Below are 131989 nucleotides of genomic sequence, written 5' to 3'. Positions count from 1 at the left end.
AACAACTGGGTAAATGAGTTCACTTTATCCATCAGAATGGAATGGGGGGCCCTGCACACTCCTGAGATCTGGCGGAGGTGGGGTGGGTGCAATTTTCATGTCTGCATCACTTACCCTGAGATAAGCCCATATTATGTCTGTCTGAGGTCATTAAACCAGAGGGGGTGGGTGGGGGTGGAGGTGGGGGCTGAATGACAGGATTCAAGTATACCATTTCATGGTTGGGTGGCTGGGTCCATTTCAGGGGGTTGCCATGCTCTGAGGAGCTCTCTCAGTTTGAGCACCAACGGTCTTTGATGACTTTTGGCTCGGAGAGACTCAGCTGCATTTCTGTTTTAAAGTTCCCCAAGAGCAAGAATGTGGTTTACTTCTCCAAGGGGCCCTTGGTACACCTTGATGCATCTTGCACACTGGTAGGTTCAGTAAATGTTGGTTAATGATGTGAAAATGAAACCAAGATGGCTCTCAGAACTAAGGTCAAATAGCTTTTCAGTTCCATTAAGAGGGAGGGACAACAAGGTGGAATGGAAAGGACACTAGTAAAATCAATCAATCAATAAATCAATCAGTAAAAAGACTAAATTCAAGTTCCAGCCAGTAAACTGACTTTGGGCAAGTCTGTATCTCTCAAGACCTCAGTTTACTTATCTGTAAAGTGGGAATCATAACACTTGCTCTAGCTAACTCATAGGATCATTGCAATGAAAGAATGTTATACAAATGTAAGCCTATTTTCACTAACAAGTTACCATCTGTTATTTGGATGTGGATTATCTATACAATAGATTATATGATAGATATTGAATCCCAGCCTTATTCTCTTGATACTCACTCCAACCCCCCTTCCTTCTCATCTATAGCCATATAAAGGATAGGGCTGGAAAATAAAAACAAGCTTTAATAAAGATGGTCATCCTATTGTATATTATGTTAGTAGAGAACAGTTTCTAGTAGGTTATATCACACTGGAAAGATTTTAAGCAATCTCAGCAATAGACTCCGCCTGCTGCTTGGAAGACTAACCTAAGTTCAGAGAAGCTCATTATCCCTTTGGTCATTCAGTCTTCCCTAGACCCATTTGGTTTATTAGCAGCTGATTGCTTTCATTCTGGACAGGTTTCCTTTTCTTGCTCTTTTCCGGAAACTTTGTGCCCCATGTTTTATAGTCAAGTTTTGGTTAATTGCTAGTCTCTCGATAATTGTGATGTCAGAGGTGGTAAACCAACTAAATGTTCCTGAGAGAAAACTCATTCCCTACTTATAATGATGCTCACCGGCCTTAGGTGTGGAGCAGATGGGAACCCAGACATCTCCCACATCAGCTAGTAAGAGTCGTCGTTGTTTGTTTGTCCTTTGTTCTCAAAGAGGACCAGGACATCATTGAGGGGATGCCATGACATGCAAGTGAGTTGGATTTAAATGAGAGAGAGCTGCAGCAAAGTCACCTGCCACACATTCCCCTCCAGAGCCCTCTGGGTCCAGTGGCAAGATATAGATCAAGATTCCTGGAGGTGGGAAAACTCTATATCTTTCCTAAAATGAAGTGATGCAAAGTGAATAGAACCCCAGGCCCACAGATAGGAAGAGTTCAATCCAGCTTACTAGCTATATGATCCTGGGCAAATCCCTTAGCCTGTTTGCCTCAGTTTCCTCATCTGTAAAATTATCTGAAGAAGAAATAGCAAACCACATCAGTATCTTTGCCAAGAAAATCTCAATGGGGTCAAGAAGAATTGGATACCACAACACCAAATAGCACTTACTTCCCAGAATTGTTCCAAGGATCAAATGAAATAATATTTATAAAAGCACTGAGCACAGGGCCTGGCACATAGTAAAGTGTTATATAAATGTAAGCTATTATTAGAGACTGTCTGACTAAGGCAAAGTCAAGTCATCTCTCATCATACAGTTTAAGACCACGTTCTGTGATTAGTTTTTTTATTGCCCTATCATACTGGTGACTTGCCAAGCTGGCAGTCCACTAAAAGCCCCTGAATCTTTTTTCAGGGATTTTGCTATCTAATCATATTTCACTCATCTTATGTTTTTGAAGTCAAGTTTTTGAGTGTGGATATAAGAATTTCTATTTTGCCCTATTTCTTTTCATCTTTATATATGTATATATATACACATATGTACATATATACATGTGACTATAATTAAGTAAATAAAAATATCATCATAAAAGCAACTGTGCTTGTTTCGTGTACCAAGCTTAGCATTTCCTTCCCTAATCTTTCCCAGGGCTACTTAGGGAGAGATGAGTGAAGCCAGAAGAGAGATAAGTGGATAAATAAATTAGATGATAGATAGATAAACAGATACAGAGATAGATAGATGATCAATTAAATGGATAGGTGATAGATTAGGTAAATGTTAAGTAGTTAAGGTAGAAGAACAGACAACTGATAGAATTAATAAAGCCCTTATACTATCCTCAAGAAATTTATATTTTGATGAAGATAACACATAAGAGAGCAAGAAAGGGTGTGGGAAAGATACAGTAGAGATGCAGAAAGTTATGGGTTGAATTATGTTTGAAGTAAACATGACTTCATGGGTGGTTCCTAAAATGAAGGTCCAGAGAGAATTTACCATAGGAGGAGACTGAGATGGGGGCATTGTCATCATGAAGATGGCCACTAATGACAGTAAAAACTAACTTTCATCCTCTCCTCCAAGCCTTTCACCCTCCCAAAGTTTACCTCCTACTGGCTCACTCCAACAAACATCCTCAACATAACTAGAACCAGAGAAAATGAAGAACATTTAGCCCCCGCACACCTATTTTTAAATCATATTTTTTCCTAACCCATGTTAAACTCTCAGTAATCTGGATTAATTAATTTAAAATGTTTCAATCCCCTCCCAACCTGGATAGGACAATAGGCTTTCTGAAAATGGAGGCATGAGGCAAGAATGAAAAAAGCCCAGAACTTCAAAGAGGTCTGTTTAAATTATGACTGCAACATTTGGTAGCTGTGTCACCCTAAGCAAGCCATTGACTCTATCTAATTTTCCATTTTTTATTTATAAAACAACAATGAAGAAAAAGATATTATCTGAGAGGCTCCTTTAATTCCAAAATCATATGATTTTTAGGCTAATTTTTTTTGTTTTTATTAAAGCTTTTTATTTACAAAGCATATGTATGGGTAATTTTTCCAGTGTTGACTCTTGCATAATCTTTTGTTCCAAATGTTCCCCTCTTTTCCCCCATTCCCTCCCCTAACTGGCAGGTAGTCCAATATATGTTAAATATGTTGAAATACATGTTAGATCCAATATATACATATATATATATACACATACATACATACATACACATATTTATACAGTTATCTTGTTGCACAAGAAAAATCAAATCAAGAAGGAAGAAAAAGAAAAACTGAGAAAGAAAACAAAACGCAAGCAAATAACAACAGAGAGAGTGAGAATGCTATGTTGGCTAATTGTTATAAAAGACAAATTGCCCAGACCCCAGTTTCTGCCTTTTAAAAAAATTTACTTTAGCAACTTATTTGCTCTCTCACTATTTCTCTCATTAGCAACAGCCATTTTTCTCTGTGCTCTGGAATAGTCAAGGATACTCTCAGACATTTTCTCAACTTCCTGACCCCAGTAAGGGACTGCCCCACCCCTCACCCTTCACCCCTCACCCCCAGACCTATGAACAATCCTCTCTTTGAAGAGCCTCTCCCTAGGCCTTGCTGACAGCCCACATCATATGAAGCTAATCAGAAGGAGCATGGTGTAGGAGGAATGACAAACTGTGTTTCTCATTTCAATAAAGTTTGTGCTGAACATTGGAAACAGCTGTGGGCCAGGGCAGCTGAACACACAAGAGCTTTTTGGGGGGCTGGTTGAAGATTAACTAGAATGCCTGAAGGCCCCATGAGGTCCCATTCAAGAAGTACTTTGCCATTCAGAGATTAATGGTGCACATGTTATTCTTCTACTAGATAGTAAGCAACTTGAGAGCAAGGTCTAGGAACATCCTCTTGCCCTTACCTGTAAGGAGTTTGTGCTAGATAAATGAGAAAGGTGATTTCCTTTATATGTGACTTGCAGGAGTTATCATCCCTGGGAGCTGAATGTAGGCCCTGGAAGCCATGGATTCCCTAGGTTGAAGGGAAAGACTGTATTTTTCTTATTTACAGACTTAGCATTGCCTTCCAGTTCCATTCAGTTCAATTCAAATCAATCCAGTGAATACTTATGTTTATAGCACTGTGAAAATTAAAAAATATATATGAACAAGATAAAATCTCAGTCCACAAGATGCTTATAGTCTATGTGGGAGTATATTGCATGGACATAAAAGCAAAGTTAGCTATATTAAGAACACCCAGAGTGGGAGAAGTAAAAGTAACTGCCCTGGTCAGACAATACCTGGATAGTGAGCTCAGATCTGGGCTCAATACTTTAGGGAGGATATTAACAAGTCACAGAACAAACAGGAAAAGAGAGACCAAGATGGTGAGAAGCCTGGAAATCATGACATCAAAGACAAGTTAAAGAAACTGCACAGATGTTTGGCCTGAAGAAGATTTAGAAGGGACATGAAAGCTGACACTAAGTCTTTAAAGAACTATGAAGTAGAAGAGGGGTTATGCTTTTTCTACTTGATCCTAAAGGATGGAGCAAACAATAATGGGTGAATACATAATATATGTAACTAGCCCTTTAACTGAACCTTCAGGGACAGGGAAAAAGAGATTCAGGAAGAGACAGGAAAGAAAGGAGAAGTCTATTATAAGAAGAGGGAAAGGAATATTCTAGTAAATTTAAGCGTGATGAAATGAAAAGTTTCTTGAAAATTGTAAAGTCTAGAAGCCTAAGACATAGACTTCCTTTTATTATAGATCTTCATGCAAAGTCTGGGTAAATATTTGTCAGGGTATTTTGCAGCAGGTATAGATGGCATTAGATAGACTTTGAAATCTCTTTAACCCTGAGATTCTGTAAAATACCCCTATTATAAGGCGAGGAATGGTGATAGAGTGGACAGAGTGAGAAGACCAAGGACAAGTCTCTTCTGTTGGTTTGGCTCCCATGGCAGCAACATCATTAGGGCAACATTCAGTTTCCATCACAACATACAGTAACTTCTAAATGGTCGTAGTGACTGTGTTTTTATTGTAGAAACTTGTTCCAGGTTTCCAGGAAGCAGAGAGTGAAACCAATCAGAAGAAAGAGCAGATCCTACCTTAGTCCATCTTCCATTCACTTACGTGTGTGTGTTTAAATGTATTTTGTTGAAGACTATATTCACAAGATATATTATTTCTCATAAACACCTGCATTTGAGTACTCATGTTGCTGGGCATCCCTTTGCTTGTAGCTTGAAGGTACAATAGAACCCCGGAGGAGAGAAAAATCTTTCTTAGCCAGATATGAGAGCTCAACCCCCAGAACCATTGTTCAGAGTTTATGCTCTCTAACCAGAAGCAAAAGCAGGCACCATTTCCTAACTACCTTGGTAACAGCTGAATTACAATGAATATGGGCTTTTTTTTTTTTTTAGCAGAGACAATTGGGGTTAAGTGACTTCCCCAGGGTCACACAGCTGGGCAGTATTAAGTGTCTGAGGCTGAATTTGAACTCAGGTCCTCCTGACTTCAGAGATGATGCAATATGGGCCATATTTTACAAAGTTGTCTCATCAACACGAAACAAAGTTATGGCCTATATATATATGCAATATACAGTGTTCCTACAAAATAGATACGTTGTGGCTTTGGGGAGAAAATCACTTTATCAGCTGGAGAATCAGCAAAGGTCCCACTTAAGCTGAATCATGAATGAAATTAGAGATTGTAAAAGATAGAAATGAGAAAAATATGCATGCATTTTAGGAAGAACAATCTTTATAAAAGCAAAGAGATGGGGAATGGGATGCAATGTATGAGAAGGCTAGGTTGGCTGGACTGAAGTGTGTATATGTATAGGGATGAAATGTATAAAAAGGGGGCAGCTAGGTGGCACATTGGTTCAGCACCAGCCCTGGAGACAAGAAGACCTGACTTCAAATTCAACCTCAGACACTTAATAGCTGTGTGAACCTGGGCAAGTCACTGAATCTTAATTGAAGATGAAGGAGAAAGAAAAGGAGATTATTTGTTCCATATTTTTGGAGAAGAAGGAGAAGGATTTTGTATGCCCAACATAAAAGTTTATATTTAATTTCTATTTATTCCATATTTGTGTATATTTTTGTCAAGAAGAAGGAGGAGAAGAAAAAGGAGGAGGAGGAGGAACAGAAAGAAGAAAAGATAAAGAGAAGGATGAAGAGGCAGGAGAGGGGGAGAAGGAAAAGGAAGATTTTGTATGCCTAACACAGGAGTTTATGTTTATTCTCTTTCTATGTAGTCCATATTTATGTATGTTTTTATCTTTCCGTTAGAACTATGTTCCTCTTAATAGGGACTGTTTCTTTCATTGTATTTGTATTTGGGGTCCAGCATGGTTCCTACCATAATTGATGCTTGTCAACTGATCAGTATTTCCATAAATTTGTGATCTTATTGCTGTAAATACTGTCTTCCTATTGTAACCCATATACATTTTATTTGTCTAATTTTTGTTCTTGTTCTCCTTAAAATCCTCTATAACCATTCACTAATGCTATGAACAGTCCCCTATATCCCTTGAAATTTCACAGAGTGCCAAAATGTCCATCAGTTACTCCATTCTCAGCACATGTGCCTGGCCCACTTTCTTTTCCATTCATACACAACTTTGAGTCATATACTTCTTCTCCTACATAAGTCCTTTTCTATATTTTATTTTTTCCAATTACATGTAAAAATTTTTAACATTCTTTTTTAAAATTCTGAATTCCAAATTCTTTCCTTCCTTTCTCCCCTCCCTAAGATGGCAACAATTAGATATAGGTTGTCTATTTGCAATTATGCAAATATATTTCTATATTGTCATGTGGTGAAAAAAAAGCAAGAAAAAAATTTTAAATTTTTTCATATGACTATAGATGATTTTAATTTTATCATCTGAAAGTTGTTTGTATCCTTTGATTATCAATCAGGGAATAACTTGTATTCTTCTAAACCTGACTCAGTTCTTTATATATTTAAATTTAATGTAATAAAAATTATCAGTTTTAGATCTTGCAATGTTCTCTATACTTTGATCATAAATTCTTGCTTTCTTCATAAATAAACTATTCCATGCTCCCCTAATTTCCCCTTTCCCTATACTATCCTTTATGTCTAAATTAGGTACCTGTTATAATTTTATCTTTGTATGCAGTGTGAAATGTTGTTCTATACCTGTTTGGCAGAAATTTCCATTTTCCTAATAATTTTTGTCAAATAGTGAGTTCTTGTCCTAAAAAATGTTTTCCCATTTTCCTGATAATTTTTGTCAAATAATGAGTTCTTGTCCTAAAATCTTAGATCCTGAGTTTGTTAAACATTAGATCAGTATGGTCTTTTACTACTTTATAATGTGTGCCTAATATAGTCCACTAAGCCACCTGTATAAGTCTTCATTTATAGTCTTTTACAAATTCATTCTATTCATGCTCATCTTGGGCTTCTCCATTGATTTTGGAATTACCTGCAACTTTAACTTTTTGGAGGCTGCTATTGGAAGGCTCCTAGCCATAAATGATAATCAGAAAAAATGTTGGCATTTAGATCTTCCCCCCTCCTCATTGGGGTTCCTGAGACACTTTTTTTCCTATGATTGGAGAGATTAGAAAGTAGATAGCCAAGTATTCCTCCCAGATACTACAGTTAAGAAGGGGTCCAAGTGCAGCCACTTCATCATCTCCCACCAGGATTCAAGTCTTCGTCATGTTCCCAAACTTGGTATTCCTCTCTTTTAGCTTCTTTTTATATGATGTCTTTTCCCATTAGATTCTGCTTTTCTGGAACAGGATCTGATTTTGCCTCTCTTTGTATCCCTAGCTTAGCACAGTGCCTAACCTATCGTAGGCATTAAATGTTTATTGACTGATGACTATAAGGAATCTCTGTACATAGACTCCACTGGACATCATCTATGAAAGAAGCCTAATTTTAATATATTATTTAATAAATAAAAGTTTGGAGAAAATTATTCTTAGAAATATCTTTCATAAAATCCTTGATAGAGAAAAGCTTTTTGTCCTTTTATGATATATTTTCTGCAAAACAAACAAACAAAAAACCAATAATAATTACAGTGGGATCTTATATTCTTATGTTTCAGTCAAAAATGTTCTCTCTATAAAATATCATTTGTTACAGCTTACCTTCATCAAGGTGTTCTCAGTGCCTAAATAAATTATTCTCTCAAAGACTGAGTAGAGATGAGAAAGTGGTATATGGACCCGTATCCTCGTCTCTCTCATATATCTTGAGAATCAGTCCCTTATGAGCCCTCAGAACTGTGTCATCGCATCACAAACTTCGTACTGTGTGTATAGCTGGTCAGATCCAGCTGTTCTTCCTGTCTTGTTTTCTTTCGTGCCATTTCTACATCCTCAAGTAACACATTGGGGACTGTGATATTAGATTCCATATGTGATGTCTCCACAGTCATTGATGGGGAAAAGAATTTGTCATAGAAATCTTGACAGATCTTTTTTTCCATTTGTTTTGCTGCCTTCCCAGCTCCATCCTTAAATGCCCTCAGGACAAGTGGATTCAGGACTTCTTGCCAAGCTTTCTGTTTTTTTTTTTCCTCTGGGGCTTTTCACAGTTTTATGGGGTGATATTGCTCATAATCTTCCACTATCCTCATCTGTAAGTTTTTAATCACAGCATAAATAAATAATGCAACAAGAACTTTCCACTTGTTAAAGGAAACACCCCATAACTTTGAGGGAAGGGACTGTGATGTACACATCTCTGCCTCCTCTGCAGTATCCAACGCCCAACTAAAGCACACAAGTGGGGCTCAGTAAACATGTTGCATAGTAATAGGGGGTAGAAAGCACACCTCACATCCGACTTTCATTAGCTGTGTGACCCTAAGAAAGTTACTTAATTTCTAAACCTCAATTTCCTAATCTGTAAAAGAAGATGGACTCAACTTTTGAGGCACCTTCAATTCCACATTTATGAGCCACTTTAGTCTCCAATGACTTAGCCAGACCATCTGAAAAGAAAAAAAAAGAGAGTTAAAAAGTACCCCCATTTCTAACCCCCTAGGATTAGAGGTCTGAAGACCTTCATTCCAAGAGTCACCAATCCAATTACTAAGCATTTATTGAGAATCTAAGTGCTTAGCACCATCATTTTGTGCATCAGTAAACCTTTAGCTGCCTAGAGAATAGAATAAGAAACAAAAATAAAGGAATGAAGAAAGAAACCCTTTTTCACTCCCCTTTTTCCCTCCCCTCTCTCACCAAAACCAGGTGGGTAATAATTTGAAGTAATGAGTAATTGAATCATTTTAAAACAGCTCTGGAACCCCAGGGCAGGGATTTCTGGGGAAGGGGACCTGGTGCCTATTTACCTTGGCTGTCCTACAGAACTCTCCCTTCTATCCCCACCCCCATCCTTATTTAGTTGCTGGTTGTCAAGGAGATGGCTGACAATTTCCATTTTCCAAGTCTTTCTGTTGGAACTCTACCGAGACACTTTGGAAACTCCCCACTCCTCCCTGCTCCCCAGGCCAAAGAACTTGGGGATGCTGGCCAGGCAGGGGTGGCTGCAGTTTCCCTAGTCCTCAGGCAGAAAGGAAGAAGAAGGGAAAGTTATACAGAAGTTATGTAGAGAATTCTACATAATTTAGAAAACATAGAATCTCCCCTCCTAAATCCTCTCCTGTTCCTACAATTGAGGAAAATTAAGGCAAGAAAGGTACTGTGATGTGCCTATAGTCATATAAATGGTACCTGGATTCTATAAAAACCCAGTTCTTTTCCCCAGACCTTCCCTTCCCTTCTGGTATTCCTATTTCTCAAAACTTCACCACTATTTTCGCACCTCTACTCCTTCCCAAAGTCTATCTTCCAATGCAATCTCTCTCATCTCCACCTCTTAGAATACTTCTCAATGCCATCTCCTCCATGAGCTACCCAACTGAAAGTAATGTTTATTTCCCCAAATTCCACATTGATTTGTGTGGCTCTTTCTTTTACATTAATCATATTTTATTAGTGAGGTTTTTTTAGCATATTTATCACTATCCATTTCATCTAGAAAGTCAGAATGTATAGAACATAAAGCACTGGATGGAATGTTAAGAAAACTGGGCTCACTAGATCTTCCCACCTCTGACATTTATGATCTATGTGATCTTAGGTTTAACCTCTTTATGTCTCAGCTTCCTCATCAGTAAAATCAGAGAGTTTGGCCTGATGGACTTTAAGGTCCCTTTCAACTCGAAATCTATGTTACTATGCCCTTGAAGAAGGAGACTGTTATTTTTCTTCTTTATAACCTAAGCATCTAGCATAAAGCCTTGCATTTAGTAGATCACTCAATAAATGTGGAAGGTAATGTGCTTTCTAATAGGAAACAGGTGCCAGGTTGTGCAAGGGTGAATGTTGAAAACTATCTTTGCATGTATTTTGAAAATAAAAAGCTATTAGTAAGAAAAAAGGAAGAGAAATAATAATTGAACCTATGAGCATGGATGATATGTCACCAAGTGAGAGTAGAGGAAAAAAAAGAAGAAAGCGCAAGACAAAGCCTTGATGAGAGGAGCTCCATGATTAATAGATGAGACATAGAAGAAGAGCCAGCTAAAGAAGAAGCTTAGGAGGAGCAGTCAGAATAGGAGAAGAACCAGAAAAAATCAGCATCATGGAAACTGAGGTAGGAGAGAATATGCAGGAAGAGAAGGAGATAAACAGTATCAAATGATGCAGAAAAGTCAAGAGGATTGAGGACTAAGATATGGCCATTATATCTAGAAATTTAAAGATCATTAGCAACTTTGTGGAGGGCAGTTTTGTTTGAGTGATGCAATCAGAAAGCAGATTGCAAAAGTATGAGGCATGAGAGAAGAAGAAATAAAGTCACTTATTAAGACCTGAATTCAGATGCTATTTACCTGATGGCCTTAGATAATCATTTCTCTAAATCCCAGTTTCTTTATCTGAAGAGTAAAAGTAGTAATATCTATTGGCATGAGACAAATACTTTAGTTTTTAAATTTAGATGAATTGAGTCTAAGTCTAGTCTTAGGGACATATTTTAAAATATCATTCTCTTTGGATCATTATTTCTTTTTTTATAATAGCTTTTTATTTTCAAAATACATGCAAAGATAGTTTTAATCATTCATCCCTGCAAAACCCTGTGTTCCAAATTTTCTTCATCCCTTCCCCTCACCTCTCTCCCCTAGACAGCAAGTAATCCAATATAAATTCAATGTGCAACTCTTCCATACATATTTCCACATTTATCATGCTGCACAAGAAAAATCAGATCAAAATGGAGGAAAAATGAAAAACAACAACAAAAAGATGAAAATACTATGTTGTGATTCACATTCAGTCCCATAGTTCTCTTTCTGGATGCAGATGGCTCTCTCCATCACAAGTCTATTGGAACTGACCCAAATCACCTCATTTTGGGATGATTATTTTTTTTACCCGAAATTTACTCTAGAAAAATAGCTTAATATAGTTCATACCTTAATATCTACATCTGTGGTAAAAATGTTTCCCAGAGCCCTTACAAACACACTCAAAGTAGAAATACATATAAAAAGTCTAGGATAGTCTTTATTTTACCAAATTAAAAAAAAAAAAGCAAAATCTCATCAGTTAGTCATTCAATAAGCACTTAAGTGTCTACTATTTGCCAGCCACTATGGTAAACACTGAGCATACAAAGAAAGTCAAAAATAGTTCAAAAAAAGCCTCAAAACTTCACCACTATTTTCCCACCTCTAGTCCTTCCCAAAGTCTATCTTCCAATGCAATCTCTCTCAGATATCGAGGGCCTATTACTAGTTGTAACAGAGGAGAGAAGAAACTATGCAAGAGATGTTATGGAGGTAAAATCTACATGACTTGACAACAAATTGGATATCTGTATGGGTGAAAGAGAATGAAGGATCTAGGCTGACATTGAGTTTCAAGAGTGAGGAACTGAGAAGTTAAATCTAAACTTACAGAACAACTTATATAATGATCAAAATAACGTAAAACAAAATACATGCTTTTCACCTTTTTTTGTTGTTTGCTTGCTTTTTGTTTTCTTTCCACTTTTTCCCTTTTTTATCTATTTTTTTGTGTGCATCATGATAAATGTAGAAATATGTATAGAAGAATTGTACATGTTTAACATATATTGTTGTCTAGGGGAGGAGATGGGGTAAGGAAAGGAGAAAAATTTGGAACACAATGTTTTGCAAGGGTGAATGTTGAAAACTATATTTATATATAGTTTTCTGACCAATGAAATGACTAATCACAATTACAGAAGAAAGATGATTTAACCTGTGACTCACCTCTTAGGAGAGAAATAATGAATTAAAAGTAGAGCATATCACATAAAATTCTCAAATTTGATCAAGGTACTGATTTGTTTTGTAGACTATATTTATTTTTTTTTATTAAAACATTTTCTTTACAAAACATATGCATGGACATATTTAACATATATAGGACTGCTTGCCGTCTTGGGGGAGGGGGGTAGAGGGAGGGAGGGGAAAAAAAAACGAAACATAAGCGAGTGCAAGGGATAATGTTGTAAAAAATTACCCTGGCATGGATTCTGTCAATACAAAGTTATTATTAAATAAAATTAAATTAAAATTAAAAAAAACATATGCATGGGTAATTTTTCAACATTGACCCTTATTGTTCCAAATTTTGTTCCAAATTTTCTCCTCTTTCCCCCCACCCCCTCCACTAGCTGGCAGGTAGTCCAATACATGTTAAATATGTTAAAATATATGTTAAATCCAATATATGTATACATATTTATACAATTATCTTGATGCACAAGAAAAGTCAAATCAATAAGGAAGAAAAAAAATGAGAAAGAAAACAAAATGCAAGCAAACAATAAGAGAGAGAGTGAGAATGCTATGTTGTGGTCCACACTCAGTTCCCACAGTCCTCTCTCTGGGTGTAAATGGCTCTCTTCATCAGTGAACAAATGGAACTAGTTTGAATCATCTCATTGTTGAAGAGAGCCACGTCCAGCAGAATTGATCATTGTATAGTCTCATTGTTGCTGTGTATAATGATCTCCGGGTTCTGCTTATTTCACTTAGCATCAGTTCATGTAAATCTCTCCAGGACTCTTTGAAATTGTTCTGTTGGTCGTTTCTTAAAGAACAATAATATTCTATAACATTCATTACACCACAATTTATTCAGCCATTCTCCAATTGATGGGCATCCACTCAGTTTCCAGTTTCTGGCCACTACAAAGAGGGCTGCCACAAACATTCTTGCATATACAGGTCTCTTTCCCTTTAATACCTCTTTGGGATATAAGCCTAGTAGAAACACTGCTGGATCAAAGGGTATGCACAGTTTGATGACTTTTTGAACAAAATTCCAAATTGCTCTCCAGAATGGTTGGATCCGTTCACAGTTCCACCAACAATGTATCAGTGTCCCAGTTTTCCCACATTCCCTCCAACATTGGTTATAGTTTCCTCTCATCTTAATCAATCTGAGAAGTGTGTGTTGGTATCTCTGAGTGATTTGGAGCACTTTTTCATATGACTACAAATACTTTTAATTTCTTCATCTGAAAATTGTCTGTTTCCTTTGACCATTTACCAATTGAAGAATGGCATGAACTATTATAAATTTGAGTCAATTCTCTATGTATTTTATAGATGAGATCTTTATCAGAACCTTTGAATGTAAAAATGTTTTCCCAGTTTATTGCTTCCCTTCTAATCTTGTCCGCATTAGTTTTGTTTGTACACAAACTTTTTAACTTAATATAATCAAAATTATCCATTTTGTGATCAATAGTGATCTCTAGTTCTTCTTTGGTTGCAAATTCCTTCCTCCTCCACAGATCTGAGAGATAAGTTATACTATATTCTTCTAATTTATTTATAATATCATTCTTTATGTCTAGATCATGGACCCATATCGACCTTATCTTGATATACGGTGTTAGGTGTGGCTCAATGCCTATTTTCTGCCATACTTGTTTCCAATTTTCTCACCAGTTTTTGTCAAATAGTGAATTCTTATCCCAAAAGATGGGGGCTTTGGGTTTATCAAATACTAGATTTCTATAGTCATTGACTATTTTGTTCTGTGAACTTAATCTATTCCACTGACCAACTTCTCTATTTTTTAGCTAGTACCAAATGGTTTTGATGACTGCTGCTTTATGATATAGTTTTAGATGTGGTACAGCTAGGCCACTTTCATTTGCTTTTTTTTATTATTATAACTTTTTATTGACAGAATATATCCCTGGGTAATTTTTTACAACATTATCCCTTGCACTCACTTCTGTTCCGACTTTTCCCTTTCCTCCCTTCACCCCCTCCCCCAGATGGCAAGCAGTCTTATACATGTTAAATATGTTATAGTATATTCTAGATACAATATATGTGTGCAGAACCGAATAGTTCTCTTGTTGCACAAGAAGAATCAGATTTAGAAGGTAAAAATAACCCAGGAAAAAAACAAAAATGCAAGTAGTCCCTATTCATTTCCCAGTGTTCTTTCTCTGGGTGTAGCTGATTCTGTCCATCATTGATTAATTGGAACTGAATTAGATCTTTTCTTTGTCAAAGAAATCCACTTCCATCAGAATACATCCTCATACATATTGTTGATAAAGTGTATAATGATCTCCTGGTTCTGCTCATTTCACTCAGCATCAGTTCATATAGGTCTTTCCAAGCCTCTCTGTATTCATCCTGGTGGTCATTTCTTAAAGAACAATAATATTTCATAACATTCATGTACCACAATCTATTCAACCATTCTCCAGTCATCCATTCAATTTCCAGTTTCTAGCCACTACAAACAGGGCTGCCACAAACATTTTGGCACATGTGGGTCCCTTTCCCTTCTTTAGTATCTTTTTGGGATATAAGCCCAGAAGTAACACGGCTAGATCAAAGGGAATGCACAGTTTGATAACTTTTTGGGCATAATTCTAAATTGCTCTCCAGAATGGTTGGATTTATTCACAATTCCACCAACAATGCATCAGTGTCCCAGTTTTCCCGCATCCCCTCCAACATTCATCATTATTTTTTCTTGTCATCTTAGCCAATCTGACAGGTGTGTAGTGGTATCTCAGAGTTGTCTTAATTTGCATTTCTCTGATCAATAGTGATTTGGAACACTCTTTCATATGAGTGAAAATAGTTTCAATTTCATCATCTGAAAATTGTTCATATCCTTTGACCATTTATCAATTGGAGAATGGCTTGATTTATTATAAATTTGAGTCAGTTCTCTATATATTTTGGAAATGAGGCCTTTATCAGAACCTTTGACTGTAAAAATGTTTTCCCAGTTAATTGCTTCCCTTCTAATCTTGTTTGCATTAGTTTTGTTTGTACGAAGGCTTTTTAATTTAGTATAATCAAAATTTTCTATTTTGTGATCAATAATGATTTCTAGTTCATCTTTGGTCACAAAATTCCTCCTCCACATGTCTGAGAGGACATCCTATGTTCCTCTAATTTATTTATAATCTCATTCTTTATGCCTAAATCATGGATCCATTTTGATCTTATCTTGGTGTATGGTGTTAAGTGTGGATCCATGCCTAATTTATGCCTTACTAATTTCCAGTTTTCCCAGCAGTTTTTGTCAAATAGTGAATTCTTATCCCAAAATTTGGGATCTTTGGATTTGTCAAACATTAGATTACTATAGTTATTGACTATTTTGTTCTGTCAACCTAACCTATTCTACTGATCAACTAATCTTTTTCTTAGCCAATACCAAATGGTAGAAAGAAAGAAAAAGAAAAAAGGAAAGGAAAGGAAAAATGAAAGGAGAGGAGAGAAGAGGAAAAGAGAAGAGAAGAGAGAAGAGGAGGGTAGGAGAGAGGAAGGGAGGGGAGAGAAGAGGAGAAGAGAAGAGAAAGGAGAGGAGGGGAGGGGAGGAAAGGAAAGGGGGGAGGGAAGGGAAGAAAGAAAGAAAAGAAAGAAGGAGGGAATGTATTTTGATACATAATTTTTAGGTTATTGCATTCATTAGTCACCTCTCTCTTGCAATTAGCCTGCTGATTGGTCTTCCTGCCACAAATCTCTCTTCACTCCACTCAAACATCAAATGAATCTTCCTAAAACTCAGATTTAAACAGATCAGGCCATATCATTCATCTTTTCAATAAACCCCACTGTCTCCCTATTGCCTCAAGGATCAAATATAAAATCCTGTGTGTGGCATTCAAATCTAATCTTCTACAGCTTTTCAAATCTTCTTATACCTAACTTCTCCCCATCCCACTCAACATTCTGCTATCCAATGACATTGGACTCCCTCTACCTTCAGTTGAAAAAAAAAGTGCTGATCTCATTATTGTTTGCTATAAAACCTAGACAGTATATCAGTGTCATGCCAGGAAACTGAATTGCTTCCATTTGAATTGACTTAGAAAAATTCTGAAGATCACCTAACATAGTAAGTTATTGGAAACCAAGTTCCTTTCTCAAATTCTACTGTAGAGAATGCAATTCTGATGGGCTGGTCATGTTTTCCAATGCCAAACGTAGGCTTGCCAAAAAAAGACTTTTTATGGAGAACTTACATAGGGCAAGTGCTCACATAAAGATTAGAAGAATTGATACAAGGACACTCTTTAGGTCTCTCTGAAGAACTCTGGAAGTGTGAGACATGGGAGACACTGGCACAGGACTACCCAGCATGGCGTGCCCATATCAGAAAAGGTGTTATGTTTTAGGAGCAAAGCAAAATTGAGATGACTCAAAAGAATTGTGGTTCGGGCAAATTTATTCTAAGTATTCTTATGAACTATTTCTGCCAATATACAGTAGAGTCCTCTGAGTTTATACTGTTCTGATCAGTCACAATCCAACACACTGTATCTTGCTCCTCTTTGAGAATGGACAACTACCATCATCCATCTTCCACATCATCATCAGCTGCTTCAAGCTCTTTTTTTGTAAATTGAGAAAATTGGACTCAGTGGCTTCTAACATCCTTTCCAACATTAAATCTATGATCCTATAAAATCTGTGATCCTAAATATAGGAAGTTAGAATAATAATGCTTTACAGAACTTTTATTATTCTGTTTTACACTATTTCGATACTCACAACAAGGGAAGCAGGGCAACTATTGTCCCCATTTTCTAGATGAGAAATCTGAGGGTTTAAACAACTTTCCCAAGATTATTTAGAAAACATTTCTGGTTCTTATACTAAAAACCAAGTCTCCTATACTCCCATGACAAAAAAAAAAAAACCAGCTAGCTACTCAGGCAGGCTTTCCCTTCATAACCATAGTGCCTCAAACCCCTTCCTCCCTCCTTTTCCCTCTTCTCTAAACTGATTCTGTCAAGGCCTTATTCATTTCCTCTTTGATCCTTTGGGAGCAGTTTATAAAAAGACTAAGCTGTGAGTTCTGGGGTCTCTTCTGTCCTGGATCTCTCCCTTGCCTGTGGCCTCTCACTCTACTCCCTCTAGTCTTCTTCTCCTTTCCCTTTCCACAAACTAGGTCTCAAACCTTATTCCCTCCATTCCCCCCTCACAAAGGCTGTATCAGTTTTCAGAGCCCTTTCTACTACAGTCCTGCCTCCCCCTCATCATTCTTCCTTCTGCCAGGGATCCCTAGTGGGGTCACAGACAACCAGAGCATGGAAAAACCATTTGTCTTCCAGAAAAGCTGTTTCCTTTTTCCATTTTAGGTTTCTCCTGAATCCATCCCAGCTTCCCTAAAGGCACCTGGAGAGTTAACACTAAGAAGGACAGTCAGAATTTAAAAGAGTTTAGCAAGACAGAAAGGTGGGCTAAAACTAATGAGAGATCAATTAAAGAATCTCAGAGCTGGAAGGGGCCTAGATACAGAAAATCCAACTTTGCTTTGAATTCAGAAATCCTCTCTACAATATCCCTGACAATTGTTGTTGTTGCTGCTATTGTTCATCCTTCCTTTTCCAAGAGGACCATAATAAAAGGGAGACAAGTAAATTGGATTTGAGTGAGGGAAGACTGGGCAAGATCATCTGATTCACTTTCCTCTCCAGAACCATCTGGGTCCAGTGGACAATATCCTTGATAGGAGAACCCTCCTGAACCACACCAGGAAGAGGCCACAAATAACAAGGAAAACAATGTCATTGCTAGACAGCCTTCAGAGTTAGAAAGTACCTCCTTACAGCAAGCTGAAACCTACCTCTCTTACAGCTTGTCCCCCTTGCTCTTCATTTCATAACTTCACATTAATAATCCACCCCTAATAATTTCTCACACAGTCAAAGCCTTTTATAGCTTAGCCCTTTCCTGTCTTTCCAGTCTTCTTGTCCCTTACTTCTTAATCTAATTTCTGATGCAGGGACAACGGCCTTTTGGTTGTTACACAAAAGAGACACTTATCTATTGACTCTTGGGGATTTTCTCTGGCTGTACCCCCCTTCCTGGAGCGCTTGCTATCCTTCTCTTCAATTACCAATCTCTCTGAAGGCTTCATTTAAATCCCATTAGAAATCCTGTCTTTTATAGAAAACCTAACTTCGTTTCTCTTAATTTCAATGCCTTCCCTCTTTTAATTATTTCTTATTTATCTTGTATTTACTTTACTTTATATATATTTGTTTACATGTTGTCTCCTCCTTTCAAATGTAAACTCTTTTAGGGCAGGAACAATCTTTTGCCTCTTTTTGTACCCCCAGAGTTTAGCACAATATCTGCACATAATAAGTGCCAAATAAATGATTCCTGAATTACTTACCTGAGCAGCACATATATTTTGCCATCTGCTTTCTGATATGCATTCCTCTTTTTCTTTACCATTTCTTGCTTTGGTTTTTGGAAGAAAAATCCAATCAACATCACCCTTGCTACTGAGAAAAATGTGACAATCCCATGGAGGGATATCCATCACATTGAGAATGAAAAGAAACTCTGGAAATGGGAGACTGATGCTGGGGAGGCTCCTACAGAAGAAGAGTAGGATAAGACTAATCCATGAACTAGCTCATCTAGGTGAGGAAAATAAGTTTTCCTCACGCTTCATAACTTTTCTTAACTTGTTACTCTAAGTAGTTTTGCTAATTAAGAGCAAAGCTCAGATACACAGATAGACACATAGCTAGAAAGATAGTGAGATATAGATAAATAGATAGATGTATACACAGACACACACACATAAACTTGCTAATTCAAATGATGCAAATGCCCTCTAAATTTTAGGGTTCGGAGGCAAAGCTCCATTCTCATGACCTAGTTGCAACTCTTCCAAGAATGGTGTGACCCAAATGGCCTTCACCCTTTACCCCCAACACCAGGTGGATCAACATTATTTAAACACAAGCACCTGCTTCTAGGACAGTCTGGAATGGTACAATTCTCTACTTCCTCTGGGTCCACTTTCCCTGAATGCTTTGACCCAAACTCCCTTCCTTTTTCATCACTTCCCCTAGAGAATGTAAGTTCCTGGTGAGCAGGGACTGTCATTTTTGCATTTGAATCCCTAGTATCTTCCATCTAAATGAAACTAAAGAACTGAGAAGATCCTGGAACTGGTCCAAGCTTCTTAAGTGTCAGAATGGGAATCTGAACCTGAGACTCAGAAATCCAAACTTCCTATTGAACCATTCTGCAATTCATAGATGGCAAGACTAGAAGGGATCTTAGAGATCATCTGATCTAATCTTCTCATTTTACAGAAACAAGAAAAAAGACTTGCCTAGAGTTGCCACAACTAGATAGTAACAGAGCTAGGAACTCAAACTGAGGTACCTGAGCTTAATACTAGGTGGAGTAAATCTAATCTCTCTTTCATGTGCCAGCTCTTCAAATATTTAAGGACAGTTTTATTTCTCACATTTTTTTTTCAAGGTGAATTGCATTATTTATCATTTGAAGTGGTTGGAAGTCACTTTATAACTGTAAAGGACTATATTCCTAATTTCTCTGACCATTCTTCCTATGGCATGATTTCTAAACCCTTCATCATTCCAGTTGCCTTCTTCTAGCTATGATCCAGTTTGCCAATATCCCTTTTAAATATGGAAGCCAGAGTTGGATTCAGCATTCTAGATGTGCTCTGTCCAAAAGGAGAGTACAACAAGGCTATTACCCTTCTCATTTTGGACACCATATTTTATTAATGCAGTTTAGTATTCAATTAGCTTTTTCCATTGCTACACGATACCACCAGTTCCATTGAGATTGTAGTCCACTAAAACTCTTACGTATTTTTTCACATGAACTGTTGTTAAATTAGATCTTCCCAATTCTGAATCTATGCAGATATTTTTTTTCTCAAAATGAGCATTGGATTTCATCTTAAAATGTGGGTAATTTAAAATTTGTGTAAATGAAAAAAAGATTTGGGAAACTTAGTGAACTATGAACTCAATATGAATCAACAGTGTGATGCAGCTACAAAAAGAGTTAAAATATTCAAAAGCTGTATGAATGATCATGTATTAACAAACCATGATAATAATCCACTATGTTTGGCCCTTTCCAATTTAGAAAATGGCTTCACATTTTAACAATGACAAACAATGGAGGATGCAGAAACAGACACCTAACTAGGATTTTTGATGGGCAGGGCTAGTCTCACAAAATACACTTGTGGTGACCAGCATGTAAGATGTTCTCGAATCCAATTTTTAAGATTAAATTGACTGATTGGTCAGAGGGATGTTTCAGCCCTTCGGACATAAATCCCCCTGCTGGAAATAAAGATTCTAGAGTATCCCATGGAGAACAGACAGAAATTGTGGAAGATGAGGGGAAATACTAGAAAGGCTTCTACAAGCAGGAAGGAATTTTTGTTGTTGACTTCATTGACCTCATTGAGATTTTCTTGACAAAGACACTGGAAAAGTTTGCCATTTCCTTCTTTAGCTCATTTTACAGATGAGGAAACTGGGGCAAACAGGATTAAGTGAGTTGCCCAGGGTCACACAGCTTGTAAGTGTACAGATTTGAACTCAAGCCCAGCACTCTATGCCACCTGAAAAGGCACAGGTTGAGATTAATCTGTGAACTAGCTCAAGTAACTTCCTACTCTAAATAGTGATTTTACTGTTTAGGAGCAAAGCTCAGCTAATTCAAGTGAAGTATGTGTTCCAAAGCAAAGCCTCCATTCTCATGGCCTGATTGGTGCTTGTTATCCTTCCTGCTTGAAAAGACCAAAATAAGGAGTCGAGGTGCAGTGTGTCCAACTGTGGCTAATCAGACCAAAGCAGGCTGAGAAGGCTCGACGGGCACAAAGAGTCCATATGAACATTTGGAGCGGAGATGTCTCCAGATCTGCTCATTTCACATTTCTTTCGAGCTACTGCACTGCTACTATGCTCACAGAGCACAGCACCTTCTTTGATTCAGACATGCCATGCTGGGTGGTCCTGTGCCAGTGTCTCCTGTGTCCCATTAAAAATGTTCTTCAGAGAGATCTTGACAGTGTCCTTGGATTGCTGCTTCTGACCTCTGTGAGTGCTTGCTTTGTGTGAGTTCCCTGTAAAATAGTCTCTTAGGCAAATGTATGTTAGGCATTCAAAAACATGCAGCCCATTGGAGTTGTGCTCTCTGCGGTAGGGTTTGAATGTTTGGAAGTTCTGCTCAAAAAAGATCTTAATGTCCTAGTAACATCTTCCAATAGCAGCTTGACTAAAATGGTCTTTGCTTTTAACCCCCAAGTTGGCATTCCTTAAAGACAAGCACCTAGCTCTTACGATAATCTTTAGCTCTAGCCAGTTTTTTTCCCCTCAGTAGTATTTTATTTTTCCCAAAACAGGAAAAGATAGCTTTCAACATTCATTACTGTAAGATTTTGTGTTCCAATTTTTTCTCCCCACTCCCCAAGACAGCAATCTGATATAGTTTAAACATGTACAATCCAAATATTTCTACATTTGTCATGTGCAAGAAAAATTAGATCAAAAGGGAAAAAACCACAAGAAAGAAAAATCAAATAAACAAAAAAAGTGAAAATACCATGCTTCAATGCACATTCAGTCTCCATAGTTCACATTCTGGATAAGAATGACATTTTCCATCTTAAGCCTATTGGGATTGCATTGGATATTGCTGAGAAGAGCTAAGTCTATCATCGTTAATCATCGTGCAATCTTGCTGTTCCTGTGTACAAGGTTTTCACTCAACATCAGTTCATGTAAGTCTTTCCAAACTTTTCTGAAATCAGCCTGCTCATCGTTTCTTACAGAACAACACCATATTATTGTTCCATAATACCAAACATACCACGACTTATTCAGCTATTCCCCAACTGATGGGTACTACTCAATTTCCAATTCCTTTCTAGCCAGTTCTGAATACCTGGAGCTCCGACACAATCTTTCCTGGCTCACCTTGACAGGAGCCCTAGAACAAGGGGATAAGAAGGGCAAGATGAAAACAATTCCTTTAAGGAGTCAAGCCAAAGGTTATATTGCTCCAGTAACTAGAGTACTTAAGTCCTTTCTGGAGCTGAACTGCTAAGCATTCAAACCCTACCACAAAAATGCAATTCAGATGGGCTCTGAGCAAGTGAAGGCGTTATTAAGAGATAAAGAGAGATAGAGATAGAGACAGAGAGAGACAGAGATAGAGACAGACATACACAGAGAGAAAGAGAGAGAGAGCCAGAGAGAGACAGAGAGGGGGAGAGAGACAGAGACAGAGACAGAGAGAGACAGAGATAGAGACAGACAGACACAGAGAGAAAGAGAGAGACAGAGACAGAGACAGAGCCAGAGAGAGACAGAGAGGGAGAGAGAGACAGAGACAGAGAGACAGAGACAGAGAGAGACAGAGAGGGAGAGAGAGACAGGGTGGGAGGGGGAAACAGGGAAGGGAAGGGAGGGAGACAGAGAAGAGAGAGACAGAGACAGAGACAGAGACAGAAAGAGACAGAGAGAGGGAGAGAGACAGAGACACACACACACACACACAGAGAGAGAGAGAGAGAGAGAGAGAGAGAGAGAGACAGACAGACAGACAGACAGACAGACAGACAGAGAAAGACTATGGAGGGTGGAAAAGTTACTGAATGTTTGTGGAGTTGTAGCAGAATATAAAGAACTACATTTGCCAGAGAGCAGACCTTTTGGAACCTCAAGACTGCTGGGTCAAGAATGAAGGGAGACAGTAAGTCTTGAGTTGTTAGCTGGCAGGAGAAGTGGGTCCTAGGCAGGTATCCCCAGCCCGAGTTGCCAGCTAGAGAGGTTGGCTGGTCTTGGTTGTGAATAAGGGTCTCTAGGGAGCAAGTTCTGTTCTGAGGTCAGTGATGACAATTCCTGGCGGTTGTTGAGGAATCCGAGTAGCATAATTTTAAGCTCTGGTCATCTCTACACTGGAAAAGTACCCCAGGGCTAGGGTGGAGACAAATAGGCTCTGAGCCAGACAGTTTAGACAGTGCTTTAGAGAGAGCCTGAGTCAGCAGAGAAAACATGGAGGGAAGGAGGATGTGTTAAGGAATAGAGCTTCCTTCTTGGCTCATCCTGGAGCTTTGTTATAACAACAACAACAATAATAATAAATTATTTTATAACAAGCTTTATATAGATATTTCATTTAAGCCTCACAACCACCTTAGGAGGTAGGGACCACAGACATTTTTGTGCCATTTTACAGACCGGGGCACTTGAAATGAAGTGATTAAATCCTAGTAGAAGTAGAGGTCTATCAAAGGAGATTCTGTCAGGGTCAAGCCTAGCAGAAGAATCTAGACCCTGGGCCTGAAGCTTCAGTTTTCCAAATCAACTTTCTGGAGATTTCACTTCCTCCCCGCAAAATTGACCCAAAGGAATCTTATCTTTGACTCTGGGTTATCATCTTTCTCTACTTTTAAAACCTTTTCTGATCATGGCACTCTCCTTCCCAGCCCTCTCCTCCTCAAAAACTTAAACCCACAAAGGCAACTCCTAGTGGCCCCAGGGCCCTGAGCCTGTTAGGCTTTTTGGTTTCAGATTTGTGTTACCACATTAATTACCTTTTCCTTTCTGCAGCTGCCACAATCACTGGATACTAACCTACCATTTATTCTCTCTTATCTTTCTTAACTTTCTTAACCCTTGTAATCACATACTTCTGAACTTGGGTATGGATTATGGGGTTTTGTTTACAAGGAAATAGAATATATATTAATTTTTTAAATGATGTGCTGAGGTAAAAGAATTACAAGTAAAATAAAAGACAAATTCATGAACTACAGTTTAATGTGATTGAAAAAAACTCTAGACTCCCAATTAGGAAATCAGGGTTCAAATCCTTTTTTGACATGTACTAGCTATGTTACCATGGGCAAATCACTTTATTGCAGTCTCAGTTTCTTCATCTATAAAATGGGAATAATTTACCTATCTCAAAAGGGTTGTTGGGAGGAAGGTGCTTTGTAAGTCTCAGAATCAGGAGTTCTTAATTTAACATCCACAGACCTCTACCCATAGACTCAGTGATTGAAGGGTAAGGCCATAGGCTTCAGGGCCTCTGGTTTAAAAAGTGGGCACAATACAGTTTTTCCTCCCAATTTTCCACAATAATCCGATTTTGGACTTTTCTGGAATCCTCCAACATAATTTCCTTTTTTTAGGCAACCCATCACTGGGAAATCACATTATGCTGCAAGACTGTAATATTCTTCATCTTCTCAGCTTCTTTTTTGTGTATTTTCCTCCCCAGTTAGACTGGTAAATCCTTGAGAGCAGGATCTCTTTGTATTGGTATTCCCAGTGCTTACTTAGCACAGTGCCTGGCACTTTATAGGTGTTTAATATAGTTTTATTGAATGACTCTACCTAATTGGCTCATGAAAAGTGGGGGAAAGTGACAGTTATTTTCACTAATTTCCAACTGAAATTTAGCATTTCTTTCAGTTATTTTTAAACATTCTTCTGAAAAGGGGACCTTAGGATTCACAAAACTGCCAAAAGGGGTTAAGAACCCTCTCCATAAAACCCTATATAAATATGAGTTATTGTTATTATAAGTGAAAGCAAACTACTAAAAGCCACTCTCAGTAATACTTCAATTGTAGGCTATTCTATCTACTACAATTTCCCAATTAGGACTGTATTGTAGCACTGTTGAGAGAGCCCTGGGCCTGAAGTCAAGAAGTCTCATCTTTATGAATCTAAATCCAGCCTCAGATACTTACTAGCTGTGTGATCCCAGCAAGTCTCCCTAATCCTGTTTGCCTCATTATCCTTACCTGTAAAATGAGGTGGAGAAGGAAATGGCAAGTCACTCCAGTGTCTTTGCCCAAAAAAACCCAAATGAGGTCATCAAGAGTCAGACAGGACTGAAGCAACTGAACAATACTACAATTTCCCAGATGGTACTTTGCCCATTGCTAGCAACAACTTGTAACCATAGGGAAAGAATGGCTATTTATCCCTGGAACCTTTCCTGAGCTCACCAAGCTCATTTCACCATTCAGCACAATTGAATGGCACTCACTGGGCTCTCCTTCCCTCAGTCAATGAGGGAGGCTTTTGATTGGGGCTAGGGATTGTTCCACCAATGTTTCACAGTGGCTAAATTTGGAGTTAAGAAGATCATGATTTGAATCCTATCTCCAATACTTAATAACTATGTATTTGTGAACACCACCTTTCTGAGACTCAATTTCTTCATATGTAAAATGGAGAGAGCACCTTACTTCACAGAGTCCAAATGAAACACCATAGATGGATAGTGTTTTGCAAACTTTAAAAGTCAAGTTTTTAATGAAATCACTAATTTTCCTTCTCTCCTACCCCCAAAATAAAGAAAAGACAAAGTAGTAGCAATAAGCACAACATTTGCATCAACTCAAAAATCAAAATAATTCAGATGAATGTAAAAGTTAACTCAATAGTGCACAAACCATGTCCTTCTAGGCTTTACTAAAGCTTCACTTATTTGCTGATCAGACTTTGACTCTCAGCACACATTCTAACTTGTTATTTGTACAACTTCTTGCTAATACCTTGAAAGAATGCAAAGCCAGGGAGGAAATAGGTTCTTCAGACCCTAATGTGGAGATCTAAAAGGTCACTGCCCATGAGATCTCCTATGAAGGATCAACAGGGCTCATGAGAGACAGAACATGCCATTTCGAACATTACTATTGTCCTGGGAAGAAGTGGAGTCCCAGAGAACTCCAGGCAAAGAATGATATCCAGTAGTTCTAATCTGAATCCACCCCTTCCTATCTACTCTTCTTTGTCTATAAAAGGGAAAATACCAGCCCCTTTCCCATTCCTCACCCAGCCTTCATGGATAAGTAGAATGATTAGACATCCAGTCTTCCAACTCTCCATGCTCTGCTCTGTCATAGAAATTTTACATCCTCTATAGAGGATGTAAAACCCTGATCCCATCTCTTTTGTCATCCAAACAACATGCTCCCAAGCCAGTTATGCTTTAATATCAAAGAGCCCAAAACAGGGACGAGGAAGAAAAATATCTCTCTAGACTTTTTGGGAGGAGCCAGTCCATCCTAGTTCCCATTCTCAGGATGTACTAAGCTAGTTTCTTTGGAAAGTAGCAGTGGAGGAAGGGAGTGGAAAGGAATTTAAGAACCAGTAATCCATTATAAAAGGTGACTAAGATGTAATAAGGATATAGTAGTGCTTAATTGCACATCAGTTATATGATATCTGTTGCTGGGGAGGATGGAGAGGGGATTCCTATATTAGGCAGAGGGAGGTTGCATTAGATGATCTTCAAGTTTCCCTTCCCTTGCTAAGATTCTATTTCTATAATAGCTACTTAATGTCAAAAAGCAGGACCTCTGCTAGTCCTGGACCTCTCCCATTAGACCTCCCTCAGATCTTGACCCTTCCCCTTTCTAACCAGTGCCCCTAGCCCCTTTCTGAATTATGGATACTGTGAATCATCTGGCATAAATAATTCACAATAAGTCCAGCCCAGAGGGTAACAGGAGAGCAGGAGAGTGAGGTGGGTATCCCAAGAGGCTGGAGAAGGCAACCTGAGCCCAGGTCCCAAGTCTCCTGGGGTCTAGTGTTGGCACTAGTTCCTAGGGCAAGGAGAAAGAGAGTCCTGGGTGGAGAGTAGCCCCTGAAGTTTTATGTCTAGAGTTCTTGGGAGTGATGGAGCCATGGTTGGTGGGACCGTCAAGTACCTACATGTATCTCTCTGCTTCCTGCTGCAGCTCCCTGTGTGGAGCTCAGGTGAGTGATGACCAGCTTCCCTTCCCTCCATAAGTTTGCCTCAAACTCAAGCTGTATTTCTTCTTTTGCTCACTAGACACTGTTTATCTTTCCTCAATGAAAAATAATTATTGTCATTAAGTAGAACTTGCCATTCATATTAGATATGATCAAACAGATTTGAAGGCAGCACTTTCCACTTTCCATTATCTCACTTTAATCCATGAAATATATGGGATAGAAGTTATTATTCCCATTTTATTGATAAGGAAATTAAGGCCTAAAGAGGTGCAATTATTTCCTCAAAGTCACACAGACATTTAAGTATCAGTCAGAGAATGCATGTCCTCCAATTCCCAGTCCTTCTCCATAAACTATGGATTCATTTCCACTCTTCTTGCAAAATGAGATATCAAGATTTGGCTTGTGGTATTAGTTAGGCAGCACAGTGAATAGAGAACTGGGTCCAGAGTCAGGAATACCTGAGTTCAAATGTGGTTTCAGACACTAACTAGTTGGGTGACCCTGGACAAGTCACATAATCCTGTTTATTTTGGTTTCCTTGTCTGTAAATTGAGCCTGAGAAGGAAATGTCAAATTACTCCAGTGTCTTTGCCAAGAAAACTCTCAATAGGGTTATGAAGAATTGGATATGACTGAAATAACATTTATTCCCTTCTTTTTCTCTTTCATATTTCATTCTTTTTATTCTCTACTCCCTGCTCCTATTTTTTTGCTTCCTGCCTCGGGGAAAATATCATGGTAATGATGTCACTGAACACCCAGTGGAGGATCTCAAAATACTTTTCGAGCAAATAGTCTGATTGTGATAACTTAGGAGAAAGGAAGGGGTAAGGACTTTTAAGAGAAAGTCTTTAAAGGGAGGATGGAGAAAGATTGGGATATACATTGCTCTATGCTAGAAATCAAACGCTATGGGAAAGCCAAGCGTTCTAAGTTAGAATCTGGGACCTTTCTAAAGAAGTTAGGGAATAGTAGAGACCCATAACTTAATAGATATTTTGTTGATTGTTAGATTGAGGGCATCTTATGCCATGTTTTCTTTAGAATTTTAATGGAGATGACATCAAGGCTTCTCTTACTAGGGACAGGGGTGGAGGAGCAAGAAGCTGGGAAGAATATTAGAGATGAGTGAATTCCCATTGATCCCTATATCTGGTCATAGAAAAAGATCTCATGGTATGTAAATGGAATCTGGATAACCTATATCAGGCACGTTATGGAGGGGATTTCTTTTTCAGGTAGAGGCTAGATGAGATGTTCACTCAGGTCCCTTCCAATTCTGAGATTCTGTTTTCTCCAGGCACTAAGCAGGCACTGATACGAGAATATAATCAGGGGTCCTCAAACTACGGCCACAGGCCAGATGTGGCAGCTGAGGACGATTATCCCCCTCACCCAGGGCTATGAAGTTTCTTTATTTAAAGGCTCACAAAACAAAGGTTTTGTTTTTACTATAGTCCGGCCCTCCAACAGTCTGAGGGACAGTGAACTGGCCCCCTATTTAAAAAGTTTGAAGACCCCTGATACTCATTCTAATACAACTTTAAATGACCCTCTGGAATCCTTTAGTTCATGTCTGTGTCCCCAATGGAAAACGAGGGAAGCTTTTCCAGCAGCCTCTATCTATGTGCAAATTTCTTCAGAACATGGGCCTTTCTTGAGCACCAGTTCTTGTTTTAAAACTACCACTCTCAGAAAGTTCTTGCTGTTTAACAAATATCGTCCCTTGCCATTTTAGTCTTCTTCCTCTTGTTCTTGTCTTAAGGGGTCCATATAATAGGCAGCAGGAGTATACATTCAGAGAGCTGGAAGAGACTTTAGTGATCATATAAACCAAGAGTTTTTTAAACTTTTTTGTATCACGGACCCTTTCTCAGAATAATGTTTTTAAATGGATAAAATAAAATATACAGGATTACAAAGGAAATCAAAGGTTAGTGACCCACCTAAGTCTCAAATCTAGACCATAGGTTAAGATTCCTTGATGTTAGCCAACAACCTCTTCATTTTGCAGATGAGAAAATTGAGATCCAGCAGCCCATGTGGCTTACCCAAGCTAGTTATACAGCAAGCTAGAAGCAAAACGGGGAGATGAATCCAGGCCTCCTGACTTCTGACAAAATGCCTTTGGTTTTAAAGCACGTTGCCTGTTAGGGAGTCGAGAAGAGGACTTGACAAGGAGATCATAGAGGGGATGCTTCAAAGAGTGTTGAACTAGATCATCTCCGAAGTTCCTTTCCAGTTGAGAAGTATTTGCTTTTATGACCTTAACATTCCAACTAGGATGGATGTGCTGCCAACCCAGTGAAGCAAAAGAACTTGATTTGTCCTTTTTCTTCCCCAGGACAGCCTCTCCCAACTTTAAGTGCTCCAGCCAGTGAAGTGCCTGTCAAAGGGGTCCAGGGAGATTCCCTGGAGCTGACATGTGCCTCAGTTCCCGCTCCTCTGGTGATCTTCTGGAGCTTTACCCCGCCAGGTTCCCTGGTCCCCCAGCCTATCGCCGTCACTAATGGAGCTGAGGTTAAGGTGGAGCCAGGAGCTCTAGCTTTGGGGGCTGTGAGCCTAAGGAACAGTAATCTGGTGGTGGAGGGGCTCCGGAGAGCAGCCCAGGGACGGTTCCTGTGCCAGGCTTTGTATTCAGCTGGTGGTGAACTTCAAACTGCCTATTCTTACATCATTTTGTCAGTTTTGGGTGAGTGGAGGCATGAGTGCAACAAAAAGAACGGGAGACTCTTCTAAGATTGCTGCTAATCTATAATATTGTCTTGCATGCAGTTGCTTAAGGTTTGCATATTTTTGCATGGATTCATTTGCCAGGTAACATTCTTCTATCTCCTCCCCACTGGTCACTAGAAGGAGGCAAAAATGAAACCTGGAACTCTGAGATCTAGATTATGGAGGGAAGGAGGCTGTAATTATAGGAAGGACGTGGGCGGATAATATGGGACAAAGATAGTGGGCTGAGCAAGAAGACTCCTGTATTTGTAACAAAAGAACAATTTTCTTTCTACCAGTGCCTGTTTCTAAGCCCCAGGTACGGCTGAGCAGCCCATCCCCAGTGGAAGGAGCATCCCTGGTGGTGGCTTGTGTGATCCGGGAGGGCACTAGTCCTGTGTCCTTTGCCTGGCAGCATCAAGGACCTCAGGGATCCCAAGGGCCCCTGACTGAGCGGAGTGAGCAATCGCTCCATTTGGAACCTGTGAATAGAACTCACACTGGCTGGTACATCTGTAGTGCTCAAAACGAGGTCAACAGACTCAACAGCGACAGTGTCTATCTAGACGTCATCTGTAAGTTGCCTGCTCCTGGGGAGCACCCATAGGAGAGACCTTATTCTTCCCCCAAACACTCCTCCGATCCAAATATCAGACCCGAGCATCTTCCTCACCGTATCAATTCTTCCAGTAGGAAAACCAAGTGACATTCCAAGGGAAAACCCTCAAGGTCATCATTCATTCATTCATGTAACTAACTAATCAACTGATACATTTATTAATTACCTATAATGTACCAAAGGAGAGGCAATGATAATTAAGGCACCGTCTTTGACTTCAAATAGAAGAATAAGTTATATACACAAATATTTGTAATACAAAATAAAAAAATGATAATGTATAAGAGAGATGGGGGGGGATGGAGTGGGGATAAGGAAAGGCTTAGTAAAGAAGGTAATTTTGAGAAAAGCCTAATAAGGCAGAAATGGACAAAGCATTTCGGGTATAAGAAACAACCTAAGCAAATTCAGAAAAGGAGGAAAACAGAGGGCACATACAGAAGATGGTTTGCATTGGGCAGAAGCATAAATTAAATGAATAGTATGAAGGTTGGCAAGGCCATAAGATTAGTAAACTAGGAAGCTCCAATAACAGTGCAGAGTGGAAGGATCTGTGGGTGAGGAGATCAGCTCATGACATCTTCACACTGTGGCCCTCAATCATTATTCCCATAAGATTTGATTGAATATAAGCTCTTTGGGGCTTTTAAAATTTTATATATATATATCTCTTTATCCCCAGTACCCTGAATAGTATTTGGCACATAGTGGGACATTAATAAATGCCTTTTGACTAATTAAGTGATGAGATTCTTTCCTCATTCTGGATCTTGAATGGGCTTGAGAGTGATTAGATTGAGGTTTCAAGAGCCCAACTAAACACTATAAACCAATTGATCAATAGACATTTATTATGTACCTACTATGTGGTTAAATACTATAAATACCAATTAAGTTATTAAGTATTATATATGATTTAGTACATACTATCTGCTAGAACTATGCTTAGTGCTGGGTAATACAAAAAAAGCAAAAGGCGGTCCAGCTCAAAATGCTCAGAATCGCATAAGGGAGACAATAAGCAAGTAAATATATACAAACATGCTATATGCAAAATAGATGAGAAACAATTAACAAAGGGAAGGCACTAGAATTAAGGCAGGTTAGGAAAGGCTTCCTGTAAAATCTGGCATTTTAGTTGGGACTTAAAGGAAGTCAGGGAAGTCAGCAGTTGGAATTAAGGGTGGGAAAGCATTCTAGACATGAGGCACAGCCAGACAAAGCCAGAGGCAGAGTATCTTGTTCATTGAATAGCCAGGGTCACTGATTCAAAGAATACATGGAGAAGAGTAAGATGTAAGAAGACTGGAAAGGTAAGAGGAGGCAAGGCTATGAAGGGCTTTGAAGGCCAGGATACACGAATAGAGGACCTAGAAATTGAGGAAAAAAAGAACAGTGGCCCAGAAAGAAGTTAGTTGTTACCAGATCCAACTTCAAAGTAAGAGAGTGAAGCCTTTTCTGTGAAAACCAGTGCAGCCCAAAGCTCAGAAACTTAGGAGAAGCTTGTTGACATGGATTAGGATATGGAAGGAATTAAGAAATAAGGAGAAAGGGAACCTGCTTCCTTAGAGGCCCAAAGGGCTTCCAGAGCTCCAGCTTGAATTGATCCTATAAATCATGGCACCAGACAGGGAGGCCAAGAAGAAGCAGGATTTCAGGCCTGGATGAAGGGATCCAATAGATCACAAATAGAATACATAGAAATTGAGGACATTTAGCCTGGAGAAGCCTTAGGGCTTCAGGTGAGAAGAGTTGGGCCAAGAGCTGGATTCAAGTTTTTGAAGGGTTGTTAAAATGATAACAGGATTTGATTTCTTATGATTGACCTCAGAAGGCAGAACAAGGAAAATTTCTAGAAGTTTTGAATTTGTTGTAAGCAAAGGAACTCTTAACAATTAGAGCTTCCAAAAGTGGACATTGGGTGATCCAGGAGATAGTAGATTTTCCATCCCTTACTCCTTATTGGGCTCTTTAAGCAAGGGCTATATGACCACTTGTTAAAGATAATGTCTTTGAAGTCTTTTGTGTCCCTGAGATCCAGTCATATAAGGTTTTGTAAAAATATTCAATAGATAATTTCTAAGACATTTAGCCTGGAGAAGCCTTAGGGCTTCAGGTGAGGAGAGTTGGGCCAAGAGCTGGATTCAAGTTTTTGAAGGGTCTGTTCAATAGATAATTTCTAAGACAAAGCTGAACATTGTGACTATGCTGTGTATCTCTTATCAGCTCCTCAAGTGCAATTTATACCCTGGTCAGTTCTCCCACTGGTAGTAAAAGGGATTCATTGTCCTCGGGGCTCATGGGTATTTGTGGACATTCCCTTGTGTTCAAGCTTTTATGATCCCATGGACTATATAGCATGTATATGCTATATACATATACATGTCTATGGAGTTTTCTTGGCAAAGTTCCTGGAATGGTTTGCCATTTCCTTCTCCAGTGGATTAGGAGGTTAAGTAATGTACCTGGGTCACATCCAGCGCCACCTAGCTGCCTCCTCCACAGGGATAGCTTACCTTACAAAAAGGTATAGGATAAAGATACCAGTCCAAAGCTATGTGTCCAAGGTAATAATCCCATCCATAGGACAGGGAAGGATGGCGGGACCATTTTCTTCACACATACTTCCCCCCTATTCCTTCCAATTTCTCTCCAAATCCCCATGACTTGCCTCTTCCCCCAGCTTGAATTTCCCGTGTGTTTTTGGGAGGAAGGTCCCTGACCTGCTCTCTCTTGCCCCACAGATGGCCCAGACGAGCCCATAATCCGCGTGGAGCCTTTGGCAGTTAGTGAGGACAGCTACTGGGCAAGTGAACGGGAGGAGGTGACTCTGAGCTGCCTGGCTCCTTCCAACCCCCCCAGCCGCTACGTGTGGCTGCATGACCACATTCAGGTCCACGCTGGGCCCACCTACATCATCGCTCGTGCTCACCAGTCCCATGCTGGACGCTACACTTGTCTGGCCCACAACAGCCACTTGGATACCCACACTCAGGCCACCATCCAGCTCACCATCTTCTGTGAGTGAACTCAAAACAATTTAAAGAGAAACAGACCCAATTACTCTTCCATTCAGTCTTCCAGGACCTGGCAGACACTATCTAACCCCGTCTTGACTTTTCAGGACTCACTCTATTTTCCACCTCCTCTGCTTGGGTTTCTTAGTGTCACCTCTTGGGCTCCTTGACCCACGTACATACGCTGCCCTGAGCTGACTTGGACCTCAGCACCCTGGGAACAGGCAAAGTTAGGGCTACAAGTAGGGCTGTGAATAGGATTGGGAATAGGTTCCTAAATTTAGAGACGGAGCCCAGACAGGAGGGGAAGTGGTGTTTGTAAAGTCAAACTGACCCTCCCAGGAAAGCAGAGGGAGGATGGGGTAGATAAAAAGGGATGGTCTAAATTAGGGATGATGAGGAGGATGTGAAGATAAGGTTTGGTTACCCACTTAGAGGATAATTCTCTCCATGTAAGGGGTTAGGGACATGAACTTGAGGCACAAAGAAGGACATAGAATTCAAGAAAAAGAAGCTGGGGGCGGGGTCCTTTGTTCCCAGACACACAGTTGCTGAGGCAGGCAAGAGTTAGGGACAGGTTAGATCAGGATTCAGGGTTGTCACCTGGACCTTAGCTCCTTGATGGCTGATTTCTGTCTCCTAATTCCTTCCTCTTCCTTTCCCGAGAACTCAACTGTGACCTCTATCCCTTAGTCGGGACTCTGGGGTGGGGGAAAGGTGACAGATATAAGCCCTTTCCCTTCCCAACATTCTTATTTCAGGCTCTGATACCAAAGTTAGGTAGTGTGTTACCTTTGCTCTCCCCTCTCCCTCCTTTCCCTTATGCCTCACCTACTTTGCCTAGATCCTCCTCAGGGGCAGCCCACCTGTGCTGTGTCCCCTGATATTGGGGCTGTGGTCCTAAATTGCACCTGGCCTGGGGGACTCCCAGCAGCCCAGCTGCAGTGGGAGGGCCCTGAAGGTACCAGCCCCTCTGCCCTTACCAACCTCACGTGGACCTACCTGTCAACCCATCTGCCCAATGGAAGCATCTTCACCTGCATCACCCAGCATCCTGCTCTGGCTCGACCTGTCTTATGTAGGATTACCCTTTGTGAGTGCTAAAGGAATGGGATGGTTAGGACTAGAAGGGATACAATACAAGGGGAGGGAGAGAGGGAAGACATAGGAGTCAAAGGGATTGTAGCTCTGAATTTGAGATTATGAGAATGGGGGGTGAAGAAGGGGACAAGGGGAGGGCATTAGACAAGGGAGCCTGCGCTTGGGAAAAGGGTTATATGACGGATCTGAGAACTGCAAGTTAAGGGGACTTTTGAATAGCTATTGAGTCAAACCTCAGATCCTCCATTAGATGTGGGATATGTTACTCTGGAAGAGTGAGAGGAGAGGAAGAGCCTCAGATCTGCTCCCTTGGTATCTTCTCCATTCATATGCTCTGAGCCATTGTTTCTTGTTCCAGGGGAGCCCAGCAGTTCCCCAATCTGTTCCACCAAAGTAACTGCAAGAGATCAATTTGTTATGCTGAGCTGTGAGTGGCCTGGGGGGCAGCCTTCAGGCTCACTCACCTGGTATAATAAAGATGAGCAGATATTGGGAAGCAGCCGATCTTCACCTGCCATCCAACTCCTGAAGGCCCATGAAGAGTTGGCTGGCAAGGAGTTCACCTGTAGGGGAACTCATCCTCTCCGGACTCCTGACCCAGAGTGCAGACTCCAGCTAGGTATGTACCTGCTTTGGAGGATGGGTTCTGGGACTATGGGGGTAGGGAAGGTATTTGTCACAATAGCAAGGTAATGTCAATAAGGGACTCTTAAAAACCATGGCTTATCACCCTAACATTGCCATTTGCACTTTTATGATCTATGTGTATTTACTACTTATTTTGAAGTTTCAAATATTGCTCCTTTAGAAGTAGTGGAGAGGCAATTTGGGCATGGATTTTCCTTTCCCATTCTACCTTTGTCTCTCCCTTTCTCTTCTCCATTTGATTCCATCATTTTGTAGTATCCCCATCTATCTCTGTTCATGGTCTCTTTTTTCCTCTCTTTTTCCTGTCTTATCAAAGTGTCAGAGCTAGAAATGCAAGAAAACAGTTCAAATAAAGTAATTACAATAGAAAATTCATGTAAGAGTTTTGTAAAGTTCAGAGCCAGGATTAGGTAATAGGTAGGCAGTGTGTCCTATTAGAAAGTTTGATAAATTGGGAGAAAGAGAATGTAGGGTGAAATTCTGTTGGTGTCTCATGATCATATGAATAGGCAGACAGGGTGATCAATCTATCCCTTACTAGATGTCAGAAGTTCCCTTTCTTAGAGTGATTGGCCCACCATTTTCAATTCTGATCAGGCTCTTTCTGCAATATTATGTCCTGTTTCTGGCACCACATTCTAAGAGAGAAAGGAGTATATCTAGAAGACAAAGATCAGGCAAGATAATAATGCTAGAAACCATATCACTGAAAAATTGGTTGTAGGAGCTAAGCATATTTAGTCTGAAAAAAAAAGTCTAAAGAATCATGATGGTTATCTTCAAACATTTGAAAGACGGTCTTGTTAAAAAGAGGTATTAGACTTATTCTATTTTTCTCTAGAGGGAAGAACTCAGAGCAAGGGATGGAGATTCCAAAGAGGCAGAATTCAGTTTACTACAGGGGATAATCTCCCTGTTATTTGAACTGCCCCAAATGGAATGGATTATTTCTCAAAAGAACAAACTTTTTATGACTGGAAGTGTCCCATCAGAGGCTGGGAGATAATTTGACAGGGATGTTGTAGAAGTAGAAAGTAGAATTGATTTTGGAATTACAGATTTGAGATTATTGGCCAGGGATGTTCCTTGGAATTTCATCATTATTGATTTATTGGGTTGTGAAAACTTTGGGATCTTTAAAGAGTGCTACAAAGGGACAATAATTGATTGGCAAACATCTGTTAGGCACACAATTGCATGTGTGTCATGCATCGTACTGGATGCAAGGGACAAAATGTCTAAAGAATAGGATGTTCTCACACTTACAATCAAATGCCCCTCATACGTACACACCTTAAGTTAATATCAGAGTGTGTGTGTGTGTGTGTGTGTGTGTGTGTGTGTGTGTGTGTGTGTGTAGGGAGAAGTTGTTCTTTTGACTTTGATAGTTAAGTAGAAAGAACCAAATTCTTGCATAGAACAGGTGCCAGAAATCAAAGATAAGTGGCAATTAAAGAAAATTTTTCTGTGAATGCCCATGGTGCCACTTGCCTCCTTCAATGGTCATGTTGACATTCCTGCCCAGTTCTTCAATACCCCATGGGATCATCTCTCTAGCTCTTCTCAATGCCAGGTTATGTTTATTTAATAATATCTATTAAATCATGTCACCTGAGGACAGATTAAAGGAATAGGCACGAGGATATGAGAGAATGAGGGTGTGAGAGTATGAGGGTATGATCCTTTCTTTTTTTATATGAAATGTTAAAATATATGTTAAATCTAATATATGTATACATATTTATACAATCATCATGCTGCACAAGAAAAATCAGGTCAAAAAGGGAAAAAATGAGAAAGAAAATGAAATGCAAGCAAACAACAAAAAGTGTAAAAATGCTATGTCCTCTCTCTGGGTGTAGATGGCTTTCTTCATCACAAGATCATTGGGACTGGACTCAATTATATGATCACTTTCTTAAGTTTTGGAAGGTGACAGAAGATTTAGATCTGTTAGAACTGGGAATGGTGGGGAAAATTATCCAAGAGGCAGATTTAGGCTTTGGTGTCAGAAAAAGCTTCTTATTCACCAAAGCTATTAAAAATAAAATGTCCTTTACCAGAAGGAAATGGTTTTTCCTTCATTGGAAGTGTTCAGCTTGTGCTTGGATAATCATTTGGGAGGAATTTTGTGGCAAGGAGTCTTGCTCAAGTGTAAGTTAGATTGGATGGCCTCTGAAGTGACTACTAGTTCTGAGATTTTTGAGATAAATTCCCAGTGCATCAGGACCATATTTTAATTATTTATGTATCTATCTCATGTGAACTTAAAAGATCTTGCACATAGTCATTATACAACATGGACAGTTAATGAATATTGGAAGAAGTGAAAGAATAAATGACATAGAGATATTATCCCCATTTTAGAGATGAATAAAGTAAGGTATTGAGACGTTAACTGATTAGCTCACAGTTATATAGGTTAGTAATTGTGTCCTGACTCCAAGGCTTTGAAAGCACTACGAAAATGGGAGTTGTCATCGTCGGCATTATTACTGTCTTCTCTCCTCCCTCTTCTCTGTCTTCATCATTTTCTCCTCTTTTTCCTTCTCTTTCTCGTTCTCCTTCTCCTCCTCCTCCCTCTCCCCTTCTCTTTCTCCTTTGTTTAAATGGTAGCATGGGGTCACCACCAGCCTTTCCTTCTGTATCTTTGCAGAAGCCCCTCGGCTGGTTGTTGACCGACCTCGCGTTTCCGTGCTGGAGGGGAGGGAAGCCCGGCTGGGTTGTCTGCTGCAGGGGGGCAGGCCAGCCCCTCGGCTCCTTTGGCTGGGTCCCCAGCAGCTTCCTGTGGAGCCCAACACCCCCCACTACACGCTACAGCAGAGTGGCTCTCGGCTCAGGCTCATCCTCCGGGACGCCGACCCTACGCACCACAGCGGCATTTACCGCTGCTTGGCTTGGAACGCCCTGGGCAACGCCAGCCACAGCATCCTCCTGGAGGTTCAGAGTGAGTGCCGGGGCGGAGAGTGCTGGGAACGCTGGAAAGCAGAGACGATGGCTGCCTTTGTGTGCTAGCGCCCAGCCCGGCATAGGCAGCTAGGGGCTTAGTCAAGGGGAATGGGATGGAATCAGTTTCCCCCACGTCCGGGGAAGGAGACCAAACAGTGGGCGCCTCCTTGAGAGACGCGTGATGGGGCTTGTGCGGCAGGTCTCCATGCAAATATAATAGGATGATAGAACAAGAAGCCACCTTAGAGACTATCTCAGCCAATGCACTTATTTCACAGATGATAAGCTTGACCGCAAAGGAAAAATGATTTGCTGAGATTAGCATAGGTAGTTAGAGGCAGAGCTGGGAGGAAGGCCCACATTTCCCAACCCGTGGCACAGTAACCCCGGCTCCCGTCCGCAGCTTCCTGAGTGTGGATGGGGGTGAGAAGACAGGTGAACCCGGGGCAGCCGTAGGTCTCTGAAGCTCCGACTTAATCTTTCTTCTCTCTCTGCGGCTTCTCTCAGGGTACCCTGCCCCACCCAATGTTACAATCAACAGTCTGACTTACGGGAGACAGAGAACTGAGGTGAGACTGCAGTGGGCCACCAAGGGTCCCGGGAACCTCACAGGCTTCATGGTCCAGCGGAGGGCAAGCCCGCCAGGCTCCGGGGCTGGAGTCTGGGAGAGAGCAGCTGGAGACATCGAGCCGGAGAGCCGAGGGCGGCGGTTGGGTGGCCTGGATCCTGGGGTACTCTATTCCTTTCGTGTTCTGGCACTGAATCACCGCACAGCTGGGTATCCTTCTGAGGTGAAGACACCAGGTGCTGCCTCCTCCTCTTCCCACCAAGGCATCCCCAAAATCTTATCCAAGTTCTTCATGGGAAACTCCCCACTATTGCGCCCCCTTTTTTTCTGAAATAGGAGCCGCTAGATGAACTGAGCTTCAAGGAGGACCTGAATTTAAATCTGGTCTCAGATGCTTATTAACTATGTGACACTGGGAAAATAATTTCTTTTCTTTCTGCCTCAGTTTCCTCATTTGTAAAATGAGGCTGACAATAGTACCTACTTCCCAGGGATGGTTGTGAGGAACCAATGAAATAATAATTGTAAAAGTGCTTTGCATAGGACTTGGCACATAGTATTTACTATACAAATGTGAGCTATTATTATTTATCTCCCAGTTTCCTCCCTGTTTTTCCCAACCTGTTATTGTCTTTCCCTCAGTACATTGGTAGTATCATCTTTAGTACTTTTTCTTCTCCTTTCCATACTGAGAGACATGAAAGGTTCCAGTGTTCCTGAGGGACCCGAAGGGAAAGTCAAAGCCCGAGTTCAGTTAGACTTGGGGGGCTGGAAGTGTGAGTTGGGTAAAAAGGTAGTGTTTTGTAGCATAGTGGATAGTACTGGACTTGGTTAGGAAGACTTGGATTCAAATACCATCTGTGCCATTTACTTGTTATGTGACCAAGGACAAAGCTACAATGTCTTTGAGCTTTAGTTGTCTCATGTGCAGAGTGAGTTTATTTTCTCTAGACCCACAATACCAATCATGTGGGAAGGCCCTTCACATAGAAACTCTTTTTACTGATGTAAACTGACAACTGGTCTGAAATCTATACCCTCAGAATGTGGGACAAAGAGAAATTAGGAATTTGCCCATTATGAGTTCGGCTCCCACATGGCTAGCCAGTGTAAGATGCAGGATCTGAATCCAGATTTTCCCAACTCCTTCCTTACTTCCACACCCACATTCATTCTCCTTGCTTATCATATAGTAAATGAAAATATTTCTACTATACCTTCTTTATAGTATTGTGATGAGATTCAAATGAGATTATGTAAAGCAATTTGTAAATCACAATGTGCTACATGAATAATTAGTATAGTCCCATCCCTGCCAATGGCTCTCCTAGCTTGCACTGTAAGCTAGGAGTAACATTACAGTAAGTATTCCAGGTTCACAATTCAACTACAGTTCATAAGACTCCATCAATATATTTATATTTGGAGATTCAGCCAGTATATTCAGCCAGGAGATTCAGAGGATATAATTAACTCAAAGTAAGGTCATATAATTTTAAAAATAGGCACAAAACCAGGGGGGTGGGGAGGTACACTCTCACAATTAGACAGTAGGAAGAATGGATGCACATGAGTTTGTAAGTGCAAAAATAAAGGTGTATGGTACACATGTAATCAAATCAAAGCTTGATTCTACCAGACCCCAAGTCTTCATATGATGTCCTCACACTGCTCCTTGTGCAGTCAGCATCTCTGATGGGCAAGCTGCTTGACCAAGCACAGGTACATGGCCTTAATGCTAGACCCTGGTCATCTTCACTATCTCCTTCTGCAGGCAGCTGAAATTCTGGTCTGGGGTACTGCTATATGTACTTTTTCCCCTCAATAGTATTTTATTTTTCAATAGTTTTCAACATTCATTCTGGGTAGAGAAAAGATGGGTTATGTTCATTGTCTGCCGCTCCCTGGCTGTACAGATTTCTTAAAAGATACAAATATGCTATTCCAAAGTCTAAGCCCTTCAAAGTGGGCTATTCAAAGTCTCATACCATTACATCTCCCTTTCATCCTCTTGCTCTCCTTCCTCACTCCCACAGCACACATATACTCACTTCTTATATGACAAGGATCAAGGGAATTCTAGAGTCTCTGATTTTGCACTTGTACTTCAATCTAGAAATTCCAATGAAACTCTAAGTTAGAAGGAAGATGGCAGGAACCAAAAAAGCTCTATGGCCAACAAAACAGATCTGGATTTTTCTCCCTCAGAAACGAAGCTAATCTTTTCAGCCACCTTCAAAGAGAGAAGGTAGCACTAGGCAATGCAGAAAATACTGGACCTGAAATCAATAGACTGGGCTTGAGAGTTGACTCTGCAAATTACTAGCTGACTGAAGAAATTACCTCCCCAAGCCTTTATTTCCTTATGTATAATTTGGGGATAATATATTTATTTGTACTATTTACTTCATAGAATTGTGTGAAGCGAACTACTGAAAAAAATGTGAATTAAGAGTTTTCTCCAAACTCCAAAGGTAGGCAAGGAGGTAGTTGGAAATGGGGTATCCTTTAGGCAATGCTAGAATTTGATGACTGTCAGTTAGCTAGCTGGAATGGAGAGCTCCTGATACTTATTCCAAATATTGGCCCCATGCTCATTCAAAGAATCCTTCTCTCTCCTCTTCCAGTGGATCCTCCCTTCAATGCTTACCCTGCTGTGCTAGGTGCAGCAGGCACTGGAATGGTAGTGGCTACAGTGGCCTCCCTCCTGGTGTTCCAGTATGCTGCTCGGCACCCAGAGACCTTCCCTCGTGAGTGGAAATTTGGTAGACGATGTCTATTCTTGACAATTCAAGCTAGAGTTAGGCAAGGGATGGAGAGCCTCTTTTAACCCTAATCCTCTGCTCAACTGTGGTCTCTACTGGAGGTCCCTTCCCCTTGAGACAAGAATGGGCTTTAGTCTCTTAAGATCGAGGCCAGTTCCCTTATGTTCTGAGTTTCAGCCTAGCAAAAAGTGGGAAATGAAAATTAAAACTATTTCTGGTAATGAGCCTTCAATACCCTTTTTTCCCTAAAAAACTTTGCCCCCTCCCACTTTATCATAGCATTGCCAAATGGCTCTGTTGATGATTGCTTTTTCTTTTACAGGGCTGGGCCGGCTGTTATTCTTCACGTGAGTGTGGATTTTCCAAACAGTTGGTAAATGGGAATAAATGGATTCTCTCCCAAATGTATCTCCCTAATAGTAGTTATTACTGGTGTTCTCCTTTTTCTCCTTCAGAGCCAGAAGGAATTGCCAAGACAGGAGGGCCATGATAGATGCAGAGATGCAAGCAGGCAAGTACAACTCTACAACTCACCAAGATTTCCACTCTAAGCAGGGGAGTGACTGACTACTTCTATGAGTTTCATATCTTTGCATACACTGTAATCACGTGTAAATGGGCAATGCTTCTTTCCTGAGGACCTGAGAAGCAGCTTGCCCTCTAAGGTTCCTGTCTATTTCAAGTCTTTGATTTATTCTCCTGTAGGTGAAGCCCCAATCTCAACCATGACCCCAGGCTCAGCCCTGGAATCCAATGATACTCCTGTGAATGTCACCATTACTGTGACTGCAACGCCATGAAGTCCTGGGAAAGAAAGACTGTGTAAATACAATGAGAGAATGGGAGAGGGTGGACAATTCAAAAAATCAAGAATGAATGACTCCATTTTCACTTCAGTTGGTCTCATTAATTTAAAGGAATATAGAAAATATTCCAGACCAAGCTTTTCCCACTTCTACTGGCAAAACAAACTTCAAATGTACCACCTTTCATCTTTATAAATTGAATTTCCAGCTCAATTCTGTTCCCAAACTAAAAGAGCCAAAGCATGTAAGGTAGCAACTGTTTGAAGTTTAGAAGTGGAAAGTCCTATGAGAAGGGACATAGATTAGTAAATATTGCCAGAAAGGCAAATACCCAGCAACTAGAAAGAAATTTTCTTCTTACATCTGTATGTAAGTTGAGGAGGAACTACTTACCAGGAATTTTGTGGAGTAAATAATTCTTTAATAAACCACACATAATGCTGTCAATAACTGGAAACTGTTCATTATAATTCTTTCTATCTCACGGGTTGTTTTAAAGAAAGTGTTTTGTGAACCTCAAAGTGCTCTTGAAATGTTAAGCTATTAAAACTATTTGTTTTGCTACATTGGTATAGAGGTTGACAGCAACTTGCAAAAAGTGCACTGAGGCAATCTTTATCTTTCCTATTTGATTCACTATCTTACTCCAGACATTTTTAAACCTTTTCATCCTTCTTCAACCCCTCTCTCCATAAGACTCCTTTCCTATACCAATATGAGGAAACTTGTCTCATGTTGCACTGAAAAAAAAAAAATCGAGACTACTCTCCAAGAGCTTCTTCATATACCTCAAACTCTCATCTTGCAGGTGCCTTCTGCTATTTCCACTTTTTCCCATCTCACCTGAAGATGGCCTTTCTTGCCAAGGCTAAATCCTTTATATGCAAAAATGATTCTATTTCATTGTCCCCTATTCTCTCATTTATCTCCAATATTTTGTTGTTTATTAAGTTACTTCCCTTCTATCTACATCTTGATAATGGGTGGGGAGGGACCAACAAAAGTCTCAAGATCCTCGTGTCTTCCTCATCCTCAAATTACTCTAATTTGATCTTTGCTATTAATTATCCAAAATCTCTTCTCCCTTCTTTGACCAAATTTCTTGACAAAGCCACCTACAATAGATGCCTCCACTTTCTTTCCTCTCTTCCTAATTCTCCACAATCTGGCTTCCATCCTCATCATTCAATTGAAACTGCTTTCTCCAAAATTATTACTGACATAATTGCCAGCTATTGGATTTGGCTATGGGATCCTCTTCTCAATCTTCCTCCTTGACCTCTCTGAAGCCTTTGATGCTGTCAGTCATCTTCTGATACACTCTTTCTTTCCAAGTTTTTTTTTTTTTTATGACACTACTGGTTCTCCCTACACCCATCTGCTTTTCTTGGTGTCCTTTGCTGAAAATTTTACCTAGGTTATTCTCACTAGTCAAGAGCATTCCCCAATGTTTTATTTACTCAATATATCCAAATGTATTATCTTCCTCCAGATGCTTAAGCCCTACCTTCTTAACTTCTATTGTATTTAGAGGATTACTGTTCCCATTCTCGACTCCTCATTCTTATCCCCATAAGCAATTTATTGACAAGGTCTATCAATTTTTTCTTCACATCTCTCACATATGCCCCTTTTTGTTTTCTGACAATTCCATTACCCTGTCAATAGCCCGGTGTCTCTGTCACAAGTTTTTTTTACCATTCCAGTTCATTCTCTACTGATCCAACATGTAGACTTCACCACATCACCTTTCTACTCAATAAAAATTTTAGTAACTTACACCTTTTGGATCAAACACAAAAATCCTCTGACACTGATAAAACCCTCTGACATTTCCAGTCTTCTCACCCTTACTCCTCACCCTACTTCCTCCTCCCATTACTGCCATCCAGTAACACTCCATGTCCCAATTCCAAGCATTTTCCTTGACTGTCCTCCTAACTGGAATTCCCTCCCTCTACCTCCTAGGTTCTCAGGAATCCTTTTAAGTCCCAGCTAAAATCCTACTTTCTACAAGAAGAGTTTCTTGATCCTCTTCATTCTAATGCCTCTATTAATTATCTCCTATTTATCTTGTATATATCTTGTTTGCACATAGTAGTTTACATGTCTTCTCCCCCATTAGACTGAGAATTCAAGAGAGTAAAGACTGCCTTTTATTTTGTTTTGATAATTCCAATGCATGTCAAATAGCAGGTGCTTAATAAATATTTATTGAATAACCCAACAACCAAAGATTTCCAGAAAACTAAACTTAGTTACCAGTCCACTTATTCTGGTTGGAAGACTTAAACCTCTTTAGCCTTGATACTGCTGCAAAAGAAGCTGTACTATGGAAGGGGCCTGGGAAAAAAATCCTAACTCTAAGTAAGCCCTTGGAAGAATTTGAAGTTTGAAATGATGATAGGTACAGACAGGGAGTCATTTCCAACCAACTGTGCAACATTAACATCCTTTTCCCCTATTTCAGGAGCTATCATAATTCACTTTGCTTAAAAGGGCTAGGAAGCACATGATTATTCTATCCCCACACCTGTGCCAGAAGCCAGGTATAGAGGTGTTGTTGATTTAGCTCTTGCCACCAAGCTGGGGAAAATCAGCTGACAAACATGCTAACTGCTCCAAAATTATGCCTCTGCCAGAATGACTAACTGGCTCCAAGAGGTAGTCTCTAAAATCTGGGTGAGACACAAATGCAGGCTTGTTTAACTGGCCTGAGAAGACAGGCCTTGGAACAGCACAGCAGGAGACCTGGATGAGAAGAAACAGCAGAATAGCCAACAGGACATCCTGCCAAAAACAAGGCGTCTGGAGATTGAAAGGCAGCTCATGGAAAACTGGCAGGAAACTTGAGATGTTGTTAAGGTTCGTGATAGATTGAGGCCATATTGAAGGACAGTTTCCAAACCCCAAAACTTCATTCCCCACCCTTGCCCTTTAAAGTTATCATTTTTGAAACAAACAATTTGGGGCAGGAGAACAAAGAGAAGCAGTATGGTGTAAAGAAAGAACTGAGTTCAAATCCTAATTCTACCATTTACTAAGTGATTTGGGGATAATGTGTTACCCTGTTACTTTATCTGTAAAATGAGAGGGATTGAAATGATCACCAAGTTTCTAGGGTTTACCATATAAGTTAATAAAGGGAAAAAATAAGCTACTAATGAAAAGTACTCTACACATATCTGCCCCTCACAAAACAAATAAATAAAAACTCTGTGTTTTCTGGGCTAACCTTTCTGGCTTTTTTTTTTTTTAAACCATAATCGTTTATTTTTTAAGAGTCTGTACAGGGACTGGCATCAGAAAAAATTATGGAAAAGGTGACATTTGCATCTGATGTGACGCTGTCATTTACTGCCTTTAGGCCTCATGTTACAGGCTCTGTTCTCAATTGCCCTCCACAGACACACAGGTATTTGGCTCAAGACATTTCCCATCTATCTTGTGGCTTGTTCTTGGCTTTTCAATCATAAATGATAAACTAACTGGGCTAATAGGTTACTGTTGCTCAAGCATTAAATTTCTTATTCTTATGGGAATGTTAAGAATTCTAGAAACAACTGGAGACCAATAAAGGAGACAGTTTGAGGACAGGAGAGGTCATTCAGTACATCTCAAACATAACACAGAGGTAGCACCAACTAGAGCCGACTTGATTCTATGATTCAGGGAATGTATCAAAGCAGCAATCTCTTTAATGTAAATCATACCAACAATTTAAAAAAACATAATTCACCTGCCAAAACTACATCTTTTAAAATATGTACAATTTCAAAAACAAAATTACAACTTTTTGTTTGTTTGTTTTTAGGAAAATATAACATACTTTTTCTATATGATACAAAACATGCACCTCAATGTCATTGTTTTCAAAGACAGCAACATAGGTGAAACTCAAATATAAAATTTCTCTTCTAGGCAGTACTGTAGCTTGAGTGGATTTGTGAAAAGGGATCAACCAGGATTCCATACAAAAGTCCTTACAATCTTAATACTATCAAGAAAGTAACTCATGTTGCAAGGCTTTCCAAAAAGATCATGATCAAAGTCATTAATTGCTATTTAGCCTGCCTCCTGCAAAGTATACAAGTCATATGCAGACAATCTGCATTAGATTCACCAGGAAATGATACAAATGATACTTTGAGTGTTTGAGTGGAAGGAATAGTGAGGGGAAGAACTTGGAATTAAATATGCAAACATAAAACTACAATGGATAGGAAAAAAACTCTGGGAAGAAATGGTACAATATTTTCAAACCCTAATAGTACATATAAAAAAGTATACAAGGGAGAATCTAATTTTTCATACTGTGCAAGGAATGAGCAGCAAATAAATAGGCAATAGAGCATACAGCTCTATCAACATAGGATATAGAGTAGTGCTTTCGTTAATGAAATCAATGCCTCAGACAAGAACAGCATGGGCCAAAGAATACATAGGTAACAGCAAACAGCTCAATCAGATCAGATCTCTTATAAATTTTGGCCATCTCTGTATTATATCATCTTATTTCCTGGCGAAATGATACTAAAGTAGAAGTGAATATAATAGATTGCTCCCAGTTATTTTGGGAGCTGTGCAGGATTTACAGGCTCACAATGGTCCATTGGTTGGTTAGAACTCACAAGTCCTAAACATAAAGGCAATTATATATATATATATATATAAAATATTTTTTATAAATAAAATACAATAAAAAGGACAACACTTAAAACAGTGTTATTAATAATATAAATAAAGCAGTCCATGATGAGATTGTACTAACAAGGTAGGGTTAAGCATTCTCCCCCTTGTGGGCAAATCCCATCTCCAAACTTAACTCTTTTAACGCAGTTTATGACCCTCGGCTCATGCTAACCCACTTCTTAGTTTTCTGAATCAAACTGACCCCAATGGCTGCCAACAAGCATTCACTCCACAGCCCTCTAGCAGTTCTCTAGTATCCTATTCTGATAAGATCACAACAGATTACTTTGAAAACAGGGAGCTTGTTTTCATATTCTGTGTTGTAGGAGGTTGTACCCAGCTAGGCACAAGAAGTCAAGGGGGTGCCCATCCCTAACCAAAACTAAATGAATCTGAGGACCATGAAGAATAAACCCAGCATATTGCAAACATGAACATCTGGAATGTAGAACCTGTTTGTCCAGTAATATCCCCAACTGCCCTACCATGAAACTGCAATAATTATTTTCTACTGGGAATAACTCTTGCATAGTGAACAAAATCAAACAAAACATTTTCACTGGAGATTCTACCTACAAAATATATAGACATTAATAGAAATATCTATGCATTTGTATAGACAGATTTTTAAATACATTACTGTTTTTAGATATGTTGTCATTTTAGAAGAATCATTCTTTTTCCCCTCTTGAAGCATAAAACTTTGCACAACTTAATTCAACTTAGAAAACATTTAATGAGGGTCTCTGATGAAGAGACCTTCTGTTTCCCATCTCCTCTCCCCCTCCCCAAGGGATATGAAACTTAAACTAGGAACAACATTCTACAAGAGTTTGACTCAAGTTTGCTATGGAACATTCTTATCACCGATTTTCTTCTTTCTAAAGGAAGGAGAGGGAGAAATACCCAGAGGCAATAGTAACTAAGATTTACAGGCCTTGCTGCCTAAAGCTCTAGATGCTTGTTTATTACTATGATGACATCTCTATAAAGAATGCATAGGATCAGCAAATCACCTGCAACTTGTCTTCTCCCATCTCAATGAATAGGGTTGACTCCTGATGCCTACTTCTTTTCCTTAAACACTTATACCTTCTAAGCAATTGGCCATACTAAGAGTTGGAAAGTGTCTTCTTTTAGATAAAGTGGTATACCTTGGCCTCAATTCATGTATCAGACTAAAGGTCCTTAGAGAGGAGTTACATTCCTCCCTCCCCTTCTTTAACTGTATGGTCTTTTCTCAAATCCACTTTGTAAAGTTTGGTTTTCTTTCTACCCTTTTAAAATGGTCACCAATTTTTTTTGGGGGGGCAGGGGGGGAGAGAAACCTTGCATCTTACTGTCTACTAAATTAAATATTCAGAGGGTTCTTGTTCCTCCTAGTCCGTTTCTGGATGCCTACCTAGAAAGTGCAACCAGACTTGTGTTCAACTATAGAGAGAAAGCAATTCAATATTCCAATATTTAAGTGATCAGCACTCTCACAGTTCATGTGTGTCAGATCTACAAGGACAAGGGGTCCCTTATAAAACACTAAACTGTGAGTGACTTTAGAATGTCCCCAGATCTTGCTGCAAAAATACCTCACCTATTATATAGCTCTCCATTTGACAACAATATAACTGGCAGCAAACTTCAAAATACCTGTGCAATTGCCATGGCTCTAACTGCCAACAATCAAGATTCTCTATAAATGGATTCTTCCCATAATTAAGATTATTGGAAAATATGGAAATTCCATTGGCTTTCAAATTCTTTTAAAACTATATAGAACAACACTGCTTTGCACTGTGAGGGAAAAGGGAATGGGAAAGGGAATTTTTCAAGGCATAAATAATATAAAAAGGCAAACATTTTAAGATACATTCAAATGACAATACTACTCCAAGAAAATAAATAATAACTTTCTCTCTGTTTTGAATTAATGTCTTTTCTGTAGTCCCTTCCCATGTCCATGTTGTGCAGTTATTGGCTTGAAGTGGGAACAAAGTCACTTGTACACATTCAGGTTTCCTGGGATTGTCGAAGATCCCTTGAAGTACTGTCAACTGTAATATCAGCATTAGACCAAGCTGTCTTTTCACAGCTTTGCTGTCCCTTGAAGAGAGATGGCAAAATAAGGGAGCTCCAACTTAAAACGTGATTCTCCGTTTCAGAATGTAGACAGTTGTCTCCTGGAAGGCAAAGGAATATGAAGGAATAAGAAATACGAAAAGGGAAAGTCTTCAAGGCACACTCAATAACTCAAGAGTAACAAATGAAGAGATATGAACCATAGACTATTAGGTTAAGCATGGTCATTTAAAATATTTAATCCCAATATGGCCTGTCTTCTACAGCTAATCAACCCTAGTATCAAACCCACTCTTGATCTAATCTTTAGTTTCTCTATATCTACTAGTTTCTTCTCTTTTGCCTACAAACACATCCAGACCTCCCCCAATCTTAACCCCTCTCCCCCACTAGATCCTATTATCTCTAGTAGAACTTGTAATTTACCTCCCTTGAAAAAGCTATCTACATTAAATGCCTCCATTTCTTTTCCTTTCTTCTCCAATTTAACTTCTGACTCATCATTCATCAGAAACTGCTCTCTTCAAAGTTACTGATGATAGGAGCAACTAGGTGGTACAGTGGATACAGCACCAGCCCTGAAGTCAGGAGGACCTGAGTTCAAATCTGGTCTCATTTACTTAACACTTCCTAGCTGTATGACCCTGGGCAATTCATTTAACCCCAAGTGCCTCAGCCAAAAAAATAAAAAATAAAAAAAAGTTACTGATGATCTCTTAATTGCCAAATCTAATGGTTTTCTCTCACTCCTCACTGCAGTATTTGCTGCAATTGATCAGCTTCTCCTTCTAGATACTCTCTCCTCTCTAGGCGTCCATGATCCTCTTTTGTCTTAGTTTATACCTTCTATGTATATAAAATTTCATTTGTTAAATCTTTATCCATAATGTGTTCATTAATTGTGCGTGATAGTCTAAAATTCTATTCTTCTCCACTTTTTGATAATTTCATCAGTTCCTGTGGGTTCAACTACCATCTCTATTCTGATGATTATGAGATCTATATATTTAGCCCTAGTCTCTCTCTAAACTCCAGTCCCTCAGAGCCATTACTCATTAGACAATTTGAACAGGACTGTTCCATAGGCATCTCAAATTCAATATAACCAAAACAAAATTATTTTCCCCAAATCACCCCAGCTCACCTTATTACTGTTTAGGCTACCACCACCCTCCCAGCCATCTACATTTGTAATTTCAGTGCCATCTTTGACTCCTCTCTCTCATTCCATATGTACCAAATCCTGTTGTTTCTTTTCTTCATAAAAATTCATGTACATTATTCCTTTCTTTCTATTTACACAGACATCTCCTAAGCTAAGTCCTTCATGATTTGTTGATTGGATTATAGTAATACCCCTAAAATGAATCTCACAAGCTCGACTCTCTTCCTATTCTAGTCTATCTTCTACACAGCTGCCAGTGGTGACCTAAAGTGCACATCTGACCAAGTTATCTCACTCAAACTCCAAGGACTCCATCTTATCTTTAATGTCAAATTAAACTCATTTGTTTGGTATTTAAAGCTTTTCACCATCTGGATTCTTACTACTTTTTCAGTTTTCTCATATGCTGCACCTTTGCAGACACCTTGCAGTCCTGCCAGGTCAGCATCATTGCTGTCATTGCACATGACACACTATCTTGTCTCTCTTGCTCTCACACTGCTTTTTCCCAGGGCTTGGAATGCTCTTCCTCTTGGAATTCCAGCTCCCTGAATCTTTCAAACATAACCTCCTGCAGAAAGGTTTCTCCTCTCCATCTATTCTACTGGTATCTTATATATTCTATTTTTTAATAATCATGTTTCCCTCTTTAAAATGCATATTTCTTAAAGGCAAGGACAGATTTCTTTGTTTGTTTCGTTTTGTTTTTGCTTTATATCCAGTGCTTGGAACATGATAGATTTAAAGGAAGAGATGTTTGTTGAGTGATAGAATTGGGATTAAAAAGAAATACCAACTATCTGAAGGCATAACCTCAAAAAGTGTCAAGTTAACTATCTTTAAGAAAAAATTACAGGAGCAGGTACAATTCACATTATCGCCAAAATCTGCCATCTCCAGTATAGTCTTTGGTCCAAATAGCAACTATGATATATTTAAGATTATTATTTATGATCTTATAAGACCACACCCTAACTCAATCCTCTGAGAGATATTTATGATTCTACCTCTGAAAGTATGTATGCCCCAATTCAATCAAAAATTAAGTTTCTGATATATCGCTATCTATATGTTAGAGTAGGCTTTATTTAGAAATCCAAAGTTTACTTCCTCAGCTTTGCTGAATTCTGCTCACCTTCTGTGCAGTCTGAGTTGATTTGCTTCATGTTTTCTTGACAGCAAGGATGCTGGGTGGATGCTGGTACCACTTTGTCCTTGATGCCCTCTTCAGGTAATTCACCACATTCTGGAACTGTGGAGGCGAGGCACATGGGTACCATCATGTGACTCAGGGGTTTCATCTCTAAGCTATCTGGCTGATAAGGTGCTACCATCGGGATCACAGGAAGGGAACCATTGCTGAAAGTGCCTTTGGTTTTGGTGAAACACCTAAAATGTTTAATTCAGAGCAAGCTGTTACAGTTGTGTCCAATATGAGCTACAGCAAAGACATTTTCTATGTGTAACAGTATATAAAAAGAGAAAGAGCACAGTGAAATTGGCAAGAGTGAGCCACAAAAATGATAACTTGGAGCTAGGGGCTCTTGGTTTGTAGTGGCTTTGCCACTTACTTACCTGTATAAAATCAGGCAAATCACTTTACCTCTCTAGACCTTAGTTTCCTCATTTGTAACATGAGAAGGGGTTGATTATATAACTCCTGAAGTCATTTTGAATTTTAAATTTATGGCACTATGAAATCAAGACATTGGCACTTTATAGTTACAGCACTGTAATTATTAGTTACAAAAACATTCATAATTTGAGACATCAGTCAAAAATCTTAGCTGAAGTCCAATTACAAAAGAAGCGTGATGTCAATAATCAAATGAGCTAATAATACTCCAATATTTTAAACATTTAGAACTTTTTAATAGCTTGTCACAAATGCACTCTTTGTCTCAGTTCAATAGACTCATGGTATCAAATATGAAAGATCGAAGATGTATGTTGAAGACGTGATGAAAAAAAACTCACTTCTTTCAATTGCTTGTTATCCTTTCTCAAAGACCAAAATGACATCACAATGTTAGAGTCAAGTCACAGTGTGTCCAACTGTAGCTGATTAGACCATTATGAGTTCAGAATGCTCTACCACAAGTCAAGCAAAAATAAATAGGTCATATGAATACTTGGCGGGGGGGGATTCTCTAAATTTGTACATCTCATATTTCTTTTGAGCTACTGCAATTCTTTTTTGGCTACAGAACACAGCACCTTCTTTGATGAGGGATACCATACTGGATAGTCTTGTGCCAGTGTCTCCCATACCATGCAATCAATTCCAAAGTTCTTCAGAGAGACCTTGAAAGTGTCCTTATATTGCTGCTTCTGATCATGTGAGCATTTGTATTGTGTAAATTCTCTGTAAACCATCTTTTGGGCAAGCCTACATTTGGCATTCAAACAAAATGGCCAGCCCCTGGAGTTGTACAATCTGCAATAGAGTTTGAATGTCTGGCATGTCAGTTTGAGAAAGGACCTCAGTGTACCTCATCTTGACAGATGATCGTCAGAATCCTCCTAAGACAATTCACATGAAAGCATTCACTTTCCTGGTATGGCCCTGGTATACTGTCTAGATTTCACAGGCATAATAACAACAAGGTCAGCACAACAGTTCCGTAAATCTTCAGATTGATAGGCAGTCTGATATCTCTTCTCCCTCACATTTTCCTTTGGAGCTTCCCAAATATTGAGCTAGCTCTGGCAAAGTTTGTGCATCAAGTTCATTATCAATGTGTATACATAGAAAATATACTGCCAAGGTAACTGAATTTATCCATAGTATTCAAAACTTCTCTATTTTCTGTGACTGATGGTCCCACATATAGCTGGTGTGGTGCTGATTGGTGGAGCATCTATATTTTCTTGGTGTTGATTGTTAGAACAAAATTAGCACAACTGGCAGAGAATTAATCCGTATTTTGTTGAATCTAAGTTTCAGAGGCTGCACTGAATGCAGAGCTATTTGCAAACAAAAAAAATTATGCACCAACTCTCCTTCCACTTTAGTTTTGGCATTTCTATCAATACCATATACACGGAAGAGGCCTTAGCCAATGGTCAAGGCCAGTGGGGTCATGAGGCCCCAAGAAACAGGGTAAAAGCCTCAGATAACAAAACTAAAGAATCTGGAGAAAGATGCAACAAAACACTGCCCAGGGATCATACAATGAGTTAAACTTAGAAAAAACTTGTCAATTTAATCATTTTCGGCAAAATTAAATACTGAATTTTATTAGAAGACTTCAAATTGTCACTTCAGCTCTGCCTTTCTTTTTTTCTGCTATCTTTCTCTAAGAGCTTGTGTTTGATGCTCTTGTAAATGGAGGGAGAGGCAAAGTTTGTGGGAAAATGTTTTGGTAATTTGGTTTTGACTTGTGTATGTGAGATGATAAACACATAAGATACACTAGTGACACTGGAACCAGGGCCAGGAGGGAAGAAAAATGAAGAATCCTCAGATTTCTTCCCCTCCATGTATTCTGATGGAAGTGGATCTCTTCGATAAAGAGAGCTTTAATTGATCAAAGATGGACAGAAGCAGCTACACCCAAAGAAAGAATACTGGGAAATGAATATAAACTGCTTGCATTTTTGTTTTTCTTCCCGGGTTATTTCTACCTTCTGAATTCAATTCTCCCTGTGCAACAAGAAAACTGTTCGGTTCTGCACACATATATTATATCTAGGATATACTGTAACCTATTCAACATGTAAAGGACTGCTTGCCATCTGGGGGAGGGGAGGGAGGGAGGGAGGGGAAAAATCGGAACAGAAGTGAATGCAAGGGATAATGCTGTAAAAAATTACCCTGGCATGTATTCTATCAATAAAAAGTTATTTAAAAAAAAACAAATAAATATAGTTAAAGCAAAAAAAAAAAAAAGATTTCTTCCCTTCCAATATGTCACTGCAGCATATGAAAAATAAGAAGTGAATCTGGGCAAATGAGATTAGATCTTTTCTATTAGTTCAAATTATGAAATCAGCAAATGGGAAATATGGAGAGATTCCTAAATCTGAAAAACAAAGGAGATACCTGTCAATAGGCCAGATTCTTAATTAAAAATTCCAAATTTAATCAAGCTAAAAAACACTCACCACATGTTTAATATAATCCTGGAACTTAGGCAAGTTGTCTGACATACAAAAATTTTGTCAGGCACTTGTATATAGAACATAATTTTAGTCCAATAGGATGGCTGCAATTTTAATTTCTGAATAATACACAATAAAAATCCAGACCAGATTTAGAAGTGACTTGAGGGCTTGAAGGTAACCTCAACACATATTTACAGTATCCTCATCTTGAGATGAAAAGCTGGCAAACAAATACATTGTTTTCCAAAAACCAGTTGAGTGGTCTGTATTTATTGTTCTTTTCCAAATATCTACTCCTTTTTCTGATTTTACTCTTTGTCAGTGTTCCCACATAGTCTCATGTTCTATACCTTCTATTTCCCTCACTTCTCCTATTTAATCAGTGAAAGAATCGTGTTGCTCCTTCTTCCACCCATTATTTGACACATCCACTTAAGTTTCACTATCATCTCCTTCTACAGGCCTTTCTAAACTTTTCTTCCCTTTCTACTGTTTCCAAACCACCCACCACAGTGCTGTAGGCTAAAGCTTAGAGGTAAACTGAAAAGTACCCTAGGCTTGGAGTCAGAAAGTCCTGAAATCAAACCCAGTCTCAGGTACTAATTGTGCTACTCTGGGAAAGTCATGTCACCTGTCTGCCACAAGTCTTTCCCAACTCCAATCCATTCTCCACTCTCAATACCATTCAATAAACTCCAACTGGCTCCCTATTATCTCTTGTCATATAAAATCTTCTGCTTGGCATTCAAAACCCTTCTTATCCTGACCTCTATTACCTTTTAAGTTTCTTTACACTTATCTTCCTTCTATTCTCTACCTACATATTCTGCAATGATATTGGCTTGCTGTTTGTTCTCATTAAGGAATGTTAAAGGGTCCCCTGAACTTGTCTTTTGAGTTGTCCTATTTTCCAGAAACACTAGACCTAAAGTATGTAAGAGATTATGAATATGGTAAGGATGAAGCATTCCCCTGAGTTGACATAATTTGTTGTTTGAACCCCCAACTAGATTCCCTGTGTTTCTTTAGGAATTAAGCTAGGTGTCAGTCAGTCTACACTAGACTGGTAAACTGCTTATGCAGCTGGGATCTTTGTAGGCAGGCAGAACATCATATCTTCATAGTCTAGTAGTTTCCAAGGAAGAAGAATGTTGCTTTTGCCATATTAATTATTCATTATTTCTCCTCCTCTGCCATTCCCATTTAGATGAAGATTTCTATTTCTCCTCCTCTCTTTGTCACAATTTCATAAAGATACAAACTTCTGTTTGCATTGTGAAGTCTTTCCACTGGCTTAGGGTTCCATATGCATGTTCATTTCTATTGTAACCTAGATGCAATGTAACATCTTATGGATATGTGAGGTTTTTTTTTTTTTAACATTACTTTCATAAGACACTCATCTCCCAACTCCAGGATTTCATTGGCTATCCCTCATGACTAGGCGTCCCTCTATTCCCTGACTTTAAGTTCTAAATAAAAATCCCATCTTCTATAAGAAGCTTTTCTTAATTCCTCTTAATGTTAGCACTTTCCCTATGTTGATTATCTTCAATCTATTTTGTATACATAAATTTCAGAGATAGTTGTTTGTATGTTGTCTCTCTCCTTAGACTATGAACTCCTTAAGAACAGAGACTTTTTTTTTTTTGCTGTATTACATACCATGTATATGGTTTCATACACAAAATTTGATAGAGGAAAAGATCTGGAAGAATTTCACAACCATTTATTTCTATGGGTGACCGATATGATCTTCTGCCTACATTGTTGACATATAAACTGACCATAAGACTTCCAGATCAGTAATCTAATATTTCTGTTTTGAGGTAGTAAATGAAGCATTGAATAATATGCAGTCAAGGGATCTGGGATCTAGCCCAGGTTTTGATACTAACTTGCTATGCAATTCTGGACAGACTACTTAATCTTTCTTGCTATTTCTGCAACTATATATTCTAAAAGCAATGAAAAGAAAAAGAATGTAAAAGATTGACTCTTTGGTAAAAGTAAACTACACCAAATATCACCATCATAGGCACTACCAGTAAAATATTAAGAGGAAATGAGCTAATAGGGAAAAAAAAAGATCAACTACTATTTGCAACAACTCAAAATGAAAGCATGGGTGAATACTTTGCTAAATCCTCCTCTTAAAAGGGAACTTCTAGCTATATAGAGTAGGGTCTTATAACACTATACGTTTGGAGAATGGAATTTACCATCTATTTCCAACAAAGAATTCAATTCAAGGAATGAAGATAATTGTAGATGTTCTGAAATGGAATGGGATAAAAAAGGAGGTAAACATGATAAATTCAGGCCTTGGGTATTCACTAGACTAGATGATTTTTCTCCTTATAAATATGTGAAACTAGATTATTAGGTCAATGGAATAATACTATTTAAATTATGTCCTGGCACAGCCACGGTGAAAATTATTAATGGAGACAAACAGATGGCATAGGATTAATTTTCTTTTCTTTTTTGATATAGTTATTAGACTGACCGACAAATCAGGAAATGATGTAGACAAGATGGAAAGACATGGCCTAGATGACAACAGAGTCTGGTAGTTTCAGAATTGGTTGAATATCTGCATTCAAGTAATCACTAATAGCTAGATGTCAAATTGGAAAGAGTCTGCAGCTGACAGTCTCAAAGACAGTCCCCCTATGCTATTTAAGATTTTATATATAACTTGGTGCTCGATGAGTATAGCTTGGCAAACTAGTTTTAGCTACGTGTATATCAACTAAAGAGTACTTACACTTGGAATTATCAGTATGAATCTTCTGATTAAAGAATAATATTAGAGGGAGGGAGGGGAAAAAACGAAACATAAGTGATTGCAAGGGATAATGTTGTGTAAAAATTATCCTGGCATGGATTCTGTCAATACAAAGTTATTATTAAATAAAATTAAATTTAAAAAAAAAAAAAAAAAAGGAAATTCCCTGGCACTGTCCTGATTCTTTCATTGTACCAAGATTTTTCTATGTCAAAAATATTTCTTGAAACATAATAATAGAACTTTAGAACTGGAAGAGAGCTTAGAATTAATCAAGCCCAAACTCTTTGTCCTTATTTATACAAATAAGAAAATGCCGCACTGAGAGGTGTTATGATTCAATCATGTATCCTGATTCCTCAGTTCAGTGTTATTAACAATGATATCGCCAATAACTAGAAAATATTATAATTAATACAAAGATCTTCATTCTACTGGAATTTACTGTAACAAAAAATAGCTATATCTCTGCATATGCCTGGAATAGTAAAACCAATTATTTTTGTATACCTAGAACTAATAAGTGTCTTCCAATAAAATCTTGTTGAACAAATGAAAAAAAAAAAGAATAATATTATATGACAATGGTATTAAAATCAAATAGAAACTGTGCCATTAAACTGTACAATGATTAATATGAGCCACATATTGACTTAGAAAATCATGTTAACATCACTTATGTTTTACCGTATTTTTTTATTTTGTTAAATATTCCCAATTATGTTTTAATTTCATTCTGGCCATATTCAGGATTATTGTGCTGTGTATTTTACACCTTTGCTGTTTCATTAACCCCCCAAAAAATTATGAATCACTAGCATAGATGGAGGACAAATATAGAATTTATAGTCAACATATTGATTGCTAAGTCAGGATTCCAAAATCAGCTGTAGATGAGAATGCTGGGTCAGATCTAATAAGATTAAGTTTAACACAGACAAATGAAACGTCTGACTGCAAGTACAAAAAAGAGAGGACTGTGGTTAGGGAACAGTCCATCTGCAGTGTTCAGTTCTGGGTACCATATTTTAGAGAGGGTATTTATAAGTTTGACAATGCTCTAGGAAAATCATTCAGGATTGAGACCATCTTTATGAGAATATATGGAAGGAAATGGAGCTATTAACCAGGAGAAGAAACAATGAGGTAGAGGTGAAGGGATATGACAGGGTATTTTAAGAGATATGATCAATATCAGTCAACAATTATTAAATATGTCTCTGGTATCTATATACCAGGATACAAAAAGAGGCAAGGGATGGTAGAACTAGGAAGAACTAAACTTCTTCTACTTAATTGCAGAGGACAGAATTTGGAGAAGTGGGTGGAAGCTACAAAAAAAAAAAAAAAGCAGCTTTAGTCGTCATATATGAAAAACTTTCTGAAAAATTAGTGTTTTGTCAAGTGCTAAAGAAACAGAATGAATTACTATGCTTCTGCAACACTATTTCTTGTTTCTTTTCAAATGAGGAAACATGAAGACATAGGAAGGTAGTAGGAAGACATGAATCTAAACTGCAACAAAATTATCTATTATAAAAGGAAGTTTTAATTAAGTAAAGTATATTTGCCACAATTTAAAGATATCTGGGAAATCAGTGTAGCCATCTGAAAAAATAAATATTTAGATCAAACAATGACTTTTAGAAGGGTCTATCATTAACGGATGATCAAATTTTTGACATTTCAACAGAAAAGCAAGGGCTTACCTAACAATGGGATGCCTTTAGTCTTTCCGATTGATTCTTGCATTAAAATCAAAGGATCTAATTGGAGACTTAAAAATGAATTGCAAGGACAGCCTTGCAAAATGACAAGTTTGCTTGTAAAATATTTTTGTCAGGTAATAAAGGTGAAGTTTAACTGTCTAGAACTAAAAAGATCTGGACAGGCCTTGAAAACACTACAATGCATGAACAATATTTTATAAAGTAGTCAGTTGTTTATATGTAATAAATGATTAAAAATAATATGCAGAAATTTTATATAAAATTATCTATATATGTGGCATCAGTGCAATCAAGTACAACTTGAATTATGGTACAATTTCTTATGTTATGTTATAACTGTTTTCCCTACCTTGGGAACAAATGTATTGTTCCTTTGAATAATAGAAGATTTTCAAATATTTTCTCTGGATAATTTGATTCAGATATTTCAAATAACTTCAACTCAATTTTCAACATATACAAAAACTTCAAAATCATTCAGTTTTCTGAGCTGTAAATATATAAGCACTCAAACACTAATTTATTTGAATAATATGATCAAATGGAATCCCTTTTAAATTCAATTTCTTTCTTTCTTTTTTTTTTTAGTTATAACTTTTTATTGACAGAGCCTATGCCTGGGTAATTTTTTACAACATTATCCCTTGTACTCACTTCTGTTCCGATATTTCCCCTCCCTCTTTCCATCCCCTCCCCTAGATGGCAAGCAATCCTATACATGTTAAATATGGCACAGTATATCCTAGATACAATATATGTGTGCAGACCCGAACAGTTCTCTTGTTGCACAGGAAGAGTTGGATTCAGAAGGTAAAAATAACCTGGGAAGAAAAACAAAAATGCAAAGAGTACATTCATTTCCCAGTGTTCTTTCTTTGAGTGTAGCTGCTTCTGTCCATCATTGATCATATAAATTCAATTTCAACTGTGTCAATGTATCAGAACAAAATGATGATATTTATAGATCATAAACTAGATAAAAACACAGAAGAATTTAATTTACTAAAGGAACAAAAATATTATGTTGGGAATATATATGGTTAAATTAAATGCAGCATGAGATAATAATCCTTTTATTGATATGGATTCCAAACAATTGCCTAAAAGAGTTCTTATTTTCTGAGAAGGATCATATAACAACCAAAATATTACACTTAAAACAAGCTGAAAGAATCAAATTAATAAGTAGTATAAGAATAGATTGCACACACATTCTGCATAATATATCATATCTGGGTTCAAAGTTATTCCCACAGCAAACATCTACAAAATACATCTGAATTTTTTGGGTTGGTTTCCAGTTAGTCACTGGGCTAAAAATATTACACAGTAAAGGGGAAGTCTGGTTTACTAATTGAAGGTAGGAAAATGACTTAAGGTTTATTAGAGCTTCTTGCTAAAAATGCTCCCCATCCCATCCTCTGAACAGAATGTTTTGTGTTATTCACTGTAAGGATTATAAACTAGGCAATTAGAGAATCTACATGAGGCATTCTGGTACTTGCTCAAGTATATTAGATATCCTCAAAAGACTACACTTATACTTTTAAATCTCTTCTGAATTGGGTACCATGGTTGAAAACACTTACAAATAGACAACATTATTACACATACACAGTATAAAATTTATCTATGGTATCTTTCTTGTCAAATGACAAATTCCTTTCAGGGTATGGACCATGTATCTTTCTAAGCTCTTGACACTCAATAAAATACTCTGTATATTTGTTATTTATTTATTTATTGAGTATATTCTCAATTCTTTATTTCAAACTGTATATCATGAAAATGTCTTAATTCCACACATCTAAAACTGAACTAATTATCTTTTCCGCAAACACTCTCCAAACTTCCCTATACCTCTTGAAGGCATCCTCATCCTTCCAGTGTCTCAAGTTCATAATCTCAACATTATCCTGGATTCTTCACATTTCTGTACTCTACATATGCCATCACTTGCCAAATCTTGCTGTTCCCACCTCCATATAATTTCTTTCACACAATTCTTCTCCCTACTCACCCAGCTACTAACTTAGTTCAGATTCTCATCAGGTCTTCTCTAGATTTATTGTAGTAGCCTGCAAAATAGCCTCCCTGCCTTAAGTTTTTTCTCTTCAAGTTCATCTTACACACTGCAGACAAAGTCTTATATAAACAGATTTAGCATGCATAAAGAGCTTGTACTGTTATATGCCATATATATATATATATGTAAATTACAGACAAAAGGATAGTCCTTACCCCTTCATTTAAATAAAGGAATTCATCAAGTAAAAGGCAGATGAAACATGAAAGTTGGGGAAAGGCACCTACATGAGAATCATGTCCTACATGGGCTTAAAAGTCCAGTCTAGGTATTTTATCAAATAGAGACTCCCTATGGGGACTTGCCAATTGAAGGAGGGGGCTGCAAGGATACAGGTATCTCTAGGGTGAGAAGACAGTTGTAGTAAGGGTAGAAAAATTCAAAAGAGTCAAAAATAATGCCAGGAGAGAAATGAACCAGAAGTGCAGAACTTTTCTATTCCATAAATTCCAGTGGCTTCCTAGGATACTCCTCTGTTTAGTTTATAGGCCCTATATAACCTGGTTCTAGCTGTCTAGCTTTAGTGGACATTCCTTCCCTTCCTGTGCACTGTGACTCAGTCAAACTGATCTGATCTCTCTCACTCACAATCTTCTACTCTCTTTGTGACTCATTAATCTCTCATTCCTAGAATATATTTTCTTTTTCCCTGAATCTTATAGAATCCCCTGTATTTAACTATTTCTTATATACACACACATTTTTATGAATACACACACATACATTTATTCATGAATGTGTTGGCTGATTATATTTGTGCTATATATATATATATATATATATATATATAGTATATATATGCACATATATTTTTATACATAGTTTTTTCCCTCATTCAAATGTAAGCTCCCTGAAAGTAGGAATTATTTCATTCTTTGTATTTGAATTCCCACTGTCAAGCACATAGCTTTACACAATGTAGGCATTTGGTAAATGTTGACCGATTGGGTAGCTTTGCTCTTCTTTTCCCTATAGATGTTATATGAAAACTGTTATATAAGTCAGTTGAAATCAACAAGCATTTCAACAAATAAGCATTTATTTACATGCATATTACATATCAGATATTATGTTAGGTATTGAAGATATAAATGCAAAAGTCGAGAAAATTCCTAATTTCAGGAAGTTTACATTCTACTGGGAAAATATACTATCTTCACACATAAGAATATCGAGTATATTTACAAAAAATACAGTGATGGGGCAGAGAGAACATGAACCTGTTGAAGAGAGAAAGATCTAGTGAAGGAAGTGATACTTGATCTATAAAGCAAAGGTATTTGAGTAAACATCAACATGTTAAGCTCAAGTCCCTAAGGTTAGATTTTGGGAATAGCAAAAGACAGGGAGCCAAGTATTGAGCTTGATTCTCAAAATGATTTTCTAAAGTATAAGTCTAACCTTGTTATGCTCTTCCACAATAAACTTTAGTGGCTATCACCTTTGGGATAAAATGAGTTTATATTTTATTCTCTTTTACATATCCTTTGATCCAGTGACACTACCCTTCTTGCTCTTCTTTGAACAAGATACTCTATATCCAATTCCAAGCATTTCATTGGCTGCTTCTCATACATGGAATACATGCTCTCCCTCTTCATCTTTGTCTACTAATTCAGCTTAATTTTATGATTCTGCTTTCTTGATTATTTCCTCTGTTGATTATTATTCTCCATGTAACTTTTGCCTTTCTTTGTATCCCCAGTGCTTAGCACACTAGCACAAAGAAGATATTAAATAAATGTTTATCAACTGACTCATTGACATGTGTGTTCTTTAAATATACCCAGTCCGATGAGACAATCATTTCTTTTGGGTTGTCATTACAGAGAAATTGAAGATCATTTGTTGTCCATGTTTTCCAAGACTATCTTCTTTCAAGTCTGTTTACACTTCATTTTTATATCACAGCATCATAATGCTGCTTGCTTTTTCTCAGATGAATTCTATACATTTTTCCAGGCTGATCTTTGCTTGGTCACTGTAGGAAGTCTGATGTAATTTCTTCTTCCTTCCTGATGGGAGCTCCCAATTCAATTATCATCTGTGAATTTCATTAATGTCTTGTTTACTCTCACTTCCAGATTATCAAAGATGATGTTAAATGGGACCAGATCCAGCATCAATCCCATGAACTCAACCTTTATATAGCTGAAAACTAAAACTTAGTTTACATGTCCTAGGATACTTTTATTACTTTCCAGGATAAGAGATAGGTAAAGAGGAAGGGGGGAAGGATATAAAAAAAGAGTTGACTGGAGGAGGCATCAGACTTAAAAACAACAACAACAACAACAAAAACAACAACAACAATTTTAAAAGAATGAAAATAATATATTCAAAAAGGATTATTCAATCCATGGCTCCTGTTTGAGTAATAGCTACTTGCAAAGATATATTTATACTGATTGTGCAACCATGTCATTGCACATTACTCTTAGGAATTTATTTTTAAGTATTAATACTAACTAAATAGAATTATCCCTTAAAGATAAGCCACATCTGTGGTGCTGACTAAATGTACTTTGAAACATAATTCCCTTGTACTTCATCAGACAAGAATACTGTCCCTTTTTACCTTGCCCTAAATTTCCAACATTCAAGTTAGAATGATAACTTAAAGCAAAGATGACGTTTTCATTCCTGCTGCCTGTTGAAATCAAGGGATTCAACAGAGAGGCTTGGAGAGATTTAACATGAACTGATGCTAAGTGAAATGAGCAGAACCAGGAGATCATTATATACTTCAACAACGATACTGTATGAGGATGTATTCTGATGGAAGTGGATTTCTTTGACAAAGAGATCTAACCCAGTTTCAATTGATCAATGATGGACAGAAGCAACTACACCCGAAGAAAGAACACTGGAAAATGAATGTAAACTGTTTGCATTTTTGTTTTTCTTCCTGGGTTATTTCTACCTTCTGAATCCAATTCTCCCTGTGCAACAAGAGAACTGTTCGGTTCTGCACACATATATTGTATCTATACTGTGACATATTTAACATGTATAGGACTGCTTGCCATCTGGGGGAGGGAGTGGAGGGAAGGAGGGGAAAAATTGGAACAGAAGTGAGTGTAAGGGATAATGTTGTAAAAAATTACCCTGGCACAGGTTCTGTCAATAAAAAGTTATTTAAAAAAAAAATCAAGGGATTCAGAAGAGAAAGCAATTTGGGAAGAGAATAACTAGTTAAGAAAATGATGCATATTAAAAAAAAGATTTGTTTTTCTGGAACACAAGTTAAAATATGAAAATTACAAATTCTTGGCCAGAGATGCAGTACACAAAACAAATATAAAAGGCTTTTTTGCTTGGAGTCTTGCAAAATAATCAAAAGAATTGTAAAATGAAAAGGAAGGTGGAAAAAACCCTGCTTTTTATCAATCAAAGGAAAATCTTTATTGCCTACTATGTGAGAGACACTATGCTAAAGACATAAATAAAAGTCCAGTTATCAAGAAACTTATGTGTACCTATCCATACAGAAAAAAAAAGAAAAACTAATTTGGGAGAGGAGGCATTCATCATCAGGTAGAGGATCAAGAAAGGCTTAATGTAAGATGCAGTATTTGAACTGGCCTTTAAAGGAAACTACAGTTTCTAAAGGGTAAAGGAAAGGAAGAAAAACATTTCAAGTACGGAGGTAGAATGTCTTAAGTGAATAATGGCAAGAAAGCCAGTATGGTTGGACCAGAAAATAAATGAAGGTGAGGAACATATAAAAAGGCTGAAAATGTATAATGGATAAGAAGGACTTTAAATGTCAAGCAGACATGCTTGTATTTGACCATAAGGGAAATAAGGAGCCACTGGAGTTTATAGAGCAAGGAAAAAGAGCATAATTAGACATTTATATATTAGCTCAGAATATCACTCTTGACAAAGTGTGAAGGATGGATTAGAGAAAAGAGAAACTATAGGAAAGAAGACCAAACAAGAAGCTCTTATACTAATCCAAAGAAGAGGTGATGAATCCTGAGCTTAGGTGATCAAGTACAGAAGTATCAACAGGGACAGTTGTGAGGAACATAGAGATAGAATCCTTAAGACTGGATAGCTGATTGGAAATGTTAGGAGAGTAAGAAGTGAGGAGTCCAAGAAGACTCCAAGATGGTAGCTTCAACATTAAAAAGAAGGATAGATTTCTCTCATAAGATAAAAAACTTGATGTTGCACATATGAAATTTTGAACTGTCTATAGGAAACTAATATGAAATTATCAATAGATAATAGGGTAGTGAAGAACTGGAACTCAGTAAAGAATTTAGGACTAGCTATAGAGATCTGGACAACAGGTATGCTAAAATGATAACACAATTGATTAGAAAAATGCAAATTAAGGCAATTCTGAGATATTACTTCAAACTTCTCAGATTGGATAAGATGACAGGAAAAGATAAAGATAAATACTAGAGGGGATATGGGAAAACTGGAACACTAATACATTGGTGATGGAGTTGTGAAGTGATCCAACCATTCTGGAGAGCAATTTGGAACTATGCTCAAAGGGCTATCAAACTGTGCTTACCCTTTGATCCAGCAGTGTCTCTACTGGATCTGTATCCCAAAGAGATCAAAAAAAAGAGAAAAGGACCCACATGTGTTATGTCACAGAACCCACCTGACAGGGGCTGCTAGAGATCCAACCTAGACCTGCAGAATAGATCTCCTCTTGTGAGAGGATGATACAAGGAGACTGAGAGGCTGTTGCTGTTCTCTGACCTCTCTGACTGAGAGACCGTTGTGTTATCTGATCTCTCTCCTCTTCCCTCTGCCTCCAATTTATCTCATTCCCAGTCTGCAACATATGTATCAGCAAAGGCTTCCCTGCAACTCCTTCAGATGCTATGATTCACAGCTGTGGAAGCTCTTGGAGAATTGACCTGTCCCTTAACACACATGTGCAAAAATGTCTGTAGCAGCCCTTTTTGTAGTGGCAAAGAATTAGAAACTGAGTGGATACCCATCAGCTGGGGAATGGTTGAGTAAGTTATGACATATGGATGTAACGGGAATATTGTTTTATAGGAAATAATCAGCAGGATGATTTCAAAAAGGCCTGGAGAGATTTACATGAAATACTACTAAATAAAGTAAGTAGAATCAAAAGAACACTGTACACAGCAACAACAAGATTATGTGATGATAAACATTGACAGACTTGGCTCTTTTCAACAATAAAATGATTCAAACCAATTCCAATAGATTTATGATGGAAAGAGCCATCTGCATTCAGAAAGAAGACTGTGAGGACTGAATGTAGATCACACCATAGTGTTTTCACCATTTTTTTTTGTTGTTGTTGTTGTTTGCTTGCTTGTTTTTTTTTCTCTCTCATTTTTTGATCTGATTTTTATTGTGCAGCATGATAAATATGGAAATATGTTTAGAAGAACTGCACATGTTTAACCTATATTGGATTATTTGCTGTCTAGGGGAGGTTGAAGATGGAAAGGGAGGGAAAAAACATGAACATAAGGTTTTGCAAAGGTGAATGTAGAAAACTATCTTTTTGAAAACAATAATAAATGAAAAAATTTAAAAGAAATGATAATTACAACCAAAGGAGCTAAAGAGATTATGGAGAGTATAAAAATATATACAAAGTTAGGAGGTATGATATTGATGGTGATCCAATAACAAAACTGAAAAGAAATAATCAAATAAAGAACCAAGAAAAGATACTGTTACACAAACCCAGGGGGAAGGAAATATCAGGTGGAAAGGGTGGTCAACATCATCAAAGTAAGGTCAATAAATATGAGGATTAAGTAAAGGACACTGAATATGGCAATTAGGAGATCATTTGGAGAGAGAGAGCAGGTCAGTTGAAAAATGAGATCAAACCAAGAAGCAATGTGAGAGGCAGGAGGAAATCCAAGAGAAATCAGTGTTTCTGAAGTCAAGAGAAAAGAAAGTATCCAGAAGGGAATGGTCGACAGTATAAATATCTGCAGAAAAACTGAAAAGAAGAGTATTAAAAAAAGATCACCTATTTATAAATAGTAAGATAATGCCCCATCTTCAGATGCACCAAGTAAGACAATAATCACATCCCAAATTAAAATTAATAAAAGGCAAGAAGGTAACCATAAAATGGTTTTAAAATAAATTCACTGTTTTAAATTTTTTTTCTTCTTACATAGTCACTAAGTAAGATGAATAAACTACCATTTGCGCGAGACATAAAGCTAGGAGGCACAGGCGATAGAACATGGGACCTAGAGTCAGGAAGATAAAAATTCTCGTATGCATCAGTTACCTCAATTGTAAAATGCAGATAATAAGAGCACATACTTCGCAAGGTTGTAAGGCTCAAATAATATTTGCAAAGTGCTTGGCTCAGTACCTAGTATATAGTAGGCACCATATAAATACTAGTTACAATTATTATAATACATTCCTAATTGTCCAATGCTATTCAAACTTAAAACAATGATAAAGCTGGAAACAGGATTAGAGAAAATATGACTTGCCACAATTCTACACAACATCATTACAGATTTAAATGACAGAGCTATCAAAGATTTAAATATGGAACAAGTATGTCAAAAAATACAAAACAAAATAGAAAGATGAATCTTGGCAATATAAAAAATAATTATCTACATTAATGGCAAGGGACAGGCACAGTGGATAGTGCCCTGGGCCTGGAGTCAAGAAGAACTGAATTCAAATGCAGTCTCAGACATTTACTAGTAAATATATATGAAACTGGGTAAGGCCCTTTGTAGTGTTCTCTTCTTTAAAATATAATGGTTCTCTGGGAGCAGGTTTCTTGGGGAGGTTTTCTGAAGGCAGCCTTAGTTGTAGTTCAAAGTAATAATCACCCAAACACAGCCAGCTGATAAAAACCAAATGTTTATTTTCTCTTTTCAAGTCTCGTCTCTTTCCTTGGGCCCAGGTAGCTTTCTTAGAGGCCTATCTTTCAGTGGAGAAGCAAAGGAAAGCCTGCCACCACGGTGGTGTGAGATGGGATGAATGAATCTGGTTCCGTCTCTGAAAGTAGGTTTCTTCTGAACTGACTCTGACTGCTCACTGAAGTTCTTTTTTATGCTCAGTGTAAAAGGCTGACTCCTCCTCCAAGAGAGTGGGATTGTAGGTTTCTGACTTATGAATCTCATACTGAATACTGACTTGTGAATCTCCCAAAAGTGTGAACTCCAATGAGTACTTAAATACATTAGTGAGCTAGAGAATTTGTTAAGTACTATGCTAAATTAGGCAACTGACATCACTTTGTAAGGATTCTAACAGCCCTTAACTCTGTTTTCCTCAGTTTCCTCATCTATAAAATAAGCTAGAGAATGTATTGCCAAGCCATTCCAGTACCATTACCAAGAAAACCCCAAATGGATCGCAAAGAAACAGACAACTGAAATGACTAAACAACACTAATGATCACAGGTTATCATAAAATTGCAACCCATAAAGCTTCCTTTGTATGAAATGCTCTAATCTTTACTCTCCAAATGTACTAATAATTATATTACATTATTTTTAAAGAAAAGAATATAATTTAATATTTTTGTAACTAGCAGAAAAAAATTTTTATATCTGCAAAACATTCTGGAAATACAGGAAGGACAGACAATGAGGCACAGATAAAGAAGCATTGGACTTTTAACCAGAAGAAACCTCACCATTGCAGTACCTCAAAAGTTTCCATCATCAAAGGAAAATAAGCTCTAGACTCTACATTCATACTTATGTATACATACTTGCACTTACTTACCTGTTGTTGTTTCTACAATTACGGCAGTTAACACACTCCAAAGGGTCAGTCTGGGGCAGTGCTGTATACATTCCACCGCTCTAGGTAAGGAAGTCAGTTGAAGAGAAGAGGAATGAAAAAAAGAAGATAATAAGTTATTAACTCAACCCTATCTACAAAACAGGTTTATGATAATATAATATCATAAGACAGATTTCAAGAGTGACACTCGGTAATCACGCAAAAAAATCTCCTTTATTGCTGAGATTTTACAAAGTGGTATTCTTTTACATAATACTAAAATAGTATTCCACAATTAAATGGAGTATTTTCCCAAGTATTTTATACTTATAAAAAAAAGTAAATAAGTGCAAGGTAGAATATGATCATCTCTCTTCTTTGTTTTGAATCAAATGTGGCCAGAATACATTTAATAATCACTTTCTATAAATGGCATCCTTCTACTTTTCAACCATATATGAAAGAATTTCATGTGATCTCAGTTGGGAGAGACTGGATATAAAAGTCTGTTGTTCATGTGATGTCACAAGATAAAATCTATCATCATTTTCCTATAATTATTATGATTAGGTTGGCTCTTCTGATTATAAGAATTTTGAAATACATTATATTTTTCCAGATGGAGTAGATTACTAGCCAGCAATGACTTGAAGGAGAGTGTAATATTTTGGTGTTGCTTTTGGCAGAAACTGCCCAGCAATTAAGCAAAACAACCAGATTCACACATATCTCATGGTGAAATACTTACTTTGCATTCATGATGACAAGAGTGGGAAATGATTCTAAGAGGTGGACTAAGCTTAGAGTTAGAATTCTACTTTGTGATGAAAAAGTCAAACTGACAATAATAAACTAAGTGGAAGAGGCTGAACTACACTTTACCCAAATCTAGCCTTGAAGGTTGGGGAAAGTTCAAGAACAATACTTTTCAATTCTAGTTGCCTCAGAAATGTCATTGTTAAGTAGAATATAAGGCCTTAAATTTCTCTCAGAGGCACATGGCCTCTAAATCAATTAGAAGCAGGAATTACTTTTTTCAAATGTAGGAGAGAATATGTTCTTTTCAGATTGCCTATGAAAATTTATAAGAGCTTCGAAAATGAAATTAACCATTTATATTATTATAGCTTCTAAATTTTTAAAACAGTATCATACTCATGAAGTCAGCATTAATTTATAAACACACGTGTGTAATATGTATGTGTATATGTAAATTCTCCTTCCAATCTGAAGAAGTATTTACAAAATAAAGGGAAAATATCTCAACAAAAACTAAAAAGTTTAAATTAAAGACACAGACTTCTAAGGAAATATTCCTATTGCAGAATCTACCACATAAATATCAACATATTATTCCAAAAACCAAACTACTTGGGTTTAATTACTAAAGCAAATAAGTAGCCCATTCTTTATAGAAACAGCATGTGATAATCAAACTTTAATACTGTCTTCTGTTTTCTTGGGCAATTTTCAGTAGCTCTAAGAACAAAAAGTGACAAAAATTTTGATAATTTCGGAAATAAGCCATCTGTTTCAACATGCAATAGTGAAATCACTATTCCTTTTCAGAAAGGAGATGCATTGAGGCAAATCAAATATTTTTTCACAGCACAAAAGTCTAGGTTACATATCTGTGATTTAAAAAAAAAAGACATTTAAATAAATATGTAAATTCAAGCTTAAAGCACAGCCTTATTAAAAGAGAATTTTATTTTTTGTAAGTTTGAAAAAAACAACCCTGTTATCTCCTCAAAATTTTGCTTGGTACAACTTATAACAAAATCATCAGTGTAGAAGCTTTTACTTGAAACAGAAAAATGGGAAATATATGAATGCTTATTTTAAGTAACTCAAAAATTTTCTGACAAAATAAGACAATATGAACTCATGATAAGCAATATAATAAATTTAATTTTCTAAGAGAATGAATCCATAGTCAGAATTCATATAGAATATGGCAATTATCTTATTCAAATTTTCACTACCAAAGTAGATCCAAATCACTTTTTAAAAGTAGCTTTACAACTGTTTCTTTCCTTATAGAAGGTTGTCAGTCAAGAATGTGATATGATAATATATTAAACAGGAAATAAGGGGGGAAAATGGTGAAACAATTTTATTAGCCTGGTCTGTATCCAGTAACATTTTTGTGGACTATCAAGAATAAACTCCAAAATCTATGCTCTAGAATTGCTCTAGATTAAAGTTTAATTATTAAATACAAATACATTAACTTGTAATAATTTGTACCTAACAACTTAAAATTAGAATTAGAAAGAAGAAAATGGTGACTACCCTGGATTACAATACTATCTATAGTACATTCCACTTAAGGGAACATGCAGTGCTTTCATGACCAAAAGCAAGATATGCTGACCCTTTTTCTATACCTTGGCACCTTGCTGTCCATAGAAGGCTTTTTCTTATAAGTAGAAATTCTCTTACATTCACTAAGTGGTGAGGGTGCTCATATTCCACATGAGTTCTGGTAAGGGAATTGTGTCCAGGGTAATGTCCTCCATTAACATTCCCATTCATTATCCCATTGACTCCATTGGGAACTTTATGGTGGAGATGTGGACAGCCATTGCTGAGGGTTCCATTGCTGATAAAGTTTCCATGGACACTGCCATTGATTCGACTTGTGCCAGGCAAAGTGGTGTATTCCATCACTGGTCCATTAATATCTGAGCCTTGATAAAGGTATCCTGGTGGGTCATATTCTGTTAAGAGAATGTGACAAGAATAAAAGTAAGACGCTGAAAAGGGTATCACTAAATTTTATTGATGAAAGTGACTAAACCAATCAGGATTTGTTTTTATTCATATTTATGCTGTATACATTTCTATGTACAAATTGCTTCCTCTCCCCTTAAAAAAGAATTATTTCATTCTTTGTACTTATATCCAATGCCTAGCAGAGATAATAAATATTTGTTGATTGATCTAGAATACAAATACTAACTGTTCTTTGCTTAGCATCTAATTTTGCCATGATAAAAGATGCAAAGAAAACTTTAAATAGTACTCTATAAGTTATTGCTTCAAAGCTCTACTATTTGGAAGACAAACACTGAACAAATTATCACTGTTTATTATTTTCATTACATACTGAATGAATCCTCTTGAATCAACTTTGAATTTCTTGATAGAATGACATAAAAGACTCAAAAAAATCCCCACAAACTGTGGAATATAGAAATACTCAAAGAAATACTGAGAAAAGATGCTTAAATTCACACAGATTTCAGTCTAGTAATGAATTAGCATTCAACAAAAAGGCTTTTTAATTTTTAGGTAACAAATTTCAAAACAAATATTCTAAAGATCTTTTAGAATCATCCAAGAAATAGTAAAATATTTCAAAAAGCAGCTTTCAAAGGAAGAAACCCAAACTATCCATGTAAACATACGAAAAAAATCTTTCAAATAAATAAAATAAATGTAAATAATAAAATAATATATATATGTGTGTATATGTATATATACATATATATATATATAATAAAATAAAAATAGTAAATAAAGAAAGAAATGTAAACTAAGATAACTCCAAGATTCTACCTCATACCCATTAGTTTGGCAATGATAATAAAAGAGGAAATTGATAAATATTAAAGGGGACCTGGGAAAATAAGTACATTAATGCTTTGTTGGTGGAACTGTGAATTAGTCTAGCCATTCTGAAAAGCAATTTTGGAACAATGCCTCAAAGTCACAAACATGTGCATACCTTTTGAGTTTGCAAAATCACCACTAAGAACAGATCCTCTCCACCTCAAAGAGTACAAATAAAAAAGAAAAGGACTCATATTCACCAAAAAAAATTGAAGTAGCTGTTTTCATAGAAGCAAAAAATAAAAACTAAAGAAGTATGCACCTATTGGGGAACAAACTGACATGAGTATGATGGAATATCATTGAATCATAAGAAATTACAAAATGGGCAGTTTCAGAATTTCTATGAATTGATACAAAGTGAAGACAAAACTAGAAAACAATTTGCATGTGATGTTATTATGAAGAAAAATCTGAAAGCTTTAAAAACTCTGATCAATGCAATGATAAACCCTGCTTCCAGAGGATTAAAGATGAAACCAGATAGCTGATGTACTTAAAATGCAGAAGGAGACCTAGAGTTCTGAAAATGACCAATGTGAAAATTAATTTCACTTAATTACAAATTTTGCTATGAAAGTTTTCTTTTCTTTTTGTTTCTTTTTTATTGTTCAATGGGGAAGGGGTACATTAAAAAATTAAGTGGGAAATTCAATTTTTTTCCAAAAAAGAAAAAAATTTATAAGTATAAATGAGGTATCAAAATGAAGTTATCTATCCATTTCCAAATAGTCTATATACCTCCTTGAATATTCTAACAATTTAGAGAAAATACAAAAATTATCTAAGATGAGAGAATCATCCTATTCTCTTTGTTAAAGAAATGTTACAAAAGAAAATGATAAACAATTCTAATATATATATATATATATATATATATATATATATACACACACACACACACACACACATCTATATATCTATATGTGATACATATGTATATGAATACACTTCACACCCATCTGGTCATATCAATCTGCTGTTATTGTTTGTTCTTCACTTTCAAAGAGGACTAATGACATCACAAGAGATATCTTGACTTGCTTCTGAATTGGATTTAAAGAAAGCAGTTGTGTACAATCATTAGTCTCTTTCTTCTAGAGTCACTGAAGCCTAGTTCAAGACAAAAATCAGGATGATTGGTAATAGCCTGGGATGCAGTAAATGATGTTGGCATCTTCAATATCTGATCTAAGAATTCACAGCTCCTGCTTCAGTTTCCTTCAAGGCCATTAGAACAAATTGTTCTCATTCAACCCATTCCACTGGGGAAAGTCTTTGCATGCTTGTGGTAGAACCACCTCCCCAAATTCACCAAGGGGACTGTAACCCTCCACCTGATTTAGCCCATCTGACAAGATGTTTACCAGGGTGTGGCCACTGTATATGCCAAAACATCTTGGAGTAACAGGTAAGATTTAAGTGCCAGGTGAATACCAAAATTGGATAATAGCATTGAAAAAAGTTCAGTAGCTTTCATACCACAGATGATAGTCTTCCTTGAACACTCACACATCCCCTATATTAATCTAGTAGGAAGCCTATCAACATTTCAGGCAGCATAAAGTACAAGGAAATGTATAAATGACACTGCTGAATCCACACAACTTATGACAGGGGAAAATCTTGTTAATTAAATATTCTCTGCCAAAAAGCAAGTTTTTCTGTGCTATAAATTAAAAAGAAAGTTCACTGCAAACAAAAATTTTAACTTCTGCCGATGCTGGCCATATCCCTGCTGGGCCTCTCTTCCCTTTTTAAATATTTCACTTTACTGGGGGGAGGACAAAGGAATCTAAATTAAAACTGTAAATTTCCCATATGATCTGGTCATCCTATTTAGTTAAAAGCTTGAAAAGGAAAAGGAGAAAGTGCAACGAAAAGGATTATAATCTGTTTCACAATGGTACCTATATAGTTATTTTGTATATAATCAATTAGCCTATAAGATTTTCATGGGGAACCCATTCAAAACTAAATTGTCCCCTAAAACCTTAACTTCATGAACAACTATGGATAACATTTAAAGTAATGGGACTGATTTTAAATGCTAGACAATCCAAACAATGGTACTTAGAAATTCTCTAGCACCTTCCTTTCTACTATAATGTTAACAAATGAAATTTGTAATACTAAGAAGATGGTCTGCTTGCTTCCTTATTGTTCCTCTCTGGTGGTCTAAATTGCCAATATTCCCAGGACTAAATCAATTATTTTGTTTAGGGGCAGGTTACTTTTGGCTTGTTTAGTATTGTTGATCAGAGCATTTATTTTTCCTGGGCAATTTAATGCTCTACTTATTTTGGCTTGCAAGTGAAAACAGTAAGAATAGTGATCTAACCTATTCTGAACTAATAGCTTTAAACATTTATATTTTGTACCACGACACTTAAATAAGTGTTGAAAGTGTTGATAAGTGTTGAAAGTCAATATTTATTCCAATAATACTTTCCTGCCCATCCTTTTTTGGAAAGAAAAATGAGTAACATTTAAATTACTTACTCTGTATGGTATTTTGCTGTCGATTCTTCCACAAGCACATGGCAATGAAAACCATGAGAATAAGCACCATAACTCCAAGCACACAGCCTACGATCAAATACAGCATATCACTGCTCCGGGCAGGACCCAGTGCTGGACCAACATTCCCTCCACCTCCAAAAGAGTTTGGAGGGGTGCTCAAGTCCTTGGTAGGATATTCTGAGGCCCCAGGAACTCTTTTCACTAATTGAAAAACAATGGAAAGCATGGTCTCAGAGTGCATACTCTCTGTGAAATGGTTTATTCATTGTAGGTTTGTATAAGAATGCAAGCGTGTCTGTTTACTCTTGTTAGTGAGATGATCTAATCACCAATGAGTCACAGAAAGGACTTAAAGTTAAAATACTTCAAGTCTCAAGACAATTTTAATCCTGAACAGCTTCGGCTTATAAAACTTGAAGAAAATCAAAAAGGAAAAAAAGCAGAAAAATATTATAAGCCTGTTTAGGACAATTTTTTTCTAAGTATAAGATACCAATTTAATTATTGAATAAATAATTTGCCAAATTAGTAAAATATATCAAATTTTTAAATAACTGTTAAGGAAAAAAGAATTTATTGCTATTTGACCTATACCAATCTGAAAATGTCCCAGAATGAATATTTTATATTTCCATAATATCATGAATGTTAAAAGATAGTTTTTAGATGAGAAAACTGATCAGAATGATCAATTATCAGAATGCAATTTTAAATATATTGAAAATAATGCTTCATATTAGAAAATCAAAAAAAGGAAAAAATCATTCATGTTCAGTAGTTCTGGGATAGTTGGGATATTTATTAATATATTAAATATTAAAATTTTGTTTTAAAAAAACAGTATAAATCAAAGTATTCTTCATATACTATTAACAGAGTGGGAAAAGGAAATGACACAAATGGTATTTATGAAATTCAAGATAACATCTAAATATATAAATCAGGCACTTATATATCCAATGTGATCTGCACTGATACCTCACTTATCTTGTTACCTCAGCTATCTGTAATATAACTGAGAAACAGGAAAAAGCTCAAAAAAAAATAGTAATGGCATCTTAAGTGGGCTAAGTAAACCTAGATTCAACTCATACTTCTGACAATGTAATCACAGGCAAAATTACTGCAGACAATTCTTTAAGGTGACAGTGACAACAGTAGCAGACATTCATATAGTGCCTTAAGGTTTGTAAAGCCCTTCACATCTAATTTGAACTTCACAACTGTGCTGTGAATTCTTATCCTCAGTTTACAGATAAGAAAACTGAGAATTTCACAAAATTACAAAAGGAATCCCCACTGACTTGTCTAAGAGGTCATGAAACTATTTAGGTGTTAGAAGCTGGATTGGACTTCAGGCCTCTGAGCCCAAGTTTGGCACTCTCCACACAAAACTGCAACCTCTGCTGGGATAATTATTATATATATATATATATATATATGAACTTATATATAAAATTACTATATAGTAATAATAATTATAGCAATACTGGGTGTCTATAATGAAGGCATCAGACAAACAGAAAAGGTTGTTTCCTATGCTTAGGTGGGTAAGGAAATGCATAATATTCTATAAAGATCATCATCTTCATAAATCATTAAAGAAAACTTTTGAGAGAATAAAGTATTTTCATTCAAAGCTAAACTAAGAAAAGTTTAAGTAATTAAAAGGGTAATGTCAAAATGCAATTAAATCAACCTCTTCACTGACTGATGTTGCTAGATAGATGAGGCATTACTGTGTATTTTATATTTGCACCATTACTATTCTTATACCATTATTATATTTTGTTTTTCTAATAGAGACTGTAAGCTTTTGAGGAGGGACTCTCTCTTTAATCTCCCATAATGACTAATATAACTGCTCTGTATCCAACAAAACTTGATATATACTAAGCACTTAAACAAAGACAAGTCTCAAAAGCTCTGTGTGAAATTTTTTCTTTTAAACCATGGCTTCTATGCATTTGTGCATTATTATCTTTTGTTTTTGAAGATGATTTGGCACTGAATTTATATGATGAAAGAGACAAGGTGATACTAATGGATACTTCTAACAATTTGAACTTGAGTATTTTAAAGTGTACAAAAGTATTTCCCTTATAACAATCCGACAAAATGAAGTGACATGTACAGGATCAAAAAGTAAACATCAAAGGCAAGACTCCAAAACCAATGTTTACCATATCTTGGTACTGGAAGGCCATGGGTTGGTTATTCTAATCCTGGGAAGTTTAACTGCCTCAGAGAAAAGCACAAAAAAAACCTATCTCTTACTCACCTTTAGTTTCACAGATCATTACATTGCTAAATTCACTTTCTCCCCCTTCATTAAAACATTGCATTTTAATGTCATAAGACGTTTCTGGCTGGAGGTGACCAATCATATGCCATTGTTTTGAACCTGGAAAGGAATGATATTATTTAAAATCAGACTTGTACACAATCACAGAGCCAGAACTGCAGAGGCTACACCAACTCTTACTTATATCATGAATTCTACCTAAAACATTATCAACCTCTAAAGTCCTCCTGTGATAGAGAACTGACTATCTCCTAAGGTTCATTCCATTTTTGGCCAGCTCTAATTGTTAGGAGGTTTTTTCTACCAATTGACCAAAAATCAAGCCTCCCACTAACTTCCTCCCTGCAAAGTACATATAAAGGAAATACTTAAATTTTCTTATTTCAATACTATTAACATCTATGCTTTTGTCAGTGAGGATATTCTCTTTATTGTAAAAGATAATGTGCCCTCTTCCATGACATTATATGTAACTTTTGAAAGCTGCTGGGAGCACTGTGGTGATGAGACAATATTATTATTTAATATTCAATACTCTTGGAAATTGTGCTAGTTTATCACAATGTCTATGATATTTACTAGTCACAAAAGACAAGCATTTAATAAATGATTTTTAAAAATTTTCTTGCTTTCTCAGCGAAATAAGTTAACAATATTTCTAATATTTTGAAACCAAATAGAGATGTGGAGAGTTTAGACTTAGAACTCAGGTTGTACAAAAGCCAAGCTTTGTAGTTTTGATACAGTACTATTAAGAAAACACTAGCATTACTTTTAAAAATGCTTATAGGATTATATCAGGATCAGATAAATATTTGGCTTTTCTGAATTCTTATTTCAGTCTTAAATCATACAAGAAAAAAAGGTACTCGTTTGTCCCTTTACCAGGAAGCATAAAAATAAGTAAAATCATTCTTCTTTACCTTAAATGACAACTTATATAGAGCAAGCAAAGATGTCTTATTAAATTCTCAAATCTCCAATTAGTTGCAGGCATATAAGATGAGCTACAAATAGGTACTTAATTTCTGAATGATAATGCTCAAATAAGCTATCCCTCTAAGGGAAAGACTAGGCTCTTTTCTTTCAGTTTTTATTCAGTCTCTTGAGTCAGAGACTCCAAGCCAAATAAGCACGGCTAATAGAATGATTCTGTTATCACTGGCTCACTGCCAACTCTTCATTTAGAAACTCTCCTAAACTGAGCACTTCAGTATAACTCACCCTCCATCTTTACTTTCATGGACTTGTGACAAATTTTAATAAATAGAGACCGTTCTTGGTGTGTTTAATTAACTGTTTGAGTACTTTTAATCCCTCTCAGAAAATGCTTCTTCCAACTGTTTCCACTGTTTCTTAGAAACTCAACTATACCACCTACTGATTTAAGGATTAATTAAAGAGTGAGTACACTACTCATGTAGCACACTCTCAAATGTGCACATGTACACACACATGCACGCGTGGACACACACACACACCCTCAAAACCTATTCAGCTTACAGGACTCAGGATCCTTTTTAATTCTACAGAGAAAAAAAATTTCTACCTGGAAACAACTGCCTTTACCAGATCACTAAACAAAACTCTCCACACATAGATATTCACATTTTAAAAGGATTAGGATCTGCTTGTTTTAGAATTAAGAGACTGAAAGGTTCATTCAAAAATAATTCTATGCCCCATTTGTAAATGGTAAGAGGGCTCAAAAGAATATTTACTTAAATGCTGGTTGAAGCTGGAAACTGGCCTATTCTTAAAAGCCAACATTTTTCCAAAGCCCTCCTCATCATTTCTCTGCCCTATAGAGTATCTTACCCTGGTCCTACTCCTACATCCTCATAAACATTCTTCTGAGTAATTATCACACCAGGTTTGAGGTTTCTATTTCACATCACTAATGGAAATAGAATGAGTAAAGAACTATGTTTCCTACAAAGAATTACCTAGAGAAAAATTTTAATCCATTCACTATATTTAATGTTAAGTTAATATTAAATTGTCATAATGAGTCATCTGGTAATAAATCCCATAGCACATAAGCATGAGATAGTCTATGCTTCTTTAATATTTGGGAATTGCATTTATTTGTTTATTTTGCATTAGCTGGTTTAATTTCAACTAGCATAATATTTATGGGGGGGTATTCTTTGTTACAAATAAATTGTAAAAGTTAAAAATTTACAATACAGAGGAAAGAACTAAGCAAAAATGGTTTAGAATGATTAATGCTTTGATTTATTCAGTACTTAAATACATCAGGCAAGATAAAAAATTTTTTTGATATTGTTTGATATCAAGAAGATCCATCTATTAGGACAGTTAACATGTGAGAGAATCTATCAGGAAGAACTACAGAGGTCACATAAGCCAATCTTTCCAATGCTAGAATAACTTCTAAAATTTCACTGACAGACAGATATAAATACATAAAAAGAATATTGCCAGGGACAGTCTGGTCTGTCTGGCAGGACAAGTTGTGATATAAGAAACAATAAGCAAGGTGTTTTCAGAAAACCCCAGACTTACATGAATAGCAATATTATATGATGATCAACTGTGAATGACTTAACTATCCTCAGCAATACAAAAATTCAAAATAATTCTGAAAGACTTATGATTAAAAAAAAATGCTATTTACCTTCAGAGAAAGTACACTATATTTTACTTTATTTTTCTGTGTTGGTTTTTTCTGTATTTTATTCCCCAACATGATTAATATGAAAATATATTTTGCATGACTGCATATATGTAACCTATAACAAACTGCTTACATTCTCAATCAGAGAGATGGAAGGGAGAAAATTTGGAACTCAACATTTTTAAAAATTAATATTAAAAACTTTTTACATGTAATTAGAGTAGGGAAAAAAGATAAGTCATTCCCCATGGCTAATCATTTTTAAACATTATGAAGTTCTTTCTTATTTTGAACTGACAATTATCTTTCTAAATTACTTGTTTCTGCCCTCTGAAACATATATTTGTTTTTTCCCTCAAAAGCCCCTCATATATTCAAACCTACCTATCACATTTTCCTAGTTCCTTGAACTCTTCCATATGGCATTCAGAATCCCTGCCATTAAGGTCTTTCTAGTGCCCTGTCACTTACTTAGTGATGTGTGTAAGTTAGGGCAAATCATTGTAGTTCCGTAAGTACAAGTTGAGAAATTGTGTGTGTGTGTGTGTGTGTGTGTGCGTGTGTGTGCATGTGAAAGAGAGAGAGAGAGAGAGAGAGAGAGAGAGTAAACATAATGATCACTGAGGTTTAATCCATTTTAAACACTCATTTTTAAATAATTCTCATAAATTTGCCACCTAGAACCAAATACACACTTCAGATATAAGACCAGTGAGGAAAACACTCAATGATACTATCACACCTCTCTCAATATGGAAATTCTATAGCTATTAATGTAGACTAAGAAAGCATCAGTATTTTGTTCTGAAGCAGGTGCATCATACTTTTGGCTCAAATTGAATTTAGAAATAACTAAGACCACTCATACCAGATCTTCTTTACAAGAATTTATCAATGTGTCATCTCTATTCTATTTTAAATCTAAATGTAAGCCTTAATGAACATTTATTTGACGGTTTCAATTCTCTAGAAAAAAATTACATGACAATGACTTAGGCACCATCTCACTGAAGATGACTAGATTTTATGCCATTGAAAAAAGATGGAAATGTTTATTTTTGTTCATTTAAGAAACACTTCTCATTGATCTCAGATTGATTCTAAATAGAAAGCAGGGACAGAAAAATAAAGAACCAGTGAAATAAAACAGGCAGATTTATAATGGAGCACAATGAAAAGATGTTGTCTAGAAAGAGAAGCCAGCTAATGTCCTTTTGTTTGCTGTCATGGGTTAATAGAACACAATTAAGGAATTAAAAGTAATAAATTTATGATTTTACATCTAAATTTCATTGGTAGGATTTAAATTTTTCCTTTAAACTGACAGAACATTCTGATGAGAAATAATAGCCTTTAAAACTCAAAAAGAACAAGTAAATTGTGAACAGAAAGTCAAGACACTTCTCAAAGGCAAAATAGAACAGATTTAGATGTCAGCCAATCACTTATACTTCTCTCTTAGGAACATTTTAATAGGCTGAGTTTAACTATAATAGAGTCACTGAGAAAAAACTGCTTTGGTATTTCTTAGTACTACATCTCCCATCTCCACAATCTCCTCAGAATTCTTTCTTGGTCCTTAAGTCTAAAGAATAGACTTAAAAGGACTTACCTTCTACAACATCCCTCTTATAATCACTGTCATTATCACTATCTGTTGGTCGATAATAGATATAGAATCCTTGGATAGGTGTGTTATTGTTGCTTGAAGGAATGTACTGAAAAACAGAAGGAAAGACTCAGCAAAGATGAAACAGAAGTTTTATATTTATGAAATTTCATTTTCATTTATTTAATGTTTTTCTGGTTTTATCTTTCTATTACGTTGCTTGTACTTTAGATTAAAATGTAATAAAAGGAAATCGGCTTAGAAGCCTACCCTGCTGCAGGGTTGAAACAAGAACAACAACAAAATAAAACAATTCACTCTACTAAGCTCAACAGCATAAAAGTACATCTGGTTTCAAATTATTAAACCACTAAAGAGTAGTGAACAGAATATTTGGAAGGGAACTAAAGAGAAAGGCATTTCATTTTCAGTACTATGTGATTTTAAAAAGCTATTTAAAAGCTCTATGCCTCAGCTTCCCCTCAATAAAAAATTCAAAGGCCTCTTTATCTACAATAGAGTTATCACAACTAACTACAAATACAACCAAAACAGAAAATTTGCTAAAAAGATGATGTTGCTACTCACTGTCCATTTCAACATAATCTGGGTATCACTGACAGCTTCTGTATATGTGATGTGAGGTCCAGCAACTGGACGGTTGGAAAAACGGTTGGGAAATCCAGCTACTTGATAAGGGCGAGATGCAGAGCTTCGAAAACTCTCACCATAATGGTTGATAGCAATTACTCTAAATTTGTACGTGGAGCCTTTTGAAAGGAAAATACATAGCTTAGAAAGTCATGAACAGCTAATAGAAGACAAAATACAATTTATCATTAAACATAAAAAAAAAGTTTCCTTAGGCTACTGTCTTATTTACCTGGTTTCTTTCAGACAGCCTCAGGACAAATAGGTAATGCTCTAAAGAGAGTCTCAAAAAAAAGACAAGGGTTCTAAATATAGCTTGTTAAGTTTTGCCAAACTTTTGCAAACATTAACTGGAATTAACAGAATGAGTGCCATCATCAGAACCAGGCAATTTTAGTCAAATTTAGTCAAAGAAAATTCTTTTTTTTTTTCCTGTTAAATCTAGAATGATATAAAAGACTGATGTGAAACAGATGTCTGGGTTAAAGTACCTGGTTCTAAGCTACGCACTTCCACAGAAAGTTTGGAAGGTGGAATGTCTTCAGCTGCCACCAGCCAGTCACTATTCTTCATCCTTTTATATTCAACCTTGAAAGCAGTGATGGGAGAACCTCCATTTGCCCGAGGAATCCAAGTGACATATACAGAAGTCTCTGAGGCAGTAGAGATAGTAGGTCGATCTGGTGCTTCTGGAACTAGAAAAGGAAATACAATAGCAAACAACTTTTGAACATTCACAGTAATAGGCTCCAAGATGATTTGAATAATATAAATAAGCCAGGAACCTTACTTTTTTCAATATTCTGGACCTCTATTCTCATTAAATCTTTTATCACAGTTGTCAACCAATGGTAAAATTGACAAGTTTTATCTTGCAATCTTTCCTGACCTCTTACTCAAACTACTAATAAAAATTTTGATGCTCCAAAGGCAAGAAACAATAACAGAATCAGAAGTCACAAACTGTCTATAAACTAGTTTAAGTATTGTCTAATAAAAGGAAAATTGGTAGGATGAAATCATTTTCACCATATTATTTTAGGTTTGTGGACAAATATTGCTAAAATTCAGCAGTTTTTATTTGGCTTTTTAATATTAAACGAGGCGATGATTTAAGTCATTAAATATATTATTTCCCTTATGCTAACAAAAAAGTATACAGTGAAAAAATTTCTGTTAGAGCACCCGTAACTATAGTGCTATGCAGACAAATGTGCAGATAGAGCATCTTACAAATATACAGAAGTGATAGTCTAAGAAAACATGTGAATTGGTAAAAACCACAAAAAGATGTATGTTAACATTTTCTTGAAAGTTATTCTATCTTAACATATGGATACTTATAGAGTCCGACTTATTCCATAAATTGCTTAAAATATAAAAAAAGAACAAACTCACACAGGCAAATTTTATCAATACTTACTGGACTTGCTTCAAATTAGAAAGCAATGGAAACAGAAAGTGAATAAAATTTCTGTTAGTAAATCTGATATTTTATAAAAAATACCTGACCTTCATTTTATTAACATATGTAAGACTAAAGCCTATCTAGGAAGATATACAAAACACATAAGCAAACTATTAAAGAAAATACAAAGGAAAAATACATTTTAACAATACCATGCCCAAAGAGACCTAAAGACTACATTTGAATAAGTAGGATAGGGAGAGAAAACATTCAGATGATAGTTTTGAATATAAGGAATTCTTCTTAGATATAGATATACAGTAAAGATTTTCAGACAGCTGAAGCCTTTCAGAAGGCTACTATACCAAAAGTAAAAGCAAATTACTAAAAAGAAACTTGCTTATATATAAGAGAAGCAGTTAAATTCTAGAAGACAGATTCAAAATTGTGAAGGTTTACACACTGTATATACAATCAGCCCATAAAAGATAGAAAGAATACAAGTGAGAAGTTTGCAAATTTGCATTGGTAGGTACGGAAATTTTATGCCTTTCACAGGGGTCAAGCCACAACAAATGCAAATTATGTTTCAGCTGTGGGGCCAGTGAGCATCAACATTTAATCATCAAGATGCAACCTGACCAAATCTTTATATCAAAGACTGTTAATACCCATAAGATTAGATGGGGCATTCACTTAATTTTTCAACAGGAATAGTTTCAAACATGGAATCTCTTAAGAGCAAGAAAATGTTAAATTTTATCATAGCAAAGATAATAATTAAAAGTGTCTCTAAAAAGAAAAGAGGCATTAAGATGACTGCTGTAGGAATTAGATGCAAATTAACAATTTTCAATTATTTTCTTTTTCCAAATAACAGCCATAAAATCTGATGAGTTTTGAAGTTGGATAACCTTTTAGATTTTTATATATGAATTCACTTGAACAGTACAAAAGACAAAGGGTTACCAATAATTATGCACAACAATGTGATAATCCAAAGAAAAAAAAACAAGGACAGAAATTGAAAATGTAGCATATTACAAACATTACACAACCAACAAAAGTTTAAGTTGAAATAAATCAGCTAATAAGATAACTCACTTTATTTGATGATATAAAATGAACAGAAATATAAATTAAATGTTTACCTCCACTATGCCTGGAGGGATCTGTAAGCACCACCCCGAAATTGCTGTTGGTCCCCTCAGAAACAACAGGATGTTTAGGGATGCCCACCGGTGGAGAGGAAGCCTGGGTGTTTTTTGATGATGATGTTCTCTCTATCAAGTTTATGAAAAATATTATGAGCTCAAAGAAAGAAATTCTGGAAAATTCCAACTGGATTATGTGCATACAAATATTTCTTCTTTATTAAATGTATAGTGTTAATAAATTTTAATTTTTAGCTCATGGAATTTGGTTTTAAATATCTGGGTAATTTTGAGGTTCTCTGGAAGTAATAACAAAAGAAAGTTAATATACTTTTACCATTTACTACTTATGTAATCTTGAGTAAGTTATTTTCCTCCTCTGAGACTCAGTTTCCTAACTTGCAAAACAAGTTGGAAAAAATAATATGCAATGACCAAGTCACATAATGATGCATTCAGAAGGCTCATGACTTATTAAAAATCTCATTACTTATTCAGTTTTATTTTAATAGAATTAAGTCTCAAATCTAGAAATCAAAATGTGTTATCAAATATCTTCTGATAAGTGCCTCTTCAGCAAGATGCCAAAAATCTCAAAATTAGAAAAAAATAAAATTGGTTATTTTAACAACTAAAAAGTTTATTGGTACTAAGTAGCATGAAAGTCAAAAATTTAAAATTACTATGAATTACTTGATAAAATTCATTACAAAGTTGTGATATGTTCTGATAAAATAACATGTTTATACACACTAATAATTTATCTTTCATCAAAAGCCACCTCAGGGTAATAAACACTGTTAAAATTTAAAATTTTTCATGGGACTGGGGAGGGGAGGAGAAGAGAAACTATCTCATGGTAATTGTTTCTGTGCCCTCCCATATATAGGCATCATGTTATATAGGCTTAGCTAATTGCTAATAAAATAATATATAGTTATTCCATTCCTCAAATAACAGGGAGCAGGCCTGTTACCTTTGCTAGTTCGGAAGGTAAGCATGGCAGGCTGTCCTTCCCCTGCTGCACTTCTTGCTACCATTAAGACTTCATAAAGACTGGATGGTTCCAGTTCTGTTAGGTGGAGTTCATTTTCACTTCCAGGAACTCTAACTGTGTGCCAGTTTCCCACTAAACCAACTCCATCATCCAGCTGTATAAGAGGAAAATCAAAGGTAAAAAACAGTATCCAGGTAAGAGAGAAAGGCTGATGGGGAGAGGAAAGGGGAAATCCAGAACAGAAGAACATTTTTTCCTCTCATTTCAGTCAGTATTAAGCATTTGAACTAAGAACTGTACCTCAAACAACTCAGAAGAGATGTGGCATTTGGTAAAGCATCTGCAGAAAGGGAGACAAAAACCCTTTTCATACTATGTAGAAAGGATAAGTAAAAAAGGAGATCCAGTAAGATCGGTCTTCTTAGTTAAGGATTCATTGAGTTATAATTAGTCATAAGGAAATATGAATTAACTATTTTTTCCAGAATTATTAAACTTATTCAAATTAGAAAGAGAAGATTTTCAGATACTAGTATAACTAGTTAAACAATCTATTAGTAGTAGTAGTAGTAATAGCAGGACTATGAATAACAATATGTCACTTTATAGTACTTTAAAATTTACAAAGTGCTTCAAAAAGTACTAGTTAACTAGAGATTTCTCCTATGATTAATCAGGAGTTATGTCTTGAACATTTAATGCAATAAAAATTGATTTCTTTTTTATATCATATTTTTTCAGGGAACTTGCTTGGCCCTGAAAACAAAGAGAAGAAATTTTTTCATTTCATTTTAATGCATGATCCAAGATGAAAACATTACCAAAATCCAAATGAAAAGGGCTCAGACTTCACACCAAATTCTCTGGCCTCTTTTGCCAGATCATTAGCTATGTCACACTCACTGAGTGTTTTACAAGATTCTAGGTTCCTGTTTTTTCTTTTACAATCTCTCACTTGTGAGAACTCCATCAGTTCCCTGGATTCAATTACCATCCATCATTAGCAAATGACTTCTGGGTTATAGATACAACCTTAGTCTCTCCCCTAAGCTCCAGTTCCCAATGACCTATTGGGTAGTTTCAATTGGATCTACTGCAAGTATCTCAAACTCAACCTATCCAAAATAGAATTTTTACGTTCTTTTCCTTTTCCCAATCCACCCTACTTCCAAACTTTTGTTTACAGTCACCCAGGGTCACAAACTCCCTTAAATCTATCTCTACTCCAATACATCCTTCCCCAATCTGCAAATGAAATTTCCTAAAGCACAGGTCTAACCATTTCATCATGTACCTACTCAGTAAACTCCAGGTAAGGTTTCCTATGACCTCCAAGACCAAATGCAAATCCTTCTATTTGGAATTTAAAGGCTCTTCAGAAACTACCAATCCTTTCTTACTTTTCCATTCTTCCTGGACATCTTGTGCATTACTTCCCCTTCTAAATAATATGTGGACCAGCCATACTGACCTCCTTGTGAGTTCTTACACAGCAATGATATCCTGTCTTCATATTTTTGTTCTCTACTCTTGGAACATTCTCTTTCCTCAATTTTCTCTCTCTTGGAATTCCTGGCTTCCTTCAAAACTTCAAGCCTGAAATCCTATATGACTTTATTGATCCTCCCCAGGTGCTAGTGCCTTTTCCCTCCCAAAATGACCTTGCATTTGTTTTGTATATGTGTCATATGCATTGTATTTATGTCCAGAATGTACTTATTATGGAAGATCTTTGAAGGCATAGTTTATCCCAAGTAATTAGCACCATACCTCATATAGAGTAGTCATTTAATGAATGCTTGTTGGCGGATGACTCCCAGAAACAAACTTTCAGTTCTAATGTTAATTGTTACTCCTATGTTCTCAATCTTCCTATCATCTTCATCAGCTGGGGATGTTCCTAAGCTAGGTCTTGCTTTTTTTTTTTTTTCTTAAATTAGTGTTTAGGAGAACACATCTGTGTTCTATAAACTATTTTGAAATATGGTAAGATATAAAAAGAAAAATATGAGAGATGAAAAACAAACAATTACCTTTCGATATTTTACAAAGTAGGCATTGATGGGTAGTCCACCATCTTTCCCTGATCTCCAAATCAGGTTGTAAGCATCTGGTTTGTGGGTCTGTGGGGGGCTCAGGATGATGGGGGCATCAGGAGCAGAGAAACTACTGGTATTTCTCTCTACTGATGCCTCTGTTGTGTTGGAATGTAACTTCATTGGAAAACTGCTCAAAGGCCCTGCTGCAAAATCATCCTTTTTAAGTCCATGACTCTGTGTGGCATCAATAGGTGTAACTGTTTCAGCTTTGGTGCTTGTTTCAAAAGGAACTGCAGAAAAATTTAAGAAACAAGGAAGGAGATTATGTATGGCAAGAGAAATTTTAATCAAAATTCATAACTTCAAAGTGTGTTACCCAGTCAAAAATGCATTTTATTGCCTACTCTGCAAATATTACTGCAATTTGAGAAGAAAGCATTAAGACTGACAACATCTGAATACCAACTCATTTTCTAAAATTCTGGAATTTGTTCATCTAGTTTTTTAGTTTCTTCTGAGAACAAGGAATGCTTAGGAAGAACAGAAGAAAGTAAAGACATAGAGGGAGATGAAACCAATATCTTTCTGTAGACTTTTCTCTGATCACAGGTATGTGATTAATATGAATATAGCATATTTGATGCCATTAATTAGAGTCTCTCTCATTCTATGTATTAAATGAGAATGATACACTAATGAGAAAAATACCCTATATATTATATATATTACTTCTAAATAATTAAGACTGAACATTTCTGTAGTTTCAAGTTGAGATATTTTTATTCCTTCTTCTCTAGAGAATAATCTAAAAAGAAAGTTCCTAAAAAAACTGTAGCAGAAATGTATAAAATGAATAGGAAAATTGAATTTATTTTAAAATATTTAATTCTCCAACTATTTATTACTCCATGTTGCCACTTCCCTAAATAATTTAATATTTATGTTATAATCATTTAACCATATCTTCTTCTACCTCTATAAAAGTGAATGCCTGTTCCACCCATTTGAAAATTGTTTTTAAGATAAAATGAGAACATGTATATAAACACTTGAAAAAGTGCCATAAAAGATTCAGATGCAAGGGGTGGTATGTATAACACCTATTATATTGTAGGTACTTAGTTTATATTAAAAGATGAAAAACTAAATTAAATTATCTTTTAATAAAGTTTATAATGAAATCTTAAGTCTTGAATAACAAAGATTAATTTATAGCAAATAGGAGTTGAAATATAACACTCATGAAGTTGAATATTGTAGCATTCAAAATTTTCCCATACCACTGAGATGTAGTGTTTTACCATGACACTAAAAACCACTTCCCAGCGGTGGACTACCCAAAGAATCACTGAAAATAGTAACGGTAAAAGGTTCTCTCCTTCCTCACCACCCTAAGCCACAGCTAATTATCTCCAGTGGCTAAAGTCTAGTTTCCTATACTAACTCACACTCATAACCACTAGTCTACATTCTGACTCACTACATAAACACAGTTGTTCCAAAAACAATATTCCTAACTTGTGTCTGCAAACTTAAACTGCTTCTTCTTTTTTTAATTGCTTAACTTATTTTTTTAAATTAATTTCTTATCTTCTTGGGTGGAGAAATCTCAAGTGATAATTTTTCTTTCTCAAAGAGAGTTGACTTTATGTTATTGATCCTTCTCTTTCCAAATTCTCTACTAGAATCTTGTCTTACCACAAACCTGACTTCAAAGTAGAAAAGAAAACATGTTTCCTCCTAAAAAGTAGCTTCATAGAGAAGTTACTCTGCTGTTGGCATTTGACAGAACTTCCAAGGGATTCCAAGCACCTGTACTTATCCCTTCAAGTTTTACCACATTGTGGCATTATTTTTTCAAGCTTTTGGCAAGTCAATTCTCATCCAGAATCATCACCACCAACTTTCTCTTTGACCTGACATCTATTTTTCACCTCCCTGAACATTTTAAGAATTGCTCTGCACACATTTGGATTTACCAGTTAGATACTTATCTAGTCAGCATTTTGATAAGTCTTTAAGAATAATTTGCCTGCAACTAATTATTAAATTACTTCTTACCTTGTGAATGTCAGTTCTAACTTCACTTTCTTTTTATGCAGCTAAATATTCTCTTTATATGTCTGCAACATCCCAAATAGCACTTTTTCTTGGCCCTGTCCTTAGCAACTTCTACTGAACTGAACTTGAAGTTTTTGTTAGCAGCTGTAATTAAAGCTTTACATCCTCTTAATCCTGACACTTGAGATTATACTACTGCTGCTAATTATTAGCAAAAGAATTAGAGGAAGGGAGTTAAACTTCAATCAGATCATTATTTTGCAATCTAGAATTAAATAAGTGTATTATCCATGCAATCTGACAAATATGGTGATAGAGTTAATGAAACCAGTGTTCAAAACCTTAATTGAGTAACTTTGAATTTTAATTAAGTCCTTTGGTTTTCTATTTAAGTATTTACTTATACTTAAGTATTTATTTTTATTTAAGTATTTAAGTATTATAAAGTATATATAATACTTTAAGTATTAATAAGTATTTACTCATACTTTATTGAAAACTGAGAATTCTTAAGTGACACACACCAAAGAATCATAAAGAAAAGAAGAATAATAACCTCTTGATGTAATAATTTTCTATAATAAACAACATTAACAAGCATTTAGTAAGCTTTCCTTTGTGCCAGGTGGAAGAAAAACACCTACACAGAAATTGTCTGAGTAGACCTTACCTCGATGGTCCTTCTAGAAATAATCTGTTAATCTTCTAGACCAGGGGTCCTCAAACTATGGCCCGCGGGCCAGATGCAGCAGCTGAGGACAGTTATCCCCCTCACCCGGGGCTACGAAGTTTCTTTATTTAAAGGCCCACAAAACAAAGTTATTGTTTTTACTATAGTCCGGCCCTCCAATAGTCTGAGGGACAGTGAACTGGCCCCCTATTTAAAAAGTTTGAGGACCCCTGCTCTAGACTTTATATATCTGGTCAAGAATTTACTGGTGAAAAGTACATTCTTAAGAATGATTTATATTTCTTTCCATCTACTTCAATTGTCTTTCAAGTTTCATAAAACATAATATTTTTCATTTTTGCTTTAATATAGAAGGGTTCAAGAGGCTATAAGGAATAACTACCAAAAAACCTATTAAGAAAAGTTCCCCCATACAACCTTTCTTAGAAATCGAAAAATTAAATTCTGGTAAGAAGTCAATTCGTATTCTTGGGCTTAATGTGAATCAGATTTTTGTATGCTAGTATATCAAAAGTAGAGATTGAGGGGCTGCTAGATGGCACAGTGGACAGAACACCGGCTCTTAAGTCAGAAGGACCTGAGTTCAAATGTAGCCTCACTTAATACTTCCTAGCTCTGTGACCTTAGGCAAATCACTTAACCCCAACGAGAGAGAGGAGAGGAGAAGAAGGGGGGTGAAGGGGGAGAGGAAGAAAGAGAGAGAGAGAGAGAAGAAGGAGGAGGAGGGAGGGAGGAGAAGGAGAGAGGGAAGGAGGAGGGAGAGAGAAAGGGAAAGGGAGGGGGAGAGGGGGAGAGAGGGAGGGAGAGAGAGAGAAAGAAAGGGAGGGAGGAAAAGAGAGAGAAGGAGGGAGGGAGGGAAGGAGAGAGGGAAAGAGGGGGAAAGGGAGAGAGGGGGAAAGGGAGAGAGGGGGAGAGGAGGAGAAAGAGAGAGAGAGAGAGAGAGAGAGAGAGAGAGAGAGAGAGAGAGAGAGAGAGAGAGAGAGAGAGAGAGAGAGATTGAAGCCAAATTATTTCCTATTGGTCCAAGTACTAAGCAATACCAATTTAGATACCACCTTAGTCTGAAAAGATGGAATCCTCATGTCACAAAATATCTTACAATAAATATATTATTTATTATATTATACAATATATGTATAATTATATATTATAATTTATATTAATATAGTCTTAAAATAAATAACTTATAATAAATCTTATCACATAATATCTTCTTCCTTCCCTCCACACAAAAAAATTAAAAGGCATTAAATAAAAAACAAATATCATGGCAACTCACCAACGGTAAGAAATGCCTCTGACAATGCAGAACCATGTTCATTTGTGGCTTCACAGGTATATTTCCCGGCATGCGCCATTGTTACAGCCTGAATATATAGGGAACTTGATCCAGCTCGAGACATGATGAAGTAAACAGGCTCTAATGTGACATCTCCAGATTTTGTTAAGTGTGATTTTCGTGATTTAGAGCGAAGTACTTGTGATGGATGGCTGGTTATCAAACCACGGCTGTCATACCAACGAATAACAGGAACTGGCAGCCCAGTGGCATTGCAGGATAAAGTGACAAAGTCACCCCCTATCACTTTTGTGCTTGTTGGGGGTGTTATTATAATTGGCTTGAATCCACTGCCTATTAAAAATACAATCCACATACAGAATTTAAGAATACTATCAAAACCCATAGAAAAGTAATGCTAATAGTTATATCTCCTACACAAGTAAAATGTCCATTAGAGAGAGAGAGAGAGAGAGAGAGAGAGAGAGAGAGAGAGAGAGAGAAGGAAGTAGGGAAGGGGAGGGCGGAAGGAAGGGAAGAAGAAAGGGGGGAGGGAAGGAAGGGAGGAAAGAAGGAAGGAACGAAAGAAGGAAGGGAGGGAGGGAGAGATAGAGAAAGAGAGGAAAGGAGAGAGGGAGGGAGGAAGGAGGAAGGGAAGGAAGAAGGAAGGAAGAAGAAAGAGAGGGAAGAAGGAGGGAGAGAGGGAGGGAGGGAGGGAAAGAAGGAAGGAAGGAAGGAACAAACATAGATATAGCAATGTAGTGATAGCTTTTTAACAGGCAGGCATACTAGTCACATATTTGACTACTGCAAACGTAGACTATGAAAACGTACTTCTGTCAACAAAAATCTCACACATTAAATGTAATATATTCTGTGAGAAATACAGAATCAAACCTGATTACTCAAGAAATGATCATATTTTTCATCTAAATTTAGTCAAACTACTAACAAGAGTTGAACTGGCCAGATTAAAATGTGTTAAGACAAAAACAAAAAACAAACAAACAAACAAAACTAAAAACACATGACCATTTTGTTTTACACAAGAATGCAAATCTATAAAACATTTGAAGATTTCTTTTTTTAATTCCAAAGTAACTTTTTGCCTCTTTTACTCCCAGGTCTCCAATTCTACCTCAACTTCTGAACTGGCAATGAGGACTTTTTCAGAGTGAATCCACAATGAAATACTGATTAACATTGATGATCTTTTCCCCACATTTTTCTCCTGGTGCCTTGTCCCTTTCAAGCTCCCCCAATAACCTGCACAATGAAACATCCTCTATGATTTCAGCTATGGAAATGTATTTGAAATACCTAAAATGAGTTTTTCATAAAATAGAAAAGAATCACAACTTCTTTAAGTATGACACTTTCTGATAAGGTTTCTTAATCCCATAACTTAATCAGAAATTAACTCTGAAGAATCAAAAAGGAAAGGATCTGCTCCTATTGTTTTATTAGCTTCTTTTAGTAAAAGAGAGATGAGAAAGGAGTTTTAGAATAAAATATATATATATATATAAAACACACACACACACACACACACACACACACACACACACGGATATATATATCTTTAAATGGAATTCCTTACTACATTTCTTTAACCTATTAAATAGATAAATCTCATATTTAGGGCCTTTATTAAGGGAGGGAAGTAATCAAAAAGCCTACTTTGAGGCACTAAGTTAAACGCTAAATTGGGTTCTGCAAATGTGCAAACATATTTACAAAGGGAGACTGTCCAACTGCATAGTGCCATGAATACATGGCAGCATATAAACTGGGAAATGTAGAAGACACTGATTTGTGACTAGAAGAAAAAAAATCTTCCTATTAAAATTTTGTCATTGCCTACTTTAATATATATCTATCTATAGATATCAGATTGTAGGATTTATATATATATATATATATCTCAAAAACTCAGAAACAAAATAAAGCTGGAATTTTACAAAAATCAAAGGACTTTTTAAAAACAGGTCAAAGATGAAATGAAATATATTAAGACTTACTTAGTGATACCTTAAGAAAGATACCCTTACTACTGAAAGGACAAAAAAAATATAAAATGATAAAAACAGATTAAGTCAGATTTCATGAACAAGCAAAATAAAAGTGTTCTTAGTATAAGTAGAGGGAGTGTCACTATATGATAGCCTTAAAATAAAAATATTAAAGATTTTTTATCTAATTTTTAAAATTATCTTGCAACAACCCTATGAGTTATTTATCAATAACCTGTAAATTTTTTATCAATACCATTTATTCCTACATTACCTTCATTTCTGACTAATTTCTTCTCCCTCCCTTACCTAGCAAGCCATTTCTTATAACAAAGGGAAGAAAAAGTAGATCAGCTATGTTAACCAACATGTCAACCAAGTCTGACAAAATATGTAATGTTCCAGACTCATATACCCCTCTTCCAATTCTGCAAAGAAGGAAGAGAAGTTATCAAAAACTCAACTGATATAATTTTAACAAAATCCAAGGAAAGCATTAAATCAAATACTAAATTGGGTTTTGCAAATCTGTAATATATTTACAAGAGAGAATGGCTCTCTACATACTACTATGAATCCATGAAAACATATAATTTGAAGTACAGAAAAGGCATTCAAGTTTGTGGTCACATGAACCATGATAGTAGCCTAGTTTTCCCCCAAAACAATCTGCACTATTTGACACAATGAACCAACCTAGAAGAAATCAGATTTGTTTGGATAAGGTTGCTTTTCTCACAATACAATGGATCTGCAAAGCAAAATTTCTTCATTATGGCAGGACTTAGGAGCCTACCTGTTTCAATTTCAAGTCTCCCAGTAGATTGCATAAATCCAATCCCATTATCCACCACACATTGGTATAACCCTGAGTCTTCCGTGACAACGCCACTGATTCTCAATGTGTTTTCTACTATCAGGTGCCGCAAGGAAGGGTGTATAGGCTCTGCATTATGAAGCCAGGTAAGACTGGGAGTTGGGTTCCCGTGAATGGTACATGTGAAATATACTGTGGCACCTAAGGAAACTGTCTGGTCCCTTAATCCTTTGGAAATTGAGGCTTGTTCTGAAAATAACATAGACAAATTAGATACCAGCCCTCAAAAGGCACTTTTTAAATTATCACATGTGAGTCATGAAATGTTCTATATACCACTAACTTGCTAAGACTACAAAACATTGTTTATTCACATTTTCTCATTTGCTGTGGCCATCAAAAATTTTTTAAATGCATTATAACTTGTCTCTAACAGAGCCCTTCATTAAGTTGAGGTCAAAGTCATATGCTACTAATAAACTATAGTCTTCTTTTAATAGATCTCCCAAACCAAAAAAAAAAAAAAAAAACCATAAAAATAACTTCCAACCCTGTATTCCTGTAAGCATTTATGTTTCAGGCTACTGGCTCACTCTGTTATTCTCCCATCAGAATGGTAGTTTCACTGGATCTAACATTAAACAAGGGCTGAAACAAAAGTAACATATATGCTCAAAAGAAGTTCTAAGCAGTAAATTTTTAGCTTTAACTTAAGTATTACATCATTACTTATGGGATACCAACATTAAAAAGTCAATCCCATTTATTGTAAAGCTTTCTAAATTATTTCTTATTGATATAGACAGTATCATCTTATTCTACAAGGCATGTCCTAACAGTAAATAAGCATAGAAAAATTTTTAAAAATACATTTATTTTAATGTTCCTTTCTATTTCATTTTTTTCCTGATAATTTGTGATTTTCTAAATCAATAGCCCACATGACCTCTTTCCATTTGAGCTTGAACACAGAGTTCAATTCCCTTATTTTACAGCTAATAATTACTTTTCAGAAAAGTAAAAGTAGAAGGGAAATAGTTTTTTAATAGACATTTTATAAAGTGACCATAAAGACAAAAGTGCAGGATGGCTAGAGAGAAAGATGGGGTATATGTAAAAATGTGGCTAGGATCAAGGCTACTGTATAATTAGAGATACAAATGCATTATGAAAGATGAAATTCACATGTACTGTGTAAAGATATTTTACAATTTTCTTTTCTTTTCTTTTTTTTTTTGGGGGGGGGAGAGGTGATAATCTTTTGCCTTCATCACTACTACTAAATTCACAGGATTATAGAACTTGGGGTTGAACAATTGCAAGCAGTCTGCAAAAGTCATGAGTATATCCAAATCGGATTAAAAATGTAATTGGTCAATGTTTAACAAAATAAATAAAATACAATAAAACACAGATAATGATAATTTGTGATTTTCTAAATCAATAGCCCCCATGACCCCTTTCCATTTGAGCTTGAACAGAGTTCAATTCCCTTATTTTACAGCTAATAATTGACTTATCCAAGGTCCTATAGAAGAATCATGATACAAACTAAAGGTCTCAACTTTAAATTCTACCCTCTTCCCATTCCTCCATTGTGCCCATCTACTATACCATGCTTTCTCTCAGGTAAAATTTCTTAAATTCTCTTGCTACATTTTTCTTCTAAGTTAATATTTTAATTTTCCCCAATTATGTGTAAAAACAATTTTTAACATTCATTTAAAAATTTTTTTTGAGTTCCAAAATCTCTCCCTCCTTCTCTTCTAATCCCCACACTGAGAAAGCAAGCAATTTTATATAGATTATGCATATTCCTACTGTATTTTTTAATGGATAAATTAATCTCCTATCTACAGAAACTAGGGTTAGACAAAAACAAAATCAGAAAAAATCTCATTTAAGTGTGACTTAAATATATATACATAATATCTTACCCAGCACATTAACTGTGTAAGTCACACGTGTGAGCTCTCCAGACTTGTTTCCCACCACACAAGAATAGTTTCCAGCATCAGTTGGAGCTATGCTATCAGTGACAAGGTTGGAATACAACTTTCTCCAGTTACTTCCCAGAAGAGAACCATGGCCATCCTTTAGCCACTGCACTTGGGAAGCAGGCACCCCACTCACCACACATTCCAGAGTTACAGGATTATGAGAAATCACTGCCAATGACTGGGAAAAGGTTGGGTGAATAATTTGAACATATTTTGATGAAGAGCCTAAAAGAGGTAAACAAAAAGGAAAAATAATTTGAAAAGTTTTCTTTCAACATAATGTCCTCTTTGATATTCTCAGCAAAGTTTTGAGCATTTCCAACATCTCGTTTATTCTTCTTTGCTTTCCTGTCTAAAAAGCTTTGTTGTAGCTAACATTTATGTGAAATAGAAGACTAAAATGAATTGTTTCTGTAATTATCAATCATTACTGCTGGATGAAGTTACAGAATTTCCAGAAAGTCCAGATGTAACACTCAATTTGTAGTATGGATATTAGTTTTTTCTCAATCCACTTACCATCTTTTAGTCATCTGAATTTAACCAAAGGTTAGCAACCACACTTTATAGTCATTAAGATATGGGATCCATGATATATATTAATTTATAAAGTGGAGGAAGAAAGATATTTAAGTATCATGAATTTTTACTATACTTCCATACTTTGGAATTCCATATACAATTCACAATACAAAATTCCATATACAATTCACATAATGTGCTTCATGAGGAGTAATGGTTAATTCAATGTAAATTTTTGAGGAAAAGGAAAAAAAAAGATGCTTTGATTGTGCCTTAGAAACATTCTTAGCTTTTTCAAGTACCGGCATTTATTTTTAAGGATTTGCTCCATATTAAATAAGCAGAAAAAATTTGACCCATGTGCAGTATAATATTCACATTGATACTCATTTACCAACTTTTTGTGAGAATAATTACTAAAGGATTTACTCTTTAGGTATCACCAAAGACAATCAAGTACTTACTGCTCACAATGAGCTTGTGGCCTGTGGGTTCAACTTTTAATTCATGTGTGATAGGATTATAAGCTGCACATTTATATGAACCTTTGTCCTCTGAAGATACATTCAAAATCTGAAGATTTCCTGATGGAAGAATTAGGTAATTATCTGGAAGGAAGGAAAAGAATATAATTAGGTTTTTTTATTTTGTCCTATGACATAATTATAAACCTAATGGACAATTGTTATAGGTTTATATGGAAATTGGCAGCATATAAGCCATGAACAAAAAATCAAGAAAATGCCCTTATATATAACAATAACAATTAAAGGGGGAAAATTACTGATCAGTTACAATGGATCCATAATGGAGTTATAATAGACCATTATATTTAAGAAAACAAAAAACATGTTCAGCTATACAGACACCAGGGACATGTTCAGTTCTATTCATTGATTTCTTGCAACAGATTTTACCTGTGGAATGTTCCAGCCATTTCCCCCGGATCTTATAGCGCACCTGTGCTGAAGGATTACTTTCTGGTATCTTGCAGCCAATGAACCCAGCACTTTGTTCCTCTGCTATAACAACATGTTTTGCTGTTGCACCAAAATCACTAAGACCTTGAAAGTAAAAACCATTTTAGAAAGATGAAGGATGCTTTGCTTCTATTTTTGTGGAAGATATAAAATCTAAAAATTACATTTGTCATCTAATCTTAGTTTTCTGCTAATCCTAATCTAGACAGTAGTATGATTTTGTATCCCAAAAGTTAGAGGCAAAAATTACAGAGGGGCAAATAAGAAATAACAAATGTCTATCTTCTTACTTCTCTGTATAGCATTTAAAGCCCTTCAAAATCTGGCCCATTTCTATTCTGAGTTTTTTAGCAATTAAATCTCTTCCATATACTCTGTGATATAGTAGTTGACTCCATTTTTACTGTTTCTTAAATTCAACATTCCATCTCCTGACTCAATACCTTTGAATTGGCTACATTCCTTTGCCTGGAATGTTCTTCTTCATCACCTCTATCCCTTCAATACAATTTTTAACTAAAATTCACTCATCCTATACTTTATCCAATCCACAGCATTTCTTATTACAAGGGGAGGACTAATTCTTATGAATATCAGAGCTATAGGGAGGGAAGAAAGTCTTAAAATAGCTGAACCTTGTTCCCTCACCTTTGTGCAAGGTACTCTTTTCTATCTTTTCATATCCTAAAAGCTTCTAACAGTTTATAGTTACTCAAGGGCAAGTATCAAATGCATGACTAAAACTAAATTAAAATATAATTGAGAAACATTTAACAAAATAAATAAAAACATAAAACATAAGCAACATTTTGCATTTTACAATTAAGTTAATGTGTGGCCTTACATAAAATTTATTGGGTGCCATTTCTTTATGAGTTTGACATCACTGGTCTAGGATATTCAACCCTCTCTATGTTTACTGGAGTACTAGCAGCTACCACTGTGTGAAAGGAAAATGGTTCAAACTAAAAAACCCTCTTGCTCCAGATTTTCTACCACGTTCATAGTAAGCGTTCCTTTCTTTGTGGACAATTCATAATCCTCTCTTCTTGTTTCTCTAGCCAATTTTTTTTTTTTTGAATCCAAATCAACTCAGTAACCAGGGCATAAGAGGCCTATATGAACAAAGTAATCAGATGTTTAAAAAAAATTAGTATTATGAAATAACAGAATTCAGGATCAAAACAATAAACTCCTAAAATTGAATTTTAAAGTTTTAAAATACTAATCCCAGAAATTCACATAAGAAATTCAAGAAAGCCAACATTCAATTGGCTTTTCCAAAAAAACCCTATATCATTCTTACTTAACTGCTTACTGTTTTACGTTTGACAGGACTTCAACCTATAATGCGTAATACTGATTTAACAGGCCTCTCGGTCTATTTTCAAGATATACTATACATATATCAAAAGTTGAAATATCAAACTTACCTCCAATGGACACTGTTGCAGGCTTACTCACAATTGCACCAATGCTGTTATTAGCAATGCATTGGTACTGACCAGAAAGAGATGGATTGAGAGAAAGGATGTTTAAAGTTCCTTGAAGGACCTCAATCTGCTCCAAATTTCTGTCGATTTTTTTTCCATTAAGCAACCATGATATATGAACAGTCACAGGTTGAGCAGAACATTGTAGTGTTACAGGTTTGCCAAGTTTCTGGACAACAGAATGTGGCTCAGAAATAAAACGAGGTACTAAGTCTGTATTAAAAAAAAAAAAAAACAACCCAAAATGAAAAAGGCATTAAGGGTATTACACTTTATTCCATTCACTAAACATTTTAAACATTTATTTAATGCCTACTCAGCAAGGGATTCTGTAGATAATGGAAATATCTAGAAATCAACCAATTAAGTAGCACTTTAAGGTTTCCAAGATCCTCATAGAAACTCTGTGAGATAGGTGTTATTATTATTCCCCTTTTACCCAGGAGAAAACTAAAACAGAAAAGCTAAATGATTTGCCTATATACAGAAAAATACAATAGTTTCTGCCCTTAAGGAACTTATATTTTATGTCTCTCATATCAATAGGCAGAACTGTCTGTTATCTGTTTAATTTGATTGTTCTTTTTTTGTTGTTGTTGTTGGTTGATAAATTTTTTTTTAATTTAATTTTATTTAATAATAACTTTGTATTGACAGAATCCATGCCAGGATAATTTTTACACAGCATTATCCCTTGCAATCACTTATGTTTCGTTTTTTCCCCTCCCTCCCTCCTCCCCCCCCCCAAGATGGCAAGCAGTCCTATATATGTTAAATATGTTGCAGTATATCCTAGATACAATACATATTTGCAGAACCGAACAGTTCTCCCGCAGCACAGGGAGAATTGGATTCAGAAGGTAAAAATAACTCGGGAAGAAAATCAAAAATCATAATTTGATTGTTCTTGATAACATCTTTATAACTCCCTTTTTTTTCCAGAAGTAAAGAAAGATAAACTTGAGAATTTAGACTATTACTATTTCTCAAATGTATAAAGAAGTTTCATGATTTTTAAAACAACACATTTAAAAACATTACTGAATTCATGGTAACTTTTTATCATCATTTTTTCAATGTTTATTAATAGCACAATTGTTGTTATTTGTCCTTCCTTCTCGAAGACAACCATGGCTCAGGGTGTTGATGCCATGACATGCAAGTGAAATGGATTTAAGTGAGGAAGGCTGTGCAAGGTCACCTACCTCACTTCCCCCTCCAAAGCCCTCTGGGCTCAATGGCAAGATATAGATTAAACCTGGAGAGGTCCTTTGATGCAAAGAGAGTCCTTGATCTTTTTAGTTGTTGTTGCTGAAGCCATTGAGGTTAAGTGACTTGCCCAGGGTCACACAGCTAGGAAGTGTTAAGTGTCTGACATCACATTTGAACTCCTGACTTCAGGACTGGTGCTCTATCCACTGCGTCACCTAGCTGCCAGAGACCTTGGCCTTTTTAAGCTAAGGTCTTCAAGGAGTCTCAGCTTGACTGAGGCCATACACACTCAGTGATTAAAACTGTGTGCCAAATGAGGCAAAGAATCTCCTCTTTAGCCTAGTCCAAAAAAATCAAAATAAATAAATGAATCTGGGAGAGGAAGATCCTTAGAGTCTGGCCAAAGCAGAAATGATTGCTATTTACATTCAATCTGAGTCAATTAAGACCCAAATCATGACCAAATGAATTCCAATAGGCCAAGGACCTATTGGAGGCCAATTAGAATCAGATTGGTTTTGATTTAAAGCCTGCTCCTTAAGAAAGAAGTCTAGCCAGCAAACCCCAAGATATCTTGGAAGGATTCAGAAATGAAAAAGAGAATAAAAATACTTTTAGGAGATCTGAAGATACATGTAAAACACCTTATGTGGCCAGAGGAAGGGAAGGAGAAAAGAAAGGAGGAGAGGGGGAGGGAGGAAAAGAAAACCTAATACCATTTCTAAAAGGCTTACCTGATTTTACAGAAGAACATAAGATCATAAAAGGAACATATAATAGTATCTGTAATGATCCAAGATCTGGATTCATAGCGCCAGAATACAGGAGCTGATAGAACAGACTTCCAGAATAAAACCGTTCTTGGCACACTGAAACAAATGAAGGAGAAAAAGAAAAATCTTTAATCATCTTTAGCTATAAGTAGAACAAAGTGAAGATTCTAAATCCTAATCTTTTTTGTAACTATGGAAAATCACACTCGGAGGTCTTAATGAGGCAGATTTTCCTATAATAAAAACTAATTTATGGTGACTAAATTAGGCATTTCAAAAGTTCTACTAATTCTTCACATCGTTAACATTCCATTTTGTGTCTAAGTAATTTATCCTGATATATTAGTGGTCTTAAAGAAGCAATTAAACTTTCACTATCACCCAAATTAGTCTTAAGTTGCACAGTTAGATGATGGAGAAATGGACTGGCAAATAAATTAAGTATATTCAAAATTCCAGATTATGAGATTAAATCCTTGATACCTTAATGATAACAAATATAATGCTGTTCTTTTGTAACATAATATTTCCACTGACCCACATTAATAAAGCATCTAAGGGGTTTCGGCAGTGATTTTTCTACCCATTCTCATCTCACCCATTTCCTTTGTGATTAACAGTATGCATTCAACATAGCTGGGTTGGAAGAAGAATGTGTCTGCTGCACATTTAAATCACAGTTTCTTAATGGCATTTTAGAATTGGTCAAGATTTATAAATGGGTATGAATATCTGCCCTAGTTTGTACAATGAGTTATATACTTGATATACTTTTATTGTTTTGTTGTTCGTCCTTCATTATATTTGATATAATCCCCAAATGATATTACTTGGGCAATTCAGTAGTATGAAGAAGATAGAAGAAAGAATTCACTAAAACATTTTCTAGAAGTAACAAACATTATAAATCCTCACCAAAACAATACTTTCATTTTACATTAAAAAGATTCACACAAGGCTAGGAAAGTTATATTGTGGGTTCATATTTAGCTCATAATATTAGGTCTCTGACAAGCCTTTTTAGAAATTCTCCAACTGACCTTTTTAATAAGCAATAAGAATATTTTTGGTAACATTCATTTGGCAGAAGAGGCCAGCTGTGCAAAAATTTCTTCGTTTATTTGAATTCTCACTCAATTCAAGGGCTAGTACTGCCACATCACTAGTAAGGTTTCAGGGCAAAAGTAAACATTCAAATAACTTGTTAACAGGAGATACTTCCCTCAAAGGGTTGGGGGGCGGGCGGGGAATAGAGTAGAAATCCTTTTCTTCCTTTTGCCAAATCTTTGCTCACTATTTATTTATAAAAAGCAATGAAATATAGAACTTTAACCTTAGTTACATGAGCTACTGAATTCTGTTGCAGCTGTCCTTTAAAACCAAGGCAGAATTCATTATCATTATCTAGATAACATCCTATACGAATACTTTTACCAAACCATTTTTAACCTATTCTTTATAAGTTCTTTGCATCAAATGTCAAGACAGATGACTTCATATAGATGTTGCTGTTTGGTTTTGGAGAACAAAATAAAAGGAATGTCAATGTATAGTAAGTTTGATATTTCAAGGTATTTGTCCTTACTCCATACAATGGTAAAAGATCACAACCTTTCCTCTCTCTTTCGAATTCCAAGATTCTTGTGTCTGCTTGTAACTTATTGGGCAACCCAAAGTAAGCACTTACGAAATACTTGCTAACTTCATAGAACTTGTCCATGAATGGCTAGCTCAGTCTGACAAAAGCCAATGAAATCAAGATCATGGTCATTACTACATGTCAATTAACTTTCCTGAATTGCACAACCATAGATGACATCCCTTAGGAGATAATCAAAAAGCATGTTGAATTTGGAGTCAGGGTACTCAAGTTCAAAATCTGCCTCTGACATTTGTAACCCCAGACAGGTTACTTAACTTTCCTGGACTTCAATTTCCTCATTTGTAAAATTAGGAGGTTGGACCAGATATCCTCTAGGGTGTCTTTCAGCTCTAAATCTACAATCCTAAGCAGAAATACTTATTATCGCTCGCAAAAGTGAATTAGATGAGTGCAGGGGTACTTCAGTGTAAATCCACCAACCCTACTAGAAAAGCAATTTGGTGGATCATTCTATGAGAGGTCAATATCTTGTAATCAAATACATATTTTAATCATTATAATTATCAAAAAAAATTAGTGAAGTTGATGACAATATGAAGTATGTGCAGAAAACAGAAACATAATTCAAATAAAATATGTTAGAAATAAGCAAAAAGAAGGAGAAAGGAACCAAAAAATATTATCTAACAAATATTATTTCATTAGAACTAAACCAATGCAACCTTTCTTTTGGAACAACTTGAACATTCAATTCAAAAAAGCATTTATTAAATACCTACTAGATGATAAGAATTAAAACTAGGCATTAGAGAGGGGGAGGAAATGGAGAGAACAGTAGAAAGACAAAATGAGAACAAGTCCTGCTCTCAAGAATCTTACATTATTCTAACAAGAAGCTTGTTATTTAATCATTTAGATTTCATAAGAATCAGACTCACAGAATCTGAGAATTAAAAGAGACCTAAGATAAACTCATATCTAAACAAGAATTCTCTCTATAATATTACAACACATGTATTCCAGATTTAAGGGGGAAAATAGCCCCAACCTAAGAAACACTGATCAAGTATCATTTTTCTTATAATACTTTGGTTGAAAGTGCTGTGATTAATGAGTCATCCTCAAACATAAGAAAAGTTGACAAGTTACACCTCCTCTAGGGTACTTTCACTGATGAGGAGGCAATGCTAATTTCTTCTCCAACAAGCCTCAGCTGCCTCCTTCAATCACTACCACAACAGGCACTTTCTTCCACTAGTGAGTTCTTCTCAGAACTTCTATTTGGGTAAGAGTCTTGACTAACTATCCTTCACACTCTGAACCCCATACTTTGTCTTCCTTACAGGTACTTCTCCAGTCCCACTCTCCTTCTTTTAGTAATAATCTTCCCTTTTCAGCCCCCATTTTATGGTTACTATTCCTTAGTTAGAATTTAAACTCCTTGAGAGCAGACATTGTCTTTCTTTTTACTTGCAATTGTGTCTCCATCATTTAGCACAATGCTTGGCACACAGTGTGTGTGATTGTCTGTACATACATCCTTTTACTGTAAACCCTCCAAACAGAAAAGCTATGTCATGGTCAACAGTATGGCAATTATCCTGCTCACACAAGCAAAATAAGAAAATTATTTTTGACGGTGGCACATCGTTTTTAAAAGCTTCTTAATCCTATCCTAATACAACAAGTAGCATGCAAACTACTTCAGTCACAAAGAAAAATAAAATTTTGTATTCAATATGATCAATTACAAGCATTTTCTCAAATCTGAGGTCAGGAAAAACTAAGTTCAAATCCTGCCTCAGATACTATTTGTGTGACTTAGGCCAGTCATTTAACTATTCTTTGCCTCAACTTCCTCAACTGTAATGATAGTATCTACCTCACAAAGTTGTTGTGAGGACAAAATATGATATTTGTAAAGGGCTTATCAGAGTGCCAGACATATAGTAGATAGTATATTAAATTGATCTGTTATGTTATTTTTAAACTATATTGGAGTTTTAGCCAATTCACTTCCAGTTTAGAGTTTGACATCTTACTATAATATTATGCAGCAAAAATATTCCCATCCCAATTTTGCATGTAGCTAACTGTATTATTTCCGCTCTGCTGGGACCATTGCTTGAGATTATATGTGGTAAGAGCTTTAGCTATTTTAAAAGTTGGTCTCTTATGAACCCTGGAAACAAGACTCCAAAGAGAGAAAACCAGATCTTTGGTTGGAAAAGTATAATTAGAAAATTATAGCAAAATAAGCTCTTTGAAGGCAGGGACTGTTTTACTTTTGTTGAATTAATTGAATTCAGTGGCAGCTGAATGTCAAGATACCCAAAGATCCCAAAACAAAAAAGTTCATTACAAAATAGAAGTCATATTAGGCCAGAGGTAAGAAATAAGAACCAGAAAAGAGCTTCCAATGACAGGAGTTTGAAAGTTATATAAATATCACATGCAGATTTATATCCAGAAAGGACCTTTGAGATCATCTATAGCCACAGAACAGAAGCTCTTCTAAGATTAAAGCAAAATCCATTCAAGCATTATGTTTTATCAAACAGCACAATTTAAACACCTGGTGCACTTCTCAGAAGGTAGCAGCAAAGGTCCATGTTCCTATGACTGCCAAAGCAATACTACTAGGCCCCAAATGACTCTGTGATGAGAGAAAAGAAATCCTCTTGTTAGTAGTCTAGGAAATAAATCAAAGTGTGAAATATGCATATGCTAAAATATACACTCAGAGACCCTCTCTAATGATGATGTTACCTTTTCAAAGCTGATAAATTAAAACTTTTGGAAAATTTCAGGAAAAATGGATTTGTAGATAAGAGAGAAAAGAGGAAGACAAATATGAAAGTAGTTTGGGAGTTATAAAAATAGCACACACAGATTTGTACCCAGAAAGAATCTTTGAGATCATCAATTTTGAGTAATGTCAAAATCAAATACATCAACAGCAGTCACTAAATTGCCCATAATGAGCCCCATAGGCTACATATTGACTAAGAAAACCATAGGTGTTTATAAATTTCTTTTTTTTTAATCAATACAACACCGCACTAAAATCAGTTAGGAACTACATTTTAATCTGATTTGGGCTGCAGTTAGAAGGGTTATGGGCCACTTATTTGACACTTTGATCTATGCCAACCTCTCCTTTAATAGATGAAGAAATTAAGGTCTAGAAAAAGTAAGTGACTTTTCTACCCAAACAAGGTGGCCAGGAATCAAATCAAGGAACCATGAAAATTCTTTCCTCAACAAACATTGAGGTACCTAATATATGCCCCAAACTGTGATGCTAGATTAAGTTTAGATGCAATATAGTCCTGACTCTAGCGAAGTTTTAAGGTAGGTGGAACATGAAAAGTCTGACCTGATTTCACAGCCAGAAATGATCCTGGCTTCCTTTTCTTATCCCAAAAATCTCAGTGCAATTTTAAGCTTTAGAATTCAAGGGTCCTCAAACTATGGCCCAAGGGCCAGATGCAGCAGCTGAGGACATTTATCCCCCTCACCCAGGGCTATGAAGTTTCTTTATTTAAAGGCCCACAAAACAAAGTTTTTGATTTTACTATAGTCCGGCCCTCCAATAGTTTGAGGGACAGTGAACTGGCTCCCTATTTAAAAAGTTTGAGGACCCCTGCTAGATGCTTAAATAAGTTTTAATAGCTTAAAACGTCACTAAAACTTTGGGAAGGGGAGGCTGGATAGTGCAGTGAATAGAGCATCCACTCTAATGTCCGGAGAACCTGGAGTTCAAATGTAGCTTCAGATACTTGATACTTATTAGCTATGTGACCTTGGCAAATCACTTAATCCTAATTGCCTTGTAAAACAAAAAAAGACTTTGGATCTTTTCTACATTATAATTATTTTAATCTTTCTTACATTATAATTATTTTAGTCACTGTCATTTAACACTTGGATTGGTGTCACATTCTGGCTAACTTCTGGCCTACATAAAGATAAGGACTATGTTTTAATTACCTTTATATACCCTCTAAACTTCTAGACACTTAAGTGTTCAGCTATCCAATGAAAGCGCAATGATGGTAAATGAATGGTGAAGAATGAAAGCTTATATCCCAAAGAAATCCAAGAAAGAAGGAAGTGACCCTTACATATAAAAAGCATCTATAACAGTTCTTTTTGTTATAGCAAAGAACTGGAAATGAGAGGAGTAAATACTTATTGGGGAATAGAGAATATATTATGGTATATGCATGCAATAGAATATTATTGCACTATAAGAAATAATGAAAGGGGCAGTTTCAGAGAAACTAAGGAAGATTTTATGAACTGACACAGAGTGAAATGAGCAGAAACAGAAAAACAATTTCTAAAATAACAACACTGTAAAGACAAACAACTTTGAAAGACTTAGGAACTCTGATCAATGTAAAATACAACCATGATTTGAGAGAAGTAATGACATCTGACAGAGGAGATAGATTCAAAATAAAATGAGACACAATTTTTGGATGCAGCTAATGTGAAAATTTGTTTTGCTTGATTATTATTTGTTACAAGGATTTTATTTTGTTTCCTTATGGGGAGAAAGGAGAAAACGAAAAGGCAATGCACAAATGAATAAAAGTTCAAAAAAATTTAAAGAATAAATGTATATGCTTAATATAGAATAAAGCAACTTTTACTCTGAAATCCTGATTGGGAGAGCAACTGAATTTCTTTCAAATCCAAGCACTGGACTGGGTAATTATGGATGATATTATAAAAAAAGATAAATTAGGGGGGCAGAAGGCATTTCAAGTTGCATTCCCTTGGGCCTTGTGAAATTCAGAACCTCCAATTACAGAGTAACCACCCTTGATACAAGGCCTCTGCTCTTTACCCAGAGCCTTTGATGAAATGGGGTAAAAAGTCACTGCTGATAAGTTACATAGCATAGTTTCAATTTGTTCCATGCATATTCACAGATTTTATGACTGAGCATAGTTTTTCTAAATATATATATGTGTGTGTGTGTGTGTGTGTGTGTGTGTTGTGTGTGTGTGGTGTATGTATATGTATATATATATAAACAAACATTCACAAAGCTGCTGACACTTCATGGAAAATTTTAAAGGCAACTGATCAAAATAGCAACTTAGAAAATTACATATGTTTATAATTTTTTTTATCAGCATGCTGCCACAGTAAAATTAAATTCTAATAAAATACCATTATTTTTAGTATTTTCTTTTATCCATTATTTTTGCATAACATACACAACTGCACAAACCAGTATTTTTCTTTGGTCTTTATCATCAGCATCAATCAACCAGTTTGCCTGAAGGTTTGTAAAACATTTTACCTATATAAACTCATTTTGTTCTCACAAGTCTGAGAAGTGTTATTATCCCCAAGTTTTCAAATGAGAAAATTGATACAAAGAAATTAATGGACTTTTTCAAGATCACACAACTATTGTTGGGGACTGGCTTCGAACTTGTCTTCCTGACTCCAACTCCCAGCTCTACCTACTGTATCACCTAATTGCCTCCCTAGACTAGCAACATTATTATCAGTCATTTCAGTTATCACCATTTCTTCATCACCTCATTTGGGGTTTTCTTGGCAAAGATATTTCTCTAGCTCATTTTATGGATGAGGAAACTGAGGCACACAGGATTAAATAACTTGCCCAGGGTCACAAAGCTAGTAAGTAATTGAGGCTGAATTTGAACTCAAGTTTGTGCTGTCTCTAGGTCTGGCACTCTATCTACTTTCTTGCCCTCTCTCTACATTATCACCTAGCAGCCCAAAGCAGCAATAGAGGAGATAACTTGGGAGAATACAGAGCAAGGGTGAGATTAAATACCTAGTTTCAGATACTGTGTGACTGGAGTTCAACATAGCCTGTGTGATACCTGAAATATAGGGCAAATTATGATAATCTATAATAATATAGTTCATTGGAACCAAGATAATTATATTTGGTTATCCATTTTATGCAAGTGAACAGAAATGGAAAAAAAGGTCCTTTGATCCTCCCCCCTCCCCCCGCTTCCAGCCTCTCACTCCAAATTAGCAGCTATTATATAGTAGCAATACTTTTATGTGCAGTTCTGAGAGTAACAAAGAAAAAAACTAGAGAAAGTTTTTTGAGCATTCACCATGCTCACAGTGAATACTACTCTTTATGCACCTGTAAGAAACAAGAAAAATGGGATAGCTGGATGTAATATCACCTCCAAGTATAGAATATTTCTCTCACCAGATTAAGATTTTTAAGACAAAGCCATTACTTCAAATGGCATGTCTAAGTTATAGTCTTCTTCAGGTCATTAACTATTTAGATGAAAAGCAATCTGCCAGTTTCCAATGAAGACAATGCAGAGTAATGGCTAATGCAGGGGTCATGTAGTTAGGAAAAGCTGGATTTCAAGGCCTCTCTCTGACACCAACCGTTAAGGTTGTCTTTCCACACTTCCTCTAGCAACTTTCTAAAATCTTAAAAACCTACTCATGACTTGCTTATCTGTATCAGTAGAGGAAGTTTCCACAAAAGGAGTTTCCCATAACAATGAAATATATATATTTTTTTAATCCACGTACTTTTCCTAAAGATCTTTAGACTTCGTCTTCTGTTGAAAGAAGAAAAGAGCATATGAGCCTTGACTTGAAATCAGAAGGGAAATATTACCCTAAAGTTTACTTAACTTGCTGCTCAGATTATGAACCTACTACTATTATAATGTCTTTCTACTATGCTGTCAAGAAGAACCTTTGGGAAAAGATTTTCCTGAATTTCTATATTTAATTTCTTTGGTTTTGAAGTAATGCCTTTGCTTTCACAAAGGATAATCTTTCTGAATCACTTATACTTCATTTCTTCTAGATTTAGGAATTAATTTATAAATACAAATCATCTCTGATGCAATATAATTTTTCAGAATTTTAAAAATTAAATTAATTTTCTTTTAAAGAGCAACAAAAGATATGTGTGTACACACACACACACACACACACACACACACACTATTACAGAAGAACCATTTCCCTACTAAAAAAACACAATGGAGTATGAACAAAGCACTGTAATTTATTTTGAAATATACTGTGTTAATAAGAAAGAAGTGGGGCACATTTCTTCAATAAGTAAAAAAAAAAAAAAATCCTGTGATCAAATCATGCATCATCTCAATACCACCAGGTAACTCTCTAAAACTAAATTACCAGTAGGGCTCTGATTTGGAGGCTCTGAAGTGGTAGAAGAAACTTTTTTATCCAGAAATGTCTTACACAATAAAATCACAGGTCCAGACCCCTATGCTTAGGAATTCGTTAAATTAGGTAATATCTTGTTGCCTTAACTAGGCGATTGCCATCTCTATACTTGGCCTGAATAATGCAGAATGATTTCAATAACTTGCTTGGCCCAGATCAACACACCCCTAGGACCCAATTCTATGTGACTTCCCTTCTGGGATTCCTACTCCTCTCCAATTCCAAAGAAGCCCCATTTTTTCCTTTGAGGAGTGGGACATTTTCCCTCTTAATCCAACCATAACCCAAAATAGTCTGTCTTCTGTATTACAACATATTCTCAACTGTTTTTCTCCCTGACAAATTTTCTAGTTATGGCTCAGGTACCAGGACCCAACCCTAATTTTTCATTCTTTGTGATTCAGCACTGGAATTAATCATTATTGAACAATTCTATGAAAATCTCTAAATGCACAAAATCTTAGCATTTTAGCCAAATTTTATGATTCTCAAACTCCTCATTGCCATTTTCATATTTTCCTTCTATCACTTCTAAAAACTCCTCTTTTTTCTGAGGTTCCTATTATTTAAATTTATCACCTAATTCAGAATCTGAAGACCATTATCTACTGAATGCCTAAAACATTCCCTTTTTCTCTTCAGTAAGTTCAATGCCTGGCTCACACAGTCTGTCAACTTTTGCTCTTATACTAGAGGTCTTCAATACACATACTGATACTCCATTAAAAAGTAAATAATCTTCCTCAAAAACCCTGATTTCCAAGTTCCTCAGTCTATTCAATTCTCATGAATTTTCTACTCTACCTCAACTAAAAGCCGGTCAAAATCTTGATTGAAGCATTACCCACAAGTATTCTCTCCCTTATGATTGGAGGGGCTAGAGGGCAAAACAAAACTCCCAAAAGTCTCCCCTTAATAAAGAGCTCAGAATTTTTTCAGCCATCTTTCCATTTCCTACCAGATGGTCTACCTGGTTTGTACAAAAATGTTTGTAGCAACCCTTTTTGTAGTGGCAAGGAACTGGAAAGTGAATGGACGCCCATCAGTTGGGGAAATAAATTATGGTAGATGAATGTAATGCAATATTATTATTCCATAAGAAATGATCAACAGGATGATTTCAGAGAGGCCTGGAGAGATTTACATGATGCTAAGTGAAGTGAACAGAACACCAAGAAAACATTGTACACCACAACAAGTTTACGTGATGATCAATTCTGAAGGGCTTGGTTCTTCAACAAAGAGGTGATTCAGGTCAATTCAATAGATTTGTGATGGAGCCATCTGTATCCAGAAAGAACTGTGGAGACTGAATGTGGATCACAACATATGTATTTTCACCTTTTTTGTTGTTATTTACTTGTTTTTTTCTCATTTTCCCCCCCTTTTTGATCTGATTTTTCTTGTGCAGCATAATTGTGGAAATATCTATAGAAGAATTGCACATGTTTAACATATATTGAATTATTTGCTACCTGGGGAGAGGAGTGGGGGAAGGGAGAAAAATTTGGAATAAAAGTTTTGCTAGGGTGAATGTTGAAAACCTAATTCTGTATGTATTTTGAAAATAAAAAGCTATTATTAAAAAATAAATAAAAATAAAAATAAATGTCAGACAAGGAAATTTGGACTTTAGACAGTAGATAAATGGCGAACTAATAATTCACCTCATCTGTAAAGTAAGGAAGCTAAACTAGGTAACTTTTGAGGTCCCCTCCAATTCTAATTTACTCTAAGATTTTCTTTTTTAATTAGAGGAATTATGTGATCAGAGTTTTGCTTTCAGAATGGTTAATCTTGTCTGGCATGACATGCAGGAGGCATTGCAGTAAGAGAAAATACTACAAGAAGAAAATTAGTCACAGTATTACTAGAACAGTCTAGGTAGACCTCTCTTTATTCCTTCTAAGTCCAACACTTACTTCTCTGCCTTTTTCAAACACATCAGACCTCTTTTCTTCTCTCTCAATTTTATGACAGCTTAAATGATTATAAAACAGATTATAAAAGATGCCTTCTAAGATGCTGCCATTTCTACCCTGAAGGCTCTTTCCCTGTTCATAAATTGATGATTCAAATAATCAACAAAAATCCACTATGTTCTATACAAAATCTAGGATAACTTTAGGAGCAACTAACTGCTTGACCATGATGAAAGACACGCATAGGAATGCAATGAACTTTCAGTAACCTCACTTTTTACCATACTAATGACAACAATCATTGCTTCTTCACTATAAACTCCCCATAAAAACTTCAAAAAAGAAATGTTCAGTCAATGTAACAGAATAATGCCATGAAATAGTTTTAACAAAAGTACAATTATGCCACATAGACTATCCCTTTTGGAACAAAATCATTTAAAATTGCAAATCACTACATTCCAGAAGGAATGAGAGTCTTAAATGATTATGCTAATAAATACAAACTTAATTTAAAGATAGACAAAGAAAAGCAAAGAGCAAACTTGCTTTAGATTTTTTAATTAAAGGAATTAGTGAATAGCAAACAAAGGCTGACAATTATATATATATATTTATATTTTAAATTCTGAATTGAAACTCACCTCCAAGAAGTCCTTACTCTTTTAGTAACATTACTCCTTATTCTATATTAACTTTCCTTTACTGATATACTGTTTTGTAATTACTTGGCAATCATTCTATGTGTTGTGTATCTCAATAACCATATAGTAAACTCTCAGAAGATAAAGAATGTAATGTGTTCTCTAAATCTAGTATATATTTATATATGTATATATAGTATGTATAACTATATATTAGTATATACTTATATATATAATTTAAATAAAACTAGCTTTCTTCACATGTACTTAAGTTTTTTCATGGTTCCCTTGTTTAGCACAGACATATCTGTTTTATAGCAGACATGGTGGCAAAACAATTTTAAGATATTACCTAGCTATAACAAACAACTATGAAAAATTCAAAGAAATGTGGACAGACCTGTGATGCAGAATGAACAAAATAAAATCAAGAGAACAACATAAACAACTGTTATAGTATATAAATAAAAAGCACTTTACATGACAATAAACAGACTGACTTTGATACTAATTTGTAAAGTATGTTAGATGAGGCTGTATGCATTATCAGTTGGAAATCACTCTACTATGCTTAACTATTAAGGAGATTATAAATTTTGGGGGTTTAAATAAGTATACTGGGACTGTACAATGGGACAAAACAAAATTATCAGTGAAAAAAGAAGGAACAAAGTTATCTAAAGGAAAAACCCACTGAGAAAAAAAAATAAGCATACAGTAATTTATTTTTTCTTTGCTTTTCATAATCGAAGTACAACTGTTCACATAAAAAATAGTTTCAAACTTCAAGACAATAAGTAACAGCCCAGAAATGAAACCAAACACTCAAGCTTTATTAAAGTGAGCTAAACAATATCATTAAAGTTCGCGCCCAGACACCTTTAAAAAGTCCTGGAGTCTAGAGTTGTAAGAGAAAGTAATCAGACACATTCTTTTAGCTGTTGACTCCTCCATGATCACCAAAGGCTTTGATCAGTGACTGTCTTCATGCTGCCCACATGGGGTTTGGCAAAATGAGAGTAACAGCTGGTACACATCCTTCCCTGATTTTATTGGAGACAGGTTAGAGGAGGGAGGAGGTGATTAGCAGTTCAGTAGCTATAGATATAGTGTGCCTAACAGTTAAATAGTAACCTCCAATGGTTTCTTTAAGAAACTAAGAAATCCTTTAAAGTAGTCATGCATTTGACACTGATGTATATCTTGGCATACTACACAGCTCAGTTAGTGGGAAACACCTATCTATCTTATTAAGCAAAGCTGTTGGATATAAAATATGGCCCCTATAGCCTTCTGTCTATAACTCAACACCCTCCCTTTCCAGAACTCAAACCCCCTCTCAATTTAAAGGGCAGCTTTTGAAATCACTTCTCAAAGTAGCTATTTAAAAAAAAAAAAAACAAACCTAATTATCTCTTAATAATTCACATCAACCTTTAAAAAAAAATGCAGCACCTACAGATTTCAGTGCCCTTCCCCCAACTTCTCCTGGGTCTCAATTGAATCAGCCAAGCATACAAACTGATCCTGTGGCCAGCAGAAGCATTTCCTTTCACTATGGAGAGCCAAAAGCAAGGGAAGAAAATGGAAGTGACTTGGAATTATGGCACCAAAAAGGCCAGACGAGCAAGGAAATAATCAACTCCACATGAACCACTTCAACCCCATCCCAATGAAAAGGGCCTAAGACTAACCCCAGGAAAGGTCATTGAGATCAAGGGTCACAAACAGAAAAAGGCGACAGTGACTAGTTGCCGGCTGCAATCAAAATCAATGTGTTCTTAATTACACACAGAGAGAAGGGTATGAGATCCAACTTGGGGTTTATTCACAACATTAGTACATTAAAAAAAAAAAAAGTCAAGTGTTCCTGTTGTGTCCAAATAGGCACTAAACTATTTCTTCTTGTTTCTAGAATGTAGGAAACCAAGAATTGAGAAGATAAAGACAATTCTGGCATCCACAGTATAAAGCTTAAGCTTTGCTTAAGCGTATTAAGAGGCAAAGTTATGGATAGAGAAATTATGAAAAAGGATTTAAGGAGATTATTTTAAAAAGACAATGTGGCAAGCATCAAAAGGATTTCTTTTCAAGTAGCATGCAACTTCAACACTAACTACAAATCCAGCACTTCACAAAAGTAAATTTACAAGCTTGTCTTTAGCTATTTACTTCATAGGGAAAAATAATAATCACAAAACTCAAAAAAATGAAATCATTACCTTCAAATTCTTATAACAAATTCTTTAAAACATCTACAACAAATGCAGAACTAGAAAAGATAAAGACTATAACTTGCACTGATTTGGGGAATGGGCACCAGGAGTAAACCCAATGTTTCAGTTATCATATTACATCAATGATTCATTAAGATATGAGTAATATTTTAGCACTATTGACTATTCCAAAAGCACAGTTTTTCTTGGCAAGTATGCTATCACTACTGTAGTTGGATTTGGGGATGTAATTAACCAATTAAGAAACAAAGAAAGATAAATATTTAAAAGGACACATTTATATAAAGCACAGTCTGGTAGACAATGACAGCAGGAAAGAAACAACAATAAGACAAGGTACTAGGATTTCTGAAACATTTCAAATCAAGCACATTTCATTACAAATCCCTCTTTATAGTAATGAACTAGAACTATATGTTATATGAAAGCAAAACCTATATTTTAAAAAAATCTTAGTTACAAGTGAACTTTAACATGAATATTGGAAATTTTTCAAAGCCTTTTTAATCATAGTTATTTGCCTCAAGTTGTTTCTCTTAGATGTAGAAACATACACAGTATTCTAACATGACCTTCAACATTCCAACAAGAAATTCTTAGGTACAATTACATAAAAAGATTCAATAAAACTACATTCCTTGTGTAACTCTGTGTAACTCCACCTATGATGAGAATTGGGTCAGACGTTGAATGTGCATTGTGCCATGCTACCATGGAGAAGCTGCTTTATATTACTGATAAGACTCAAAAACTCCTAGCATGTAAACCCATCATGTATTATTATGCGGTAGTAACAGTGTACAGATATTATATATTGGTAAACCCCAAAACACCTGAGGATAAGCACCAATATGCACCAAAGAATCCTAGTCCTAAAGACTTTTATCAGAATTAAATAGTAAGATATTACTAATGAAGTGTTATCCTATGTTGTTGTAAGGACATAAAAACCAGGAAAAAAGAATATCAAATCAATAATATGATAAATGTTCTTTAGGAAAATGAAATATAGCACCCAGTAGCAGTCCAATTTGAAAACCTACACAAATGACATCATACCAAACGTCTTATATGGTTATAGGTCCTAACTTCAATAAACACAACAATATTATTACTACAGTGTAAGTATACCTACAAAGTATAATTAGCATTACTATAATATTTAATGGCAAAATACACACTATAAAAACTTTTAAACTCTAAAGTGAGGTGAGGTAAGTAAACAATGAGCAAGATGGACCAAAAAAAATACACTTTTTTGGATGTTCAATTTGTTTCATTTTTTTAAAATTATATATTATACTGAATCTTTAATTCAGAAAAAATATATACAGATGAATTTGACCTATAAGAAGTCCTATAACTCTGATGTTAACTTTAGATATTTGTTGGATAGTGCCTTCAATGGATCCATTTTTTAAAGTCAAATGATATGAGAGGTAGAAATCTAACATGTATATAGACAAAGTCTCAGTTTCTTAGATTAAAACTATAAAATATCCTTTTGGATGGTTTCATGTCAAGTGGAAAGAGAATTGGCTTGATAATCAAAGGACTTGTGTACCAATTCCAATGCCAATGACCTGTGTGATTTTGGACAAGTCACTTAAAATCCTACCATAATGGGTCTCCACTTCCTCATCTATAAATCGGGGGGTCAGATTCTAGGAAATTCCTTCTAATTTTAAATTTGTAATCAACTGACTCGAATTACATGTAAATGGCATAATTTGTTTTTGTTGTTTTTGTTCTAGGAAATCTTCAAAGAACTGAACTGCTTTACATTTCAGAAAACTTAAAGCACAATGAATTATCTTCAGTTTTTCCTTGAAAATGCCTAGTAATTAAAGTTAATTATTATGGGGCAGTTTAGGTCATAGTTAGGAGAAGAGAAATTTCAAAGTCCTTTCCAACCTTATATTTTATGTTAAATATTAAAAACATACTAAAAGCTGAGACAGAGACAGAGACAGAGAGACTGAGAAGCCTGTCCATGCTTATGATGCTATAGTTTTACATCATATTAACAGCTATTTCATGATGATAAACTAGTGAGTGAGGGATAGGGAACAGAGGGGTGTTCCAAGAGTGCTCAAATCAACAATTTCTCCATTCTATAAACCCATCAAGACAGAGCAGCATTTAGACAAAATTGTTAATGTACAAACAGTACAAGGAGGACAATTTATGAGTTGAGGGAATAGATAATACCTCTACCAGAATAATCTGGGAAGACTTCAAACACCTTCTTGGTGAAACAACAGATAAGACAGCAATAAAGCTCTGAAAACATTTTTAGAAACAGATATGAACACTGATCAAGACAAGCTTCCTAAAAAGATGGCTTTATGACTATCTCAAATTTTTATTTTCAAAGTGTGGATTAAAAGCAAAACAACACTTCCTAATCTGATGACTAGCTAAATATTAAAAACTTCTGAGAAAATTATGAGGCAAAAAAAGTTTATCAAAAAACCAAGAGTCTTCTAGCCTTAATATTCTATATTAAATATTAAAAATATACTAAAAGCAGAAAAAAAAGAGAGTCAGACCAAACAAATTTAGCTTCCCGATTTCTTCAGCAACTTAAGCACAATTTATGACTAGATGGAAAGATGTGGTGTTCCAGTACACTAGACATTCCTTTATTAGGATTTTTTAAATTACATGATTCATTTGAATAGACTCCAAGCTTTAAGTAAAATAAATTCTAACTAAAACAATTACACCACCATGAATGAAATAACAAAAAACTTTATATATATATATATAAAAACACAGAGGGAGGAAGGGAGAGGAAGAGGAAGAAGGAAGAAGGAGAGGGAGGGAGAGGGAGAGGGAGAGTATATGTGTGTGTCTGGTATTGTTCTTTTATCTCAAAATACATGGAACTAGTAAATATCAATCTGACAACTGTGGGTAAAGCACTACCATAACATAAAGTGTATACAAAAGTAAGAAAAAAAGGAAGGGAATAAGTGTTTATATAGTGCTTCTATGTCTAGGCACTCTGCTAAGCACTTTCTACAAATATTATTTCATTTGATCCTCACAACAACTCTGACAGGTATTAATGTTATCATTACTTCCATTTTACAACTTAGGAAAGTGAGGCAAAAAGAGATTAAGTATTTGCCCAGTGTCATATAGCTGATATGTCTAAAGCCATATTTGAATTCAGGTTTTCTTTACTCCAGGCCTATCCACACTGCACCACCAGCTGTATCTAAACCCCCAGTCTGTGATCAGAGATAGCAATCTGTATATTAACTATACATTAACCTTCTTTCAATACTCTATCAATAATTTCACATGTATGGGGCACTTCCTCCTCTTATACAAAACTCAAACTTTCTATATATCATTAGAACAGGCTCATAGATTTTCAGAGTTGGAAGGAATTTTAAAAAGTCATCTAGCAAAAAAAGACTCTACAACCAAGCTGACAAGTTGTCATCCAGCCTTGCTTGAAGAACTCCACTGAATGAAGAATCCATTATTACCTGTGGTAGCATACTAAAATTTGGTACATTAAGTTTTTTACATCACGTGTAAATTTGTCTTTTTGGAACTTCTGCTTATTGCTCCTAATTTTACTTCCTATTGTCAAGAACAAATCCAATCCCCTTTCCATGGAACTCCCCTTTAAATATCAAGTCATTCTTTTCTCCAGGCTAAACATATGCAACTCTAGTGGTCAAGCCACAGACAGCATGAATTTCACCATTCTGCATCATCCTGGTTATTCTTTGGCCATTCCAGTTTATCAATGTCCATTCCACAATACTGAATACATTCCAAGGCTGAATAACAGTTTTTCAGATGTGATCTTCTTAGAAGGGCAAACTTCAGTGAGACTATCACCTCCTTAGAAAGTACTTTTCTTAATACAGCCTAATCACATTAGTCTTCTTGACTGCCACATCATACTGCTGACATAATGAGCTTGCAGTCCATTATGCTGTTTTATAGTCTTTTCTTGTTGTTCAGTTCTTTTCCACTCTCTGTGACCCTATTTGGGATTTTCTAAGGAAAGATATTAGAGTGCTTTGCCACTTCCTTCACCAGATCATTTTACAGATGAGAAATTGAGGCAATCTAAGGTTAAATAACTTGCCTGGGGTCACACAGCTAATAAGTATCTAAGGCCAGACTGGAATTCAAAAAGATGAGCCTTTCCCATTTCAGGACTGGCATTTTATCCATTTTGCCACTAAGCAGACCATCTGAGGTTTGTGAAATTATATGAACATCACTGTTAAGATTTTGCATTTACTCCCTATTAAATGTCATCTTATCTGAATTATCCTATTATTCTAGCCTGCAAAGAACTTTTTGAATCCTAAATCTGCCATCTTCTGTTTTTATATCATCTCCAAATCAGATATATGCCTTTACCTAAGTCACTAAAGAAATTTTAAACTGTGAAAGACTAAGCATTGGTCCTGGAATATTCCACTGAAGAGTTTCTTTCAAGTTACCTAGAGAGGTATTGAGTTCACTTTCTTTGGAGGCCTTCAGGCAGAGATTGGAAGGAAGCATTTGTCAACTATGTTTTATAGTGGGCACTCCTTTGGTGTATGGCTTAGACTTAAGGGCCACCAAAGTCCTTGGCAACTCAAGTTTGGTGATTTAGTGAAGTTAACATCAAACACAAAATTTGTGTTGTCTGGACATTTGACAAGCTGTGAATTCATCTAACTGCACTTTTATCTAACCATATCCTATTTAGTAAATTTTACCAAACACTTTACTAAAATATAGGCAAACTTTATTTACAATACCTTTTTGATTCAAATTATCTAATAAGCCCTATCAAAAAGAAAATAAGTTTAGCATGACCAGTTCTTGATGAAGAGATGTTAATTCTTCTTGATCATCACTTTTTTCCAGGCATTCCTCAAAAATTGTTATAAAAATAATTCATCAACCCACATATAAACTGGCAATAAGCCCTTCTGAACTTGGTTAGGTTGATCCTTTCACAACAGACCACTAGCAAATCTATATTCAAAGCCTTTTCAGCTTCATAGGCCCTCACAAAATTTGTCTCCCCTTGGCATAGGCTTCAAGAACCCGAGGTCACCTCCCTGCCATAATGAGACACTACCATAACATTCTGTTGTCAGTGAAAATAAATGAGCATACACTTTGGTAATATTTGGTGATGGAGCACGAAAACCCATCTCTTAAAAGATAAATATAGATGGATAGAAATTTGCCTGGTATACTCTAAATTAAGATATGCCTACAAATACAATAGACCCTTATTACAACTGAATGAGTGTTGATGAACAGTATTTTTACCATAGATATGGTAATCATAATCTTGATTTCAAGAAAAGAAAGTAACTCATTTAATGAGGCTTTGCAAAAGGAGAATTCCAATCCTGTTGGACCATACATCCCAGTTTTAAAATGTACTCACTATAGCACCAAATCAAATTACAATCCTTGGAATGATATGTGACATTAATCTTAATATAACACAGTCTATAAAAAGATATTAATTCTGTTTCCACATCAGTGATATAAAGGGGTAATTCCATCATAATCAGCATACTACACCAAAATCTTCTAACTTGAAATCACATGATCTGAGTTCACATTCCCCCTCTAATACTTGCCAGCAATGTGACATAGGGAAGTCAGAAGATCTGAACTGCTATAAATATTTTGATGTATATGTGTCCTTCTCCTTTTTCTTTGATCTGTCTAGGATACTGACCTAAAGGTGATATTGCTGGGTCAAAGAGTGAGGAAAATTTTATAGCCCTTTGGACATAGTTATACATTGTGCTCCAGAATGATTAGACCAGTTCATAACTCTTCCACCAGTGCATTAGTATATCAAAAGAAGAAATTTTAACTATACTAAGGAGCACCATGAACCAAACTACAATTAACAGACATTTCCTCAGGATCACTGAGCCAACCTATTCCATCTCTGAACGCAAAAGCTTTTGATAATGCTTTGAAGCATAATTTTATAAAAATAGAATAAATATTAAAGGAAAAGCAATGGACTTTATAAAAAGTCTTCTACCATAATGCTGAATGTACTTTAACCACACTTTAAGATGTAATCCAGGGAAGAACAAACTTAACAAAATATCAAAGTCTCAACTTCATTATCATTCAACATTTTAAATGCTTTACCTATGCCATAATAGAACAGTAGTATATTAAAAGTCAAATGATCATTGTTGGAATCTTTACAAAGTGTTAGAAGTCATTAGAATTGATAGAGACAATAATTACCTAATTTAGCATGGTTCAGTATAATTGATATGATCCTACGAGATGTACTAAGTAGAATTGAGGAGACAATGTTTAAATCTAGTTTAGAATTGATTTAATCCTACAACAAATAATGGTTTCCCAGTGATATAATGACTGGTGTGTACTCAGTGTACAGCATATAAGCAGGAAGCTCTCAGGGCCAGACACACTGACACAGAAGCCCACTCTCGGAGGCGGAGACAGATTCATTACATATTCCACCTTTGTGCTGGCTGGAGACATTGGGAGGGAGCTGAGGGCTGAAGCTCAAGACTTTGAAGGACACAATCAAGGACTGGATTTTAACTCATGGCTGAGTTTGAAGTGATTATTACTTTGAACTGAAACTAAGGCTGCCTCCAGAAAACCTCCCCAAGAAACCTGCTCCCAGAGAACGATCATATATTATATAAAAGAAGAGAACACCACAGATCATGTAGAAAGAATTTTTAAAAATAAGAAAAGATTCTTTATTATCTTCTATAAGACTGCTCTTATTTTTAAGATATGGAAACACAGAAGGTGAGCATAATTTGGAAAAATAAAATATTACTGAGAAAAAAAAAGAAAGTGAACATAAACACAAATTCAAGAAAATAAGAACTATACTACACTCTTCAATTATATAACTGTTAATAAACTGTTAATAAAAAAATTAGATATAATATCTCCTTATTATTCTCAAATCTACCACTGATTTACTGAGTCATCTTCAAAAATTTACTCTTTTGGTTCTCACTTTCAACAATCCCTTAACAAAATGGAATAATAATTACCACCAAACATCCCTATGATATAAATGAGGAAACTTGAGCTCAAAGTACAAAAATCCCCATGATACAAATGAGAAAACCTGAACTCAAAACAATAATTTAGTAGCTATGTAAGCAAATACTAGAACCTAGATCTTCTGATCCTCAGTTCAGTGTACTTTCCAGTAAAACATGCTGAGAAGCCATGAAGCACAATGGAAAAAGAGTAATAAGACTTGGAGTCAGAAGAATTGGGTTCTAAAGCCAGATTCTGAAAATCACAATCTGTATGACTTCGAAAAACTTCAATTCTCCTCTCAATCTCTGTCTCCTCATATGTACAATGGAGAAAACAATACATGCACTATCTACCCTCACAGGATTACAGTGAGGAAAGCCCACTATACATTCTAAAGTAAATTATACTAATTATTTGTTTAAATTTAATGCAACCCAGGTTTTCAGTTTTCTTTGTTCTTTGCCAGTCAAAGTATCACTTAAATTTGGCATAAAACCACATTCACAGTCCTAGAAAATTTGCTTCTTATTCTATTAAGATTTATTATAAGGCAAAGCCCATCTTCATAAAAGAGTATCAATAACTGTTGATAGCATAAAATATTTGGGAATCTACCTACCAAAGGAAAGTCAGGAATTATTTGAGCAAAATTACAAAAAAGTTTCCACACAAATAAAGTCAGACTTAAATAATTGGAAAAATATTAAGTGCTCTTGGATAGGCTGAGCAAATATAATAAAAGATGACAATACTCCCTAAACTAATCTATTTATTTAGTGCTATACCAATCAGACTTCCAAGAAAATATTTTAATGATCTAGAAAAAAAAACAACAAAATTCATATGGAACAATAAAAAGTCGAGAATCTCAAGGGAATTAATGAAAAAAAAATCAAATGAAGGTGGTCTAGCTGTACCTGATCTAAAATTATATTATAAAGCAGTAGTCACCAAAACCATTTGGTATTGGCTAAGAAATAGATTAGTTGATCAGTGGAAAAGGTTAGGTTCACAAGACAGAATAATCAACTATAGCAATCTAGTGTTTGACAAACCCAAAGATTCTAACTTTTGGGATGAGAATTCATTATTTGATAAAAACTGCTGGGATAACTGGAAATTAGTATGGTAGAAATTAGCAAGGACCCACACTTAACACCATATACCAAGATAAGATCAAAATGGGTCCATGACCTAGGCATAAAGAACGAGATTATAAATAAATTAGAGGAACTTAGGATAGTTTATCTCTCAGACTTGTGGAGGAGAAAAAAATTTGTGACCAAAGATGAACTAGAGACCATTACTGATCACAAAATAGATAATTTTGATTATATCAAATTAAAAAGCCTTTGTACAAACAAAACTAATGCAAACAAGATTAGAAGGGAAACAACAAACTGGGAAAACATCTTTACAGTTAAAGGTTCTGATAAAGGCCTCATTTCCAAAATATATAGAGAACTGACTCAAATTTATAAGAAATCAAGCCATTCTCCAATTGATAAATGGTCAAAGGATATGAACAGACAATTTTCAGATGATGAAATTGAAACTATTACCACTCACATGAAAGAGTGTTCCAAATCACTATTGATCAGAGAAATGCAAATTAAGACAACTCTGAGATACCACTACACACCTGTCAGATTGGCTAAGATGACAGGAAAAAATAATGATGAATGTTGGAGGGGATACGGGAAAACTGGGACACTGATGCATTGTTGGTGGAGTTGTGAACGAACCCAACCATTCTGGAGAGCTATCTGGAATTATGCCCAAAAAGTTATCAAAATGTGCATACCCTTTGATCCAGCAGTGTTTCTATTGGGCTTTTACCCCAAAGAGATAATAAAAAAGGGAAAGGGACCTGTATGTACCAAAATGTTTGTAGCAGCCCTGTTTGTAGTGGCTAGAAACTGGAAAATGAATGGATGCCCATCAATTGGAGAATGGCTGGGTAAATTGTGGTATATGAATGTTATGGAATATTATTGTTCTGTAAGAAATGACCAACAGGATGAATACAGAGAGGCTTGGAGAGACCTACATGGACTGATGCTAAGTGAGATGAGCAGAACCAGGAGATCATTATACACTTTGACAACGATATTGTATGAGGATGTATTCTGATGGAAGTTGATTTCTATGACAAAGAGACCTAACTGAGTTTCAATGGATAAATGATGGACAGAAACGGCTACACCCTAAGAAGGAACACTGGGAAACGAATGTGAACTATTTGCATTTTTTATTTTCTTCCTGAGTTATTTTTACCTTCTGAATCCAATTCTCCCTGTGCAACAGGAAAACTGTTCAGTTCTGCAAATATGTATTGTATCTAGGATATACTGCAACATATTTAACATATATGGGACTGCTTGCCATCTTGAGGGGGGGGGTGGAGGGAGGGAGGGGAAAAATTGAAACATAAGCGAGTGCAAGGGATAATGTTGTAAAAAATCACCCTGGCATGGATTCTGTCAATACAAAGTTATTATTAAATAAAATAAAATTTAAATTAAAAAAAAAGAGTATCAATAGCAAAGAAAAATTATAAAATATTAATGCAACCAACTTAACTGGAAATATTACATGAAACCCGACACAAAGAAATAGCTGAACCTGCAGTTACAAAGACTTGAGTTCAAATACTATCTTATTTCCTACAGTGTGTTGAAAGTTGAATTTAAATATTCTTTCATCTTTTTATTCTTTCTTAGCTACATGAATAGTCCAAACTCATTTGAGTGATAACAGGTCTCTTTTAGGAGACTGCAATGTCTTGGAACTTTATGCAATCAACAGGTCACCAGCAAATAGATGTATCTGAAAGACTCACCATCCCAGGGGTTCCTTAGTCAACTTGGGATTTTGTGCCTCCATCACAATGATGAATATCTTGACAAGCACACACCATCCTGTTTTATAACTTATCTGATGTCTCTTATCAGAGCATCATGGAACAGAATTATTCCTGTTGTAATATATTCCAAGGAATTTTGTATGATCTTAGTATATGAATAGGAGACATGTTTTCATAAAAAGAACTTATAAGGAGGAGTATTGTTCTGAGTCAAATGTTTTCTCACCATCAACAAATAATCAATCAACTATGAGATAGTAAAGATGTGTAAAAGCCTTACTTTCCCCTACTCATACTCAATACATATATCAAGGATGTCCTCAATTTGTATATAGCTGACCTTTATACAAAGATTTTGTATAAATTCTTGAGTAGACATTAAAGTTTGTAGCTTATATTTTCTCAGTCACTGTTTTTAATATCAATAAGTTATGAGAATTTTTTTCATGCAATTGAGATCCTTCTATTCCTCAGACACTTTGCAATTAACTTCTATTTGCCCTGAAAATTTTATTGCCTCTGAAATATATTTCCTTTACATATAATTGATACAATTCAGTAGATATTCCCTTATTTGTTCTCTTTAATTCCATTCTTGTTTCCTCTATAAATGCCTCAGAGACAATCATGTCCAATATTCCAAGTTAATCAACAATTATTTATTCAGTGCTTACTATGTGCCAAGCACTGTCTCTGTATGCTGGTTCTACTATCCTCATTGGAAAAAAGTTGACTTTCAATAATATCTGTAAATCTTTTCCTTTTTCTTCTGTTTGTAATATTCTTTTCATTTCCATCCTTGAATGCCTTTGGGATGACTCTACTTGGCTAACTTCTACTTGTTCTGTTTTATAAAATGATATTGCTCATAACTATGTGTTACCATTCTTCACAAGATTTTACAGACAAATTTATATTTTAACTCAGTTTTGCCAAAGGCATTTATCTCCATTAGGCAAATTAAGTCAAATGTTTTCTGACTAAGGTATTTTCTGGGCTCTTTTGGTCTCCTTGTTATAGCCAGTAATTTATATTGGTTTAAATTTCTAGATGAAATCAGTATAATAGTCATCAATATCATGTTTATTGTTCATTTCCCATCTTTTATTTTCAATAGCTTATTTAAATAATTCAAGCTTGTATCTTCTTAATTGCATGACATAATTGTAATATCTCTTATGAATATGAAGTATATATATTATAAACAGATTTAAGGAATTACATCTGGTTGTTTGAGTGTCTAAAAACTATGAACATTATTGTATACTGTACATTCCAAAGAAATCTTTTTTTTTTTTTGGTAACTGTGGGATGTACAATGAAACCTTCTCCATCAACTCTTTTCTTTGTCTTTTCAAAGAATATCTATGAAACATTCTTCCACTTAGCTATAATTGCCTTTTTCTTTCTAGGTCCAATTATATAGCAAGAAATGTCAAGATTTACATCATTCATCTTACCCAGAAATGTATACTCATCGGTCACTGGACAAGGATCTCACATTTAACATATCACCAGTACAATTTTTCCAGGGTGACTTTAGAGGTAGAAGAGGCTGTACATGAATGAGAGCTGTTTTTTATTCTTCTTCCTTTCATAGTTGATCATAGCCAAAAAAATTTAGTCACCAAATAGCAAGCCTACTGATGATGTTGTTCTTCATAATTAAACAACTCACCATCAGAAAGTGACAGGTCTCCAACCATGTCCATACTTCAATACTCTCTAGCATAGGAGAATCTACTGATACCTCCTTTGACAGCCCAAAGGCACTTCCATATCACAATAAAAATACCAGAGTAGAAATTTTGTCTCTTTTAAAAAGAAATCTATAAAACATTTTTCCTCCTTTATTTGCACAGGAAGAAAATTTTAATTTTAAATGTTGTGGTCACCACACTTCATTTCATTATATATGCAAATAAAGTCTCCTAGATGAAATATCAAGCCAGGATTTTTAAATTTCTGTGTAGTGTACAACATACTACATAATTTAGTGCTTACAATAGTACTAATAAATGTTAGCATGCATATTTATTCCATCATATTCTAGAGGGAAGCATATCAGGTAACACATTAGTCCTCTTTAGCTAAACACAACTTTTTTTTTTAGCAAAGAAAAAAATAGGCCAGAAAGAGTAAATAATTTCAGTTTACCCTGAAAGTTATTTAGGATTCATGTAATATTAACAATCAGTTCAGTCTCAGAGAAATTTCATTTCACCTATAGAATCCAATTGAATAATGACTTACATATGTTCAAGGCATTATGTGAGATTTTAAAAAATAAGTTAACACAGTCCCTATCCACAATCTAATATGGACAAAAATACAACTACACAAATAAATATAATACTGTGACTATAGATAGAATGTTAAGTGTCACAAGAGAAATACGAAATCACATATCTTTTGGGAATACAAAATGGAACTTCAAAAGATTCTTTAAGGAAAGACACAAGGGAGGGCATTTCTGGCAGAAAGAACAAAATGAATAAATGTTCAAAGTTAGAAAAGCTCCAGGAAGGTCCTGGGAATGGTGAACATTCCAACTTGGCTGGCTTATATATAATGAGGCTAAAAGAAAATAAGGAAGATGAAACTATGTTTTGAGCATTCTTGAATGTAAAGCTATTCTTTATTATCTTTAGTTCCTTAATTCTTTAAAAAAAAAAATACCAGTGAAAGTCAGTTCCTTCTGAGGTCCTCATCTTCTGACATCATTATATATGCCTGTTTCTTCATTGTTTATATCCTCACCCCCTCCGAAAAGGGAAGGAAATAATCTCACTGAACCAGTGAAGCACTCAACCTAGTTTTGTCATCTTCTGTAACACCTCCCCTGGATCTTTGCAAGAAGCATCAATTACTCATCTTTCTTTACTCTGCCTCATTTTTACTTACTCTCCATTCTTATTTCTAAGAGAACATAAGAAAGAGAAAAAGGCAGAAAAAATATAGGTGTGGTGTGGAAAGGGGGCAGGCACTAGAGAAGGGCGTACCTGAACTTTCTAACATTCCTTTCCCAACAACTTTAAAATAATTCCTCAAATTAAATTTTGGAGTAGCAAGCCAATAAAAGGGTCGGAATGAGACATTTTTCCAGCCTAAGACAACATAAGAGAGATCCATAACACCAAAGGAGGAACTGACCCAGAGCACACCACCAGCATCAGCACCAGCAGCAGGCACTGCAAGCAGCAAGAGCAGCTTTAGAAGCTCTCAGTTCATCTGGGAGATGACTAAGAACCATTACATGGAATTTCCAATCCCTATATTTTTGTCTGCTTGCATTTTTTATTTCCTTCACAGGCTAATTGTACAATATTTCAGAGTCTAATTTTTTTTGTATAGCAAAATAATGGTTTGGACATGTATACTTATTTTGTATTTAATTTACACTTTAAAATATTTAACTTGTATTAGTATTCTGCCATCTGGGGGAGGGGGTGGAGGGAAGGAGGGGGAAAATTGGAACAAAAGGTTTGGCAATTGTCAATGCTATAAAATTATCCATGCATATCACTTGTAAATAAAAAGCTATTTAAAAAATTTTAAAAAAGAAAAAGAAAAAGAAGAAGCTTTCAGTTCAGAGCTTTCTGGTCAGAAAGGAACTATAGGGAATCTTTTGCTGGCATTGGCTGCAAATGATACTTTTTAGCAACTCCACTGCCCATAGTCTTGGGTCACAATTATAGGGCAAAGAAGAGTCCTTGTGATCAATGATAAGGGAGAAATCCTAGTCACAGTTCCAAGGCACTAGTATTTATGGCTGCAGAGGAGTAGGAGCCCTTCCAGAGTAAAGACTTCTCTCCAGATCCTAAAATCTTGGAAATACTGAAAACTTGCAAATCCTCAAAACTAGTTCTGAAAACAGTAGTACGAAAAAGCCTGAAAATTGGCATAGTGCCTCCCCACTTCTAGGGAGACAGTGGTCAGAAGCAAAACAGACTTTGGAGGAGGAATAAGATAAAAAGAAAGAGAGAAGGATAAATGGAAGAAAATAAGATTGAGGGAAATACATAGTAATCATAACTGCAAACGGGATGAACTCTCCCATAAAACAGAAATTTATAAGAGACATAATTGAAACAGAAACATAGAGTTAAAATAAAGGAGAAGGATAAATAGAAGAAAATAAGATTGAGAGAAATAGTAATCATAACTGCAAATGGGATGAGCTCTTATATAAAACAGAAGTTTCTAAGAGACATAATTGAAACAGAAACATACATAGAGTTAAAATAAAGGGCTGGAACAAAATTTTTTATCTGAAGTAAAAAAAGACAGGTAGTGATCAAGAACTCAGACAAAGTAAAAGCCAAAATAGAACTAACTAAAGGAGATAATCAGGATACCTACATTTTGTTAAAAGGTACCACAGACAATGAATTAATATAAAAAAATTTTCCAGCAAGTTTCTCTAAAAATCTTTCTCAAATATATAAAAAAAGAGTCAATTTTATAAAAACAAGAGTCATTTCCCAATTGATAAATGGCTAAAGGACATGAACAGGCAGTTTTCAGAAGAAGAAATAAAAAATATTAACATACATACAAAAAATGTTCTAGATCACCAACTGCTGTTGTTGTTCAGTTGTTTTTCAGTTGTGTTCAACTTTTCATGATCCCATTTGGAGTTTTTCTTACAATGACATTGGAGTGGTTTGTCATTTTCTTCTTCAGCTCATTTTATAGATGAAAAAACTAAGACAAACAGGGTTGAATAATCATCCAAGGCTGGATTTGAACTTACTGAAGATAAATCTTCCTTACTCCAGGCCCAGCACTCAACCAACTGTGCCATCTAGTAGCCTTCACTACTGATTAGAGAAATGCAAATTTAAAAACTCTTGATACCACATCACACCTATCAGAAATGACAAATGCTGGAAGGAACAAGGGAAAATAAATGCAGCAATGTATTCTTGGAGAAGTTGTAAATTGGCCCAACCATTCTGGAACATAATCTGAAATTAAGTCTAAAGAGCTATAAAACCCTTTGACTCAGCAACACCACTACTAAGTCCATACCCCAAACATACCAAAAACGAAGGAAAAGGATCTTTATGTTGACAAAAAATTCGAAACTGAGAGGATACTCATCAGCTGGGGAATGGCTGAATGAGCTGATATATGATTACAATGGAGTATTATGTACTAGAAGAAATGACAAGAGGAGTAGTTTCAGAAAAATACATGGCTAAATCTATATTAACTAATGCAAAGTGAAGGGAGAAGAACCAGGAGATCATTGTTTGTATTAACAGCAATATTGCAATGATGATCAACTCTTCTGAAAAACTTTAGCTATTCTAAGCAATAATGATCTGAGACAATTTCAAAGGACTCATGATGAAAAAAAAATGGTATCCCCCTCTAGAGAACAGATGAATTCTGAGCACAAACTGAAATATCATCTGGTGAAGCCTATGGTCCTTTTCATAATGAAAATAAATAAAATTAAATTTTATATATAGTTATTCCACTACATTTAAATTTATGGAACTGAATTTTGTGAATATAAAACAATATTTGGGGAATATAAAATTTAAAAAAAAAACTTTATCCAGAATAGCTAACTGTCAAACCAAATAAGTCTCCAAAAGGAAAACAGAGATGCATATATAATTGCCCCAGATAAACTAGATCATAAACAAAATACTGAATTCAGTGACTAGGGAAGCACATCTAAATTAACAATGAAAAACTTAAAAGTCTGGGCTTCATATTTAAAGTTCTATATTGGTTTTAAAATTTTAATTTTTAACTGAAAAAGTTTACTTAGAGATATATCCTATAGTTCATTATCTAGACAGCTAAGTTGCAATGGAAAGAGATCAGATCTTGAAGTCAGGAAGATCTGAATTCGAAATCTGCCTCAGACTGTGCCTCTCTTGCCTTGTCTGTAAAACAGAAATAATAGCAGATCAAAAAAGATAATATATGCACCATTTCCATATTTATGAACTCTGAAATTCTTCTATCTGATAACAATCTATTGATATTCCAGTTCATCCTCTGCCTTCTAAAATAAAATCTTGTTTTTTGTTCACATGAAAGCCTCATATCCTTTCATCCCTCAGATGACTCCCAGACCATCATATATTTCTTTCCCCATTTTGATTCAGTTCAACTCTTCAATGTCCTCTTCTCTTGAATTCTGCCAAATATCACCCTTCAATCATTCCTAGCCTACTTGCTGAAAAAAGACGGAAAAAGTCAAGAAGCCATGGTGACTGGATCCATTACAAATATGTTACATAACCTCAAATGGTTGCTTCAACCTCCTTGCTACAAAGCAATTCTTTTATACCTCTCTAATTAACTCACTACCTCATTCACAACAACCACTCTAAAACCTTTTCATTCCTCATCAAACTTCCATGGCTCACTCTCTCTTCACTGTCTCATCTGAAAGCACTGCCTCATATTTTCCTGGAAAAAAAAAAAGAAGAAGAAGCCATTCATTGAAAACTCCCTGTTCTTTCCACCATGTATCTCACATCACCTAAAATACCTTCTCTCACTATTTCCTTCACCTCTGCCTCCACAGAATGAGATGGCCTTTCCCCTTAACAAGGCAAACCCCTATGCGTGAAAAAACAGCACCTTTCCATCTGGTCTTTTTTAAGAGATTGCCTCTTCTATCAGGGAAGGTATCATGAAACTCAAGTAATGAAAACCTGAATTCTTTTCTGACCTCAAATACCTATTAGCTGTAAGTCTGGACAAGTCAATTTTCTTGCTTGCCTTATTTTCCTCAACTGTAAAATGGGAATAATACTAGCACCCCCTTCAATGAGTTGCTCTGAGAATCAAATGAGGTAGCAT

General features: G+C 35.9%; 2 protein-coding genes across 2 annotated transcripts; one reads left to right on the top strand and one right to left on the bottom strand.

The window, feature by feature from the left end:
* Positions 1-27160: 27160 nt before the first annotated feature.
* On the top strand, positions 27161-42874 carry VSIG10L2 (V-set and immunoglobulin domain containing 10 like 2). The gene is made up of 12 exons (XM_051990681.1): positions 27161-27233; positions 29581-29928; positions 30251-30526; positions 33315-33590; positions 34432-34680; positions 35047-35307; positions 37993-38283; positions 38793-39089; positions 41481-41603; positions 41941-41965; positions 42074-42129; positions 42324-42874. The coding sequence occupies exons 1-12, from the start codon at positions 27161-27163 to the stop codon at positions 42416-42418; spliced, it is 2370 nt and encodes a 789-aa protein (XP_051846641.1). The 3' UTR covers positions 42419-42874.
* Positions 42875-46100: 3226 nt separating this feature from the next.
* CDON (cell adhesion associated, oncogene regulated) lies at positions 46101-101675 on the bottom strand. The gene is made up of 19 exons (XM_051986724.1): positions 101556-101675; positions 99550-99822; positions 98054-98200; positions 97601-97744; positions 96552-96839; positions 94594-94863; positions 91786-92139; positions 87749-88044; positions 85695-85869; positions 84716-84847; positions 82648-82851; positions 82094-82275; positions 81509-81614; positions 77232-77354; positions 74930-75151; positions 71255-71532; positions 68810-68889; positions 51490-51743; positions 46101-49290 (listed from the first exon to the last, which is right to left on the bottom strand). Exons 1-19 carry the CDS (start codon positions 101629-101631, stop codon positions 49121-49123), a joined length of 3774 nt encoding a protein of 1257 aa, XP_051842684.1. The 5' UTR covers positions 101632-101675; the 3' UTR covers positions 46101-49120.
* Between the last annotated feature and the right edge of the window lie 30314 nt (positions 101676-131989).

The sequence above is a fragment of the Antechinus flavipes genome, chromosome 3 (assembly GCF_016432865.1).
Source record: "Antechinus flavipes isolate AdamAnt ecotype Samford, QLD, Australia chromosome 3, AdamAnt_v2, whole genome shotgun sequence".
NCBI lineage: Eukaryota > Metazoa > Chordata > Mammalia > Dasyuromorphia > Dasyuridae > Antechinus > Antechinus flavipes.
Note: the sequence above shows the minus strand (reverse complement) of the source record. Positions and strands in the feature narration are given on the sequence as shown.

Bases quoted from the DNA above. Each gene is read 5' to 3' on its own strand.
- VSIG10L2 (XM_051990681.1), top strand. From the start codon at position 27,161: ATGGTTGGTGGGACCGTCAAGTACCTACATGTATCTCTCTGCTTCCTG. The intron at 30,527-33,314 runs GTAAGTTGCCTG...CTTGCCCCACAG, and splicing joins TGTCTATCTAGACGTCATCT to ATGGCCCAGACGAGCCCATA. The intron at 34,681-35,046 runs GTGAGTGCTAAA...TTCTTGTTCCAG, and splicing joins CTTATGTAGGATTACCCTTT to GGGAGCCCAGCAGTTCCCCA.
- CDON (XM_051986724.1), bottom strand. From the start codon at position 101,631: ATGAATCCAGATCTTGGATCATTACAGATACTATTATATGTTCCTTTT. The intron at 98,201-99,549 runs GTAAGTTTGATA...TTTACTTTCAAG, and splicing joins TGCAACAGTGTCCATTGGAG to GTCTTAGTGATTTTGGTGCA. The intron at 88,045-91,785 runs GTGAGTTGCCAT...ATTTTTCTGCAG, and splicing joins AGAGGCATTTCTTACCGTTG to TTCCTTTTGAAACAAGCACC.